Consider the following 136,507-nt stretch of genomic DNA (forward strand, 5'->3'; position numbering starts at 1 on the left):
CTTCTGCAGACCATTGTGCAGTGAGGGATTTACAATGATGGCTATCATTGTGGAAGAAAACTTTTCTGTTACCTGTTTTGCATGGACTCCACATAAGAAATTAAAGTGATTGAACACCAATGTAATTATACAGCATGACTGACATGGCAGTTATTTCAATCTGACAGAAATGGCATAATAAGTTCCACTTCCACTCCAAAAGCCCTCATTTCCTAAAGTCAGGTGTCGTGTTTGTTTAGTTGTTTAGAATGTGCCTGGGTGCCTGAGTGTGTTTGGACACTGAATGATTTACAGGGTGACATCTCTGAGCAACAAGAGGACGGACAGAGGACAGATGATTATCGCAGCAATCAGGGGCATCGTGGGTCGTGATCACTGGAGTGTAAACGTCCTCTCCAGCAGCTGTACAATCTCTCAGAAGAGATTATGTTAAAAACAATGTCAGTAATGTTTGATTCCTTTTTTATGTTTCTGTAGGCACACAAAGTTGTAAAATACACCATTCTGTGCCTTTCTGCTTTTTTGTCTGACTTCCTCTAGCACACAGATACTATAGTTATACTCTCATTGTACCGACAACCACGTACAACTTCACTTTACACATCCATATGAAGTCACAGAAGCATTTTGCTTTTGAAGACTTCTTCTATAATGCAGCATTTCTTTATTTTCTGTATTGAAACACCACTAGTCACTGACTTTGAGAAATGAAAACACAACAGCCAAACACACATAGAAAGCCTCCAAAAGGATAATAGCACTTGAACACACAAGGGCACTTCTCTGCCTCCAGACAGTGATGAAGTCTACATGGCCCGGTTTAATGAATGAGGCTGTTCTGGTGATAAGAACAGGTCAAGTGTTTTAGTGGAATTGATGACTACAAGAAAACTACCACAGCTCTGTGAAGGAAACCTCTGACCTTCACACTGCAGCTTGAAAAATATACAGCAGGACATTTCAGTCATGCCTGTTCTTTGCATTTCCCTTGTTCGCCTGTGTGTATTATATGTGTCTATACTAGGGCTGTCAAAGTTAACACGATAATAACGCGAAAATTACGCGATAATAATGCGATAATAAGGCGTTAACACAAATTTGTTTTAACGCCACTCATTTCTTTAATGCATTAATGCAACTTGCAAATTTGAGGTTGTAGTGGGCTCAGTTTTAAAGCCAGAGTGAAGATACTGGTATCATATGAAACTAGAAAACCTCAGGAATCCATTGTTACCAATCATGTCATACTAGCTCTGACCTCCAGATCAGTGAATGTAAATGGGTTCTATGGGTACCCACGAGTCTCCCCTTTACAGACATGCCCACTGTATGATAATCACACGCAGTTTGGGGCAAGTCATAGTCAAGTCAGCACACTGACACACTGACAGCTGTTGAGTTTCCATGTTATGATTTGAGTATATTGTTTTATGCTAAATGCAGTACCTGTAAAGGTTTCTGGACAATATCTGTCATTGTGACATGGTGGAACAGAACAGCACCAAGAAGAATCTGTTTCCCAGAATATATATATATTTTACACACAAACAAAGCTACATTCATACATACATACATACTATACATACATACATACAGTCTTACATTCATACAAATACATCGGTTTATTGGATTTTTTCTTTAATTATAAAAAAGCAATTTGATATATTATTACTTTGTATACTGTGTTATACTGTTAGGGCTAGGTCACTGTTAAAAAGCATGCACTTTCTTTTGGTTGTGTTCAGATCAAGTGTTTGCAAATAACTCTGAGTGTCTGGCACAGGTCACTCTGATTGGACCGGGTTTATTTCATCAGAACATCTCGACTATGTCAATCAAAGCAAAATGCATTACTCAGCAAATCAAACAGTTCTCTGTGACCAGGTGAAGTTTCTGGTCTGATGTGACACGCTACACCTGAGCCAACCGCTCAGAATGATTTGCAACTACTGTTTTGACCTTGTTGTGTCCATGTTTGTTGTATTGCGCTGATACTGATTTTTAACTAGACCCTTTTTTTCCTCTTCTCCTCCTACCTTTTTCTTCTTTTTTTCTGTTGAGAATTCCACGTGTCCCGCAGTAACTTAGCGGAGCTTCTTGGCATTTAGTTTGTGTACATTACATCCCACGTTTTCGTCTGAAAAAGTCTTCTCTCATTTCCTCTGACTCAAAGTGGGTAAATAGTTGGGAGGGGGTTGGGGTTGGGATAGAATAGCTTGATTGATTATTGAAGTATTTGTTGTCAGTTCTTTTTCTGGCCCTATGAGTCAGTTGGTCGCAACAGTAACGACAGAGCCCTCCTTCACCTCTTCGTCCTACTCCTCTACTGATTGGACGATACAGGGCGTGACCTCAAACGGTTTCCTCCCCGCGACAGATTGGGTGACCTGTGCTGGCAGTCCTGGGCTTGAGCCTCTAGTTGAGGGGTCCTCCTCCCTCTGTGGGGACGGGGTCAAAGAGCACGGCGCCGGCTCCAAGGTTAATGTTACCCCTTCTACCTGTAAAGACAGGAAATGAAGCATTTAAAAGGTAGTTTGAGACGCTACAGGCAAGTAATGCTCTGTTCTATTTTTAGAGACCTTTTTACAGCCGACGTCATCAAAAATAAGCGTGTGCATTTTGGCAACAGAAGTGGCGTTCTAACCCAGCCATCCAGACGGGCTTGCAAGCTTTAAACATTGAATTAAGACTGTTACCAGCATCAGAATGTCTGGTTGTTGCATGTTTGGTTATCAGAGTCGATATTCCAACAGCAGACTCAAGTTCTACAGAATTTCGACAGGATCACGACAATTTCAGAGCAACAGGTGTTTCGGTTTAATGACTGACCGTGTTAACTGGTGACTTTCAGCCGAATGTGTCCGGGGTTGCTCGTAGTAACTTGCATAAATGGTTGGCGTAGATAATAAACACAGATTAGTATGTATTTAAAATTGATTGAAGGCTTTTACGAGAACACCTACATGTTCTGTTTGTGTTTTCAACAGCTGCCGTCACTACGAGCAACCACAATGCATTTGGCTGAGAGTCACCAGTCACCGCAGGAGTTATTGACATCATTGGGCAAAAATGAGGGGGCTCCAAGGAGAATAGGTTGGGAACCACTGTATTAGGCCAAATGTTTGCATGTTTCCTCACTTCTATCTTCTGACTTTGTCATCTTTTTAATTGATAATCTCACTGATGTATCAGTTTTTAGGACTCTGGAGTTGCAGCAAAAAACAAAACCAAGGGACCAGTTGAGATAACTCACATTTGTCAGCCCCTCCTCTTCCTCTTCATGCTGCTCAGAGATGCCTTCAGACTCGGGCTCTGGCTCCTCTCCGACTGTCTCCACCACACCTCCGACCATGTCAGCCATCTGTCCATTCATCTGCCCGGCAATCTCCACCTGCAACCAGTTGAGTTTACTGATTTAATTACCTGTCTTTTTCTTCTTCTTTTTTTCCTTTTTCTATGTTAGATCACAAACTGACATCAACCCTTCAATTTCAGAAATAAAGAATAGGGATATAGAGAAGACAGGAAGGAAGGAAGTTGGAATAGCAGAATATGAGCTCCCATGTCCTGACCCCAGCTTGATTTGCCTACGCAGGACATCAGAGAGACAAGACAAATACTCAGGTAGGTACAACAGACACAGATGCTGAATCCAAATGCCTAGAGTTGTAAACTTGCGGACTTTACAGCATGCTACTCTGAAGACCAGGCGGATTTAAGGATGTCCTTTGTCAAAATTCATCAGGTCCGCTAAAGGCTGTCATGCAGACTTTTGGCAGTGCTCCATGCAGACATTCAGCCTGTCTCCTACCTTGCTTGACTTCCCTGGCAGTGTCTCCCATCACTCACTGCACTACAGATGTGTGCTAAATATGCCTGCTGATATAAACAAATCCAGATCCAAAAGACAAAAACAAAGTGTCAAACATGATGGAAAATGACTAAAAAGTCTATTCCTGTGCAGAATATCAACATCAACTTGATAAGTGCTCTATTTTCACCTTTGAAGACACATCAAAGAAGATAAATCTTGGGTTCCTACAATAACAAGAGAGTATTAAATGCATAATAAGACATGCTATCATTGTTATGATGTCTCACTCATTCTGCAACAATGACTAGATGGAGATGCCTGTCCTGTTTGCCTGTGACTGTATATACAGTCAATCATACAACCCCGTGCCTTTGCAAACTCCATCAGAATATATTAAACCACCATCTAGTCCGCAAAGTCCGTAATCCGACCATTTGGATTCAGCAGGGGAGTGCCTACGTGGTGTGCCTCGACCTGCGCAGCTCCCCACAGGTCAGCTAGCCGAGGGTGGGTGGGAGGGCCGAGACTGTGGATGGTGCTGTTGGGAGTGGCTTGGAGGGAATGGGAGGCACTATGTAGCCTGTGCTCCATAGACTGTAGTCAGAGATAGGAGAGGAAGGAAAGAGAATTAATGAGAATTTACTGGAAAATAAGCTTCATATATTTTCAAAGGGTTGAAACTAGGCCTGACCCGAATGCTTTGAAGCTTTGACCGTTGCCATGGTAATCGACCTCCAAATCAATATTCCAATGCTTCAGGTTTTTTTAGGGGGGGGGATTATGTTTTTTAAGTATGTATAAATCCCAAAATAGCCCATGAAATAAGGAATAATCCCTCAACATTATCATTATTAATATTCAACATGTATTATTGTTAGTTATTCTCAGACGGGTATCGCTGTTAGCTTTGTGTACAGGTTCGTGTGTGCACAGTAGTGTGGCAGTGGCACTGTACTTAGCAGTGAAACGGGGGAGATAGAGACAGACAGAACATGTCAAGCTTCCAATACCTTCGGATATTTCTCAGAGAAGCTTCGAAGTCCAATACATGGCATTCGGGACAGCCCTAGCTGAAACCATAGACTGTATATAAAGACGGACGACGCGTCTCCACTTCCTCCCACTGTACAAAAGTGAAGCTAAAATATCCCGGATGCAGACGCTGCAATCTTGATATTTTGACATCATTTGGAGGCAGAGTCTGCGCGGTAGTGATCGGGGGCCTGGAGCCACGGTATCGAGGTCCTGTCCGAGCCAATCACGAGCCGAACACGGCCGCAGCTCGTTAGCGTGAGCCACCTAGCTGCTACGTTAGCACCACAGTAGCTGTTTGGTGAGAAAGACACAATAACTAACCAGAATATCTGTATAAATACCGTTACGATCACTCGTGACGGTTATGGAAAGTTAAAGTTACATCTCCTCTCTCGTACATTTCCTGAGCCTCTGGCTGTGCACCGACCACTTCACTCAGAGCAGCTGTCAATCATGACGTCACACCCCCATTTTTATAGCATCAAATAACTTATTTAAACCAAACTTAGCAGGAAAATTAACACTAGAACAAACAGCGTGATCAGAACTTAATACTTAAAATGACTGAAACCATCTTTGGGAAAAATTCATTCGACGTGTACTTTGACTTTTTAGTTTGGCTCATGTCCCGTCCACTAACATGGAGGAGGCGGGGTTTATGAGCTATACTGCAGCCAGCCACCAGGGGGCGATCCAGATGTTTTGGCTTCACTTTTGGGGAGCTGTCATGACGTCCATCTTTATATACTGTCTATGGTTGAAAGCAATGACTCAACAGTTACTTGGCCAGTTGGCCAAATTTCTTGATTTTAAAACTTTTGTTTTTCTTTGGAATAAAACTATCACCACCCACTAGAGATTGAAAACACACCACAGCCCCGCAGCTCCTGACATTTTCAGCTTTAATGGACAACAGTGCTGCAGTGAGCTGCATCACAACACATTTCAGCTAGCAGGAAAACAAATGACAAAGCAGTCTTATACTTCCAGCATTTAGCAGTCTTTGCCAGAGACTTAGAAGGATACTTTTGCCAGTTTTTCCACTTCCTTCTGGTCACTAATAATGGTCTGCATCTTCTTGTAATAGCCCTTTAAATGAGGAGTCAGGGATGGTGCTGCAGGGAGCACTGGGGAAATGTTTCAGGCTCTTATGCTCTGAAAATTGACTGACTGATTGAAAAGCTTTATTATAAATGTAATGTAATATATTCAATAGTCTCCTTCAGAATATAAAACACACAGTAAAGCTAACAAGCTCATTTCTTTTCTGGTCTCGGATCAGTACACCTTTTCTAAGACACAGTCGCTGACCTTTTCAAGTTATTATTTCATAACCCTCAGTCACTTAATGAGCTCTGAGATGTACCAATACGAGAGCAGCCAGCAGAGCTGAAAAAGTCTTTGGGTGTCACAGTTCATCATGACTCACTGCATTTGCAGAAAACCTCCCAGCAGCCTGAGAACTGGAAGTCAGCAGCTGATTTACACCAATAAAAGCCACACAGCCCGCACATCCAGACAGTTAACAGGAAGTGAAGCCTGTCATTTAAACCAGGAAGCTTTTAAACATTCATTTGTATTGTTCCAAACAGTCTGATCACTCAAGAAGCACATAAATATCTTGTGTGTGCAGCATGTTAGTATGGTAGTATGTTAGTGCCAGCAACCCTGTGTCCTAAGAATGACTTTATGAAATGAAGAATTCATTTAATTCGGATAATCCATTTTGGAGGAAACCTGATGCTGCTCATGTTTCAAGTCTGTTTTTAACTGCTTCAATAGACCAAGATGTTTCCCCTAACCTCCCCATGCAGAAGTCCTGAGAGGCAAGTAAGAAAAGAAATAAATTCTGGTGATCCATTTTCTAAGTCTGATCTAAATTGTTTATGATGTAAACATTTTGTTATTGTTGTTGTGGTACTAATGTCGGCCACAAGAAGCTGAAGTGCACCACTACCCCATGTTCTAAATTGGACTAAAAGCATTCATGTTTTTGTCCAGGTGAGTTTCAATTTCTCCGTCCCCCTCTAAACTCAAGGTACATATATTAAAACTCATCTGGAAGAAAACATGAATGCTTTTGAAAAATGATTTTGACAAAATAAATCACCTGCCAAAGCTTTTTTTTTCACACATGAAATGGGGAAAGGTTTTTTTCACTTGGCAAACGTTTTTTTTCATCAGCTGTTTATCCTGGCAAAGCCTCTTTTTTGACCTGTTCTTAAGTCATACACACAGGAGAGAAAACTATATGGATCACACTTAGAAAATAGATCACTCCAATATTATTTTTTTCTCACCTTCTACACCTATCTTTGAGTTTCCTAAATACAACCATAAAACCCTTAATCATGCAATAGTTTCTGAGAGCATATTATATTGCAGGGAAAACAAATTAAAAAAACATTGACTTTTTTTCTCCATACATTCAATATGATTCAAGTAAAGGATAATATACAGCTAGCGGGTCATTGTTGTTGAAGAATCTTCGCCCTGTCGGGGATTATTTCACAACAGTGACCCGCTAGCTGTATATTATCCTGCTTATTACATAGCTACTTACTGAAGTAATCAATATTTTGACACAAAAACGGTCCTCCAGAGACCGACATCAGAGCTGCGCCCACAGCATAGTCTGTTATACATAGCAACGGTCTGCTATACATAGCAACGGTCTGTTATACATAGCAACGGTCTGTTATACATAGCAACGGTCTGCTATACATAGCAACGGTCTGTTATACATAGCAACGGTCTTTTATACATATACATAGCAACGGTCTGTTATACATATACATAGCAAGGGTCTGTTATACATAGCAACGGTCTGCTATACATATACATAGCAACGGTCTGTTATACATATACATAGCAACAGTCTGTTATACATATACATAGCAACGGTCTGTTATACATATACATAGCAACGGTTTGTTATACATAGCAACGGTTTGTTATACATAGCAACGGTCTGTTATACATAGCAACAGTCTGTTATACAGAAATTAAAGACCACAGAACACCGTGATTGACCAATCAATCGAGTATTCAATGCTATTACTGACAAATTAAAATGTTGACCCGATGATGGAGCTAAATGACAAGCCTTTAAAAGCTTTAACAATTCATTCTGAGGGAGGCATGAGTGTCCACAGTACCAGATTTAATGCCAATTGCTGTTGAGGCATTGAACTAAAAACCTCACACGTCATTTTCATGGTGATGAAAGGTCAGGTTCATCAAAGTCATTAGGATACATATCTGTGCAAATTTGTGTGCTGAGATGTTGACATATTCCACTGGATAATACGATAAATACATAATCCATGGGGCATTTATTTCACGATGTATTGGCTGATGGAAATTAGTTGAGAGTTGGTGCTGAAGCCATTACTGAGTCATTCTATGGATACGGTTCAGTAGCAGTACTACTAACCTGTTACTTCAGTTCATAATTTTGCTCTTACTATACTATATTTATGCAGTGCTAGTATTCTAGTACTAGTGCTGTTGCTTCCGTAGTAGCTGTTGCTGGTAGACCTGATGCTGCTCATTGTCGGTGCCAGAGTGGTTAGAAACACACTGCATACAGTAAGTCAACTTAGTAGTACTACTGACCTGTTGTTGTTGTTGGTACTGCAGAAGCTGATGCTGCTGGTACTGGTGAAGCTGTTGGAGCTGTTGGAACTGTTGGATTTGGCTCTGCTGCTGCAGGGCGATATGAGCATGGTGCTGCTGAAGGTAACCGCCTACCGTTCCCTCGAACCCCTCACCAGGTGTACCCGCCGCTCCACTGCCACCACCTGGAAACACCATAAAACACTTAGTGCTCAGAGACACAGTTCAGAGTCTCGAGGCAGCGTAGTAAGAGAGAATATTCAGTCCTCACCGGCAGCCATGATGTATGAGCCTGCAGCAGGCGAGGCCACGCCCGAGGGCTGGCTGGTGATTGGGTCCCAGGCGTCAGTGGACGACAGGCAGTACAGGCCCTGTGAGACGTAGGTGTGAGGCCAGACGTCCGCCGAGGAGTGGTGGAGCACCTGGTCTGTATGGGGAAACACAGACAGGTGGGAGGAGTGAGACAAAGGAGAACAGTTTAACAGTGAAGGAAAACAAAGAGAGAGGAGAGAGATGGATGGAAAATTCCATTTCAGTAATGAGTGGGAGGAAAACAAGACTGCACTGGGCTCAACCACTGCTTCCCACAAACAAGAATAATATGAGCTCATTTTCAGGTTAAACTTAAAGGATCTCTCAACAATATCCAGAGCATTAATATAGCATCTATTTTTTTATTTGCTATGTAAAGATATAGAGGAGTAATGTCTACCTGAGCAGAGAATGAAGTCCCTCTCCCTCTGTGTGTGTTGTAATCAGAGCTTCTACTTGCTTTGTTTATGGCTGTTCGTGCCATTTAGGTCATATTAGTGCACGTGAGCGTGCCCCACTGGCTAGGTTACGGCCGCTGCTCTGCAGTGTTCTCGTACAGCTGATAACGGCGGCGCAATCATAGCGCCCACTCTCTGGTTTCCCCCCCACAGGTTAACACTGTTAGCTCCGAGCAGCCGGCTCAGCCGTCACCATGTTGAGAGCTGTATGGAGGCCAGGGCTGCACGATTATGGCCAAAATGATAATCCCCATTATTTTGATCAATATTGATATCACGATTATTCATCACGATTATTCACTGATTTTAGCGGCAACATTATTTTATTGCACTTTCACATTCAAATAAACAGCACTGCTTTCACTTCCATGCTGTGCTACATTCTTGATGATGGACATTTAGGGCTGCACCATGTTGGAAAAAATGACATTGCAATATTTTTCTTCTGCTATCTACACCGATCAGCCATAACATTCAGACCACTGACAGGTGAAGTGAATAACATGGATTATCTGGTTACCATGGCACCTGGCAGTGGGAGGGATATATTAGACAGCAAGTGAACATTTTGAACTTTGAACTTTGTGTTGGAAGCAGACAAAATGGTCCAGCGTAAGGATGTGAGGGACTTTGACAAGGGCCACATAGTGCTGGCTAGACGACCGGGTCAGAGCATCTCCAGAACTGCAGCTCTTGTGGGATGTTCCCGGTCTGCAGTGGTCAGGACCTACCAAAAGTGGTCCAAGGAAGTAAAACCGGTGAACCGGCGACAGGGTCAGACCAGAGGCTCATTGATGCACGTGGGGAGTGAAGGCTGGCCCGTGTTGTCTGATCCAATAGAAGAGCTACTGGAGCTCAAACTGCTGAAAAAGTTAATGCTGGTTCCGATAGAAAGGTGTCAGAACACACAGTGAGCAGTTTGTTGCGTATGGGGACCAGTCAGGGTGCCCGTGCTGACCTTGTGTTATGGCTGATCGGTGTAAATTCAATATGAAAAACTACTGGAATATTCACCCACCCCCTTTGTTAGCTACTTTTTAAAGTTAAATGCTTCAATCTGGTGCACTTCGAGAGCAAAATTAGCAACATTAAGAGCTAGATAAACAATGTTATGTTCTCAATTTAATCATAAACACATTGGTTGTATAGATAGTAGTGAATCCAAAACATCTTGTTCACCGGCTGCTGGCTGGCTGTTAGTTTAGGAAGCTCTTGATTTGATATGCAGCAGCGCACATTTTAAATGTCAATATCACAGGCGATCATGTTCAGTTAATTGTGGGAAGCCAAAATCGTGATCGCAATATTCGATTGTTTGTGCAGCCCTAATGGAGGCAATAGAAATGCTCGGAATTTCGTATTGAGCACTTTTAAAGACTTTTCTGTCATTTTCTTCCTGTTGAGTTCAAATCAGGATTCAAGGATTCAGAATTAGCGTGTTTTTAGATAACACATGACATGACATAACAAAAGTCTCAGAGGCCTCAGCCTTTACACAAATCTAATGATTTGAGCCAAATAATTCTAATTTTAGAAAATAAAGAAAATACATGTGTGTTGCAGTGTTTCACTCAGGATGTATAATATACTGTAACTTTAATGTATGAGCAAGTTTGAGAAAAAATCATAATACACTATAAAGAAGAGAGTTAAATCCAACCTCAGACCCTGAGCTGTTGATTCAGTCATTAGCAGCATAGTTTAGATGCTCTTATGAAGCCATACTCCGAGATAAACCCTAAAACAACAAACTGTAATAACTTTAATAGGAGTGTGATGAGCCTTTCTGCAGCAGCGTTGTTATCGTAGAGCACACCATGCAGGCTGAACACTCACACTGTCTGTGGAGGAGAAACATCCTCTCAGTCCTAATGCTGCCGTTTTAATCGCTGTTTCAGTGTGTGTGTGTGTGTGTGTGTGTGTGTGTGTGTGTGTATACTGTACATGTGTGTTGGTGTTGCACACAGAGCAGAGCCCATATGGTGCTGTTAATGAGAGCAGGGCTAAGTCCTTGTGCTAACCTACAGGGTCACTCTTTGCTTAACACCAGCAAGAACTAAACCAGAAAGCTTTTACAGTGTTGGTACTGAGTGGACAAGCGAAAGCAGCACACAAGTCCAAATTAATGTTGTGTTATTTTTGAACAACTAGAAAAGACACAGAGCCACAGAATTGTCTAGATTTGTATGAAGTTCTATTATCCTGTGAGGTTGGATGGGGTTTCCTAATCCTGCCAGAGCAAATTGCTCCCTTTCCTTCTTTCTTTATCATCCTATGTGCAACTAAACTGAACAGACATCTGACCACCTGAGGCTCAAACCACAAATCAGGATATGAGTTTGTTTCCCCCAAACTGTTTTAGTTTTATTCAACCAAGTGTAAAGTGAAATCCTCATGCAGTTCACTTCCTTATCTGAATACAACTCGTCTTTTAGATTTGGGGTGAACTCTCTCACCCGAGCGCTCGTGATGACGCTCCATCAGAATGTGTTCTGATGTTTCAGAAATGACAGGCTGTCATCTGGATTTGTCATTTGGACGTTTTTGAGTGAGTGCCCGGTAGCAGTGAAAGGCAGAAATGTGCAGCTGCCTGTGTGCCTGCCCTCCAAAAGTCCTTTACAGCTGGTCGGATAGCAGAATAACTGACTTGGCTGTTTTTAGGTTCCTACGGGGCTCTAATTCTCCCAAACTGGGCTTCTACGCACAATACAAAACATGATAGTTCACTGTGTGGTCCAAAGACATATGACAGAGTGTTTAGAGCTATTACACTTGGCAAAAGTCTACAGTGAGAATTCAGTATCTGCTGTTGTGCTGTAACTGTGTTAGTGGTTTATAGGCTTCAATGAATACAACTACACCAATGACTCATCCTCCTCCCGTATATTTAACCTCCAACTGTAGCTTTATGACAGTTACAGTACCACATCCTTGCAATGGTTCCACACTATTGGCTATCAAGGTAGAAGCCCTCGTGCCCAGAGCTGTAGTCAAGTCCAAGACCAGGTCCAGTTGAGTCTGAGTCAAGACCAAGTCCTAAGGCAGTCGGGACCAAGTCAAGACCTAGTCCTTTTTTATCTGTTTATTATCATATATATTAGTCCATTATTCCTTGTGAGGCAGACTCTATCGAGGAGAGAGAGACAGAGACAGAGAGAGAGAGAGAGAGAGACAGACAGACAGACAGACAGACAGACAGACAGACAGAGTGACAGAGAGACAGAGTTTACTGTTTATATCGTTCCAACAAATTTTGACTTGTGGAGCGTTATGATTTTTTTATTTTATGTTATTGATTGTTAATGAGAGAGAGAGAGAGAGAGAGAGAGAGAGAGAGAGAGAGAGAGAGAGAGAGAGAGAGAGAGAGAGAGAGAGAAAAAGATGTTTCCGTGAAGTAGCTCCACTGCAGAATGAAGTCTCTACTAACGTTGACAGAGTGACAGCTGACTCATATGAATGGGTCTAGCACGGGTTGAATGAGCGTCGGCAGGTCCGTGTTATATACAGTACGTCTGGTGTATGAAACAGCTGTATCGTCACTGAGCTGCATTTTTATAAACTATGTTAATCTGGTCACACCTCTTCTTCTCCTTTCATTTCTCACACTCATAGAACCAGAGTTCCTTTTTTTTCCTTGGCGCCCAAATTGCGTTCGGGGATAATTAGCAGCATATAGGAGAAACACTGTTGGAATCAGGCAACATTCTGCACAACTTATCCCAAATCAGCAACCAGGAACAACTTGACCAGTTCTCAATAGCCAAGCCCAAGTCCAACAAGGCCCGAAGTCAAGGCAAGTCCGAGTCCAACAAGGCCCGAGTCCAAGACAAGTCCGAGTCCAACAAGCCCCGAAGTCAAGGCAAGTCCGAGTCCAACAAGGCCCGAGTCCTAGACAAGTCAGAGTCCAACAAGCCCCGAGTCCAAGACAAGTCAGAGTCCAACAAGCCCCGAGTCCAAGACAAGTCTGAGTCCAACAAGGCACGAGTCCAAGACAAGTGCAAGACAACAAAAACGTGGTCTCGAGACCGGACTCGAGTACTGCAGCCCTGGTTGTGCCCAGTAGCCATTTGCAGGAAGGTTTAAACTGCCGTACCTCTGCTGGTGATGCTCTCCTGGTTGACCTCACTGAGGTGAGCGACGCTGCCCTGGTTGGAGCCGGCTCCCATACTCTCCCCGTCCATCGAGTTGAAGCCAAACAGAGTCGCCTCAGAGATCGCAAACTGCTGCATGATGCCTAAAGAGGGAGAGCGATAATAACGGGGAGATCTTTTTACACTGTTTTCTACTGTTTTAATACGTTGTATTTAAACCTGTCACTCAGTACCCAGATGTATACCCTCACCTGCAGCAAAGCGAGCCTCCTTCTCGCCATCACTAAGGTCGCTGTAAGCGTCGTTCTCCTTCCTCCTCTCCTTTTCCCTCTGCAGGTTGGTATGTCCCGCGACCCCCATCGGCCCTGCAGTTGGTTTGCCCCAGCTCTGCCACTCGATCATGTGGGCAACGCGACCCTGGGCCATGAGAGTGGGCTTGGTCACTTTGTCCTTCATGGTGCGAGTCACACCTACAACAGGTATGGGGGCAGCAGGGGGGGCACATTCACATACACACACACACACACACACACACACACACAAACACTGTCAGAACTACTTCTGGCCTCTGCAGCTGATGACACCTCTAACCGAGGCTCAGGGGAAAGTAGAATGATAATGACACACAGTTGTGTAATGTTGTAGGGAAACTGTTTAATACATGAAACTATAATAAATAATGCCAACGAGGTAATAAATGGACTGGAATGGATGTATTCAGTGACTGGGTATGAGAACATGGCAACGACCTTGCAGCTACTTTGCATTAAAAGTCTTTTAAAATACATTTTGTCATCAAAATGAATCTGCATGTTCAGTTTTCCTTTTTTATCTTTACCGAAGGTACAGTAGGTTCATTGAGCACAATTTGTCTTCTTTTAGCAACGATCTGCTCACACTTTAACATCTGCTCAGTACAACCTCTGTCTTACTTAATGAGCCCTTTCCAGCTGGAGTAGTTGGGAGTTAAATGCCTCAAGAACACAGTAGTGGTGTAAATCTGATAGAACTGTCTGGAAGGAACCTGCCTCTAACCTTTAAACCAATGCCGCTTTCAAACTTCAGTCAGTGGAGCTAATCTTCAGAATATCTACCGGCTACATCCACAGTACCCTCGTCCAAATGGCTCACTTTTTAGTTCTAATCATCAGAATGAGTCTGACTGTCACCACTCACCATCTATTCACATCAATCGCTTCATGATCTGCTGTTTTAAATGATAATGAGGCATGTAAGTGATATGGATGAGCAGAGAATGATGTACAGCACCAGTTAAGGCCCTTACACACCGGGGGGGGGGGGGGGGGGGGGGTTAACGAATAAATTACATGAAAATGTGAAATACTCGCCTGCAAATATTTTGCATCAAAACTCTTCATACGGAACCTGACCCTGTCACATGGTTTGTTTCACAGAACCATCTGAGAAGCCGTCATTAGAAACTGTTTGGAAAATTGCAGGCGCTTTCAAAAAATACTTGGCAGGTGATTTGATGTACCATCTGTCAATCAAACTTACGAAAGTGAAACTAACTGAAGGCCAAAAACATCACCTTCATTCAGTGCCGTTCTTTGCTCTTCTTTCAATGAAGAAATACTCTACAGTTCTGATATTACTGATGCTATCTACGCTAACCTCTTGAGGAGCCGTCATTGTTTAGAACGAACGGTTGCCTCTCCGTATCGTCTCACGCTATGGTCTCAACGGATCTCACACACCATCATCACGCCCGTAGCGGCAGTAGCTCCTCACAGGACGCTGATTGGTCCGCGCATTACTTGAAGCCTGACAAGATGGATTTTCATGTGACATTTGATACCGCAATTCTCTTGTGATCTCGTTACATCGCGTCAATCCAGCTGCTATGCGAGGTTATTTCATACCAGCAGCGCTGCAGATTTGTGAAAGTTGCAGCACTTTTTCAATAAAAGGTTTGAATAGATTTGTGCAGACAGAGGACCAACTACCAGGATCCTCCTGACCCGGAGCAGCGTCTGGCAGTCTGTTTGAGCTAAATTGATGTATAGTTACATGTAAACTACTGTAAGCTTTCTTATTGAGTTTCCTGTTAGCGAAATGCTCTGAGTGAATTTTCCTCTGGTAAACACTTACGCAGTGTATATGTCTAGGTCTTTTATTGTGAAAGGTAAGAACGGAAGGAGTGGATCTGGTCTGTGCTGCCTAATAAAGGAAGCCGTCTTGGTTCGAACTACAGAGCGTCTGTGTTGTTGTACACTATAGTTTATGTTATATATATATATACATATATATATATACTGTGTGTATATATATATAATATATCATCAAAACAATATAAAAATATTGTTTATATCACGATATAGGCTAGGCCTATATTAATTTTGTCTCTATAATTTCACTTAAAACTTTTGTTCATTTTGCACTCAAGTTCTTAGAATGAGAAAATACTTTTCATTTGTCAAGTATTTAATTCACACAGGCGTATACAACAATAGGCTTTACCATGTGGTTATTTGATATGGACTATTTATATATTGACTCACCAGAAAACATGCTATATCATGATATATTGTTATCGAGATATTAAATTACCTATATCTTGATAGAGGATTTTGGCCATATCGCCCAGCCCTAGTGTACTTTGTGTCATTTTTGCAGCGTAATATTTGCGTTCTGTGGGAAAGTACTCATGACAAAAAAGTGTGTAAAGGTCTTTAGACTACGGTCACATCGAGGTGATCTTATTTAGTAATTAGTGGGTCTTTGCATCTTAAACTTGTCTGATATATTATCTTCAAAATAAAATCAGTTTATCAGTATGTCAAAATTGAAACTAGAGAGGTTATTCTGCTCTTTAATTCATTCTTCCTGTTGAGTCGTGACACTCAACAAATTTAGTATAAAAATGAATAATTACAAGATTTGTCTGCCGACCACATGATTGAGTTCAACATATCAACCTCTCTGGGATCTAATTAAATAAAAGTGTCAAATATTCAGATAACTATATGACTGAAGATCCAACGAGGAAATCTTGAATAATTATGAATTAAATAAATGAACTGATGAATCTGCTACACATTAATGCAGACCTTTGCAAAACAGGTCAGGTGATCAGGCCAGAGGTCAGGTGACATGAGGTAACCATAGTGACAAATTGGACAGGGGCTGCCTGTGTGCTCGTTAGAGTTTGTTGAATTGAACAACGAGGGACAAGGATGACGACTGAAAAACCCATATTAATAATTAAAGCCATTACTCATCTCCTGGTAAACAGAATAAATGAGATTCATTAGACTTTCTGTAATTAAAAACGTGTTACAGAGACTGTGAGAGGCAGAGGAAAGTAATCCTTGAGTGTAAACAGAACGTTGAGTTGGGTCCACTGGTAAATCTCTGCCCAATTAAGATGCAGCATTCAAACTAGGGACATATACTCTGAGTCAAACGCTTGCAGATCGATACAAAATTAAATTAAAATCAAACAGGCATGAATAAACAGAGACAGAGCTTCGGAAATTGCTCCTCCGATCCAGGGGGCAAGTTCCAGGCTGAGTTATAAATAGAAAGAGTTTTCCCCCGAAGACAAAGAGAGACAATCTCATCTGAAAATCAAACGCTCCCTGCAGAGTCTAATTGGGGATGGAAATAGGAATGGAAAGAATGGGGATGAGGGAGCGTGTTGGGGTCTCGGCTACTCAAAAAAAAACAATGCTATACACTGTTAAATTATACCAACAGATTTATTTAAAGTGCACCAGACACACAAACAAAAGAAATACAGACACTCTGAGGTACTACACTGAAACACCACAAAGCACACTACAGTTTGAAGCACAAAGCACGAGATAGCACGCAAGAGGCACCGGCCACTTGTGGTCACGACACTGCACAAATATATCGGGCCACACCACTAGCACCAACACCAGCACATCCACGTTACAAATACAGAACATGTCCCAACACACCTGTGGAGATGCTTCAGTAAGTAATTAAAGTAAGTAATCTCACTTACTTTAGTTTCTTTGAAATCAAAGATCTGATTGGATTTCCATCAATGACTCCGCGAAATGTGTCTGTCATTGACGTCTGCTGTTGATATCAATGGAAGAGAAGGGAAAGTAGGGAGTGATATAGGAAAGGGGCACCCACAGGGGTGGCCATGTTGGTTCCAAACTGCTCCTCCTCCTCCTCCTCCTCCTCCTGATCTAGAGTGAAGTTGTCTGTTGAGGCAAGGTTTGATTTACTAAATCCGCCGTTTACGGCAAAGGTGAGAAGATCATTCCTGTTTTTTTTCTCATGTGTGTCAGATGATTCTTTGGCATGAAAGCAGTGCAGACACCAAGTGAAAGTACTAGCAGAATGGAGTTTTTATCACACAAACAAATCTCAAAGCATGACCTGCTGTGGATGGTTGAGTTAAAGTGGAGCTTTGGCATTCTAGTGGCTCAGCATGGAGGACAGAACCTGCCGAAAATCTAAAATAAATGACTCGATAAATATGTCATTAAAAAATAATATGGGAATGAGGACTGGAGTGCAGCTAGCTGGCTAGCATATAGTTGATCTATGCACCAGAGTGCATAGATCAACTATATGATACCCACTGACACACGTTGAGTGACAGCCCCCTCATTGCATAATGAGGCAGAAATGCATAAAGAAATGTGTACAGAAATATTTAAAGAATATGACACAGAAATCAATAGGTTTGGTGAAATAAATAAGGGGTGAAATGCAAAGTTTTTAAAATGTTACATAAACAAATAAATGCATAAATACATAAATAAATATATAAATACATACATTTAAGAATAAATAAAAATAAATGCAAAAATAAATAAATACATTTAAAAAATAATAAAAAAGTAATACATACATAAATAAAGGGAAATTTAAACAGAAGAGTAAAGAAATAAGGGAATTAATACAAAGGTAAATAAATAAAGAAGCACATTTAAACAGAAATATAAATTTGTCACATCAATTAATTAATGCCTACATTTATTTTTAATATTACATTTTTCAGTCATTTATTTATTTATTTTTTTATTTTGGCAGGTTTGGTCCTCCATAGCTTAAAAAAAATGGAAACATCCCTGTTTTGAGTCTGACCAGGGACCCCGCATAGGCTCCATGATATCCTCGCTTTACTTTTAAGCTTTTACATAGTTTATCAGGCTGCTCAAAGACCAAAAAAGCACAGCATTAAAAAATGCAAGTTCCTCTGTTGGTGTGGGCATGTTGCCTGAGGCCTGTACTACGAAGCAGGATTTGTGGTTAGCGAGGTAACTTCAGGGTTAACTCAGGGTTTTCAGTCCTACGAAGCTGGATCACTTCTTACCGGGGTGGATCTCCATGGTAACTTATGCTGAACAGCTAACCTGTTATCAACTCGTATAAAAGCACCTCCTACTGACCAATCAGAGCTCAGTGCGGGGATCGTATGATAATATCACACACATATGAAGAAGTTCCAGTCATATTTCAGGCTAAAAACAACACAGTTTAAACTGAAAAATGCAAGAAAGACAGTTGGATTTATGTTGTGGGTGTTTACCGCTTTGAATTATGTTTTTATATTTATTTATTTTTTACTTGCTCTTGAGTCCGTTTCACACCACCTGAGGGGAGGGAAGTAGGTGGAAGGATGTTTAAATAGTCATAGACGCAACATGATACTCACAGGGTAAAAAGATAAGTAATCCATTCATCTATTACGCTCCTACAAGCTATTTATATTTACATGACTATATCTGACTTTTGAGTGTTCCGTTAAATTAATAAGTCTGTTAATTTACGCATTCACACATCCAGAGTTTTTTCTTTCACCAGCTGTTCTTCCTGCATTTGGCAACTTCAACTGTGTTACTGTTAGTCTGGATTAAGTGTTTAACTTCTTTGTATTTGTCTAATATAGTTTCTTTCTTTGTTAAATGTGTCTCTCTGCCTGTCTGTCTGCAAATCAGTAGTCTTGTCCATGTCTGTGATTGGTCAGATGCTGCAAACACCTCCCCGTTCATGTGAACGTGCTCACAGCCAGATGGAGAAACCCTGGGTTGACTTACTGAGTTGATAACCAGCTTTGCAGGACCGTTTAGCGTGATCTCGTTTGTTAGGGTTAGTGAAGCCAGATAACGAGAAGATACCCTGGGTATGTTGAACTCGCTTCGTAGTACAGGCCTCTGGTCTCCTAAAAATTATGTTCCCATACAACAGAACTGAATTGTCAATTACGTTTGGAGGGTATTTTCTCCTGGATTACGTTTTTGACGCATCACAAATACATTTGTAATTAAGTCCATAGGGAGGGGGTCAGGGTGCATCCATGGGTCAAACAAACATGGGACTTCCACCCAGGAGACCGCTGTTTGTGTACTGTGTGAAACCACTTACGTCACGTATGTAACATACTGAGTTTACGTACGTAACCTAAGTTACATAATAAACATACTTATTTTAACCCAAACCATGATGACTTTTACCAAACCTAACCAAGTAGTTTGGTTTCGATTCATAGCGTTAACCACATGTTTAAAACTGTGACCGTAATACAGGAGAAAATATTTTTCCCTGGAAACATAATTGAGAATGTAGTTCAGTTGTATGGGAACGTCATTTTTAGGAGACATGGTTCTGCTTTTAGTAGCTGGTGACTCTATTAAATACAATCTAAGAGGGACAGTTTGAGTAATAGATCAATACGTTTAAAGGTTTATAAATGGCAAAACACTGCACCATGCACAGCACTTAATACTATAAGGAAGGAGTTTATCACACAGAAGTTCTTCGGTCTCGACAATCGAGATGTAAACATTCAAACTACTAGTGTATGTTCCTGTTAGAGAGTATTGTACCCAGCATGTGCACTTATGCATGTATTTGAAAGGCCAGTACACTGGATGATTTTGCATTACGTTGCGGCAAAATTGGGCCGGATTAAAAAGAAAATACCTGACAACTCTGCGTTTGATATTTAAACTCCATTCTGCAAAGTGGAATGAGTGGTTTGGTTGTTTAGCAACAGCCATACAGACCTTAACATAGCTAAGCTAATGCTAAATGAGAGGTAACACTTAACAGATTTTAATTTCTATCATAATAAGTATAATTTATTAGTTGAGAAACTTTTGAATTGGTTTATATGCTCCATCTACTCTCACTTATATTGTAGCAGCTCAGGCTAAACTGAGTTTCAGATTGTGTCTGGTGATTACCGTTAAACCAAACCACACATCCATCATTGGCTGCTGCACGACTCTGGCAACAAATAACCATCTGAATATCACACGGAAAGAAACCAACAAGTATCTTTTACACAACAGGGAAAAGGAAGTTTAGCCCGTCACCTCTCAACAACAACTTCACTCTCGACCCATTGTGGAGCACGTGGAGGCAACATGGGGACTGTTTTACCATCTAGCAGCACAGACACACACCTGACACACCTGTCAGAGAGGACTTAGCCAGGGCACCGATCCCATAGGCCTGGGGGGGCTTCCTCTTGAGGCGAGGCAGAATGGAAGTAGTGTCCTCCATGGACAACTAAAGAGAGAGGGAGGGAGGGAGGTTGGAGCAGAGAGGGTGAACAGAAAAATAAAGAGAGGAGGGAGGATGTAGATAAAAGAAAAAAGAAAAAAATGCAATGTGGCAGGAAAAATGACAACATAAGAATAGATGACAGAGATAAAAGCAAAAAAGAGAGCATGGAATAACAGAAATTGAGGTGAAGAGAGCAGATGATTGAAGATGCAGAGAATAGTTTGAGTGAGATGGAAGAAGAGAAGGGAGGTTGTGATGGAGGGAATAAGAAAGGAGGGTTAATTATTCAAACACCTTGTACATGTCTTACAGGGATCATTGCTTGAAAAGAAGAGAATCATAGATTTACTGTGGCTTAAAGGCAAAAATGATGCTTAAATGGTGATTCCAAAGCAATTTAAATGGACAACAGAGTGTTTGGAGAGCACGGCAGCTGATGACTGGTTGGTTGATGGTATGGAACAGTTACAGTAGGGTTTTCACTAGTAATATTTCTTATATGCAGTACAAAGATTAGATGGGTAAATAGTGGAAACAGCAGCCAAGAAATGAATTTATTGAGACAGGTATGTTTCAGCAGGAGATGATAATGAGAGCATGTCTTCAGGGCAGAGACGGAGGCTTAACTCTGTGTTCTCTAGTTTAAAGTTGGCCTTTGCTCTGACTCGTCCTTCCTGTTGCTCTGAAACCCTTTTTGATCCTGAAGAACAATTCATACCTTCTGTGTCCGAGAGGGTCCGTTTTGGTTCGCTTTGGTCTGCTTTGGTCTGCTTTGGTCTGCGTGGCGTAAATGTCGTCATCCGCGAGGGTCCATGCGGATCCTATGTGGACGTCCGCGTGCAGCCCAAAACTTTTAACCACGTGGACATGTGCATGCATGGAATGCCAGACCGACGCAGACCCTCAATTGAGGTATGAATTGAACTGCGTGCAGAAAGTATACCTGAGGCTTGAAGTGGCTCATTGTGTTCTCATCTCCAATGCTCTTAGTTATTTCCATCTTTTGAGTGTAGAAAACTACGAGCTCATGTGAAATACATGCAGCAATATGAGGCGACGAGTGACAAGATCAAAAACCCACCCATATACATCATCGATCTGTAGAGCTTCTAAATATATATAATGGTACAATATAAAGACTTGATATGATATTTATGGTTCAATTGACTTATTAAACATATTCCATATGTTGTGCAGGACACCTGAAGGGATAGTTTGGGTGTTTCTCAGTGGGGTTGTATGAGGTACTTCTCCATAGTCAGTGTATTACCTAGAGTAGATGACGGTCGGCACGTCCCCAGTTTGGAGAAACAGACAGGAGTACCAGCCAGCACCAGAGCAAAGTAATGCACTGCTGTGGCAGAAAAACATATTTAAGACACCTAAAAGAAAGACTCCCCTAAAAAAATCATTATCAGTTTAAATGTACGCTATATTTAGAACATTTTCACCGGTTTAGAGTTAATGTTTCTGACGGGGAACTGTAGCCATTATCTGTGCTCTCACCAAAGCAACCAGACTTCATTGAAAAATCCAGTCATTTGACCACTCAGAACACAGGAGTTCCTCCATCGGATAGTTTGTTTGCGTTATTGTGTGACTTCGGATTCACCAAAGTCACACAATACTTCAATACAATACTTGTCGGTCACTGCCAAAGACATCAAGAACTCCCAGCAAGCATGCTGTGCTGTGGGAACCAACGCACGGGCATCGATCACAGGGACGTCCCACATCAACACACATGGACGTACTGAGGAGAGATGCTGGACAGTGCTGGCGAGCTAGCCAGATGTATGGAGGACTGAGACAGCTGGAAGCTCCGCTTGAAAGCCCGTCTGAGGATGACCCAATGATATCAATTCTGATAGTTGTATTATCACTCTTTTACATCCACTACTATTGGTTTTTGCTGGGCTATTATTATGGCCTCTCTCTCTCTCTATCTATCTATCTATCTATCTATCTATCTATCTATCCATCTATCTATCCATCTATCTATCCCCCGAGCCGGTCTCGGCAGATGTCCTCCCGCCCTGCGCCCGGTTCTGCTCCAGGTTTCTTCCCACTAATCGGGGAGTTTTTCCTGGCCACAGTGCGCTTGGTGGATCTTGTTGGGTCTCTAAACTATGGTGTACTGTCTATGACCAGCTCTATATATAAAGTGTCTTGAGATAACTTCTGTTGTAATTTAACACTATATAAAAATAAATTGAATTAAAATAAATTGAATTGAATTGAATACACACAGCGGGAGACCAGCAACTCCTGTGTTCTGTGAGGTCAAATTACATTTTTTTTCAAAGGAGTCTGGTGGATTTGGCGAGAGCATATGGATAAAACAGCTTCAGTTCTCCGTCTGAAAGGACTGTCTGTCAGCAAGGTAAAGTGGTGAAAATATTCTAAATATATAGCGCACACTTAAACTGATATTGATTTTTTAGGTGTCTAAAATACATTTTGTACATTACTTTGCTCCGGTGCTGGTACTCCTGTCTGTTTCTCCAAACTGAGGGCGTGCCGACCATCATCTACTGTAGGTAATACACTGACTATGGAGAAGTACCTCATACAACCCCACTGAGAAACACCCAAACTATCCCTTTAACCTGAATCAGTGATTGAGGAAGTAAGAAACACACAGAAGGAGGAGAATCAGGTTTGTAGACACTAAGACAGGTGTGCAGCACACCAACCTGAAATTGCTCATGCTTATGTGATTTCTACTGTACTTTCTGGCGCCAGTGCCCATGGCAAACCAACCGGCAAGCTAATGAACACAGAGACAGAGGCCGGCTCTTAATGAGGTCCCCCCAACAGCTAATTATAGTGGGAAATAGTAGGAAAAACATGTGGACTCTGTTACACCGGGGGATTGAGTGGTAGATGTTATATCATATTTTCAGTTGAAGTGCATTAATTACTGTATAAAGGAAATATGATGTTATCGGGTCCCTCTGTGTGGTGTACTGTACGAGAGGAGTACTGTATCACCCATGTGTTATCCTATCTGCTGTAAGAGTAACATTATATGGTGTAGTAGTACAGCAGCCACCAGCTCAGATGGAGTTATTATAGCAATCCTCGATCACACATTCCTCCTCTATTAGTCTCGTGTCAACTAGAAGCTTGTTCATCCTCAGATAAACAAGCACTGAACACTTATTTACTTCCAATCCTGCACAGTCACACTAATGTGTAAAAGTACAGTTTTTTCTGGAGAAATGTAAAGAATGAATGCAGCAGCATTGTGGATTCTCATCACAATTTCAACCAGTTAAATATACTGTAACTGTTTTCTGCAAACACTAGTTTGTGGAGACCAAAATAGAGCTAAAACACTGACCATATACATTATATAGATGGATGACACATCTTAACTTCCTCTCACTGTACTAAAGTGAAGCCAAAATATCACCGATACGGGAGCTGCCGTCTTGAGGTTTGACGTCATTTTGAGCCAGAGTCTGCCCAGTAGTGATCGGGGGGCCTGGAACCGCGATATCGAGGTCCCGCCCACACATCCGTCCAAGCCAATCACGAGCCGAGCACGGCCACAGCTCGTTAGCATGGGCCACCTAGCTGCTACGTTGTCTCTCGAATTCCCGAACCTTCGGCTGCGTGAGTACTTTACTCAGAGCAGCTGTCAATCACAGCTGTCAATCATGATGTCTCGCCCCCTTTTTACTAGGGCCCTGTGGGCAAGAATCTAGCGATACGATACGTATCAAGATACAGTGGTAACGACTTAATATACTGCCATTTTTTTCAAATGTAATTTTGGGAAAACTGGTATAAAGACACACCATATGTATAAAATCTGAGTAGCAAAAAAAAGTCACTATGAAAGGGCAGTTGCCAGTTTTTCCTCGCCAAAATTTAGCTGAACTTTGGATTGTTATTAATCCTCCTTTGCGACAAGATAGTATGACATGGTTGGTACCAATGGATTCCTTAGATTTTCTAGTTTTTTATGATGCCTTATATATATTCACTAGCTTTAAAACGGCGTCCGCTACAACCTCCAAAAGACAGAATAGCGTCCGGGTCAGCCGGCGGGCTGTCGGATTCTTAAAGGGACTGTTTGTAACTTCTTACACGTATAAATCAATCCAGGTCGGGGTCCCATGCGCGCTGGTGTGTGGCCACGCTGTTCAGACTCAGACTCCAAAACAAATTACCCAGAAGCACCAAAACCTCTTGGTTGTATCTAGTGAAGCCCGTCTGTTAAACAGTGTTGGCCGCGGTCGGAGGACGCGGGGGAGACCGTAGCTTTGGTCTCCAGGGCCAGAGTCTCTGCAGTACTCTGCTCCTCTGCCTGCTTGCCTTCACTCAGCTCGCTCCACCTCTACATGTGCATGCGCGCACATTCCACACTGCAGAAGAGTTAGTTTAGCTCTGAGAATATCTAGTGAATGTTCAGTGGACGTTTGTGCAGAAATAACTGCTGCAGCTCCTCCAGACCAACAGAGGTTTCCCGTGTCTTGTGAAGTGACGGGGCTCCGCAGAGAGAAACGTTATCGTCTCCGACCAAAACTCCGGCGTCTCCCCTGTTCCCTCCGGCCGCGGTCGGGAGGCTGAGGCAGGAAAAGCCAACACTAGGATCAGCATTGATTCATGGAGAAACCTTTGTCTGGTCAGCTAACATTACTGCCAAGCAGCTGAAATATAGAGTGATATTGTGCTTTTAGCTGACGTGTGTTGCCTCACTGTTTTGACGGCTGCTCGCTCACATTCAGGTAGCGCGTGCACACGGGCGAGCGCGAGCAACAGCACACTGACTTACGTTGACTTAACGGCCACAGGTGTCGCTGTTAACAAGTCATTTCTGATTCTTACAAACAGTCCCTTTAAGAGGTTAATTAAAAATCGATAGGCTACAACGTTTTGGAGAATCGATACAGTATTACAAAAACATAATATCGTGATACTCGTGTCGTGTGTATCAATATTTTCTTACACCCGAGCATCAAATAACTAATTAAAACCAAACTTATCAGAAAAATGAACACTAGAACAAACATCAGCGTGTTCAGAACTAAACACCTAAAACGACTGATACCATCTCTGGGAAACATTCATTTGACGTGTACTTTGACTTTTTAGTTTGGCCCATGTCCCATCCGCTAACATGGAGGGGGCGGGATTTATGAGCCATACTGCAGCCAACCACCAGGGGGCGATCCAGATGTTTTGGCTTCACTTTTGGGGAGCTGACATGTCGTCCATCTTTATATACAGTCTGTGAGCTAAAAGGAGAGTGAATATTGGATACATTCATCAGGTGGACACAAACACGACTCCAGTTGAATTCTTACTTTGCTCTGTGTCTGCTGGATGTGCAAATAGGCAACAATTTACTAACATGTTAACCAGAACAACGCCACATTAACAGTGTGCTTACTGTTACTGAATAACAGGAGGTTTAAGGAAGAATATGTTTGCATTTCATCTAGAGCTTTGATGTACAGCTAAGGATACAAATTTCCTGACAAGTTTGATAAAACTTACTTTTTATTTGCTCACAAATTTGCTCACCGAGACTAACAATGCAAACTTGGTCATCGACCTGGCTGGAAAAACAACCCACAAGTACAAGAAATGGAAGTCGACCTCAAAGTCAAACAGTGCTCCCTTTGGGTCAACAAGAACATTTCTCCAGACTCTGTTGCTTCAAACAAGAGTGTGTCTATGTGAGGTTATTTGCCTCTGGGCATATTTGAGTCGACAAAATTTACATTGTGCAAATAAATTGTGCTGAAGGTACAGAAACAGTTGAGCAGTGATGCACTTTATCATGCAGAGCTTTCAGTAAAAACTGGGATTTGTACGAAGGCTTCAGCTGTAGATAAGATAAGCTTATTACAGCCTGTTATCTGCCACTCTGTATATATACAGTATAGGAGGCTTGCAGTACAGTAGATTAGCAGAGGGCCGAGAGACGAGGCGGATGGGAGGGAGAGAAACAGAAAAACTGGGGGATAAGAGAGAAGGACAGGGAGAGAGAGATAAGAGAGAGAGAGAGAGAGAGAGAGAGAGAGAGAGAGAGAGAGAGAGAGAGAGAGAGAGAGAGAGAGAGAGAGTGGCAGGAAGGGGTGGAAGGATAAACGAGTGGGATGTCAATTTATGTGTTCAAAGCCCGAACTCAGGTAGTGGGTGAGTGATGGAGGGGGACATGACAAGAAGAGGAGGACAAGAAGGAGATTTAAACAAGGTGACTTACATTGATTCCTTCCCAGGAAAACTCGTTACAGCCATGCTGGGGGTGGGAGGAGGGGGGAGGGAGAGGAGGGGAGGAAGGGGAGGAGAAGAGTACAGGTATAGCAAAGGCGGGAAGAGAAGAAGGAGATTTAAAAGAGGGAAGAGGAGACTGGTCTTAAGCTCTTTAGTCCTGAATGTTTCCTATTTGGATATTAAGGTTTCCTGTGGTTCATAGTTCTGTGTGGAGTCACTTTGAAGGTCGTTAACATTTCTACTTTCACTTTACAACTTGAACTACTTTATATTTGAAGTGAATCTGGTCTTAAATAGAGCTAAAAATTCAATCGTGCACTGCATGTTTTCGTAACTGACCCTGGTTCATCTTATTCTGAAATTTCATAATTCATGGTACAGTAGTTTACAGTCAGTTTTTAGTCTTCATAGCGTTTGTGTATCAGGAGCTTACAAGAACTGTAAGCTTGAGTATTGTTATTTTGTGATTCGAACAGGCAATTAAACCAGTAAACTTTGTAATGTAGAGACATGTACGGTACACGTATGAGCTGTGCAGTGTGTATGTAAACATACAATACAGTAGCCTAATCTCACAAATACAACAGCACCATTATAGGTTAAATAGAAACACAGGAGAGAAAAAACTATGGTTATTCTCTGATATTGGTAAATTTATGAGAAAAAACACAAATTTACGAGGATAACATTTGGAGATTCTCTGTGATTAAAATCCTAAATTTATCTGGAAAAAACTTGTATATTCTCTGAGATTAAAGTGGTAAATATATGAGGAAAAACAGATTTACTGTGAGGGCTGTTGGTTAGGACCCAGATGCAGACACAGACACAGCTGGATGGTGGTTGAAAAGCAGGTGGATTTATTATAATAAAGGTGGTGAGGGCGCTGGAGAAGGCAGGGGACAGGCAGGCTGCTGAGCAGGGTGGAGTGGCTGGAGGAATGAGCTGAGGCGGCGTGAGGATGGCTCGATGGGAGGCTGGCACAACTGGTAGGCAGAACAATCTGGCGAGGACTGGCAGGAAAGCTGGTGTTCTTGTTGATTAGGTGATTGTTGACAGGTGCAGAGTGCAGAGTGGAGAGTGAGACCAGGTGTCTGATGAGGAAGCCGCGCCCCTGCCACACCCACACAGACAGGCAGGGGAGGGGGAGACCCAGGGGAAGCAGAACACCGGAAAACTACTGGAGTCAAGGCCAGAGCCGTGACAGGACCCCCCCCTCAACGGGCGCCTCCAGGCGCCCCAGGCTTGTCTGGATGCTCCCGATAAAAGTCCCGAATGAGGGAGGCATCCAGAAAGAAGCTGCGCGGGACCCATGAGCGTTCCTCTGGGCCATAACCCTCCCAGTCAACCAAGAACCGGAACCCCCGGCCTCGGCGGCGGACGTCCAGAATCCGCCGAACAGTGAAGGCAGGGTGATTGTCGATGATCCGGGGGGGTGGAGGGGGTTCGGCTGGAGGGCACAAGGGGCTGGAAGACACAGGCTTAAGCAGCGAAACATGGAACGTGGGGTGGACTCTCAGAGATGAAGGCAACTTTAACTTGATAGCAGTGGGATTAATGATCTTGTCAACTTCAAAAGGTCCAATGTATCGGGGAGCCAATTTATGGGACTCCACCTGAAGGGGCAAGTCACGGGAGGAAAGCCATACCTTTTGACCGGGTTGGTAAGTGGGTGCCGGGGATCGATGGCGGTCAGCAAGGCGTTGATTCCGGGCAGCTGAACGGAGAAGGGCAGACCGGACCTCTCTCCAAATCCGCCGACACCTTTGGATGTTGGCCTGGACCGATGGCACCGCCACAGCCTCCTCCTGGACTGAGAAGAGGGGAGGTTGATAGCCTAGAGAGGCCATGAAGGGGGACATACCTGTGGCGGCGCTGGTGAGTGAGTTATGGACATACTCAACCCAGGGTAACTGTCTACTCCAGGAGGACGGGTGGTGAGCAGTGACACAACGCAGGGCTGCCCCGAGATCTTGGTTTGCCCGCTCCGTCTGCCCATTCGTTTGAGGGTGGTACCCAGAGGAGAGACTAGCTGTGGCACCCAGAGCCTGGGAAAAGGCCTTCCAGACCTGGGAGGAGAACTGTGGTCCCCGGTCAGAGACGATGTCCTGAGGGATGCCATGAAGACGAAACACATGGAGGACCAGGAGGTCCGCAGTCTCTGTGGCTGAAGGTAATTTAGGGAGAGGGACAAAATGCACAGCCTTGGAAAAACGGTCTACCACAGTCAATATGATTGTGTTACCTTCTGACGGGGGTAAACCGGTGACAAAGTCCACAGCTATGTGGGACCAGGGTCGGCTGGGGACGGGCAGAGGACGCAGGAGACCAGCTGGGGGTTGATGGGAGGCCTTGCTGCGGGCACAGACGGAGCAGGCGGACACGAAGGCACGGGTGTCGCGGGTCATGGATGGCCACCAGAACCGCCGTTTGATGAAGGAGAGGGTGCGGTGGAAGCCAGGGTGGCAGGTGAGCTTAGATGAATGGCCCCATTGTAGAACTTGAGATCTGGCTGAATCAGGCACAAACAGACAGTTAGGAGGGCCATTACCTGGGTCTGGATGAGAGCGCTGTGCCTCCCGTATGCAGGTCTCAATCTCCCATGTAGCTGCGGCCACCACACAGGAATGAGGTAGAATGGTTTCTGGCTCAGAGCAGGATTTCTCTGGGACAGACTGGCGGGAGAGGGCATCAGGTTTGGTGTTGCGTGAGCCAGGACGGTAAGTGAGAGTGAAGTTAAACCTTCCCAGGAACAGAGCCCACCAGGCCTGGTGGGAATTTAGCCGTTTAGCAGAGCGGAGGTAAGAGAGGTTTTTGTGGTCTGTCCAAACTACAAATGGCTGCTCAGCCCCTTCCAGCATGTGCCTCCATTCCTCAAGTGCCAGAACCACCGCCAACAGCTCACGGTTTCCCACATCGTAGTTGCGCTCCGCCGGAGAAAGGCGCCGGGAGAAGAAGGCACAGGGGTGCAGCTTGTGATCCTTAGGAGACCGCTGAGAGAGGACGGCCCCTACACCTGAATCAGAGGCATCCACCTCCACAACAAACTGCAAAGAGGGATCAGAGTGAGTTAGAATTGGAGCACTAGTGAATAACTGTTTCAGAGTGTCAAATGCTATGTCAACCTCCGGCGTCCAAGTAAAGGGGATGGCTGGGGAGGTGAGTTGTGTGAGAGGGGCCGCCACTCTACTGTAGTCTCGAATGAACCGTCTGTAGAAGTTGGCGAATCCTAAGAACCGCTGCAACTGTTTCCGTGTAGTGGGTTTGGGCCACTCAGCCACCGCCTGAACCTTTGCTGGGTCCGTCTTCACCTGCCCCTGCTCGATGATGAAGCCCAGAAAACTCACAGAAGTCACGTGGAAGTCACACTTTTCAGCTTTTACAAACAGTTTGTTTTCCAGAAGACGACGGAGCACTAACTTCACATGTTGGACATGTTCTTCCATGTTCCGGGAGAAGATGAGTATATCATCAAGATAAACAAAAATGAAGTGGTTCAGCATGTCACGGAGGATGTCATTAACCAAGGCCTGGAAAACTGCAGGGGCGTTGGTGAGGCCAAAGGGCATGACTTGATACTCAAAATGGCCCAGGGGAGTGTTAAATGCCATTTTCCACTCATCTCCTTCTCTGACTCGGATCAGATGGTAGGCGTTCTGGAGGTCCAGCTTTGAGAAAACAGTGGCCTTGTGCAGGGGCTCGAAAGAGGGGTCGATGAGGGGTAGTGGATACTTGTTTTTAACGGTTATGTCATTGAGGCCACGGAAATCAATACAGGGGCGTAGGGTGTGATCTTTCTTTGCAACAAAGAAGAAGCCGGCACCAACAGGAGAAGAGGAGGGTCGAATAAAGCCAGCAACTAGTGAGTCATTGATGTACTTCTCCATAGCCTCCCTTTCGGGACGGGAGAGTTTATAGAGACAGCTCGAGGGAAGGGGGGCACCATGGTGCAGGTCTATAGCACAATCATAGGGCCTATGTGGGGGCAAGGTTTGGGCCCGCTGCTTACTAAACACCTCACCTAAGTCATGGTACACAGGAGGGACTAAAGAGAGGTCAGGGGGCTCAAAAGTAGGAGCAGCAGTTAAATGAGAGGGAGCTAGGGCTGACTGGAGACAGTGGGAGTGGCAAAAGGTGCTCCAACTAGCAATAGTAATTGGTGGACCAATCAATATGGGGGTTATGGAGTTTAAGCCAGGGCTGACCTAGGACCACAGGAGCATGAGGTGAGGGAATAACTAGCAGTTTTATAGATTTGTGATGATTACCTGATAGGATGAGACTCAGGGGAACAGTGTGATGAGTAATGCGGGCCAGGAGCCTTCCATCCAGCGCATTGACATCCTTAGGAGCAGGAAGGGCTTCAACAGGGATCCCAGCTTGGGTAACGAGGGTGGAGTCAATGAAATTATCATCAGCCCCAGTGGGCGGCCGGTTCTCTCCCTACGGCATTCACGAAGACGATTGTCTAAACGAATGGACAGGGAAATGAGGGAGTCTAAACTATCAGTCTCATCCCTTGCTGCCAACTCATCCTTAATATTCTCAGCTAACCCAAGAACAAACACTCCTTGTAAAGAAACTTCCTCCCACCCACTCTCTGCTGCCAGGATCCTAAACTCAACTGCATACTCTGCGACTGATTTAGAGCCCTGACGGAGGGAGAGGAGACGGTTAGCAGCCTCTTTACCCTGAACAGGATGGTCAAAAACTTTTCTCAACTCAGCTATGAATAACAGGTAAGAATCACAAGTAGGAGACTGCCTCTCCCACAAAGCTGTAGCCCACTGAGAAGCTTTACCAGTAAGTAACCCCAAAATAAATGCTACACGTGACTTATCTGATAAGTAGGTGGTAGGTTGCTGCTGGAACACGAGAGAACACTGGAGAAGGAACCGCCCACAAGCCCCCAAATCCCCAGAGTAGCGTTCTGGAGTCGGAATGAAAGGCTCACGGGCTAGTGGGGCTGGGGTGGCATGCCCTGGTGGAGGCGTGGGGAGCGCTGGTGGGGGGTCAGCTGGTGAAGCTGCTGTGGCAGACGAGGCATATGAGGCTGTGAGATGGGCGCTGGAGAAGGCAGGGGACAGGCAGGCTGATGAGCAGGGTGGAGTGGCTGGAGGAATGAGCTGAGGCGGCGTGAGGATGGCTCGATGGGAGGCTGGCACAACTGGTAGGCAGAACAATCTGGCGAGGACTGGCAGGAAAGCTGGTGTTCTTGTTGATTAGGTGATTGTTGACAGGTGCAGAGTGCAGAGTGGAGAGTGAGACCAGGTGTCTGATGAGGAAGCCGCGCCCCTGCCACACCCACACAGACAGGCAGGGGAGGGGGAGACCCAGGGGAAGCAGAACACCAGAAAACTACTGGAGTCAAGGCCAGAGCCGTGACATTTACTTGAAAAAAACGTAGAAATTCACTTTGATTAAATACATACATTTTGAGAAATAACTTGGATATTATCTGATATTAAAGTGGTACATTTACGAGGAAAAATACAAATTTACAAGGAAAACATTTGGAGATTCTCTGAGATTAAAATCATACATTTTCGAGAAAAAAACTTGGGAGATTCTCTGATATTAAAGTGGTAAATTTACGATGAAAAACACAAATTTACGAGAAAAAAACCTTGGAAAAATAGTGTTTTTTTGTCAAGGAACCACATCGCTTCACTTTGCATCGTTGTATCAACCTCATCACACAACAGACGCCGCTGCTTGCCGTGTATTAAACCTGCAGTGGATGATCTAATCTAATTACACTTTGCCATCGGATTTAGCAGTAAGGAAATACTCGTGATTTTAGCCCATAATCACCACATTATCATAAGCATCCATGAAGCCTATTTAGAAGAAAACAACATACTGGTTTAAGGTTTATTCTCATACATTTTTTACTTTAATCTTGGGAATTCATAAGTTTTTTTCTTGGAGTTCCTCCCCACCCCCCACACCCCCCGCCTCCCCGGCTCCATAATCTATATATATTTTTACCTACAGTGGCCCCTAATACATAAGATTTAACTGTGAAACCACTTTTATTTGAATGGACTGAGGGAAGTGAAAGTGTAGAAGGAGAGACGGAGGACATGAGAAGCAGTTTTTTTAATCGGAGGGGAAATCTAGAAATAGTGTAATTGTGTGTAGTTCTGTGTTTGTGTGCTGTCGGCTGCACCATCCCTCTTTGTCCATCCACACTGCCCACAATGTTTAGGTAACCAATGGATACCATTCAGCAGTGACCCTGTTGCCAGGGGCAACAGCAAATCTGATGGGTGACCAAACCTGGACACCATTTATTGTGTGTCCTCATATGCATGCACATACATGGACACACAAACAGACAATCATGCATATTCATCATACTGTACAATAGGCACAGAGATGGGCAGACTGTGGTCGCTCCACAGAATTTAAATAATGCACTGCTGTCAAAAGGGATTTCTTTAGTTCTTATTTTTTAACATCAGGCCCTTTGTCACAGCACCCCAAAGAGTTTCTCTACTGGCACTTTAAGCTTGTTAGTTGTACCGTTCAAGTCCACAGATCACAGACTGCATGAGAGGTGACACGGCAAATGCCCTGAACATGATGTCAAAGTAAATGCCAAACTATTTCCTGTCCTCACAAGGCTGCTGCTGCTACAGAGGTGGTTAGAAACATCCAGGAGTTTCATTTATGGTCAAATGGAAGGTAAACAGCTTGATCTTTAATCTTTAGTATCTCCATCCATAGCACAGCTTCAGTACAACCCTGCCTTCTACAAAATGACCTTCTATACAACTAAAAAGCATCCTAAATGATGTTTAGAGGGAAACGTCTTTTCTCCTGGATTACAATCGCCGCTTGAAACTGTTTTTACGATCACAGTTTTGAACATGTGGTTAACGTTGTAAATTGAAACAAAACAAAACAACTAGGTTTAGGCAACAAAACTACTTGGTAATGTTTAGTAAAAAAAACATCATGGTTTGGCTTGAAATGACTATGTTTGTTACATTATTTAAAATAAGTGAATGTTGACTTTTAGTCTCACACGGGACACCAACAGCGGTCTCCTGGGAGAAGGTCCTGTGTTTGGTTAACCCATCCGCCCCTCTGGCCCACCCGTAGTGGAATTTTTTGTTTATTACTCATTATTGTACCACGTAACTTTCATTAGCGATGACTCGATAGACTACATCACCTGCTCTACGCATCACTCGTTGTCCTACGTCACTCGCTGCGGCCTTCCGCGGACTACCATTACAAACATATTTGTGATACGTCAAAGACAAACATATTCCGTGACAAGACGTGTATGCCTCTCATTGAGAATGGTATTTAGTTCTATGGGAACGTATTTTTAGGAGACAGAGCTGTTCAGTGAGAACATTTTATATCACTAACTATAACTCTAATGCAGAACTACTAGTTAAAATCTGAACATCTGAGTGAGACTTTAATGCTTTGGCTTTTTTGTTTATGGGAAATGCTAGGATAATTATATTTGATCTTATTTTAATCTGCACATTAGCATTTACTGTGATCGTTGTTGTTGTTTTTTTCTACTCTATGTAATATGAAGAATGGAACAGAAAGTGCTTCTGGTGTCCTCTACACCAACTAATGGGTTTAAAGAAAAACAGCTTTTATCTGTGGGTAGGCTGTGTGGCATAAAAATCTAATTTCTGGCACTCAAGTGGATGGTTGAGAATAAAAAGCCTTTAATAATCCAGGTTTTTACACGGACTAAATACACCAACCATAATGGCACACTTGCCTATCTCAGTCTTGTTTCTACTGCATTTGTAGTTGCTTCAAAGAAACTGTTAAGCTTCACAGGGTCACTTTGCTCATGTTGATGGATTCATTGTAGTTAACGTCAATACCCAAAAGTCCTGTAATAGACATCGGTAGCTGCTAACAGCACATGGAACCAACTTAACTGCTTTCTGATGTTTTACACCAAAAATATACACTAATGCTTGTGATTTGGGATTATTAATGGACTGCTTGTTTCTGTCAGCAGATAAGTGACCGCAGCCAACAGTAATAGAAAATTCATAACACAGACATATTCAATCAATAGCATTTCAATGTGGGGGGGAGATGTTCTTCTCTTATTGCACCCAATTGTGTGATTTCAGATGAATAAGTGATGCATTTTTACATAACAATCTAATCTTGTGCAGCTGTAAAGGTGCATCATTCATTCCCATGAGGTCCTCCAGAGAAACAAACCAAAAAATAATAATAAAAATGCTAATGCAGTAATAACATGGCTAGTGGAATATGGACAACCGCATTTGAATCTGGCAATATAAAAGAATAAGTAGAGAAAGCGAGCAGCACCACTGGTGTTTTATCACCAGCGGTGATAAAACATTAAGATAGAGCTGGGCCTCTGTCTTTGTATTTATTCATGCTTTAATCAGCAGCTGCTGGGCTCTGCCACTCTAGAACTACAATATCTCCATGAATGAATATGAATTTGGGTCTGACTTGGTTTAAGGTCTTATTGCCCTGATTAACATTTTTCCTCTGGTGTCAAATACAGGCAGTGGTTAGCAAATTGAAACCATGGGCGAGCCCAAACTGAAAGCTAGAATTAATTCTGTTCTGCCGCAGGCCCCCTTTCGCTTTCTGGGAAGCATCGATGTAATTTTCATGTCAGAGATGTTTATTTTCATGACAAGTGAATGAGGAATAAGAATAATCCTCCTCTAACAAAGCAGCCGCTGAGATGGCGGGGGGGATTTAGCGAAGCCCTGCACAAGTCACCGGTCGCCTTGTTGGGTTTTTGTGTCAGATCCACATTAACAAGAGCAGGAAAAGGTGTGGGGAATAATTCATGCAGAGGCAGCAACATGCACACCAAATAACTTCAGTCAGTGACATTTTTTAACCTGAGCAAACATGTTGTTAATCACTAACACACACTGTGTAAACCGCACACAGCTGACTCACTAAACTCAACTAATTGAATGATGGTTTATTTAATCTCTAAAACTAATGAACATGCTCAGCAGCGGGCCTCGGACTGATGCAAATTAATCTTTCAACAACTAGAATAAATCACTCAGAGATCCAACGTAACCGAGGAGGAACCATCTCATTATTATTCATTTGATTATTACTCATAAGAGAAATGTGCTCAACAGCAGCAATTTATTATTTTATGCGTATGAATTCTTCAGTTAAATGTTAATGTATTCCGTGTTAAAGGGACATTGAGTTATTTATGACCTCTGGTGTCTCGGGAAATCAAACATCTCTAATATTATAATGATCTCCTCTTTTCACAGAAGCCCTTCTACTGTCAGTGTTGCTATTAGGGCTGTCCCCTCTTAGTCCAGTAGTCCACTAATGTCCCCTCTTAGTCCAGTAGTCGACTAATCGATCCTTTTGGTCTTAGTCCGCTAAGAGTTCTTAAGTCGATTAGTCGTTTCTTTTATGTTCTTTTAATGCTGAATGACTTATTTCCAAGAAACTTGTGAGCACATCTCTGGTAAACACCAGATTTAAAGTGTAGATGATTGTATGATTGTATGATTCTTTGTGGAGAAACTCAGTTTTACAGATCTGTTGATTAAATCAACTAATCAATTAGTTGATTGAGTGTTTATGGACTAAAAATATCTGTGGTCAAGGACAGCCCTAGCTGCTGCAATACTATGAACTGAAAAAGATGAAGATATTGGGATCACCCATTATAAAGAGTTTTAACGTTGTGATTTATGGCTTTATTTATGGTTAATGCAGCATTTACTAATACAACTGCCAGGTTGTGAAAAATACCTTTAACTGGCTTGTATTATTTTCCACTTGCTTCATCTTTTTAGCTCTTAAATCCATCAGGAAAACCGCCCCAATGGACTGTTTGACCACTTCTTCTTCTTAATCCTCTTGGCCGCCTTGGGAGCATAAGGCGTCCACCATGGATCTCCACTTCACTCTCTTCTGTGCAGTGGTCTTTGCTTCCTGCCAGGAGGTACCGATCTTATTTAGCTCGTCGAGCGTGGACCGTCTCCAGTTGTTTTTTTGGTCTCCCTGGCTTCCTCTTTCCTTGTGGGTTATAGTCCAGAGCTTGTCTTGTTATGTTTGTTTCTTGTTTTCTGAGTGTATGCCCGCTCCATCTCCACTTTCTCCTTTTGATTTCTTTGTTGATTCGCTCCTGGTTTGTCTGTATCCACAGGTCTGTATTTGTCATTTTTCTGGGCCACCATATACTCAGTATGTATCGGAGGCAGTTGTTAATGAACACTTGCAGTGTGTTGGTGATCATGTTTGTGGTTTTCCAGGTTTCACAGCCATAAAGAAGGACATTTTTTACATTTGAGTTGAAAATTCAGATTTTTGTGTTTTTAGAGGGCTGGGAAGAGAGCCATACAGGTCGGAGTGTTCTGAAGGCATGTCTTGCTTTGCTGATGCGTAGCTCCACATCCTTATCTGCTCCTCAGTCTGTGCTGATGTTGCTTCCCAGGTAGACAAACTCTGCCACATTTTCTTAGGGTTGCTCCTTGACATTTATTGATTGGTGAAATTTAGTGTTGATCCTCATGACCTTGATCTTTCCAACGTTGATCATGAGGCCTAGCTGTTTGCTGTGTTCATGTAATTTGTTTGCCTTCTGTTGCATTTGTATTTGTGTTCCTGAGATCAGTGCCAAGTCATCTGCAAAATCGAAGTCTTCCAATAGTGTGAAGGGAGTCTACTGTAACCCCGTCCTTTGGCCATCCATTGACTTTTTCATGGTCCAATCAATGGCAACAAGAAAGAGCAGGGGGGACAGAAGACAGCCTTGTCGTACTCCTGTTTTTATGTGGAGGGTGTCTGAAAGCTTGCCATTTGAAGTGACTTGGCCCGTGAATCCATTGTAAATGCATTTGATGAGATTGACCAGTTTTATGGGTATTCCATAATGTCGGAGCAGCTTCCACAGGATGTTTCTGTCTAGGCTGTCGAAGGCTTTTTCAAAGTCAACAAAGTTGATGAACAGTAATGACTGCCATTCATGCCACTTCGATGCACTGCTCGACAATTATTCTGAGTGATGCAATGTGATCTGTACAGGAGTTGTTCTTCCAGAAACCTGCTTGTTCCTTCCTGTATATCTTGTCCAGTGGTTCTTGCATTCTATCCAAGATGATTCGGCAAAGGATTTTGCTGGGGACTGAGAGAAGCATGATGCCTCCCCAGTTCTTGCATTTACAGAGGTTGCCTTTCTTGGGAATTGTGACAATTAGCCCTTCTTTCCAGTCATTGGGTACCTCCTCTTTTACCCAGATCTCATTTAGAAGCCTGTGGAGGATGTCAGCGTTGGCACTGATGTCTGCTTTCAGTGCATCAGGGGGGATGTTGTCCTTTCCTGGTGCTCTGTCCAGCTTCAGTTTTTGATGGCTCTTTTGATTTCTTCCTTTGATATCCTGTCACAGTTGATGTTTAGATCTCGTCTCGCTTCTTCAATGTCTGGGGGGGTGTCTGGAGGAGGTCTATTGAGGACTTCCACAAAATGTTCCTTCCAGCGCTCTAGATGTTGGGACTCTTTAGTGAGAAGGTTTCCCTGTTTGTCTCTGATAGGTCAACTAAAGCTCTTGTTCTTACCAGCTAACTGTCGGGTAATTTTGTACAATTCCTTTGCGTTGCTCTGCCTGGCTGCTGCCTCTGCTTTGCTGGCAAGCTCCTCCGCTTGTGCTTTTTTTGTCCCTCTTGCAGCTCTTTCTGACGATTTTGTTCTTCTGTTGGTAGTCTTGTCGGAGGCCTTCCTTCTTATTGCGGTCTGTCTCTCTGTTGAGTTTCAGTTTCATGTCTCGCCTAGCTTCAATCTCCCTCCATGTTGGATCAGTAATCCAATCTTTTCTATTGGGGTTTCGGTACCCCAGGACAGTTTCACATGTGTCAGTGATAGCCTTCTTGCATCTTTCCCAGTTGTCATTTATCTTTTCTCCCTCTGCTAGGGTTTGGAACCGGTTGTGGAGTAGAATTCCCCATTCTGTCCGTGCCTTGATGTCTTTTAGTTTTCTTGTCTCAAATCTTCTCTGTATCCTGTTTCCAGCTTTCTTTTTTACTGCCAACTTCATCCAGAGTTCTCCCACGAGAAGATGGTGATCTGAGTCTATATCGGCGCCCCTCTTGACTCTGACATCGAGGAGAACTCTCCTCCATTTTCTGTCTATTGCAATGTGGTGGATCTGGTTCTCTGTGCGGTGGTCTGGAGATATCCATGTAGCTTTATGGGTTTGTTTGTGTGGGAAAGCACTTCCTCCAATCACCAACTCATTGAGGGCACAAAGGCTTGCAAAGAGAAGCCCGTTCTCGTTAATCTGCCCCAGACCTTCTGTCCCCATTGTTCCCTTCCAGTCATTATTATCCATTCCAATCTTGGCATTCATGTCTCCCATCACAATCTTAATGTCTCTCTTGGGAGCCTTTTGGAAAACTGTCTGTAGTTGTTGGTAAAAAGTTTCTTTCTCTTCAAAAACAGCAGTGTTTGTCGGAGCGTAGCACTGAATGCATGTGATATTGCGTCCTTTGGATGCAAACCTGGCTGTGATTATCCGTTCTGATATTGGTTCCCATTCGATGAGACTTTTAGCTGCGTCTTTTGATAGGAGTAGTCCTACTCCGTATGTGTGGGGGTCTTCTTCCTTTGGGTTGCCAGAGTGGAGGAAGGTCTCTCCAGTGGCAGTTCTTACCTCTCCAAAGGTGTTCCATCGGCTTTCATACACCCTGATAATGCTTATGTTGTAATGTTGCATTTCCTGTCTGGTATAATTTTCTAACATTCCAGCATCCAATTCTCGTTCTTGACTTAAGCTTCAGCAGACCTTTCCCCCCCTTGAGGTCTCTGTTGAGTTTGCCCCAAGGTGTACATGGGTCCCATTTGAGGGTCGTCAGTTAGGCTTAGGTCAATTTCAAGGTAAGTATCCATAGTTTCGGTTTCTGTAATCATTTATTTGACAGCAGGGTAGGTGATTAGCCCAAGCTGCCGTTTTCACCAGTTATCCGCAGTGCTCATAGACCATTTTTCTAAAAGCTCCATGGTCAAGAGGCAGTTTTGACTGTGTTTATGTCTGACCCCTCGCCCTAGACCTGTCCAGTTTGGTAAAACCTGCCAGGAGTTGCCTCCCACCGGCATAAGCTCCCTTACGACGACAAGGTAACAGTCATAAAGGAGACCACTTACCTTCTGGAAAACATGCAGAGCTTATGTACCACAATATGTTTATTAAGAACTTGTTGTGATTTACAACTGTAGCCTTTAATATATTGTTTTAATACCTTTAATACCTTTACCTTTATATATATATATATATATATATATATATCCTCAGGTAAATTGACTTCCTAGTATGAGTACTTGAAAAGCCTTTATTTAAATCATTAGGTTATAAAAGTTGTAAAATGCACTAATAGCCGAGAGTTATTTTGTGCTCTTGTTCATGTGAATGAGCCCCAGACGAGCGGCGAGGAGGTGGTGCTCTATAGGCCCAATGAATGCAAAAGATCACCATCTTAATGCGCCACTTCTGTAACTTTCATGGGAAGTTCTCTTAATACATCCATGGTATAATCTTTACCATGCTCACCATTTGCTAATAAGTTCTAAACAGAAAGTACATGTAAACTAATGATCAGTCAAGGAGTCACTAAAGTTCACAAAATGCAGACACAACAGTGTCTGGGGTCAGAGTGTAGCTCACTTAAATAATAACTGTGTGTAGGAGGTTTTATCATGATTTATAATGGTGTGAGGAGTTGGTAATAGTGGTGTCATTTCTGTCATACTGTGTGTGTGTGTGTGTGTGTGTGTGTGTGTGTGTGTGTGTGTGTGTGTGTGTGTGTGTGTTTATTATTAACACAGCTTGCGTCAGAGGTCACAGGATTTGGATTCAGAAGCACCCCTCAGTGTGTGAATGTTAAGCTCTCCTGGTCAACTGAGGACAAAAAAAAACAGGTGTCATCACCGTCATTGTAATGTGTGTGTGTGTGTGTGTGTGTATTCAAATAGACTCTATAAAGTGTATAGCAGCTGAGCTCGTCCCTGTAGCCTCGCCAGTAGTGTATTTTCCTGAATGGAAGTGAGACACAGCAGCATTGTGCGAGCTGAAGCTCCACGATAACATTGACGGTCTCTCAGTAAACTGACATTCTCAGCTCAACGTTTAACTTTGGGCCCAAATCAGCTCTTTATGCTGCTAGAAGTCACGCCTTAAAGCCTTAAAGCATTTCCCCGAAGCAGACAGTTTGCACAATAATAGCTCCACTGTACCTATCCATCCATCCGTTTTCTATACCTGTTTATCCTGCTCAGGGTCACAGGGTGCTTAGATGTATCCCAGCATGCATTGGACCAGATGCAGGGTACATAACTACTTTCTATTGTGGTTATTTTCTTCTTTCTTATAATATAATGTGCTGTAGATATATTGCATTGTCATAGCAGGAGCATGCTACCAATCATTTCACTAAATACAGTAAAATGTTGGAAAAAAATCCAATTAATGGCAGAAATGTGTGAGAAAAATGTCTGGAAAATGTGTTTATTTTTTATGTGACAAGAACTTTAAACTTTATCTTAGAATAATAAAAGGTGTGGATTGAAATTAAGAATCTCTTCAGTGAAGCATAGAAATAACATGTTTTTTATAGTTTCAATTTCTTAAAAGGGTGAAGGATGAATTCTGAGGTTTAGGAGGTCTTTTGATTTCATATTTCTTTCTTTTACATTATAGGTTTAGAGGCCCCTTTGGTTAAAAGGTTAAAAGTTTAGCAGTGGCTCAGTCGGACAATAAGTCAGATAATGAACAGTAGTACAGTATAATACAATATAATAGCAAATGGTGCATAATAGAAACCAGTGAATGGATTTTGTATTACATGCAAGATAAGCAATTCATTTAAATTTTAGAGCTGTGGGATCATTTTGCTTAAAGAGCTGCTTATCTTCAAAAAAATGTCATTAGTTTCACTGTCACATGATGTGGAAATACAGTTTCAGAAGCTTTTACACTTTAAAAACATTAAAATACCGGTGGTCAACAGTACAGATTAGGCATTTAAAGATTAAAGATATCAAACAGCAGCAGCTTTCAAGAAAATGTCTTTGTGGTATCATCTTTCAGAAACTCATCTGAAGTGTAAAAGCCTGAACTGAGAAAAACACTAATGAGGATAAATGAAGTCTGGAGTTTAACTGCAGCTCAATCTCACTCACATCTGTTTGTGTTTTCCATCCTTTTAGTCTGACTTGTGTGAATTTGGAAGGCGTATATTCTCAGAGGAGATCTGATAGGAGCACTCAGTATTGATCTGACTTTTAGTGGAACCACAAACAGGCTGATGTTTCAGCTAATGTGCCTTTCACTGAGCCTAATGCTGCCGGGATGTTTCCTCGCTTAAGTTGACAGTGTTTAATGTGTGAATGTGAGAACGGCATGATGAGCTCATAGCTTTGATTCCCCCTTTCATTAGTAAAACATGAGCTGTAGTTTGCATCTGTGATGTGGAGTTTTTAAGGGTGTTTATCTGTTTAATGCAGTTTAAAAGAAACTCCATCTGTTTTTAGCCACACTAGCGGATAGCAATGGTGATGTCAGTCTGTCAGGCAGTCCACCATGTTGATCAAGACTGAAATATCTCAACTATTGGATAAATCGCCTTGATATTTGGTACAGCCATTCATGGTCCCCAGAAGATGAATCCTCCTGACTTTGGTGACCCCCTGACTTACGCTCTGGTGCCACCATGAGGTTTACATTTTTGAGTTTTAAGTGAAATGTCTCAACCTTTGGATGGTTTGCTCTGAAATTTTGTTCACAAATTTGTGTCCCCCTCGGGATGAATTATAACAACTCTGGTGAACCCTTAACTTTTCATCTGGCGCCATCATCAGGTCACATTTTAATGGTCCAATACTTAAATATATCACCAAATACCTGTAAAACTAACAACATTCCCATCAGCCTCAGCTGTACTTTGTGTTCAGTGCTAATCAGCAAATATTAGCATCCTAACACGCTAAACTAAGATGATGAACACGGTGAGGTTGTTCGTACCTACGAAAAGTAAAAAAGTCATAATTCGTAATAACCAACGGAATCGTGGGCCAGGACGTACAGGGCTACAGGTGGCCATGTAGGGAGGTGGGGTCAAATAAACACGGGACTTTCATCCAGGAGATTGCTGTCCGTGTCCCACGTGAAACCAAGTCAACGTTGACTTATTTTACCTTATTTTACGGTACATACTGACGCAACATGCACAAGTTACGTAACAAACACTTATTTTACGTAAAAAACATACTTATTTTAACTCAAACCACGATCTTTTCCTAAACCTAACCGAGTAGCTTTGTTGTGCCTCCTCGCCACATAAACGTAAAACGTCCACCTGCCCTCTAGACAGAACTGAATAGATTTTGAAGGTCAAAGCTCAAGGTCACAGGAATACCTTCAGCAAATTTCCTCAAATTTGGAACAAACGTCCACTTGGACTAAAGGATGAACTGAATAGATTTTGGTGGTCAAAGGTCACTGTGACCTCACAAACTACGTTTTTTGGCCATAACTCAAGGAGTCATATGCTAATTATGACAATTTCACACAAATGTCTAACAGGATAAAGGGACGAAGTGATGACATTTTGGACAGACATGGATATAAACTGCAACTTGACATACAACGAGGCGGTAATTCTAGTTGCCTAAACAACAGGTTCTACACTGCAGGGGCTTGTGCAGGCAAACGTAGCACTCGTGTTTCTGGACATTTGTAGGAGAACCAACAGAAAATGAAAAATAACGTATACGAACCGTTTGTATGAGGATACATTGACATGGTAAACATTGAACCTGCTAAACATCAGCATGTTGTCACTGTGAGAATGTTAGCATGCCCATTCCGTGTAGCATTTAGCTCAAAGTACAGCATGCTAGCATGGCTGAAGACACTTCTTGTTTCTCATCTCTTTTCTGAAGTCTAGATTTCTTAAACTGCTCTTCTGTTAACTCTTCATCTGTTGTTTAGATTCCTCTGTCTAGTCTTCAGATTCATCTCTGATTCCTCCAACTTTTACAATAGTGTGTTTGTGTTTCTGACTGGCTGTATATTATTGATTTTGTCTGTCACTCTGCAGGGTTTTGTTTGTTGCATTTGGTCCAGAGCCTCCCGTTTCTGAGTGTGAATCATCTCTCTGAGCTCCTTTATTTTACTTTTTCCAAATCCCTCCCCACCTGCTGGCCTCCCTCTCTGCAGGTCTATAAATTACGCAGAGGATCGTGTTTGTGGAAGTAAACAACTCGAGGGCCGCCATGGGATCAGTGCTCAACAGGAGCAACACTTAATCAAAAATGAATCCCGCTACTGACGCCATGGCCACCGAACGTCAACGCTGAGCCAAAAATATTTCAAAGGTTCATAGAAATCACTTCTAGTGTGTTTATTCTCTCTAGGCACCCTTACCAAATAGAAGGTTATTCAAGTGTGCTATCAGTATACTTATTTTAAATTTAAAATAAGAGATTATACTTTCATGTACTGCATATATCAGATATACTTAAGTATATTTGGCTTATGCTTGTACTTCTTTTGATCGAGATATACTTAAGAAAAGTATAATGAAGTATTGTACCCTTATAGGCCTACAGAAAGGTACACTTGGCTTATAGTTGAGCTAACTGTTTGATAGAGTAGCCTATTAAAGTGTGTGAGAGTTTGTAAACAAATGTTTTGATATGAATTTACTTCAATTCATCAAGAATTTCTTTGATTTTTCGATCCTCCGTTCACCGTGGAGGCATGTGAGAAAAATGAATTTATTTTTGTATCATCACAAAACATCAAGTCAAAGAGCAAAAGGAGCAAGTGTCTTTATGTAATACATTAATCATTGGCTAAGTACTATAAGTTAAAGTATACAAAGTGTACTTTCATAAACTAAAACGTGGGCTACAAGTATATAACTATTAAACTAACAGTACACCTATTCACTTGTAGTATAGCTCATAGTATAGTTGCAGTACAAAACACAATTTAGATGTAAACTAGTTGTGTAATCAAAGTCTACTGTTCTTACACTCAAAAGTATACTTTTATAAATTAAAAAGGACCTATTTAGCCCCAAGAAGTATTGAATTTGCACACTTACAATTATACTACTAGTACATTGTTATTGGTATACTTACTACATAAAGTGTACTTCTGAAATATACTTGAACTTAACTTAAGTATACTTCATGAATTAAACTTGAAGTATACTACTTTTTTGTAAGAGCAGGAGGACAGAAAGCAACAGGAAACATGTTATTTCCATATTGCTCTTTCACTTGTTAGCTGTAATAAATATTAACAAATATACCTCTAACATGGGTACAGTAATAAAACTACTGGTGCATGTCAGCCTTCTAACCTTTGTGTGGGAGGAAAAATGACAACACTAAGAAAAGAAAGCAGCAGCCAGTGATGGAAAAACAATAAGACGGATGTCTGTGTTTTTGTCTCTCTCTCTCTCTCTCTCTCTCTCTCTCTAGGGTCCACAGCTGAGAGGTGATACATGGCTCAGTAATAGTCGGAGCCCTGGGGAGAGCAGCTCTGTGGCCTCGGTAAGAGACTATCAACACACACCTTCACACCCAGTCACGCACAGACAGTCACGAGAGTGCAGGCATGCACACAGGAGTACACACAGGTTTGGCTAATATCAGCTTCTGAAGGCTGATATATCTTTTTTTCCCATTTTCTTGCCAGATATTGAGACATAGTCAGTAGTTGTCATTATTATTATTCTTGTCTGGTTTGAAAAGCCTCTGAAAAAGCTGTTAGATGGTCATGGGATGGTAAAACTTTTGAATGAAACAAGACGAGTGCTGTTCTTTCGGGATCCTCTCAGGGTGCTTTCACAAGCCATAGTCTGTTTGGTCAGAGTGAAATTGATACTTTTGGTTAGTTTTCTATTTAGTCTGGTTTAGGGATGCTAATTTTAAAAAGAAAATTCTGACCGACAGCCGACCCTTGTTAACCAATTATTAACCGTTAACCATCAGAATGAGTGCATTGCATGCAGCGGTGCTGTGGTTTTAGTGCCTAACAAGCCACCCAGCTGCAACGATAAGCTGATGCACAAACAGGTTAAATCCACCATTTATCACCAGCTGCAGTGTATAAGTAAAACAGACTGAGTCCCCAGTTCACCAGACTGGGAGAGTTACTGTAGCAGCCATGATGCTGTGTGTAGTGTCGTGGACACATGCAGCCACTCTCCCGGTAAGTCTCCACTGCGTCATTTAGTTTAGTTTAGCAGGTTGTCAGCTTGTCTACCCGGCAAGCTGACAACCTTGCCGGGTAGCTATAACGTTAACTGAAGTTATCAGTAACGTTATAGCTGTGAACGTAGCTGTAGCAATGTGTGTACAGTTTATTTGTTGGTGAAGAAATGCTACAACTCCTCAAGACCCAAACCAAGCTCCTGTGTCTTGCCAGCCACCTGCTGATTAAAGTAAAAGGGGTTAGCCCCAAAGCTAGCAACAACAACAGCTCAGGCTCACTTAAGGTGGGCTGAGTTTTGCTCATTTTTTTATTTAATTAGGGCCCAAGCACCAACAGCGTCGGGCCAGCGAAGGTCCTATTGAAACTGTTAAACTGTAGGATTTATTATAATTTTTCTCCTCCCAAATGAATCGCCTTTTTGAGGGCCTTAACATGCTCACAAAGTTGTTAAACTTGACACACTTATCAGACGCTGTGAAAATGTGATATTTTAAGGGTTTCGGGTTTGGGTGTTGCAAAATGGCAATTCCAAATTCCAAAACTCAACAGGAAGTCAGCCATTTTTAATTTAATGTGCCCTTTTCGCCCATTTTTAGCGTTTTATAGGCCGTGTACTTTAACAAACTCCTCCTACAGATTTAATCAGATCGACTTGAAATTTGGTCCACCAATTTGGACCACCAATTTGGACCACTTACAAGTGGTCTCGGACCGGTTGTTTTGGTCCACACCACAGTGCGATTACTGCGTTCACAACTGGCCAAACGATGCACACCTGGGGTTGAACCGCACCAGAGTTTGATTTAAACGGACTAAATGTTGTCTTGTGATCGTGCCCTAAGGCAAGGTTATCCACCGCACCCACTCAATAGGAAAGAAACTTTAATATGTGATACATTACTGCTTTTTAAGAGAAGGATTAATTCAGCAAACATACAACCGAACAGTTGATAGTTACAGTGTAGTCAGAAAAGACAGTGACATTTGTTGTTTTCTCTGTACTGCAGCACATAGTATTTAACATCAAATGATGAGGGGAAAGTGCTGATTTTCATCTTTTTAATTTAATGGTCATATTTACATCACATTGAAGTGAAGGAACTGTATACCCCAACTCTCCTGGACCAAAAGATACCCCTCCATCCACCATCTATAGCTAGTTATCATGCGGACGGCCTCGGTCTTTCCGTGCTCACACAATTTAGAGTCACTAATTAATGTGGATTATGGACTGTGGGAGGAAAGCGGAGCACCCACAGGCTCGGAACAAACATGTATCTCCAAACAGAAAGCAACCTCCAGCTGATTCAAACCCGCGACGGTCCTGCTGTTAACTTTCTTGGACAAATTAAGATGAAATTTGTCTTCATATATATAGTAGTTATTTTTAAATGATTTGATGGTAATTCTTGCCTTTATTGGACAGTTGGTAGTATAGAGACAGATGGGGTAGAGAGAGAGAGGTTTGACATGCAACAGATCAAACCAGGGACATAACCACTCAGCCACCAGGACTCCCCATCATATTTAATATTTCAGTGACTGTCTGAAGTCTACAACTCACAGAAATCCCTTGTGATGCTCTGCCAGAGAAGAAGAACGTCCCACTCTTTGGCAAGAAACTCTTTGGCTGCCTTGTCTGTGTTAGAAACATTGTCTTGGTGCATAATCTTAAAATTGGAGGACTATATATAAAAAGAGTTGAAAGAGAGCACTTTAACCTACTGGTCTTTAAAAGAGTACTCCACGATGCCATTTTATAATCTATGACATCATCACAATGTGAAGTCTGTTGGCTGAGCGTGAAAAACACTACTGTGCATATTCACTGGGCCGGTTATCCCAGAAGTAAACCCGGAAGCTAGAAAACCTTTTTGGCGTCTGCGCCAGGTGAGCAATTCTTATTGGGGTCTAGTATCCTGTTCTTCTAATACATCCATGCTCGAGCCTCAAGCGGAGATGAGGAGTGGGTTACAGAGATCTGGTAAAAATACTTCTTTCATACTTCATACTGCTCCCTGTGGAGACACTAAAGGCTTTATACTTGTTTCCACATATGGACCAATACATGGAAACAGACTTTGATATGTTCAATTGGTGGAGTTCCCCTTTAATTCAACTAAATCCCAACATGCTGGAGTACACAGACAAAACAAAACATGACACTGTCCTAATACTTTCTGACTGTACTGTAGACAATAGAAAACACAAACACACCTGCACACCTGCACACACACACACTCCACACATAGTGAATCATTTATCCTTTTTCAGGAGTTTAGATCTGGATGACCTTTCTCGGGGCCGAGGCCTGACCGTCTAACAGCAGGAGGCAGTTCTGGGTGAGTAACGGCGCTTCTTTTACTCACCTCTAAAAGATTTGAGGAGACAAGAAACGACACACACACACACACACACACACACACACACACGGCCGTTTCTGTCTGGAGACGTAGAGCTGAGGACGCCGGTGTCTTTTGTATTCTGTCACAGTGGCTTTCAGCAAAATGGGAAAATAGATTGAGGTGTGCAGAAACAATGGAGGCATTAAAGAAAACAAAAAAAAGATAATAGTATTTTACCTGATCCCCATCTTTCTGTACCGGCACAGCATCCACTGCTGGAGAGAGACAGAAACAGAGAGATGAATTAAAGATAATTTCATTATCAGCAGCTACAGGTATCAGACCATGGCAGGAAACACAGATGCAAGAACACATCAGTCCAGAATACACAATTGCTTTGTCTCAGCCATCCATGATAGGAGAGGGCGAGCGAGGGAAGGAGAAAACAGGAGAGTAGAGGAGCGAGCGAGGGACACTGAGAGAGAGAGAGAGAGAGAAAGAGAGATAACAGTATGTCAAACTGATGCAGCCTTCAACATGCTCGCTGAGGGAAAATGACAACGCTGTCCACTATTTCTCTCTCTCACACACTCACACACAAACACGCCGTGCTAAAATTAGATTAATTATCCACGCCAAGCTTTGGCACACAGAGGGCACAACCAGTATGAGTCATGAAGGCCAGAGATGATTCTGAAATATGTGAGGGTGATGAAAAGGGTAAGCCTTTCTCTTAGTTATTATCATAAGTAATGGAGTGCTATTTTAATAATTTAGTGGTAATAAAATAGAGAACAGGCTGAAGATTTTGATGATAACCTCTCCTTCCATTGCATGATGACCTTGAGTCTGACCTTAATAGTAAACAGAGTTCATCCAGTGCAACCTGTGAAAGCACACATGTGAAAAGCATTAATGCATCCCTGATAAATCACTGTCTTCTGTGTCCATGTTAACACACATCAGTGACTGTATTCTAGCCACGTAATCAGACACATTTCTCTGACATGGTCTTTGTCTGAGCAGTCAGTGTCTAGCGACGTATCCGTCTCGTCAACTTCATTGTCAGCCGACACAGACGCTGTTCTCAGAAGCGGTTGCCAGGAACAGTTAATTTAACGTTTGTCATGTTGATCGAAGATTTATTTCTCTGCAAGTCGACTTGCATCAGCCCGTACAGCCGTGTCCATCTCATCCACACTTGTCACAAGTTTTATGTTGCCATTTTCTGGCTCTTGCTCCAACGTTAATCCACCCTACAGAGCTCGGATTGGCTCCATTGTTTTCCCAACTGGGGAATCAGCCTTTAAAGAGCACAACACCAGACCGACAATGTTTGAGTGTCAGAAAACATCTGAGATGTGGACAGCGATTCAGAAGGTTGTGTTGTATATCAGACTCCTACCCAGTTTTTCCCAGTGTTTCCCTATGTTGCCTGCCCTTTTGTCTCCTGTGTTGTCTCCCCGTCTTTGTCTTTGTGTGTGTGGAAGTGCAGGTGGGCGTGGCTTCCTTCTTCCTCCTCCTCTCGGGCGTTGCGGCTGGCGCACCTGATGAGGATCTTTCAATCATGTTCAACCACAGCATGTACTGAAGCCAGGTCACATTTGGAAAAATGACTTAAGACACATACAAACAGCGAGTAGAGGACCACTTTAAGAACACTGACAGCAGGAGTATGTGGCACATTTTTTTCATTTTATAAATTTGGTAAAAACTAAAAGAAATGGTGATTCTTGTTATATGAGCAGTGGGCAACTCAGGGGTCTGAAAAGTGAAACCAATGCTGTTCACTTGAATTACTAAATTGTTCTCTCAGATGTCTCCCTCTAAAATACAGTTTGTTGTATCAGTAGGAACTGAAGTTACAGGTTGTTAGCTGTGTTTTAATGCAGAGGTCATCTCCTTTTGTCCTTGTCCCTTGGGTCTCTCTTTCTCTATAGTTTTGATGCTACATGTGATGTTGTTTCAGTTCCTTGTTTACTCTCTGCCGGCCAGCTTTGGCTGCTGGTGCAGACATGCTGCTGTGTAAAGCAGCGCAGAGTAAACAGTAAAAGTTGTCAGGGACAAACTAAATGGGTTGCTCTGATATGATGTGGATATACTTTGGGTTATCTTTGACATCCTTTTCATGTACTTTATGAGATAACAGATATTTTCTGTTCAATATGAAAAGTTTTATTCCTGAAACTCGCCAGTTCACGTACTTTTAAGTATGCTTAATGATTTTCTGTCACAAAGCCCACAATGACTGAGCAGCACTTGGATGGTGTAGACAGATGGGTAATTCTACTCAGTCTGGAGAAAATGACACCAGGATTAGAGCGGTGTGTGTTAGCGATGGAGAGATAATGAGTCGGCATCAGTGGTGGCTCAGACAGTAGAGCTGTTGTGATTCTGAGTCTGAAGTCACTGGCTGGATTCTCAAAACAAGTAGGACATGTGTGAAGAGAGAGTGAAGTAGAAGCAACCAAAGATCACTTAGTGAATGAAGAAAATACATCAACGCATACACAGTCTGCTCTAGTTTAATAAATACAGGTTGAATAAAAATGAACAATACAGGAGGCTTAAGGAGAATCCTGTCTCTGTTTGTACATGTAGACATCAACTTCAGAGGAGTCCTTGATAAATATATAAATTAGATATGTGAGCTGGTCTATTAATAGAACAACAACAAAAAAGCAACGTACTAAATAGCATGTACTGGAATCAAGTTACACAAAGAGTAGTATTAGTCAGAAAAACAAATAGTATGATAAATGATATACATAAGTGAAGAAATGGCTGGCCTCACCCCAAAAACTCAGCTCTTAATCAACTTAAAACGTCTCTATGTATTCACTTAAACGTTATCTGCAAATGGAGGGGCAAGCAAAACATGTTGTTTGTTTTATCTGGTTCAATTACATGACTTTCCTTATTTTTGATGATGAATTTGACCGTCTTATTGATAATCATAATCAGCATTTTGCAATGAAAGTGAAAGTCTAATTCCAGTTGTGTGTAGAAAAGTTTGTATGAGGAGTATCACTTGTCTTGCTTATGTACCATTACTGGCAGAATACAGCGTTAAACTACAACAAGTTTATCAAAGTGGGTTCATTCTAAGGCTGGGCAATATGGCTTATAAATCATTTCTCGATATTTTTAGGCGATATTGCGATGTACGATATACAGACGTAGGCAAAATCGTTGGTACCCTTCCGTTAAAGAAAGAAAAACCAACAATGGTCACTGAAATAACTTGAAACTGACAAAAGTAATAATAAATAAAAATTCACTGAAAATTAACTAATGAAAATCAGATATTGTTTTTGAATTATGGTTCAGTAGAATCATTTAAAAAAACAAACTAATGAAACTGGCCTAGATAAAAATGATGGTACCCTTAACTTAATATTTTGTTGCACAACCTTTTGAGGCAATCACTGCAATCAAGTGATTTCTGTAACTCTCAATGAGACTTCTGCACCTGTCGACAGGTATGTTGGCCCACTCCTCGTGAGCAAACTGCTCCAGCTGTCTCAGGTTTGAAGGGTGCCTTCTCCAGACTGCATGTTTCAGCTCCTTCCACAGATGTTCAATAGGATTTAGATCCGGGCTCATAGAAGGCCACTTCAGAATAGTCCAATGTTTTGTTCTTAGCCATTTCTTGGGTGTTTTTAGCTGTGTTTTGGGTCATTATCCTGTTGGAGGACCCATGACCTGCAACTGAGACCAAGCTTTCTGACACTGGGCAGCACATTTCGCTCCAGAATGCCTTGATAGTCTTGAGATTTCATTGTACCCTGCACAGATTCAAGACACCCTGTGCCAGATGCAGCCCCATAACATAACCGAGCCTCCTCCATGTTTCACATTAGGTACAGTGTTCTTTTTTTTGGATGCTTCATTTTTGCGTCTGTGAACATAGAGCTGATGTGACTTGCCAAAAAGCTCCAGTTTTGTCTCATCTGTCCAAAGGACATTCTCCCAGAAGCTTTGTGGCTTGTCAATATGCATTTTGGAAAATTCCAGTCTTGCTTTTTTATGATTTGGTGTCCTCCTCGGTTGTCTTCCATTAAGTCCACTTTGGCTCAAACAATGACGGATGGTGCGATCTGACACTGATGTACCTTGACCTTGGAGTTCACCTCTAATCTCTTTGGAAGTTGTTCTGGGCTCTTTGGTTACCATTCGTATTATCCGTCTCTTCAATATGTCATCAATTTTCCTCTTGCGGCCACGTCCAGGGAGGTTGGCTACAGTCCCATGGACCTTAAACTTCTGAATAATATGTGCAGCTGTAGTCACAGGAACGTCAAGCTGCTTGGAGATGGTCTTATAGCCTTTACCTTTAACATGAAGGTCTGTAATGTTCTTTCTGATCTCCTGAGACAACTCTCTCCTTAGCTTTCTGTGGTCCATGTTCAGTGTGGTACACACCATGATACCAAACAGCACAGTGACTACTTTTGACCCTTTAAATAGGCAGACTGACTGATTACAAGTTTGAAGATACCTGTGATGCTATTTACAGGACACACCTTAGTTTAACATGTCCCTATGGTCACATTATTTTACATCTTTTCTAGGGGTACCATCATTTTTTGTCCAGGTCAGTTTCATTAGTTTGTTTTTTAAAATGATTCTGTTGAACCACAATTCAAAAACAATGTCTGATTTTCATCAGTTAATTTTCAGTAAATTTTTATTTATTATTACTTTTGTCAGTTTCAAGTTATTTCAGTGACCATTGTGGGTTTTTCTCTCTTTAACGGAAGGGTACCAACAACTTTGCCTACGTCTGTATATCCAGCTCTTTCATGAACACCTCCGCACCTAATGACATTGATGCTATTGAGGATGTTGATGACGATGATATTGATGATGTTGTTGATGTTGATTAGGATATTCATCATGGTGATTACGTTGTTGATGTTGATGATGTTGTTAATGATGACAAAAAAGAAATCTGTGTCTCACCCTCTGCACTGCCCCCGTGCACTGCCCCCGTGCACTGCCTGTCGGCACCTGTGTCTGATCAGACTTGAAGCTGCTGTTGGCACTTACTCATGTTGTCCCCTCCTATCTAGATCCTTGCTTGTGTTGTACGAACTCTCAGATGTACGTCGCTTTGGACAAAAGCGTCTGCTAAATTAAATTGTAGAATATCGGACATATAACCGATAAATGATTGAGAATTAATTAAAATTTTCTAGCCTTTATGGCACTGAATAAATGGCCCAGGAAACTCAGACAGAATTGCTTGCATTGTAAATCTTCTCACGTGATGCTACTCAGACACTCAAATCTGTGCATTCCCACAAGCATCGCGACTCGCATCAGTGATGAGATACACTCAGGAGACACGAGACAAGAGACAATAACGTAGCATAGCGTGCTCTAAAAAGAGAAAAGTAGACAGCAAAACCAGCTTTTTGTCCAGAATGAATAGACTCTTACGTGTTCATTCTTCCCACAGGCAGTTCAAAACCAGTATTATGTTCAGAGAACGTGGCGATTATGTAAAGCGGTAACGTCTTTTTTAAATTTGAGGCTATTATCTTCCATCACCTTTTCCAACCTCAACACGTATAAACTGGCTGTGGCGCTTCACTTCTTCCTCTCTCTCCAGGCTCTTTTCCTGTTCCCTGCTTCCCTCCAGATACAAAAACACACACCTCATACGTACATCAATGCTCATATGTTCCCACGTATGGGAGAGAGAGAGAGAAACAAACGCCAAAGCCAGTCTCATGCTAGCGGCAAAAAAAAAAATAACAATTAGTATTTATACTCAATGTTTGCAATACACTCATTTACTACATCACACGTAGAACAAGCCACAATACATTGAGTATAGGGATGTTGATAATTAACAGTCTAACCGTTAACCGACATTAAGAATTTTAACCGATTAATGCTATCAGATAAACGATTAAAAGAAATATTAAAAAAATAGTTATAAAGCAGAGCAAAGCTGAGAGGAGCGGCTTGTCTCTTAAAGGAGAATAGCTGGTCCAGCTTAACAGTCCACCTAAAGTGAGTCTGAGCCAGAGTTACAGATACAGGAAGTTGGCTTGGGTCTTGAGGAGTTGTAGCATTTATTCACCGACAAATAAACACACATTGCACTGCTACGTTCACAGCTATAACGCCACCAAAAACCCTACACTCACCGCCGCCACACACACACACAGTCTGTCGGATACTCGCTAACGTTACGCCGTGCTGACAGAGGAGCCAGGCTGACACACTCCTGACCATCTCGCAGCTAAACTAAATGATGCGGTGGAGTCTTGCTGGGACAATACACTCTGCATCGTGGCTGCTACAGTAACTTTCCCAGACGGGTGAACTGGGGATTTAGTTGTCTGTTGTGCTCATACACTGCAGCTGGTGATAAATGATGATTTAACCTGTTTGTGCATCATCTTATCGTTGCAGCTGGACAGCTTCTTAGCGACTAAAAATAGCACCGCCGCATGCGACGCACTAATCTTGTTGGTTAACGGTTAATAATCGGTTAACGAGGGTCGGTTAACGGTTGGAAAAAAACATTCTAAATTAGCATACAGAGTTACAGAGATGACAGACTTCTGCACAGACAGCAGACACTGATCAGAAACTCTGAGAACTTTAGATCATGTAATCAGGGATAAATATGAATAACTCTTTAGTGACATCTCTCCCACTCTGTGTGTGTGCTGAGCTGTCCTTGTTGCTCTTGGTATGATTCATGAGCCTTGGGAGGGTTGTCAGCTGCTGTGGTTCACCTGCTCATCCTGAGCCCTGAAGGCTGGAACAGCTCGCCCATTAGCTATTTTTCTGTCTCTCTTCCAGCTGGTATCCACCTTGTATGCTTTGGCAGCATTCAGCTCCTATTCTTTTGATTAATTAATATATTATTAGTTACCAAATGTCCAAATTTCCCATGGTGACATCTTCAAACGACTTGTTTTGAATGACCACTATCAATTTATAATGACTAGGGCTGTCAATCGATTCAAATAGTTAATCACATTTTTTATCTGTCCGAAATGTACCTTAAAGGGAGATTTGTCAAGTATTTAATACTCTTATCAACATGGGAGTGGGCAAATATGCTGCTTTATGTAAATGTATTCATTATTGTAAATCATTTAACAACACAAATCAATGACAGATATTGATCCAGAAACCCTCACAGGTACTGCATTTAGCATAAAACAATATGCTCTAATCATAACATGGCAAACTGCAGCCCAACAGGCAACAACAGCTGTCAGTGTGTCAGTGTGCTGACTTGACTATGATTTGCCCCAAACTGCATGTGATTATCATAAAGTGGGCATGTCTGTAAAGGGGAGACTCGTGGGTACCCATAGAACCCATTTACATTCACTGATCTGGAGGTCAGAGGCCATGACTGTTTTTCCTCACCAACATTTAGCGTAATATCGTAGCGTTATTTAGCCTCTTTCCCGACAAGCCAGTGTGACATGGTTGGTACCGATGGCTTCATTAGGTTTCTTAGTTTCATATGATACCAGTATCTTCACTTTTTAAGCCCGCTACAACCTAAAAATCGCAAGTTACGTTAATGCGATAAAAAAATTGTGGCGTTAAAACAAATTTTGCGGTAACGTGTTATTATGGTGTTAACATTGACAGCCCTAGTAATGACACCAAACAGAGAAGAGCAGCAGATCCTCACATTTAAGAATCTGGAACCAGCAAATCTTTGGCATTTCTTCTGCATTAATGACATAAACAGTTAATATATTATCACAATTGTTTAATTTGTATCTAATCATTTCAGCTCTACATGCTCTCACTCCTGATTTCGCTCATTTTCACACTTAATCTTAGCTACTTATACATGTTTAATTGTTCCTCCGTTGTGTCACAATCTCTCAGTTAGTTTGGGACATTGTGTTCCATGTGACAATTGTATCCCAAAAACAGGATATGACTCATAACCAGGGCAGTAGTGTGCACTCAAACACACTCTCATGTGGATCAGATGAAACCGGTGTTTCGTCTTGGAATCACCATCTTTTATTGCATCATTAAGATGAGTGAAAATGAGATTTCTGTCCAGTGTAACACTGCCAGCGCTAAAATTAGATTAATTATCCGCACCATGCCTTGGCACACGGGGCCACGACCTGTATGAGTCAGCAAGGCCCGGGATGTTGAAGGATATTAGATTTAAGTGGCGATGAAAGGAGAGGCCTCCCCCCTGTTAACACAAATTATAACCTACTAATATCTCAAGATAAAACGCTGCTTCTCCTCCTCACAGCTCCTGTTGGATCCAAAACGCTGCAGGAGACAGTGTTATGAAATTAGTCCAACTTCAGCTACAAATAAGTCACGATGAGGGTGCTCATGTGGAAAATTGCTTAAGTTGTTGAATATCACTCGAAGATTGTTTCAAGAGGGAATAATCTTGAACTTCCTACAATCTCATCAGAAGAACAGTTCATTGTTCAAAGCTTAAAAATCCTCCTTTAGCCCACCACCTCTCTTTCACCTCCCGTTTGATGAAAGGCTGATTGAAGTGGATTTAACAGCTGAAATCAATAAGGAAGCCTGGACTCACTTATCAGTCTACTTCGCACTAAGAGCCGATATTTCTTATGTATTGTATTCTCAACATATAGCTCGACATCCTCATCGATGGCGTCCGCATTGATTTGGTGCTCTCTGCCAGGCACCACCCCCGCTGACGGGAGCGCTGACAATCAACAGTGGCTAAAAATACCTCAGCCTTCATACTCCCTTCAATGGAGACTTAAGCTTTCCATCCAAATCAATATCAATAAAACCCTTCTAGGCAAAGGGTGGAGGTGGTGGTGGGAGAGGGAGTCGTCATCACTGTTCAGCGGTAGAAGATCCAGTTTGGAGATGCTGTCCTTCATCTCAAGGGACGAGAAATGACAGCTCTGTGCCGAAGTCGCTCCAAGCAATCGATTCATTTTGTAAAAGAACCAACTGAGCTAGAAGAAAAGCTTGATTTCAAAATGCTTTATATCCATTTGGAAAGAAAACATACTCTGAACAATTACCTATACTCTCTAAAATTATAATTTAGCCCCGCCCTAAAGCATCCCCTGCTTTATGGTCTATCTGACTCTAAATGAGACCATCATTTACTAAATGAACATCATGCTGTATTGAAGAAGACTTGAAACTAGAGATTGAGACCATAAACTCATGTTTACAACGTTTACTGAGGTAATAAATCAAGAGAGAAGTAGGCTCATTTTCTCAGAGACTTCTATACAACCAGAGGAGTCGCCCCCTGCTGGCTGGTAGAGAGAATGCAGGTTTAAGGATCTTCAGCATTGGCTTCACTTCTCAGACCTGGAGGTTGCCCACTGGGCTCTACACATTATCATTCTGGTATAGGGGAACAAAACGCATCTTGGGCGGCGCTAAGCCCAGGGAGCAGCGACAGTGCGGCTGTGGCTCAGAGGTCGAGCAAGTCGTCTACTAATTGGAATATCGGCGGTTCGATCTCCGGCTCCTCCAGTCAGCATGTCGTAGTGTCCTTGGGCAAGATACTGAAGCCCAAATTGTTACAGAAGGCTGAGCCATCGGTCTGTGAATGAGCAAGGTTGCCACCTTGCATGGCCGCTTCTGCCATCAGTGTATAAATGTGTGTAGTGTAAAGCACTTTGAGTTGTCAATTTACATTTTGCCAAGTAGATAGCGGAAGGGGAGGAGAAGGCCAGCTGAAATGGGCGGCAAATGGCAGACTTTTACCCACTAATAACAGACTAAATGTCCATGACATGGTGACACATCTATCACAGATACAGTAGCTGTGAGGCTGCTCTGCCCTGATATATTTTCATTTCAGGTTCATTTCCCCAGGCTGGTCCACCCAGTTCTGATATTTTTCTCAAGGGGAGTCCTCCTGGGTGAAGCTCCAGAGGGTTTTGATAACAGAAAATGTTTTAGAGTCTAAAATTTAGACAGTAACAGCAACGGTTTCAGTCCCACTGAATGAAAGAGCGAGGGCTTCTTTCTGAAGTCTCCAGTTAGCACCAACATCAATAACAGAGAGATCCATCAGCACAGAGGGTGAACAGAGACACAGACAGAAGGCAGACCTGCAGCTACGACGCATGCTGAGTGTTTTGAACTCACTCTCTTGGCCCTACAGATATTGTTAAAACAGCAATAACTGTTTTTATTGGCCACTAGTGAACACAACATTGACATCTCATTAGCTTGAAGTTGATGATATGTTGAACATGTTAGCAAACAGTTGCTTATTTACACACCCAGCAGTTACCGAGCTACATGAGCATTCATTTGGAGATGTTCGACCTATTTATTCACTACAGACACGAGTGAATCGACCCTCTCAAAGCATTATGGGATAACAGGTGACATGGAACTCACTAGCGAGGGGTTTAACATTGAGAAACGTTTTAGCTTTATGTGAATTACGTTAGAATTAGTCTGGAAGTTCTGCAGTCATTTGCCAAAAAAAGTGATACAGTGGTGGAACAAGAAGTTTAGTCTTTAACTGCTGTGGAATAGATGATTATTATAGGTTCTGAGATCTCTCTTGTCTTCAAGATGATGGATTATTAATTCATGGAAGTTGTCCCTTGACCTCTGACCTCCAGTTATGTGAATGTAAATGGGTTCTATGGGTACCCACAAGTCTCCCCTTTACAGACATGCCCACTTTATGATAATCACATGACTATGACTTGCCCCAAACTGCAAGTCAGCAAGTGTGCCCAACAGACAGCTGTTGTTGCCTGTTGGGCTGCAGTTTGCCATGTTATGATCTGATCATATTGTTTTATACTAAATGCAGTACCTGTGAGGGTTTCTGGACAATATCTGCCATTGTTTTGTGTTGTTAACTGATTTACAATAATAAATATATACATACATTTACATAAAGCAGCATATTTGTCCACTCCCATGTTGATAAAAGGATTAAATACTTGACTAATCTCGGTTCATTTAGAACAGATACAAAATTTGCAATTAATTGGCGATTAATCGTGATTAAATATATTAATCGATCAACAGTCCTAATAATAATGTGAGAATATCAGATGGAGGAATTTCCTTTCAAACTGTTTAGTTTTACGTCTTAGTCGAAAATGATATGATCAGAGTTTATCAAAAGTTCTGGTTTTAGAAACAAAATCAAATTCACTTCAGAGTTGGTAATTCGTGAACACCTGATGTTAGCTACACCCACACATTTATACATGTGAACACACACAAGCACATGAAACACACACACATTTCATCACACACTGTTCAGTCCTGACCCAGTACTGTGGGTGAAGGACAACATTTCCTCCAGAGGAGTGAGTTCAGCTGACTTATTCAACATTGTTAGTCTGTCTCTCTCTCTCAGTGTTAATGAAAGGCATGCAGTCTTAGTCATGACTCTGCTCTCTGTGAGTACATTTGAGATGCGACCCAGGGGATCCTGGAGGCCATTTACTCCTCACAACACACCCACACGCATGGAGGCACATACAAACTCACTAAGTCAACCACACACACACACACCGGAGACCTCTGGAGTTGATGGAGCTCCCTGATGGAGCCACGGGGGAGGAAAGAGAGGGTGAGAGAGACACAGAAAGAAGCTGAAGGCTCTCAAAAAAACAGAGGGGGGGGGGGGGGGGGGAAATAAAGATAAAGCAAAGAAGCTGGAAAGATAAGAAAAGGAGGAGGGAAGGAAGACGGAAGGAGAAACAAGAGGAGGGAAGGGCAGATATGTAGTGAATAGAAACATTACAGCTGGTGATCACAGGGATGCAAAACAAGCCGAAATATATTTAGTTTTTATCAGGCGGCAACCTCCGGGTCTGAGAAGTGAAGCCAATGCTGAAGAGCCTGAAACCTGCATTCTGTCTACCAGCCAGCAGGGGGCGACTCCTCTGGTTGTATAGAAGTCTATGAGAAAATGAGCCTACTTTTCTCTTGATTTATTACCTCAGTAAACATTGTAAACATGAGTTTATGGTCTCAATCGCTAGTTTCAAGTCCAAAAATCCAAGATGGAGACGGCCAAATGCCGAACTTTAGGCTTTAAAACGGCAGTCCACGATGTCAGGGTGACTACGTCCACTTCTTATGTACATCTACTTGACACCAACTATGACAAATTGATCATATACTTCTTAATGTTAAACACTTTTCTTAATATATTGAATAACCCAAATGCTAAACAAAAATGTACAAGTATTTCATTAAATGTTGTAATCAATGTGATCGCATAGTAACATCTAAGTCACATCCTGATGATTGACAAACGTAATTTGTCTTTAAGAAAAGAGAAACAAAATATCAGTATTACAAGAGAAGACTTTATGAAAAATGTGAAATAATCTTTCTCTAAAATGACGCCCACAGCAGCATCCTGTAAAACAGCAACATCTGTTTGGACTAATAAGTGTAACTCCAGACAGCTAGCAGCATCACTGACCACTCGGTTGCCATTTGATGGACATTTACCCAGAGTTCCCTGCAGCACCTGGAGGAAATGCAGCCTTCCTCACAGTCATTACTGTCACTCAGTATCAGGCGACCTAATGACCATTTACACTCTGGATGACTTCTTTTTTTATCCTCTGTGTCTGATGTGATTTTCACTCATGATCTGCACCTCCCAGAGGTCTCCTGTCAATCAAACTGTCTCTGCTTCTCTGATTGAAGATTGAATCTCTAAAGTGGGTGGTCTTTGCTTTGTTCAGCCACAGTGGCTATCACCACTCATGCTAATGCTGTGTTCACTTCTTTGGCCAGAAGAAAGTGAGAAGTGCATCATTGTTTGAGTTCAAGCTGGAGTTGGTGATACCAAAACAAAGCTAGGTCTGCTGTGTGTTACACAGGCAACTAATTAATGCCTTCTACATCCATGAGGCCGCGAGGCTCTACGAGAGTCTGTGATTTCAATTTCATTACCTTCCCAACAGCACAGCACCGACCATCCTCATGTATGTATGAATACATCCTTGTATTAGGTCTGTACCGAATAGTTTGAAGCTTCATTCATAACCCTGACCTTCAAATTGTAAATCAACATTTGAATGTTTTTGTTTTCTGTGCATGTCTATTCATTCTGTTTAAAGCCGGTATTTCTTCACAGTTGCAGATAAAGATCAGGCTACACTAATAATTAGTATTATACTATTTGTAGAATTAGATTCCAGTGTTGGCTGCATAGGATTCTTTCAGACTCGTGTGATCCAAACATCTCCAATAACTCCAGAGCATCATAAAGTCAAAAAGTTCAACTTGATTGAAACTAGAATTACCACCTTGTGGTTGTATTCTTCCTCCAACCAGTCAAGTTTCAGTACATCCATATCCAAAATGTCATCACTTAATTTTATCCTGTTAGACATTTGTGTGAAATTGTCATAATTATCATATGAATTCTTGAGTCATGGCCAATAATGTGTTTTGAGAGCAGAGTGACCTTTACCCTTCGACCATCAAATTCCAATCAGTTCATTCTTGAGTCCAAGTGGACGGCTGTCGCCGGCGTAGAGGCATAACAAGATAATGTATTCATATCCAAAGTTCAAAACATGTTTTTATCTGACGAAATATTCTGCTTCAATCCATATTTGTTGGTGTTTAGCCTTTCAAAACCAACATTTTCCCTGCAGTCAAAAAACTGTTTGCTCTCCTGCTTGCCGCACACAAAGGGAAGCACGCACCCGTGTTAAAGGGACTATTTGTAACTTTCAGAAATGCTTCTTAACAGCGACACCTGTGGCCGTGAAATCAACGAAAGTCAGCGTCGAGCTCGCGCTTGCTCGCTCTCAATATACCTGAACGAGCATCGCTCAAAACAGTGAGGCGACACACGTCAGCTAAAACCACAATATCACTTTATATTTCAGCTGCTTGGCAGTAATGTTAGCTGACCAGACGAAGGTCTCTCCATGAACATAATTTAGATCTGATCCTAGTGTTGGCTTTTCCTGCCTAAGTGCAGGCTGAGGCAGCGGGGCTCTGCAGCGTGTCTCCCTGCTCTCTTCGCCCGCAGCCGGAGAGAGCAGAGGAGACACCGGCACCTGGTCGGTAATGAGAAGACAACGTAACTCTCTGCACAGCAGTTGGTCTGGAGGAGCTGCAGACCATGTGTGCCGACCCGCTACATTTATACGCTTACAAAGTTACAAACAGTCCCTTTAATTAATTAACAGCACCATAAATTACATTTATATAACCACAATACAAAATTTTGGGGGGTGGTGATGTCATAAAATATGACGACAGACATTTGAAGCTTCATTCGAAAACCTCAATAGAAGCTTCAAATGTAAAAAAAATTACATTTGGTAGAGCCCTACCTTGTAATGTAATATGAACTGTGTGATAGTCCAGTTTTTGGACTGTGTTTGGCCTGAAACATTCATAACTTTACAGGTTTAATCCCATCTAACATGTATCTGTGGTCTGATTGATTAAAAAAACATGTAATGTTCATCTCAGGCCCATGTCAATGAATCTGCTGTTTTTTCACTCAATTATTGAATTCAGAGCCAAAAAATATTCAGTTTACTGTTATTTAAGACAAAGAAAATCAGCAAACCCTCACAACCAAGATGCTGGAATTAGACAATGTTTAGCATTTTTCCTTGAAAGCGATTAATCGACTATCAAAGTTGTTTCAGATTAATAATCAAACTGCATTAATTATTGTGCAGCAGAGACATTTTCCCACAAATGAGTGTTGGGTCCTGTGTAATTATGTGACTGGTTTTACTACCACGACACTGGCGTAACTCTGATGGGAAAGATGCTAATTCTTGTCCGTTCATTGTACTTGGTAATTAATCTGATTCAGAGTGTGATTATGAATGGTGTTTTGGGAGGCTGCAGTGTAATGTTTGCTTGTTAGACTGTGAAACACGCAGCTCTGAGCGTCTGTGGTTTGGTACAGTATGTGTGAGGCTAATGACCTTTGAGGAAAAGGTCATTTCTGCTTGTGCACGTAAGCAAAGTCTCTGCAGTGGAGTCGAACATAAACAAAGGAGCATCAGTTCTAAAAGGGAAGGCCTTGTTCTTCATCTTTACAGTCATATAGGTTTTAAAGATGGTTCCATTATAGTATAAACCAAAATAGCTGATGAGTAATGATGTTTTTCCAAACTGTTTACTGTGGTAATCATTTCTGTTCTAATTAGAAAGCAGTTATCAGTACCTGCATACAGTACATAATTGGATTGTGATTTGCAGTGATAATTCTCACTAACTAACAGAAGCTAAATCATATTTTATCTCTAAACAAACAGAAACTTTTAAAAGATTCAAATGAGTATTTGAATGCAGCTAAACTTCATTCACATGTACGTGATTGTAAAGGAACAGTTTGGGTTTCCATTGTAATATTTCCACCCACATGAAACATCTTTTGTTTTAATTGCTGCTGTCCTTAGAAAGCCTCTGCCTCATTTTCCTCGGGCTATTCTTCTGTAGTGTGCAGATTACGAGGCCATCGGTGTAGATGTTGGTGCTGCACGCTCTAATCTGTTTGGCAACGAAGCAGAAGGTCTCGGGGAAATGAATCTGAGACATCAAAGTATGACAGAGAAGTGCTGCCTGCCAAACGGCCTGCTGGAGTTGCACGCTTCCTTTAGCCAAGAACACAGTTCTTACCTCAGTCTGGTTTTCACTTTCAAAACAATGAAATGGATTCAAATTGATCTTTGAAAGAGAGATTTACACAACGTAATGTAATCTATCTTTAAAGCTACACCAGAAAAGATATTTATGTAGAAATAGACCCGTTTTATCAGCATTAAACATGAGGAGGAGCAGCAGCAGAGAGGACTGTCCCGTCTCCACTCGCTGCACCGTGGTCATTTCTCTGCTCACAGGAAGTCAGGGACGTTTAAACAAAAGTTCAAACTGTCTTTGGTTTGTCTACAAAAAACAGAACTCATGAAGCAACGTTGTCACCTGTTTCCTTTCACAGCTTTGGTTAAGAGCTGCAACTAATTGTTATTATTGATTAATCTGAGACTTTCGTCCTAAGAAAAATGACAGCATCAGTTCTTTTAAAACATGTCTGGTCTGTTTGTTATTGTGTCGAACCAAGTCTCGTTCAATGAGAAGTCTCTCTCTGAAATCTTGCAAGAGGTGACTTCTTGCCTGAAAACAATGGTGGACACGTGAGTAGGAATGGGACGATATACATGGCGGATTAGGAATAGGGATAGGATGATATAGAATTAAATTGCAGATTGTGATAGAAAACACTCACAATAATTGATCTTGGTGAATTTCCATTATTGGGATGATTGTGAATGTCGTCATGAATGACTTGGAAAAAGATATCTAGCTCACAAGTGAAAAATTATTGATTTAAAGGTATATATGCAGCATTGTCGTTTGGTGCTTGTAACCATTCAAAGTTGTCCCGTCCTCCTCGGCTCGGTGAACGAGAGAGAGCAGCGATGGTCGAGCGAGCTATAGAGTGAATGAAGAGGGGGAGCGGCGTTAGGGAGAACAGAGCAGCGGATCAGAGAAATTAAATATTATTTTCTGATAGTTTCATGGTGGTTACGTTCTTAAGCACAAATAAACACAGTCATACTTCTGCACAAGCTGTTACGAGAGTGAGGTTGGAGAGAGGAGTGCCGGTGTTGTCAGAGTTTGTTGTGTTGGAGTACAGAAAGAGTAGCTTAAAAGATTTTCAATGTCATGGCTGAATATTTAGATGATTTCAACAATGTGCGAGGTACAATAACAAACAGACCGGATCAAGCGAAAGGAAAGAAAAAGGTTCTATTTCTCTGTAGGGTCCTTTCCATAATGTTGTCAGACACTTCTAATAACAATCTGAGCCTGTCAGTGGTAAAAACAAACACTTATAGTGGACGTACATTGACGGTGAAGAGTTGCCCCGAGCGATCACATTGCAGCCCATTTAGCAGCTGCCATCTGCAGCGTTCTCCCTCAATACTGGACCAGTTTCCACTGGATAAACTGTTGTCCCTATTAGTCACTTAGACACAACACCATGGGAAAATAGGGTCCAGGTAAAAAATACCAAAGTTACCCTTAAATGTTGTTTTCTTTTAACCATGAGCCCAAAATTATGTTTTCAAACCAAAAGTCAAAAACCCAAAGATATGACGATACACCATTTATATGATATGAAACTGAGAAAAATTCTTACATTTGAGAGTGTTTGGCATGTTTACTTGAAAATAAATAAATGACCTAATCGATCCACTTGTTATCAAAATTGTTGATTCCTTTTCTGCCAACAATTAATCGACTAATTGTCTCAGTGCTGTGTCGGCTCATTGTTCGCTTTTAATGCCTCCGCGCCCAACCATGGCCGGGACAACCGTGGCCGGAGGCATTATCTTTTAGGGTTGTCTGTCCAGTCCACTATTATGAAAGCGATATCTCAGGAACGCCTTGAGCGAATTCCTTCAAATTTGGCATAAACATCCAGTTGGACTCAAGGATGAACTGATTAAGTTTTGGTGTTCAATGGTCAAGGTCACTGTGACCTTCCATCCATCCAATTCTCATGAATGCGATATCTTAGGAGCGCATTGAGTGAATTTCTTTCAAATTTGGCACAAACGACCTCTCTGATTCAATTTAGGTTGTCAAAGTTCACCTTTACCTCACAAAACACGTTTTTGGTCATAACTCAAGAATTCATATCCTAATTATAATAATTTCACACAAATATCTAGTAGGATAAAAGGATGAAGTTATGGCATTTTGGACAGCCGGATGTAAATTGCAACTTGACTGATTGGCGGAGGCATACAACCACGAGGCGGTAATTTTAGTCCTTGAGAGCAACACCGGCCGATTGTTTTGGTGAACATAAATGTCCTTGCTGTCTTTGGGTACACTATGAACTAGTTCAGCTTTCATTTTGCAAAGAAAAAGAAAGAAAAAACACAAGGGGATGGCGAAAGGCACCAGGGGAAGAGGGATGAAGAGAGGTGGATTTGCGCCAGAAAATGTGTAACATTTAAAGTAGTGCCTCGCTTTAACTGCTCCACAAGGACTAATACAGCTGCATTACTGCACCACAGGGACAAAGGTGGGAGATGGAACAGAGGGAAGGAATGAGAGGAAGAGTTGGGGAAATTAGGGAGAGAAGAGGAACTGATTGCTTAGGGGGAAAAAAGCGGAGATATGGATGAATAGGGAGAGAGAAGGAGGTACATTCAGGGTTAAGTAGGAAAAGGAGGAGGGATGGAGGGCAGAGAGGGGAAAAGGTAAGAGGGACTTAAAGATAATCAGCATGCTACACATGAACGCAGACTCACACACATGCAACTGCATATGTACGTTGACATGCACACACACAAGTGAGTGTCTAAGGAAGGGTGGCATTGTGGGACGCTGCAACAATAGGTCCTGACAGCTCTCTCTGGCAGACCCTCGCCTGTCTGCTACCATCGCTCTGGGCACCTGGTGTGTGTGTGTATATGTGTGTGTGTGTGTGTGTGGTGAGGTGACACACGGCCTGTGACAGTGATCTGAAGTGAAGTCTGGAGTCTGACTCACCTCCGCTTCAGCAGCGAACGCTCTGAGCCGACATCAAACACTGAGGGAGTCCTGCTCACTACGGTTTGTCGGGGTAATACCTTCATCCATCCATCCATCCATTCTTATCTCTGAGTGTGTGTGCGTGTGTGTGTGTGTGTGCGCGCATGTGCGTGTGTGTGGCATTTTATAAGATGTCTTGGGTGACCCCATATTCCCTCGAGCGTCTGGAGGTTTCTGTTTGTTGTTTGATGTCCCGTATGATCTAAAGAAAAACAATGTTCTTTCTCTTTCCTGTGTTGTTATTAGGGCTGTCAAGCGATGAAAATATTTAATCACATGATTGTTCATAGTTAATCACGATTAAAATCGCAAATTAATCCCACATTTTTTTATCTGTTCTAAATGCACCTTAAAGATAAGATAAGATGAACCTTTATTAATCCCAGGAGGGAAATTCAGGTGTCAAAGCAGCAACATCAGCAAACAGAGTGAAACACAGGAGAGGTACAGGTATACCAAAATTATATAAGCAATAATAGAGATATAAAAGATACAGAAAAGGGAGATTTGTCAAGTATTTAATCCTCTTATCAACATGGGAGAGGACAAATATGCTGCTTTATGTAAAAATATGTATATATTTATTATTGTAAATCAATGAACAACACAAAACAATGACAGATATTGTCCAGAAACCCTCACAGGTACTGCATTTAGCATAAAACAATATGCTCAAATCATAACATGGCAAACTGCAGCCCAACAGGCAACAACAGCAGTCAGTGTGTCAGTGTGCTGACTTGACTATGCCCCAAACTGCATGTGATTGTCATAAAGTGGGCATCTCTAAAGGGGAGACTCGTGGGTACCCATAGAACCCATTTACATTCACATATCTGGAGGTCAGAGGTCAAGGGACCCCATGACAGTTTTTCCTCGCCAAGTTTTAGTGTAAGTTTGGAGCGCTATTTAACCTCCTTCAGTATGACATGGTTGGTACCGATGGGTTCTTCAGGTTCTCTAGTTTCATATGATACCAGGATCTTCACTCTAGCTTTAAAACTGAGCCGCTACAACCTCTGAAAGATTGATTGCGTTAATGCGTTAAAGAAATACGTGGCGTTAAAACGAATTTGCGTTAACGTGTTAACTTTGACAGCCCTTATTAGTTATTATTATTTATGTGCTTCTAAAAAACTACTGCAGGTAATAATCTCTATTCTTAGATATATTTATATCACTACCGCCAACTAATAGAACGCAATAGTTATTCAACTAATATCCAGCTCATGAGTGGTATTACAAGTGATGTGAGCACTTAGTGAAAGTAACCATAGGAATACATAGAAGACTTTGGTAGTTTCAAAGCATTTGGGCATTTTTCCTCAGCTCATGAAGTTTGAGATTTCCATGTTAAGATATTCAGACCGATATCATAACTGCGACAAAAACTGTGTTCACTTAAATGATACCAATGTGTTGCTGCATGGGGGTCCGTAGGATAGTCAGAGATCTCCAAAAAAAACTGTTTCTTGAACAAGGTCACAGCCGGGAGTGTTTACGAGTTCTAAACAACACACCTCACACCTGGTGCCACATTATGTCACTGCTGCTCAAGTTGTGGAAACATTTTGTTGTCTTCACTAGTTGGCAGAAAAAGCTGGATTATTATACTGGGTGTAGTTACTCTTTGAAGGTGCTAAATGCAAGATTGGTAGCATTTCCATGTTGAGTCTCCGCACGGCTCTCAACATGGCGAGGGCTGAGCCGGTGGCTCGCAGCTAGCAGTGTTAAACTGGGGGGGGAACGGGATGGTGGGTGCTACGCTTCCACCACGTCGTTGGTCGGGATGGCGTTATCAGCTGTAACCGCCGTATGAGCGCAGTGCAGAGCAGCGGCCGTGAGCTAGCCAGTGGAGCATGCTCACATGCACTAACATACAGTAAAAGGCATGCATAGCCAGCCCAGCAAGTCAACAAAGCACAGAGAAACCCTGATTACAACACACAGAGAGGGAGAGAGACTTCGTTCTCTGCTCAGGTAGACATTACTCCTTTATCTTTACATAGACAATAGTTGTTTGTAATGCTCTGGATATCATATAGAGACTCTATAAAGGGGTCAAGTGTAGTGAAGATTCCTCATCATGTATATATCATCAAATCATCCAACTCTGCTGTTAGTCAATCTGCTGTTAATATCTTTCTACCATATACTGTGACCACAACATCCTCTTGTTTGTCACCTCTTTACAGACCTCTTTAAAGAGCAAATGATAGCTGCTGTAATAACCATCCAGGATAGCCTACAAAATAATGAACATATTGCTCAAACTGGACCGTCTGCTTCTTTTTCACCTTTATCTAACTTTTTGTTTTAACACTGTGGTATTTTGGGTCTTTCCTTCATCCGTCTTTAAAAAGCTAAACCATGTTCCTGGCTTTTCTCTCCATCTTCTAAAATACATGAGTGTGTTCTGGATAGTGAAAAGACAAGCTGCTCCCTTGAAGCTTTGACAGCATGCGAGCGGCCATGAACAGTGCTTGACTAAAGCAACTTTTTGATCGTCAGCTACATCTTCACACTGACAGAAACCTTTGATTTACAGTCAGAGACTAATTTGAATGTCTTGTGTGCTGATTGCAGGTCAGTGGCGTGTTGGAGCTCACAGCGCTCTGTTAATGTTGTTTAGTGTGAGATCACAGCAGTACAGTCAGAGCGAGTAACACAAGCTGTGTGTGCTGGCTTCCAGTTATGTCTCCTGTCATTTTACTTTATCTTTTACAATCTTCTTAGTGTGAGGTCCTGTAAAGACATTTTCACAGCAGAGGGAGGAAATGCAGTTTTAGTAAATTTGTCTTTATAAGTTGATGTTTCAGCGTGCTGTTCAGCCTTCCTCGATGCATGCTGTAATTCTGTTTCTTAAACTCCCCCCCCCCCCCCAAAAAAAAAACAGTAAAGCTTTATCCAGGCAAGCAGCTTAAGAAGACTCAGAGTCCACGCTGATGGCTGAGCAATTTTCTGGGGTTTCTATAAACAAAGACAGCTTCCCAGCATGGATTATACTGGAGGACAACAGTTTGTGTTTGCCTCTTTTCTGTTTCAACATGACAATGCAGCTACTTTCCCAGTAAAAGTCTCCACCGCACATTTAGTTTAGCAGGTTGTCAGCTGTGTGTCTGCCGGTGTAACTTTAGCGAGTGACCAACTAACAGTGTGTGTGTGTGTTTGTGCTACGTTAGCAGCTCTAGCATTGCCGGAGGCTTCGTGCTCGCCACCGCACACGTAGCCTGAGTAACTTTAGTGAGTTTCCAACAGACCGTGTGTGTGTGTGTTGGCGGTGAGTGTGAGGTTGTTGGTGGTGTTCTAGTTGTGATCGTAGGTGTAGCAGTGTGTGGACAGTTTATTTGTCGGTGAATAAATGCTACGAAACTACAACTCCTCCACTCCACTCAAGCGAGTCAGAGACCGGAGCCGACTTCCTGTATCCTACAACTCCGGCTCCGCCTCTTAAGGTGGATTGTTAAGGTGGACCAGCTTTTCTCCTTAAAGAGACGAGCCGCTCCTCTGAGCCGCTCAGCTTTTGAGTTAATTATTAACATTTCTTTTAACCGTTTTATCCGATAGCGTTAATCGGTTAAAATGCTTAATGTCGGTTAACGGTTAAACGGTTAATTATGGACATCCCTAGTACGGCCCCTTAGGTTGCGACCCGACATGAAAATAGTTCAACTTCTGGAATGCAGCAACGCACACCACATATCATGTGACGAGGAACAACCAATCACACCCGTCGGATCTTTACTTTCTTCCATAAATATCAGCCTACAGTAAATATGTGGCGGTACTGAGTTCCCCAGACTTTAGTTGTTCAGTCAGAAGACTGAAAAACAGTTCCCATCCACATAATAATATAAAATAAAATGCCTTCTTACTAATAATAATGAACAAATGCCTCTTCAATAATGAACAAATGCCTCTATATTAACAAACAATTAAGGAAACTGAAATATTGGTTTGTGGTTTTCCCTTCACCCTCCTTTAAAGTTTTCCCAAATAAAATACACTAAAAGAAATGGGTATAAAGGGTTTCATTGAAAATCAACAAATGAATAGGATACAAAAATACAGCCTGCAGGCGTTAGGCTATTGTAAGGCAAGCCAGATCGCTGCACAAATAGTACCTAAACGTCCCAGTGCAGGTAACCCAATTGGTTGGCACTTAACTTGTTTCCCCAACTAGGAGTCAACACTCTCAACAAACAAAACACAAAGATCACAGAATCCCAAAAGGGCCCAAAACAGACCAGAGTTTCTGGTAAAGCTGATAATACATGTTGCATTGAGTGAAGGAGAGATCAGAATGACACTGGGTGTGCAGTTTCCCTCCTCTTTTAAGCCCTACAGAAAGGGCGTTGTTACACCCTGATTGGCCAAGAGGGGAATGCACCAAGCTGCTCTCAACTATCATTTAAGAGCCAGTCCCCACACCCTGCGCAACAGGTGAACTGAATAACCCTCTAATCACTCAGCAACTCAACCAAAAAAACACCAGGGAAAAGGGAAACAACAGCAAACACCAGAGAATTGGCAGCTGCCACAAATATATGGAGGAGAAGTTAATCATTTTAGTGCAGGGACCATCTGTCCCACGGACTATTTTACTTGCTTCCCCTTTTCTGTCCGAAGACGTCACAACATCCGGTTGAAAGGTCAGCCAGACTGAAGATGACAAATGGAGCAGTAAAGCTACTATGTGCTGGAAACCCATTTCCCTTTGTTTGGTCATTTCTCTTTGTTTGGACTTTGTCTAATTTAGTCAGTGAGGCTAAATGCTAAATTACTGTAACTTAATCATCGTTGTCATCGCAGCGCAGGTTTTGGTTGCTTAGTAACGCCAGATGTGACAGGAGCACAACCTCCCAAACATCTTGGATAAAAGGATGAAAGCGGCACGGCTGGCGTTTTCCACGTTTTTAGACGCAACATATGAAAGACCCCTAATTCTTTTGAGGATGAATAGGATCAGATCCCTGCAGCCAGGCTACAAACTCTGGTGCAAAGACTGTATCGGCGATGGAGAGTATAGTCTGCTCATATTTGTTTCTTTAATAAGAGAAATGGATTTTCACATTGTGAAACTATTGGATATTGAACAGATTTTTCTCTCTCTGCCCTTCAGGTCCGAGATGCTCGTGGCCACCCGTCAATCAAATTATTGACCAGTCGCCTCACTCCTTGCATCCGTCACCCTCTGACTTGCTGGCAAGATCACACAATCCATCTACAAAAGTGTGTCCATGCATGTGAGTATGTGTGTTTTTCTTCACACACACCACTTAGTACTCAGGGCATCCGTCAGTCGGTCCGTCAGCAGAGGTAACGGTCAATACTGTGGAGTTGAGGAGGAAGGAGGGTTTTCCTGTGTAAGCTGATACCTCAAACACACCTGACAGAGAAGAACAAACACAACGGAGCAGTGAAGTGTTTAACGTTAGCAAAAAATGTCAAACGTGCTTTATTAATGTGAATATTGTGGCGCTATTCACACCAAAAACGAATCCTTTCCTGTGAGCGAGTCTCCTTGTCGATGGTAGTAGGTGAGAGACAGACCGGACTGTTTGACCGAGCGAGACACTGCTGTGCTATCGAAGCTTTAGTGCTCATGTTGATAAAGGTTTTTATAAAAGGACAATGTGTGCTGGGACAGACTCCAGCCCCCTCCCTTCCCCCCCTTACCCCCATGACCTTGGAGACAGTAAGTGGGTTAAGACAATTAATTAACAAGTGTGTGAGGACAGTTGTGGTCGCTGAAGCCAACACTCTGCCCTCATTTACATGCATGTCAATTTAGATGTATAAATCTTGTATAGAAATCATCTTTGGAGGCTAAATCACAAATTGCTGCTGCAACACAGAACAGAGTTTCATCCAAAGTAACTGAGAATCGCTCAGTTTACCTCCTGAGATTAAATCAAAACTCCTTTTTTATTTGTATAAAGCAACACAGACCAGTTGAGACGGTAAACATTAGCTGTGTGCAGTTTACTGACATCACCTTGCAGTTACCTCTTAGTGCCGTTTAGAATATTGTGAAATTGCCCAGTGCAGCTCTTAGTTACTCTCCAAGCTGCTTGTCACATACCTACAAAAAATTCATGTGGCACGGCAGCTCCAGGCTTCCACGTAGAGAACCTGGAGTCGTGGCTGTGGAGCCATTGTAATGTAAATTTAGAGGGGACGACGGGAAACGAGACACTCAGAAAAAGACAAGCCTGGAGGAAGAATCACCTTCTTTTTCCATTACTGGCCTGAATCGATTTGGCTAAAAATAAAACGTGGCAGGACTCCGCTGTGATGGCGTTGCATTCACAGATGACTGTACAGGCCAAGTGTCACATCAGATGCGACTTGCATCGTCCAACCTGTGTTTATTTATGTGGAAACGGAGCTGCTGTCTGCCAGACTGGGAGTCTGTTCTTTACTCTCTGTCGCTGTTTCCTGCCAACTGAAACACTGAAGCCAAAACACGACTTCACTTACAGACTAATGGATGAGATTACATCTCAGATGGCACAAACATTGACAAACAAATGTCTGTAAAATGTATAGATTTCATTATTCATCTCCATGACAGTAAATCTGTACAGCTGATTGTCATTGAAAGAACAACATAATAGTTTTTCTATTTACGTGTCATTAAATCTTTTTGTCTAATGCAGCGTTCAGTACTATGAGCATGTAAATTGCGGTTGAGCAGCTAACCTCGGTAGCAATATTACTGCTCATTGAGCCATCCAACGCTGTATAATGACCATGCTGAAGCAGGAAATCTGTTAATTAAAGGCTTCAGGGTTGAAACGTGAACAAAATATTCATGATTTCCACTCAGAGGTGACTAAATCCCTCAGTTCTTTTTTATTTTCACAGGTAGCTTTTTAGAAAGCTTCTGCGGTAAAATAAGAAAAAGTATAATTGTTAAAATGATTACAAACTTTACACAACTGATGATAATAATAAAAATTTTAATGTCAACATTATGAATGAAGCTTTGAAGCTTCAAACTATTCAGTACAGCCCTAATTATATATCGTTTAGTGCACACACAGGACACAACTTCTACAGTTAGACAAAAAGTGTGATTATTTTCACTTTAATATCTGATATTTTACAGATGCTGTATGATATGATGAATACTGTAGACTTACATACTTTAGTGTGATTATAAGTGCATCTACTCCTGGCGACTAAAGGGGGCTTTTGTCATGAAAAAAAAAAAAACTCCAAATATCCATCTATTTGGTTTTCTAAATGTTATTCTATCATTATAACAATACAGGCATGTGTAGAATAGGTATTTAGGAAAGTTCACGGCAGGAGGGAAATGACAAAATAATTAAAATTTTGGAACCACAACGTTAAATGGCATGGGCTATGGTGGTCCTATAGTGTTAAGGCTGAAACGTGGAGCTGTTTCAGAAAATAACATAAGATACAGTATCACTGCACTGAATCCTAAATATAAGGCTAAGCCTTTCATGTCCTCTCTCTGCTATAAACTAAGTAACTTGTGAGCAAGACAGAAGTACAAACAGCCAATGAACTGACGTTAGCTGTAATTCAGCTGACAACTACAAACTGATCGTGTGTTGCTGTGTGTGTTGAGCCTCAAACTGACTCTCACGCCAAATAAGAGAAAACCATAAAGCCACTCCTTGGCTTAAGGTATAGTTATATAGGCCTCCTCTGCACACAGGACAATGTGTGAACACCAGGCTTATCTCCACATTTCAGCACCAATATCTGTCCATAAACATACAGAGAATGCAAAAAACACAATAATTTGACAGAGGCAAACCTCTCCAAAATCACAACCACGAAAAGCAAACAGGCTGAAACCATGTCTGTCGCTCCGTTTCAGTCCTCTGGACAGCACCGCATCTACACAAATAACAGCTAAGCTATAGTCACGTGTTTCTCGGCCAATCATTTGGTTCTTTTTGCTATTTTTCTATAGATACATAAAGCTTAAAGGGACAGTGGCATCTAGCGGTGTGGTTGCAGATTGCAACCAACTGAACACCCCTCCGCTCACTCCTCCCCTTCCAAGACTGCGGTAACGTGAGTCGCCGAGTGCAAAAAAGTGGTCATGCCGGTTGCCTCGCTCAGAGGCCATCCATACCATAATAACACTACTTAAGAAGCAACAGAAGTCAGATGGCGGCTGGCGGTATCACGGTTTTGCACTCTGTGGCTCACATTACCGCTGTTTCACAAGCGTGTCGGAGAACTACGGTGGCCTTCAGGTAACGTAAAAACATGAAAGTATCTTTGTAGAGCCAGAGTTTGGTTTGTCCGTTCTGGGCTACTGTAGAAACATGGAGGACTCCATGAAGAGGACCCGCTCCCTATGGCGATATGAAGGCTCATTCTAAGCTAACGGAAACACAAAGATTCTTAGTTTCAGGGGATTATACACTGATGAAAACATCGTTATGAATAATATATTGCATTTCTGCTCATAAATCCCCCAAAATGTTCCAACCTGGTCCTTTAAACAGAGGGGGCTTAATGAGCTGGATCAGTCAACGATAGGCGAGACTTGACCAGTCAGATTCAACTATGTAACCTCTATTTTGGGGACACCCCTACTATTTATTTATCCACCATATATGAACAAACATATCCATTCATTTTTACATCCACCTGACGAATGTAAATCAAATATTCACTCGTCCTTTACTTTCTTTCTAGCTACTGTGTGTTCACCAGCTAGTCGCTAACTTTGTCTGCTGTTTGGTGCTGAGGGAAACTCTCTGTGGGTTCATCACTACAAGCCACACATTTCATAGTCATTTGATTGATTGTTAATGTAAAAATATTGATTGATTTGATGACATTAAGTAGAAATGTTTAATCAATTATGCTTTTGACTTTAATGCAGTTACAATGATGAATGATTTATTTAGTGGAAGCATATCATTTCTGTTGAGTGTCTACTGTAGATTACCTGGACTGGATGTTTAGTCTGCTTGTTTTGACGGTAGATTACCTAGACTGAATGTTTAGTCTGCTTGTTTTGACGGTAGATTACCTAGACTGGATGTTTAGTCTGCTTGTTTTGACGGTAGATTACCTAGACTGGATGTTTAGTCTGCTTGTTTTGACGGTAGATTACCTAGACTGGATGTTTAGTCTGCTTGTTTTGACGGTAGTAAAACACTCTACTATAAATTTGAAGTGTTGAGTAAATAGAAGCAAACACTAGGAAGCCCAGTTTGTTTTTGTAATGCTCAGGAGATTCACAAGGCTTTGACTGTGAAGTGATAACACCTGCTATTAGAAAGCAGTCCCACTGTGCTTCACTGTTTGACCTTGTGCTTTTTTACACTGTGTTTCATAGAGGACTGCATCTCTCTTTTTAAAGCACAACAAACAGATGTTTAGATGTTGAATGAAACCCTGTCCTCACGTGTGATTCTCTGTTTCACAGCGTCCAACTCCAGCTGCTCCTCACCACATCAGCACAATGACTGCAAAACAAACGAGCAGCAGCAGCAGCAGCGAAGGAGACACGCGGCCTCAAACAACCTCCACGCTGCTCTGCTCATCGTCAGCCACCGGCTCGGATCTGGAGGGAGATCTGTCGGGAGTGAAAGCAGTTCACTGCTGGAAGCTGTTCTTCCAGACAAAAAGGCTCAGGCTTTCAGAGTCTCTGATGACGGCAGATTGAGGAAAGAGTGGGACGGCAAAAACACCTCCAACATGTTGATTCAACAATGACACAGAGGTGTTCTCAGTCACTTTCCCTACATGTAGACATTTAACCACAAACTACAAGTCACTGGTCAGCTATCAGACTCCCACTTCAAATCAAATAACACGCTTAGCGCCCCTTTCAGGCTGTTCTCATACACAGTTTGTATCTATACCTACGAAAATGAATGGTCTGTAATTTTTATTTATCCCATGAAATCAATACGTATATATTCCACGTAATCGTGAACCAGGAAGTATAATGAGCAACAAACCACGTAGGGAGGAGGTCGGGGTGGATGGGTGTGTCAAAGAACACCAGATTTTCACCAGGAGACCGGCATTCGTGTCCCGTGTGAAACCAGAAGTCAGCGTTGATTTATTTGTCATGCAACTTCTGTACGTAAATAACGCCTCTCCAAAGTTATTTTAACCCAAACCACCATCTTTTCTTAAACCTAACCAAGTTGTTTCCTGTGAAGACGGTGAGTTTATTTTGAAAAGACTGTATGCTTGTAAAGGCACACCAAGCCGACGGTCGGCCCTATGTGTGTGACAACGGCGGGCACGAAGCCACCAGCAACGCTACAACTGTGAACGGAGCACAAACCAAACAGACACGGTCTGTCGGACACTCGCTAACGTTATGCCGGGCAGACACACAACTAACCTCGCAACTACACTAAACGGTGGAGACTTACAGGGGAAGTGGCTTCATGTGTCCTCGACACTACACGCAGCACCGTGGCTGCTACAGTAACTCTCCTGACGGTGAACTGGAGAAAGTGAACGCAGCACCGTGGCTGCTACAGTAGCTCTCCTGACGGTGAACTGGAGACAGTGAACGCAGCACCGTGGCTGCTACAGTAGCTCTCCTGCCGGTGAACTGGAGACAGTGAACGCAGCACCGTGGCTGCTACAGTAGCTCTCCTGACGGTGAACTGGAGACAGTGAACGCAGCACCGTGGCTGCTACAGTAACTCTCCTGACGGTGAACTGGAGACTCAGTTGTCTGTTGTGCTCATACACTTCAGCTGGCGCACCGCTGCATGCGACGCACTAATGTTGTCGGTTAACGGTTAATGATCGGTAAACAAGGGTCGATTATCGGAATTTTTTTTTTTTTAAATTCCAAATTAGCATCCCTATTTGTTACTTCAAAACCTCACCTCAGTGAGTTTGTGACATGAGCCTACAACGGTCGCTACAGCAACGGTACACATAAAAATGGCCGCGCTGACCATCCTGCTACGTTAATTTGAATGTCCGCTCTACTCCTAATTCTAGTTGTAGGGGTGAGATCATAACAGAGGATATGATTAGGATTTCTTTTTTATATATCATCTGATGTTTCTAAAGTCAAAACTGAACTCTAATTCTGACATGTTGTTTTTCAAATTCAAGTTAATTCTGTTGCAGAATGGTTATTAATACAAAGTAAAATGTGGAGTCCCAGTGTTGATGTTAAATGATGTTTTGACTCATCATGAAACCTGTCATGAATCTGCTGAGCCCTCTGACAGCTGACACCACTCTCTAACGGTGACCTAACGTACCTTTAAGCTGCCTTTAGCTCCTATACCAGGCTAAACTACAGTGGCCGATGACCCAACTGGCTTCATCTGAATGCCACCTATACCTCAGTTACTTTCAGTAAATAAGTCCAACATCAATTCATCCATAAATACTTGAAAGTAATTTGGTCATTTCCCTCTGTTAAGACTGTGAAATAACCCCAAAACTCCTCTCACATTCAGACCAACCAGATAAATGAGTCCAAGTGATGGAGTGTGTGCAGGATTTAGTGGTTTCATTCACAGTCAGTATTGATCCGACACACCTGTTTATAAGACTATCTGATGTGTAGGAGCTTTGTAGTAATTGTTCCCTTTCAAGACTGAAATTACCTCATTTGGTCTAATGATGTCTCACAGATGTTACACCAAACGCTGTGAATTCTTTAAGTTCCCTGATATGTGGAATTCTGAGAGGTGTTGAACAGATATACGTGTTTAGGCAGTCTAGACTGGGCTGAGAAGATCTCTCACACAGCGGATGTGAACAGCCTTTAAGCACCTCAAACGCCTCGATCTTCTTCTGCAGTTGTGTTTTATTACAAGCTTCTGTGCAACACGTTATCACTCCCAGCTTGTCAAATATCACCACTTTTCAAAATATGCTTCTGTGTTCACAGGAAACATGCAGTTTTTGCTTGATACATGCATGCAGTCTCTTTTCAAAATAAACTTCCAGCGCAGGTTTAGTTACGCAACAAAACTACTTGGTTAGGTCGAGGAAAAGATTGTGGTTTGAGTTCAAATAAATACATTTTGTAACTGTTTGTTACGTAGCTGGCGTTAGTAGAGTACAGAAGTTAAACAACAAAACTAAGGTAAAATAAGTCAACTAGGAGACAAAGAGAGAACTGGTTGCTCTGTGTTCTCAACCGTAGATCAAATACATGTCGGGTGCTCATGGAAAACAGGGAAAAGAACCGTATAAATAGGAAGGCAACCTAGACACCAACAACACCAACAACGAGGAAGGAAATATTAAAAAAACAACATTATTTTGGCTAAATAAAGTTTGTTAAAATACCCTGACAAAGACCTACAGTGGTTGAAACATGTTGGCTTTTTTAATGATTTAGCCACTATAATTAAGGCTTTATAATGCATACAGACGCTAAAGGGTGCCTCGGTGCATCGGTATCAGCACTGACCAAGCATCGGTTTAGAGAGGTTTGATTATTTATTATTATTTTGAACCCGTTTTAATTGCGCTGTCAGTTTAAAACATAATTTTGCAAGTCAAGAAAGTCGCAGTTTGTTGTAAAACTGTTGAATTATAAGAGTATGAAAATACATCATTTCGAAAGACTACACACCCAAAAGTCGCGCAAGTGACATCTCTCTCTCTCTGAAGCTACGATTATTGTGTGCGTCGTACTCGTTCTTTCTCTTCCCGGCTGACAAAAAGAACAGGAGTCGCTGGTTAAGACACAGGTAAGATAACATTTTTATTTGTGTGTGGAACATAGCTAAGTTAGCTAGCTAGCTAGTGTTGGTGACGTGTATTGTGTGAGACGAGAGATGTAGTTCACTGAGCTCTTTCATACTAAACTAAATGATACTACGACAAACTGAGACTTTCTGGACTTGTAAAATGATGCTTTAAATTGACAGGCATCATCTGTGTGATTCATGGTGCAATTCAAACCGGATCAAAAGAATATTTGTCTCTCTCCATTGATTACTGTCCATATTTCTACTGAAATAAGGTCCCATGGTGGTCCACCAGAAGCGGAGGGACTTTGCCTCTCTATTTGACGAGTCGGGAGTGAGAACAGGAAGCTCTGTCAGCTGCGGAAGTCCTCGTCTTCCTCGCCCTGATAGTGAATCATAGAGATGTACTGTACCTATAGAGAGATGCCTCTCTGTGTGCCTGTCCTGCCGTCTGAGTGATGACGGCTACACATCAGCTCTACTGTAGCTGGAGGATAATTGAGTGTAATGGCAGGCGGTGATGCTTTGGTTAAATGGCACTCCACACACAGCTGAAGGAAACAATCCAGCACTGAGAGACCAAACCATGACGGTGCTGCAGAACCACTGAGGTAACACAGCCAACTGGAGGACAAAACAAATCAAACAGTTGGTTTTGTTGATTGTTTTCTAATTCATTGTATTATTCTCCACAGAGAGAAGACTTTGTTCCTTTCATTTCACATTTGATTCGCTCGCATAAAGTCAAGGGTGAGATGTGAATGAGAGAATAAGAAGCACAAGGAGACAGAGAGCTGTTGACCCATATTTACTGTAACATTTTCCCTTCCCTCTCCTCCCGCCGTCTCTCATTGACCTCCCTCTTTTACCCCGCATCTACTTTTAGCAGCAGCCGCTCTCACTCGGGCCAAATATAAGAATAGATGCTCCTCGCAAGAAACGCAGCGGGGAATATTCTGCAGGCGGTAAATTGGAGGGGTGGTGGGGGGGGCTACATCACTCTTGATCCTCGCGACACTTTGGTTCAATACTTCTACTGATTTTTAGAGGCATTCTGCTCCTCTAACTGTGGAAGGAGGTTTTATTGAACTATAAAACAGTCTATTGATTTTGGTAAAACACTTAACAAGTCCCTCTTACTGAAGATGATGGTGCTCTATCGCCTTCTCTCTCCCCAACGAGTCCATCTTCCACCTTTTTCTCTTTTTGTTGCCATGCTGGCTGCACACTGGCAATACTCTTTACCTCTTCACGCTGTTTGTCTTCTGAATATAAACCATTATTTTCACTCTGAATTAAGTAGAAAGAATGTGCCCTATCCTCTGCATTATTATTTTGATTATTTCTTTTACCACACCTCCACACCACCAAATCGTTAAACCCATAAAAAAACCTAATTGGTCTTTTGTCAAGTATCTGACGGAGCTCTTTTTGTCAGGTTGGGTGTGGAGAAACAATAACAGTCTACAGGGGCCCATTAAGGACATTTGTTACATTTATATATGAATATTTGATCTCAGCAAAATAAATTATAAGCAGGATTAAATGCAAAAATATGTTTTGGTTATTGCCTTCTGATTTTATGAACTTAAAAGGACATCCTGACCCATGTTCCATATTTCGTATTCATTTTGATGTATTAAGTGTTTAATGGGTAGTCAGAAAGCACTAGAGCAGGTTTATGTTTTACTGTTTTGGCTCTGTATTCCAGTACACTGATGAAGCAGTTACTTTTTGGTGAAAGACTTTAAGATTTGGTGGCGTAGTTTAAAGAGTGAAAAAAACACACAGGGTGGGTGGAAGGTGAGGTGGATGGGTCCAACAAACACTGGGCTTTCATCCAGGAGGCCGCTGTTTGTGTCCCGTGTGAAACTAACAATGCGTTGTTTGTCTTTGTGTTCTCAACTTAAGTTTCACTTTCACTTTACAAACGTAGTCATTTTAAGTCAAACCATGATGTGTTTTCCTGAATCTAACTAAGTGGTTTTGTTGCCTGAACCTAAGCAAGTGTTTTTGTTTGAATTCACAGCGTTAAGCACGTGTTTACTGCGACTGTAGTGGAGCGTCATAGAAAATCTGCTTCATAGTCAGATAAATAGAGTCGGTTCACTGTGAACTTAAGCATTGGCCAACAGCTGAAAACAACCTGTGTTTATGTTCCATGCTGAAGGAGGAAGTAATGTGATGTCACAGTGAATACTTTTACATAATACTTTAACACCAAATTCACACCAGAGCAGCAGCGAAGTGCAGCGGGCTGCTATGCAATGTCTATGAAAAGCTACAGCAGCCGCTCCCGTGCTCAGCGAGCTGCTGCCGTTTAATTCTGCAGCAAAATGCAGCCAAAACAAAAGTTGGGGAAGGTTTAACTTTTAGCAGTGAAGTGCAGCCAGAGAGGATCTGCAGCCAATCAGTAAACCTTTCTCCCGTAAAAGTAATTATTGCGATGAATAGGGGCGTAACGATTCATCTACTACATCGATGTATCGATTTATATTCCTACAATCCAACTACATCGATAGGTACTCAGCAAGTTGTCCTTCACGGGGGATGTATATCGATATAAAATCGATTGTATGGATACTAAGGATTTGCACATTGTATTTAAGGACGACAAACGTCATATGAAAGTGGTTTTTGCACTTTTATTAGTAAAGAAATGTTAAACATTACTCCGGTTCACTCTCCAGACATGTGCCAGCTTGCCAGCTCCGCCAGCTAACGTAGTTTTTAGACATTTGTATAGGATTGATTAGTGTCCCAAGCTGTTTGATCACTATCAGCTGTTTGATCACTATCAGCTGTTTGATCACTATCAGCTGTTTGATCACTATCAGCTGTTTGATCACTATCAGTGGTTGATCTCTGTATTATTGATCTACGGTTTCTATTGAAAATGATGACAGAAGCAGCAGGTTAAACCACTGTTCATTGAACTTGAATAGAAGTTGGTTTATTATATTTTGTGTTAAATATTGCTCTGCCTTGTATCTTGAGAACTGAATCAGCAGGTCCTGCAGTTGCACTTTTTATTATTTTCTAATAAAAGGTGTATGTATTTGCCATTAATCGTTGTTTACTTGTTTATATCCATAATTAATTTATCCCTGATTCCCTTACAAGAAAACCTTTGAGGAATCCTGACCTGCTCTGTCCAGTATCACATATTTATAATCACACTGATTGAGTTTTTGGCAAAAAAAGTTACTGTATCGATTTCAAATTATTGAATCGTATTGTATCGCTCTAGATGAGCCAAATATCGTCCTGAATCGTATCGGAACCATGGAAATCATAGCGTATCGTAGTGTATCGTTGTAAAAACGTATCGTTACACCCGAAGTGTGGCTCGCCGCTCCTTGTGTGAATTTGGTGTAAAGGAGGAGGTCGGGGTTGGATAGTTGAGCGTACAAAGTGTTTGAATTCAACCTCATAGATCAGGGTACTAGGGATGCTCATTTTGAAAAATGTTCTTAACCGATAACCGACCCTCGTTAACCGATTATTAACCGTTAACCGACAATATTTGTGCCTCGTACCAGCTGCAGGAGCACAACAGATATTAGTTGACGTGAGTCTCCAGTTCACCGTCCAGGAGCGTTAACTTAGCAGCTACGATGCTGCGTTCACTGTCTCCAGTTCACCGTCCGGGAGCGTTAACTTAGCAGTTACGATGCTGCGTTCACTGTCTCCAGTTCACCGTCCGGGAGCGTTAATTTAGCAGTTACGATGCTGCGTGTAGTGTCACGGACATGCAGCCACTTTCCCAGTAAAAGTCTCCACCGCACATTTAGTTTAGTTTAGCAGGTTGTCAGCTGTGTGTCTGCCCGGTGTAACTTTAGCGAGTGTCCAACAGTGTGTGTGTTTGTGCTACGTTAGCAGCTCTAGCATTGCCGGAGGCTTCGTGTTCGCCACCGCACACGTAGTCTGCGTAGCTTTATTGAGTTTCCAACAGACCGTGTGTGTGTGTTGGTGGTGTTCTAATTGTGAACGTAGGTGTAGCAGTGTGTGTTCAGTTTATTTGTTGGTGAATAAATGCTACAAAACTACAACTCCTCCACTCCGCTCAAGCGAGCTGGAGAGACCAGAGCCGACTTCCTGTATCCTGCAACTCCGCCTCTTAAGGTGGGCTGTTAAGGTGGACCAGCTTTTCTCCTTAAAGAGACGAGCCGCTCCTCTGAGCCGCTCAGCTTTTGAGTTAATTATTAACATTTCTTTTAACCGTTTTAACCGATAGCGTTAATCGGGTAAAATGCTTAATGTCGGTTAAGGTTAAACGGTTAATTGTGGACATCCCTACAGGGTACACATTCTGTATCCTACCAAAAGACAATGTTATTTTCTTTAAGCCATGATGCAGATTCTTCCCTACACTTCACCAGGCCTTAACCAAAGGGGCAGCAGATATTAGAGGTAGGAGGGCTGTTTCTGTGTGTGCGTGAGTAGTTGTTTCAAGTTTCTCTTTAAGACAGAGAGTCAATAAAAAACTAAGATAACAATGTTCATATCAATGTTTTTATCCTGAAGGTAGCAGCTTTCCCCTCCTGTCTTTGATGTCCTGCGAGCCAGCACCTCACTAGAATACAGTTGTTTTCCTTCAGTTCTTCAATGCAGTCGTCTCAACAATGCTGCCACTGTGTCCCTGATCAAGGTTACATCAAATCCACCCATACAACTTGTTTTATGTCCTCATCTCTAAGGGCTTAGTGATGAGCTTTTCCTATTAGTTTCTGTAGGGGGCTATTGCTAATTGTGCTGTGCAAACTATCCAGTTCCTATTCTTCTATTCTTTCCAACAGACTGGAACTAAAAACACAACAACTGGAAACAGACCGAATCACATTGTTAAGTTTCAGATACTGCAGAAGCAAAACAACAGCAACAATGATCCCATGCAATAGTCAGATGTTTTGCAACCTGCATTGTTTTTCTGACTTTGCCCTCCTTGAACAACAGCACACTTTATTGCTCCGTCTCCCCTGTGTTCAGTCCTGATTTATAAGAAAAACCTGAAGCGTTGCTGCAGATTCAGTCGACCTCGCTCTCAGCTCACTCCTCGCGGCGTCTGGAGAACACGTTTACAAAAATGAGAATATCAGCCGGAGTGAGATAACGTGCCCGGCACACAGCTAGCTTAATGTGCTTTGATCTACTTCTGACACCGCAAATAATGGAGAGAGAGACGGAGAGGAAGGGAGGGAGAGACAGCCAGAGGAGATAAGATGAGAGGAGGAACACAAAGGGGAACACACCCACTTATGAAACCAAAAAGCACAAAAACCCTCCACTCTCTCCCCGTCCTTATCATTCCTCACCAACCACCGCCGTCCCTCCCCTGATCCCTCTCCGTCCGCCCGCCCGGCTCAATGACAATCAAAGGTCAAATGTTCCCTCCCTTTATTTATTCTCCCCCAGCAGCCTCTATTTGTTCTCATAAAGAAGCTGATGAGGCTTTGATGGAGCGTTTAAAAGACGGAGGGAGGTACAATGTGTGTGGGTCTGCATTCGTCAATTGTCAATTTTAATTCTCACTTTTTATACGGAGGAATATAAACCACAATGATGCTGCAGCTATCATGAGCAATTTTCCAATTTTCAATATAGGATAGAACAGTTTTTGGACATATACCTTATTCCCACCAACGTTTATGCAGGTTTTTAAACAGGAAAACACACTAAAAATAGGAGATAGGCTCCTTTCCCAAAGCCAGCATGCTGGTGCCGTTGCACTGAGCTTTTGAGTTTTTTCCTGCTGTGGCACCGGAAGCAGGGTTAGTAAAGAGTGAAAATGTTACAGTGGTTACTTCTTTTTTTATATCTGGTACTTATTCACTATCTCTTTCAAACTCTCAAACCAGAGTTGGTGATTGTTGGAACAGTGGAAGGACAGTTTTGGTGAGCTTTATTTTGTTTCAATTGAGTTTGAATGAAATGTGGTTCGACTATCGTGGTAAAATGACTGTTGTCTGAATGGAGTCTGGTGGCTGTGACGAGAGCATCACTTCAACGCACATTACATAGCATCGCGCCAGAGAAGGGGCAAAAATGACGGTGTCCACCCGGTAACTGGAGCCGATAAATACCTGTGACTACTGCAGTCATTTGTCCCGGGAATTAATGCTGATTGTAATCTTTCCCACTAAAAACAAAAGCCAGATGTGGCCATTAGTGTTTTTTTGTCCAGTGGGAAAGGGGCTTAATTTGCAGAAACAGCGTCTCAGCTTCAGGCCTCTGGGCGGCAGCGGTTAACTGATGTTTGACAGCCTACACTGCTAACTTTGGTGCTGTATAGCCTACAGCCTCATAGCTCAGTAAGGCCTACGAGTGTTGATACATGTGGGTTTTTTTCTCCAATATCATTGGTTATGAAAGTTACTGTTAGCAGTTTACGACATCTGTCCATTTACAACATTCAACAGTTGTGAGGACCCATTGTTCAAGTTTGTATTTTACTTGGAAAGTGGAAACTAGTTAGCCGAACTTGCTAATGTTAGCACAAGGGCTGTCAAAGTTGACACGATAATAACGCCATTAAGGCAAATCTGTTTTAACGCCACTAATTTCTTTGACGTATTAATGCAATCAATCTTTTGGAGGTTGTAGCGGCTCAGTTCTAAAGCTACAGTGAAGATCCTGGTATCATATGAAACTAGAGAACCTGAAGAATCCATTGGTACCAATCATGTCATACTGAAGGAGTCTAAATAACGCTCCAAATTTACGCTAACTGTTGGCGAGGAAAAAATTGTCATGTCCATTTTCAAAGGGGTCCATTGACCTCTGACCTCCAGATCAGTGAATGTAAATGGGTTCTATGGGTACCCACGAGTCTCCCCTTTACAGACATGCCCACTTTATGATAATCACATGCAGTTTGGGGCAAGTCATAGTCAAGTCAGCACACTGACACACTGACAGCTGTTGTTGCCTGTTGGGCTGCAGTTTGACATGTTATGATCGGAGCATATTGTTTGATGCTAAATGCAGTAAATAGACAGCATTTATATAAAATGCTTCTATCCAAAGACCTTAATGTTTCCATCTCGTTCACACCGATAGCAACGAGCTACCGAGGCGCTGGCCAATTTGGGGTTTGGTGTCTTGCTCAAGAACACTTTGACATGTGGAGAGGCTGGTTAACTGACTGGATGGAACTTAAGTGATATTACCAACTATTTTAGTGGCCACCCACACTGATATTGCATCAATCAAATCAGCAGTCTAGTAGTCTGAGTCAGTCCTAGTACCTAAAGTTCACTCCACCCTGGAGTTGGCTGATGTAGGGGGCGCTGTCACTGCAGCTAAACCAATAAAACTGACATTTATTATTGCAAATTATTATATTTCAAATAAGTACATAAGTCAACACAAACACCAAGTACATGTAGGCCTGTTCCCAATGATGTCAATGTCGGTCCTCACAAGAATAGCACAGAGTCGCGTGTTCCGCTGCCGGCACCGTTGACTTTGCAGAATTGACCTACATGTGCAGAGCGTTCACACTCACACCTGAGTTACACTGAGCCGGTTCTGACTCACACCTGAGTTACACACAGCCGGTTCTGTGCCATGCCCAGAGCCTCCTGTGAGTGTGTGTGTGTGTGTGTGTGTGTGTGTGTGTGTGTGTGTGTGCGTGCGTGCGTGCGTGCGTGCGTGTGTGTGTGTGTGTGTGTGTGAAACCCGGTGTGCACTGCCTGCGTCTTCAATTTATTACGTCGCTGCATGACGCACAGTAGCGAGAGACAAGAGAGAGGAGAGGTGAGGATGGAGAGGAGGGAGGAGAAGAGGACAGGGAGATGAGGATGGAGGAGAGGGAGGAGAGGAGGAGAGAGAGGAGAGGTGAGGATGGAGAGGAGGGAGGAGAGGAGGAGAGAGAGGAGAGGGGGATCTTCTCAGACACCCAGCATGCAATGACCTTAGTTTTATGTCAAGGCGGAGGTCTCTCTCTCTCTCTCTCTCTCTCTCTCTCTCTCTCTCTCTCACACACACACTGCCCGGTGTCATCCATGTGGACAGGAGGACGTCAAGCCGCATGTTATTCCGCTCACATCCTGCTGCCTGTCTGTCCCGCCTCTCCCCTCCGCGTCCCCGCTCCAACACACACACTCACACACACACACACACACGCGCGCGCGCGCTGAGCTGTAACCCCTGTAGTAAACTAATCCAGACACTACACCCTAAAAGCCGACAGTCCTTCTGGTACCGAGAGAGAAGCGCTGCAACTCCCTGTAGGCTTATTCTAAAAGTGTTTCTCTTCTTCTGACCCTTTTCTCAACATCTCCGCCCTGCAAAAGACGCACAGACACACATTCCTCTAATGCTCTCCATCCCTCCATCCCTCCACATGGCAGCATATGAAGCGGTGTGCGCTCACCGATGGTCCGGGATCCTATGCAGCCCATGATGTCTTAGAGAGGCTCGGACAGCTCGGGGAAAATCACATCCATTTGTCCAGCGGGCATCTCTCCTCCTCCTTCTCTCTCTCTCTCTCTCTCTCTGCGCTTTCTTCCCCTCGCCTCCTCTTCTTCTTCTTCTTCTTCTTCTTCTTCTCTCTGTCTCCTCTTCTTCTTCACTGTCCTCCTCTCCTCTGTATGTGAGAGAGAGAGAGGGTGTGTATGTGCGTGTCATCCGCGTCGCTTCCTCTCTCTCTCTCTCTCTCTCTCTCTCTCTCTCTCTCTGCCGTACCGTCGTCACTCACTCCTGTTTCCTCCAGTCATTGTCAATGTCGCTCTATCACTCTCTCTCTCTCTCTCTCTCTCATGCACGCTCAGACACACAGGCACGAACACGCTCAAATAACAAATACACAACAGAGTCAAGCAGTCAAAGGTAGATGAGATATAATCATAATAATCATAATCAAACACACTGGGTGCAGTTACAGCTGTTTGAGTTTCTTTATTAATAAGATCAAACTTTATTAATCCAGAAGAAAAGTGCTGTGCAGCAGTTGCAATACAAAGTGGGAGGAGTGCAAATATATAAAAAGTCTAATATAGCAATAAGGTGCAAATGTAAAACGTATACAATCTGTCAAAATCCGGTGAACAGCATGGATTATAACGTTAGGCTATCATTCACTGACAGCATGCATTCTTCAAGGGTTTTGCAGGTTTTCAATCAAAAATGCTCTGATATTTATACAACTTAAATCTGATTACAGCTGCCACTAACAATTATTTTCATTGTCGATTAATCTGTTGATTATTTTCTCGATTAATCGATTAGTTGTTTGGTCTATAAAATGTCAGAAAATGGTGAAAAATGTCGACCAGTGTTTCCCAAAACCCATGATGACGTCCTCAAAGGTCTTGTTTTGTCCACAACTCAAAGATAGGGGAGATTGACTTTAAAAATGAATCGATTAATTGCTGCAGCTCTAAAACAGATTTTATGTCCCCATGCATTAATAAGTTGTTGTTTCCTGCAAATATCTTACAGTTAAGGAACAATAAATAAATACACTAAGTTACCAGCTCATCATTATTATTACTATCATCATTATTATATACACCGAGTTACAACCAATGCTATAATGTTTAATTTATGTTTAGATTTGCTTTAGAGAGGTCTTAGTTCAACAGGCTGTAGTTTGTGGTGCTGTTAAATTGTATTGCTTTATACTGACAGGTGTTTCTATTATTTTGTCCACCCCATGTATATCAATGAAGATAGACTGCTTAATAACAGAAACACCTCTCTCGAAGGATTACGCAACAAACCCAACCCAAAGCCACCTTATAGACTTGAATGTTGGTTCTGAAAAGTTTCTGTCTTGTTCTTTTGTGGGAACAGAAAAAATAGCAGAATGATCATAAACCACCACTACATCACAATCCACTATCTGTCTGTATGGTCCATATGTTCCAAACACTTGGTAAAATACACAGCTACCATTCACTTTAATGGAGCTAACCCTGCTAGTAATGTAATGTAATGTAATGTAATACATCTTCTCCATCATTCACAGTAAAGAGTAATGCTGTTACTTGTTATGGTAGCATTGTTTCTGGGGGTTTTCCTGCTTATTCCATATTTACAGTTGAACATCAGTAGAAAATGGCAGCTCAAGAAAGAAGTCCTTGTTGTTTGTTTGTAAAGCCGCTGTACTGTAGGAGCCATGTATTTGATCTGTGTAAAATGTAATATGCCTCCAAGCAGTAGGGGGGTGAATGGTGGAGGCAGAGGCTGGCCTCAGGTAGCTAATATAGGCCACATGCCAGAGACCACAGGTGCTGCTGACCAGAAGAAGCAAACCGGTTTTGATTGTGCTCTATTGTGCTCTATTGTTTTTCGTATGATATCGTGGGCTGTTTGTGTGTATCAGAGGACATCATGGGCTGTTTATATCTCAATTTAGATGTTAAAACTTCATAGAAGTGACGGACACAGTGTTATATTTGCACGTAAAAGAAGTCACAATCAGGTAGGATGGTTACGGAGTTTATTAATAGAAGCAAAGCACCCGCTCCTTCACGGCTACACACTACAGCAACAACAACATACGTCACTTCAGGTACAGTATAGTGTGGAATAGAACAGTTACTAACTGGACACAACATCCCCCTGTACTTAAGAACAGTTATTCCTTCAGCAGCACTGTAATATGTAACAAATAATCTTTTACTGCCAACATGTCTTTCAGTAAGCCTTAGGCAATAACAATGTAAAAGATTCAACAAAAAACTTGCTATGCATTCCTATAACTAAGTATTATCTTTCACCCTATAATACCTGTTTGTCACTAACAGAAATCTCTTATATTAGGAGTGTTTCGTTCACCATAACCGAAATCACAGTAACAAATCAATAGTGTTGCACAGAATATTAATTCCCTTTAAGGCAGTTTCATAATATTAACAAGGAACGCTGTCAGAACATGCATTTTGTTTTCTTAGTTTTGATTCTGTTAAGTCTCATAGTCCTTGAGCCAACCTGGAAGCTTGTGAGCTCTGGCAGGACGGTTTTCCAGCTCAACTGTTCTGTCAGTTTCAATGTTTAGCTGAGCTGGGGGTTCGGGAAGTCTTTTGGGTACTGAGGCCAAATGGGAAGCGTGCCATGTTTTCCCATCATCCAGGATGTAGGTGCTAGTACCCACTTACTTTTTGATCATGATGGGTGCAGAGAATTTCTGGTGCCTTTTTAACACATGCAGTGGTTTTCTTACGTGCACTCTGTCCCCTTCTCTGAATGAAGGAAGGCGAACTCCTCGTCTTGCGTCACAGTACTGTTTCTTGTGAGACTGGCGAAGGGACACCCTGCCACGCACCTCAGCATCGCTTGCCGTTACAGCAGGAGGAGAGAGCAAGTCGAGCTTAGTTCTCATCCTGCGGCCATGCATCAGTTTGAACGGTGATGCGCCGGTCGTGGCATGTGGCGTAGCACGATATGCTTGAAGAAAATCCGTCGTTGCACCTTTCCAGGGTTTGCTCAGGAGGATTGCAGCTTGGATGCAACCTTTGAAGACTCTGTTGAACCTCTCTATTGCACCGTTAGCAGATGGATGGCACACAGAGGAGCGAACATGAGCAATCCCTCTGTCCTGGAGGAATGAGGAGAATGCAGCAGCCGTAAATTGGGATCCATTATCAGTGACCAAAGACTCTGGATTACCATAGTGGCTGAAAACACTGCTGAGGAATCGGAGTACTGTTTCCGTAGTGACAGATGATGCGAAAGCAACTTCAGGCCACTTTGAGTAGTAGTCAGTGAGAGTAATTGCAAACTTGCAATCCCAAGTTGCAGTTTCAAAGGGTCCGACGATATCCAGGCCTAGCTTACTCCAGGGGGCTGCAGGCAGAGGCGAGGTTGCAGTGGTGCCTCAAAAACCTTTGCTGACTTGTCTGACCTTAGACACAGTGTACATGCAGATAACTGAGAGCATACAAGTCCATCTTTGCCAGGGACCCAGTACAGCTCACACAAGTGCTGTTTTGTTCGCACTATGCCCTGATGTCCTTCGTGTGCTAGAGCAATGAGGGTGCAGCGCAGAAAGACTGGTACCACCAAGCGTGACCGTCAAAACACCAAGTTGTCCTTTACACACAGTTCCTGTCTAATTTTGAAGTAAGGCTGCAGCACTGGTTCCACAGTTTTTATACAGACAGCGGCCACTGCTGGTGGATTTACACACGCAGAGAAGCAAGCTCAGTGCAGGAGGAGGAAGCATTTTCAAACTCACCAGCAGTCAGTGAGACAAGGGCTGTCGACAGCAAAGCCACTAGCTTAGGTTCTGTGTCCGCTGTGAGAGGGGAAGCAGCCTGCAGAGGTAACTGTGAGAGGCAATCAGCGGTGTGATTCTGGGATCCAGCCCAGTACATGACATCATAGTTGAAACAGATGAGGCGTGCTGACCATCGTGCAATGCGCATCCCTGTGTTGTAAGAGCCTGATGGTCAGTGCGCAGTGTGAACCTCTGGCCCCACAGGTATGTCCTCCATTTCTCCACTGCCCAGACACATGCGAGAGCCTCTTTCACAACGGTTGAATACTTCCTCTCCGCTGACATCAGTGTCCTTGATGCAAACGCCACTGTGCGTTCTGTGTGATCTGGATGCAGCTGAGTGAATACAGCACCCAGACCGTAGTCAGATGCATCTGTCGAAATGAAAGTCGACAAAGCCGGGTTGAATAAGGCCAGCGCAGGGCTGTCAACAAGCAGCTGTTTCAGTAAACACTCCTGAGCCTCAGTAGTCCACTCAAATGTAGCATCTTAACACAGGCAGCAACAGAGAGGCTCTACTACTGTGGCATAGTTAGGTATGAATATTCTGAACCAAGATAGCATACCTAGGAAGGAGCGGAGGCTGACAGCATCTGTGGGGGCAGGGGCCTGTGTAATGGCTTGCAAAGTGTTCTGTGTCAGGCTTGATGCCCTCTGCTGTCACCAGATGTCCCAGGAACCTCAAGCTAGCTTGGCGGATGTGGCATTTCTTTTCATTCAGTTTCAAGCCTGCCTCTTTGAGTCGCTGCTGTACCGTCTCCAGAGCTGTGTCATGCTCCTGTGCTGTGCGCCCATAGCAGATAATGTCATCGAGGTAGTTGCCATCAGCTTTTGGAATGCTGCAGGGGCTGATGCCAGGCCGTAGGGGACTCTGCAAAACCGGAACAGCCCTTCATGTGTGATGAAAGCTGTTAAATCTCGACTGTCGGGATACAGCGGCACCTAGTAGTATGCACTCTCTAGGTCAATGGTTGAGAATATCCACTGTTAGGTCCACTGTCTTTACAGTCTCTGCTGCTTGAATGTCCACCGTGCAGAATCAGAATCAGAATCAGAATGGTGTTTATTGCCAGGTGTAAGAGGTATACACTAGGAATTGTCTTTGGTTTTGTTGGTGCAAGTATAAGAACAGTATAAGAACAAAAGAATAGATAAAACGTTAGAATAAATAAGAATAAAAATGTACAATTTAGAAAATAAGCTATAAACAAAAATAAACATGATATAAACAGATAGTGCAAATATTGAGAGTGTATGAGAGAGGGGGAGAGTCAGTGTCGGCGGGGGGGGCAGGGGGCAGTAGTGTGTGTGTGAGGGAGAGACAGTCACAGGGGGGCGGATGGGCTGTTGGAGAGCCCCACTGCCATGGGGAAAAAACTGTTTTTGTGGCGTGAGGTTTTGGTCCTGATAGACCTTAACCTCCTGCCAGATGGCAGAGTCTGAAAGAGATGGTGTCCAGGATGGGAGGGGTGGCTGTGACGTGGCTGTCTTTGCCTGCGTGCTGTATTCTGAGTCTGCACAACACAGGTAAGTGCTGGTCACCTGCCATAGACTTAGCTTGCTCACTAGCTGATTCAACTTGAGTGGCTATTGTAATAGCTTCAGCTAACGTCAGGTTTGCTTTTAAGAACAGACTCTCCCTAATGCGAGGATTAGCCATGTGCTCCTCAAGCTGGTCTCGGATCATGTCCTCTGTATTAGCAAATTCACATGTAGCAGCAAGTCCTCTTAATGCAGCAATGTATTGCACTATGGATTCCTGGGCTCCATGAGCTCTTTTCGCTGAAAGCATGGCGCTCTACAACCACGTTCATCGTGGGCATGAAATGTTCCTTTAATGCAGTAATGGCTGCTGCTAGAGTATCACCTGGCAGAGTGTGAAAGATCCGCCGTCCTTCTGAGCCCAAACAATGAAGTAGTAGCACTCGTCTTCTTGCCTCCGACCATGCGTTTCCAGTTGCATTAATGACAAGGAGGTAATTCTCGAACATCCTCACCCATGTCTTGAAAGGAATCGCCGGCTCCCCCGGGCACGGCAGAAAAAGGTCCGGGAACGGCGCATTTGCAGCCATAGTCACTCAAAATATTTGCAGGTCCGTCTCGTCGCCAGTTTGTTATGTTTGTCACGATCAGGTAGGATGGTTACAGAGTTTATGAATAGAAGCAAAGCCCCCGCTCCATCACTGCAACAGACTACAGCAACAACAACATACGTCACTTCCTGCCTTTTCCTTTAGTGCATTAGCTTAAAGCACCACCTTCAGGTACAGTATAACGTGGAATAGAACAGTTACTAACTGGACACAACACACGGATGGACATGATTGGTAAATAAACACCATGTTATGTCTAAACAACACTTACCAATTAGCAGCCAGTAGCGGCTAAAGGTTTAGGACTTTAGTCACTACAGCCGCGTTTCCATCAAGAAGTTCCTGGTAATTTTAGTACTGGAACTACTTTTCTAAAAGGTTCCTTCAGTTGATTGTTGTCTGTGTTTCCATAGCGGTCTAAAGACCTACAAAGATTAGGCAAATTAGTCCGCTGACGTATGAAAAAGCAACATGACATGTGACGAGGGCTGCTGGTGGTCACAGCGGTAAACACACTTTGCAGTTCAGTGTGTCCGCCAGAGTCTGCCCGCCAGAGTCTGCTTATTATAAGCTAATTTGGGCTAGTTTACCTGAAGAGTTGCTTACAAATATTGGTAGTCTGGGGTTGCATTGTTTTGGGCTTGTTTCTTAAGTGTAGTTGCTTATTTGGGCTCCTGTCTCTCTCTTCTATACCAGGCTATTTTGTCCTGTTGCAGGATCCGTACACACCAATCCCTCCGCACCGCCCCACCGGCACCGCCGCCACTCATGAGTGTGTTGTTGTGAGACAAACCTTCACAGGGTTGATGGAGTTTAGCTACAATACCAGGTAATAAGTGGGCAAAATATGGCAAAAAGCACAACTAACAGTGGGAAAAAGAGAGTGGACTTTAAGATTGGATTCGCCCTGAGGTGGGGGACGATTCAAAGGCAGTTTGCTGTTTTTGTGATATACGAGCACATCCTGGCGATCTGGTGAAATGCAAAAATTACATTAAATGTTCAAATTCTTTAAGTTTATAACGAGAAAAATGTAAAGTTACAAGCTAAGAGTGGACGCAAAAATGCAAAGCAATTTTAGTTTTTTTTGGATGCAATCCAAAATAAATTCATACATATATGAAGTGATCAAGTGGTCGCCTCTCACTCTCATATTGGTCGCTTGATTTGGTCTTTTTTGGGAGGGGGAGTTGCTTCTTTTGGGCTTGTTTTTATAGACCTTGTTGCTTGTTTCTCTCGCAAGATCTGGAAACGGTGCCCGCCCGTTTCATCACCATTGCGGCTGGTGACGGACTGGTATCAGCTGCTGATGTTTTATATCCCTGAATACCTTCTGGAACTAGAAAATGCATTTCCTGCTGAAAATGCATGGGAATGCTGACAGCTGAAATTTATTGCAAAGCATTGCTGAAAATGCAGAAATGTGAGATGACTTGCCTAAAAATGTTAAAGCTCAAATGTATTGCACTGCACTGCTGAAAACCCTAGAAGATGAAATGTACAACTGGCAGAGTTGGAAGCTGAACTGCATTAGCTAAAGAAGCTAAGAGCTGAAATACATTGCTAGAAAAGCTGGAAGCTAAACTGTAATACTGTCAAAAGTGGTAAATTTGAATTTTCCTGAATAGGCGGAAGAAAGAAATTCTTTGTATGTATATCAGACAGATGAACTGCATTGCTAAACACAAACAGAGACAGAGAGATAGAGAGTAGTGTTGGGTGAAATAAACCTTTAAAATCTATAAGTGCTTAGACAGAAATAGTATTTTCACTGAATGAACCTTTAAAATCTCTTGTTACACAGAAAGTGATATTTGGGTGGAAAGTAGCAGTAGGAGTAGTTGTAGTAATAGTAGTAGTAGTAGTAGCAGAAGGAGCAGGAGCAGTAGTAGAAGTAGTAAGAGTAGTAGTAGTAGTAGTTGAGACAGTAGGAACAGCAGTAATAGTAGCAGTAGTGGTAGCAGTAACATCACTGTTAGTAGTAGTAGCAGCAGTAACAGTAGTAGTAGTAGTAGTAGTAGTAGTAGCAGTACTAGCAGAAGGAGCAGCAGCTGTAGTAGTACTAGTATTAGTAGCAGAAGGAGCTGTAGTAGTAGTAGAATCAGTAGGAACAGAAGCAGTAGTAGTAGTAGTAGTAATAGTAGTAATAGTATTAGCAGCAGCAGCATTAACAGTAGTAGTATTAGTAATAGTTGTAGTAGTAGTAGCAGCAGCTAGAACTTTTAAAACTGTAAGTCGTTAGACAAAATATAGTAGATATAGAGTTAGAGGTTTTTATTTTAAGTTCCCTGTTAAGATACAGTTACCTTCTGTGTGTGTGTGTGTGTGTGTGTGTGTGTGTGTGTGTGTGTGTGTGTGTGTGTGTGTGTGTGTGTGCGTGTGTGCGTGTGCGTGTGAGAGAGAGAGAGACAGAGGTACTTTTAAATCAGAGAGGCAGAGACTGATCAGACAGACAGTAACTGTATAGGCTTAAATAGAAATTGAACTTGTACAGTTAAAAAGAGCTTAAGAGCAATGCACCAATCAGAGACAGGCAGAGACTGCTGTCAAATCAGCCAGTCAGAAACACCTGTTTGTGTCTGAAAGTGCTGAGTCATGGTTGGGAATGACTGGTGAAAACACAGAGAAGGTACTACCTGAAAAAGACTCCCTCAGTTAAAAACGATATGTTGTATAGCTGAAATCTCTTCAGTTTGAGCACCTCAAGACTTTGATAAAGATATTGACGTGTCATTTGAGTGGATAAAGTTAAAAATGACTGAGAACTGGCAGTTTAAAAAGTCTCCCCAGTTGAGTTTTTGTTGAAGACTTTTAGAGGTGAATTAACATTGCAGCGAATGAGAGAGAGGAAGGGATCTCTTGGTGCTTTGAAGGAGATAAATCCCAAACTGTAAGACCTATTGCTTAAATGGGCACATCATCTGAAAGAAGACAAAAATACCTACGTTTTGATGTATTAATTGTGTATGAGGAGAGGAAGTTGTGGGCTAGGTAGCAATTTGTTCGGATAATTTTTCAAAGATTTTTTAGCTCTGCTCCACTCTAGCGATGATGTCTCGTGCTCTAGCCCTTAACAACCAACGCAATACACACCCATTATAAAATCTGAAATGGTCTGAAAATCTCATAAAACGTGAACTGCGATAAATGAAAAACTGTAAAAGTTATCAAAAAGCTGAATCATAGCTTAATAGTTCAAAGACTTTTAACCCGTTTAAAGTTTAAATGAAGTCTGTAGCTGAAAGTATGCGGAAGCAGTAGCATTTCAAAGTGGAGTAGGTTTAAGAGGATTTAAAGATTTTCTCCATTGAGCTACATTGTAAAAAAAATGTGGAAAAAGTTTAATATTTAAAAAAAGTATAATTAGTTGAAACAAGCCAGGTCATAGCACCAATGTCCTTAAAGAGTTGAATATTTTGATAGTTGAACAGTTTCTGTAGCTGAAAGTATGCAGGACTAGTTAAAGGCCGAAAAACATACAGAAGAAATATATAGTTGAAGTTGAAGCGGAAGAAGTTGAATAAACCTTAGAAGAACAATACTGGGTGAATGCTGAATCAGCATTCCCACAAATATCTTGATGGGACGAGACACAACGTAGTCTACATACTGTTTTAACCTTTAGTTTTTCAGTTGCTGTTGTTGGTAATGTTGGTGAGATGTTTGGTGTTATTCTGAGGATCCCCTCATTATCTCACCGCCATGCCAAAGTGTTTAGCCGATGGCCTGAAATGTAAATCCACAGTAAAATAGTCCCACCACTAACTCCTCAGCTCCTTATTCATCACTCCCTCTCAGACGCTGCCCCCTGTTGAACTGTCTGATGTATATTTTTTATATTCATCGCTGGAGGATTTGAACATTTTATTGTGCTTGAGTAGAGGCGAGCAAGTGTTGATGCGAGCGATATCTGATGCATGTAATATGTATTCAGCCTGTCTGAGTCTGCAGCTGGGTTTTCCTCTAACAATGGAGCTGTTCTCCTCCTCCTCTCTGCCTCCCTCCGTCTCACTCCCTTACAATATGAATATTAAAACACACAGTGATTCAGCTCTAAGGAGTGGAGGCGAGGAAGGACAGCGCTCCCGACTCTATTAACTCGATATCCATCTCAGACGGAGAACAGAAGTACAGCCCCGAGAAGTGAACTGCACACTCCATAAATATACAGACGACTCGGCTGCAGAGACACACTGACGACTCGCAGAGTTTTACAGATTCTTTAACAGAAAAAAAAGGTCAAAACGATAACAAATCCTACTGTTATAAAGAAAGACTTCAATGGTCCTCCAAATTACATATCACTGTTTGTAATTTACCTCCAGAACGACACATATAAGCACTTTCTGATCAGTTGTGCCTTCGACAACTGTTGCAAAAATAAAAGTTTTCTGATCTGACACCGCAATAGTTAAGGTTTGGTTGGGTTTTAACTAGGTAACTAGGGAATTAATACAAAGCTAAATAAATGAATAAACTTTTATAAATTAATTAATGCCTACATTTATTACCAAGACACCACACTACGATTTTAAGAGTAATTCTGATTTATTACACCTGGCTCTTGTTGTTGTAGTTTTGACCTTCATTTTTGTTTGTTATGCTCTGGTAACATTGTTCTCAATAAAATAATTAATGAGATCTGGGAACACAGCAACACTACTACAACAAAGTGTGACACAGTAAGAAACACAAGCAGTCAGTCCATCACACAGACGGTAATTTCCCAGATTATCTACACCTCTTTATTTGTAGCACACGATACGTAAAAGTGAGAGTGCAGTCGGTCAAAGTTGAATGAAAGTTGTGTTTCTGAGTGAATGGATCAGTCAAGAAAGTCTGAGACTTTGATTCAGGAGCCTGCGTTCACCTACAGTCAATATTGTTTTTTTATAACTATGACCACAACTTCCCCAAACCTAGAACCTTTTTTGCTTTTACATAAACAAACCAAGAAACGTCCTGATGAGAGCAGCATCAGATGAGAAAAATGCTTTTACGAGTCACATTGTGACAGATTCCATGTTTTGATGGAGGACTTGTTTGTTTTTTCTTTCAGATAAATTCAGCTAACCTGGGGTCTGTTTACAACCTGTGTGATCGCCACCTCGTCCCGAGAACGCAGCAATTAACTTGGTGAGTTCAGTGTTATCATAATCATACCCCCGCAACAACGTACTCGGGGGTATATAGTGCTCGGCGTGGCCGTCCTTCCAACCGTTCACGTGTCACACTTTCGTTTCCGGAGCAGAACTCGGATACTATTTAACTTAGGAACTTCAAATTTGGTATAATGGTTGACAGTGTGGTCTAGTTGTGTTTGGTATGATGTCTTAACAGTGTGGTCTAGTTGTGTTTGGTGTGATGGTTGTCAGTGTGGTCTAGTTGTGTTTGGTATGATGGTTGACAGTGCGGTCTAGTTGTGTTTGGTGTGATGGTTGTCAGTGTGGTCTAGTTGTGTTTGGTATGATGTCTTAACAGTGTGGTCTAGTTGTGTTTGGTGTGATGCTTGACAGTGTGGTCTAGTTGTGTTTGGTGTGATGGTTGACATTGTGATCTAGTTGTGTTTGGTGTGATGGTTAACAGTGTGGTCTAGTTGTGTTTGGTGTGATGGGTAACAGTTTGGTCTAGTTGTGTTTGGTGTGATGGTTAACAGTGTGGTCTAGTTGTGTTTGGTGTGATGGTTAACAGTGTGGTCTAGTTGTGTTTGGTTTGATGGTTGACAGTGTGATCTAGTTGTGTTTGGTATGATGGTTGACAGTGTGGTCTAGTTGTGTTTGGTATGATGGTTGACAGTGTGGTCTAGTTGTGTTTGGTTTGATGGTTGACAGTGTGGTCTAGTTGTGTTTGGTATGATGGTTAACAGTGTGATCTAATTGTGTTTGGTATGATGGTTAACAGTGTGGTCTAGTTGTGTTTGGTGTGATAGTTAACAGTGTGATCTAGTTGTGTTTGGTATGATGGTTGACAGTGTGGTCTAGTTGTGTTTGGTGTGATGGTTAACAGTGTGATCTAGTTCTGTTTGGTATGATGGTTGACAGTGTGGTCTAGTTCTGTTTGGTATGATGGTTGACAGTGTGGTCTAGTTGTGCTTTTTGGGGGTTAGAAGTCCAGTGTGCCCAAATCTTTTAAAATTTTGGCCAAAAAATCTGATTTTTTCGACTTCAATTTCGTTTCTGGAGTAGAACTCGAACTCTTGTCTTCTACTGACTTTAACAAGGTAGATTGTGCTCAATAGACTAATTCCATTAATTCCATCCATTAGTTGGCCCTACTTTAGTAGGGGTCAAGCAGTGAGCGGGGGTATGTGAGCCATGCTCACTTTTGCCTTGTTGTTAGAGAGATGACAAAAATAAGACCCACGTTGTAATAAAGTTGAATTACCCAATAAAATGTTAAGACAAAATGCTAAAACTGCCTTGTTCTATGCTTTGTGAACATGTGTTTTGGGGATTTAGAAAGTACTGTTAGCCTAGAAGGAGGATTTAATTCTTCAGGTTATCCGGAAACTTTGAAGTCACCAAAATTGGAGATACATGGTTTTAAAGTGTAAAATATGCTTTTACTGTAGCTAGCTCTGTTCATCTGTCAACTTAATTCAGGCAACATGCAAAGACATACATAATGCATGAGGCTTGTGTTGCTAGTAGAAAATAGTAATAATATTATAAAGTAATAATAGTACAGTAGATAGCTAAGAAATACATTTAAACATACGGCGTACATGAAATCTGCCTTGGCGGAGGTCTGGGCTCTCCGAGTGCACTTCTAGTTACTATTATATTCCATTTCTGCCAATAGATCCCCCTAAATGCTACACACTGGTCCTTTAAACTAGTTCACGTCTTACTGTAAAAAGCTGCATCATCCCCTCAGGTTTTATTAAAAGCAGCCGGTTGCTGTGGGAGCTCTTCATCTTGACTTTTAATTACAGCTGCCCCATCAGATCAGGCAGTACAAGTCTCCTCAACGCCAGCGCACGGTGCCAAAATGTGTCATCCTTCCTCTGTCCTCACAGTTGTACTAGCACAGTCTGAGATGTTGGACAGATTTACAGTCTTCACTGCGATGCTGACGTCATCCAGCGAGGACAAAAAACATAATTATTTTTGCTCCACTGACTCAGCAACAGCCCAAACTCTGCTTTACCTTTTTAGAAGCAGAGGTTATATTTTTCAAACGGTGTATAATCTCATTTAGGACAATCCGTTTTCAGTTCAATATTCTTTCTCTGTCCTCTTTATTTCAGTCTTTATTTTGAGCTCTCAGTCAACACGTTCAGCAGTAACAGCTGAGAGTTGCTCGTGGATTCTTGGCCTTGTGATGCCTCAGCTTTCCCCGCCGGCTCATTGTGATGGCTGAGATGTTGACAGCAGGGCACAGTAATGAACACCAACCCCACAAACCAGACGCACTTCAAGCGACCACTTTTCCACAACATACAAAATATATATTATGGTACATAATCAAATTTAAGGCAATAATAAGCTAATTAACACATGAATAAGCAATTACAGTATTTATGTAACCACGTTTAACATTTCATAGGTGTTGTAGTAAAACTGTGCAAGAAATGAAGTGAAGTGAATGCTGAAGAGCCTTAAACCTACATTCTCTCTACCAGCCAGCAGGGGGCGACTCCTCTGGTTGTATAGAAGTCTATGAGAAAATGAGCCTACTTCTCTCTTGATTTATTCCCTCAGTAAACATTGTAAACATAAGTTTATGGTCTCAATCTCTAGTTTCAAGTCTTCTTCAATACAGCATGATGTTCATTTAGTAAATGATGGTCCCATTTAGAGTCAGATAGACCATAAAGCAGGGGATGCTTAAGGGCGGGGCTACCTAGTGATTGACAGGTCGCTACCACGGCGTTGTCAGGTCTGGGAGTTGTCCGTGTTTTCATCTTAGAACTTCAATCCTTTCACAGTGTGTTTTCAGTTCATGAAAGTTAATTGTAACATTTTGGTCACCTAAAAATGTCTTATCCAGCGTTCGGTTGTACTTAGCTCCACCCTCTCGTGTCACTTCTGGTTGCAAAAAAACAAGATGGTGACGGCAAAAATGACGAACTTGAGGCTTCAAAACCCCAGTCCACATATCACGGTGACTACGTCCACCTCTTATATACAGTCTATGGTTAAAATCAATATCATGAACAAGCCATAGAATTCTAAAGATTTCCACTTTGACTCCCCCAGTGGGAGTATCAAAAAAGATGATAAAGCATAACTCTTTTTCCAAATATCAAAATCATAACAAAATAATCAATAGATGTTTGTGTGCAATGACCTGTGTTCCTTGTTACAATGAAGTCACATTAAAGACTAAACTCTTAATTTCTATAAAATGAAAACTTAAATGACAAATTTTGTCACAATATGATCAGATCATCATACGAGTCCACTAAAAAGTTGATATACAACGATGTTGAATCACCATCTCACTTTTCACTCCCTAACAAAAAAGTTTCTTGTGAATTCAAAGCTTTAACGATTAAAAGTAGATTTAACATTTTCACTGCTGACTGAGTTTTCACTTAATTACATCATTAAGGATGGAGGTGTCGATCTCAAGCAGCCTTTCTTAGCATTACATGGCAACATGCACAAGTTACAGACTTTAGAAAGACCAGTAAGAGTTCACTTAAGGCCCCTAAAAGCAATCACACTTTCTGTACCTGGTTTTAGAGTCACAGTTCAATAAGCGTAAGATTCATTCGTTCATTCATTATCCGTAACCGTTTATCCTATTCAGGGTCACGGGGGGGGCTGGAGCCGATCCCAGCTGACATTGGGCGAAGGCGGGGAAGCGTAAGATTTTGGAGCCAAAAATAAATGTATTGAATACATAGACTGTAGAAGTGGACGTAGTCACCGTGATGTCACCCGTTGGTTTGTGGATTGCGGTTTTGAATCCTCAAGTTTGGCATTTTGGCCGTCGCCATCTTGTTTTTTAGCAACCAGAAGTGACACGAGAGGGTGGAGCTAACCGAACGCTGGATAAGACATTTTTAGGTGACCCAAATGTTAAAATTAACTTTCATGAATACAAAACACTGACAACTCCCAGACTTTCATGAATACGAAAACACGGACAACTCCCAGACCGGACAACGCCGTAGTAGCGACCTGTCAATCACATGGTAGCCTCGCCCTAAAGCGTCCCTTGCTTTATGGTCTATATGACTCTAAATGGGACCATCATTTACTAAATGAACATCATGCTGTATTGAAGAAGACTTGAAACTAGTGATTGAGACCATAAACTCATGTTTACAATGTTTACTGAGGGAATAAATCAAGAGAGAAGTAGGCTCATTTTCTCAGAGATTTCTATACAACCAGAGGAGGCGGTAGAGAGAATGCAGGTTTAAGGCTCTTCAGCATTGACTTCACGTCTCAGACCTGGAGGTTGACAAAAAACGTATTTATGAATAAAAATGTTCACAACAACCGCAGGTAAAAACAGTCACGTGATGAGTTTGCATACACACTTCACAGACAGACATCACCATGACAACATGAACAGTGGTCCAACAGAGATCCACCTGATCGCAGTAAAAATGGTGATTCAGATTTAGTCATTTAAAGTGGTCTTTGGGGACGAGATGGAGAGCATGTGGGTGCGTTACAGTTACATTGTGTCCGTACAGAAGAGAAAAAGGGGGATGGAGGTAAAGAAGAAAGATGGTTGTGAGTTAGAGAAGAAGTAAGAAACATAGAGTGAGATGGAGGTAAAACCCAAGCAACCGTGGATGCAAATAAAACTTGCCCGAGAGAGTGATGGGATGGAGGGATGAAGAAGAGGGAGGTAGGAGGAGGAGGGTAAAGTCTATGAGTCACTCTGAGAGATGAGGACAACGAATTCAAGCAGAGAAAATTTATGGGAAATATGAGCTTCTGTAAGAATAAAAACTTGAGATGGAGAGGAAGAGGTTTATTAGTATTCTGGCTGAGAGAGGAGAGAAAAGACAAGAAGGAGGAGAGGAGAGGTGGGCGAGGCAAGGTGAGAACGAGGGAGAGATAAGAAAGAAAGTGGAAAAATAGAGGGAGCTGACAAGAAGGAGAAATGTTATGTATCTGCATATGAAGACAAACACGTAGCTACTATTTATAGCTATGTGTGTGTGTGTGTGTGTGTGTGTGTGTGTGTGTGTGTGTGTGTGTGTGTGTTACTGTTTGTGTTACTGTTTGTGTGCTAGATGCATAATTGTACAGCTAGTTGTGTTTGTGAGGGGACATATGAGGACAAAAGAAAATGATGAAAGGCTCTTCAGTGGACAATAGTTGTTAAATTGCTTTTTAGTTGCAGAACAAACGGAGAAACCACATGAAGAACGAGAAATGAACCTCTGGGTTGAAGCTCTGTCCAATTCTTTTTGTCTTCTCTTTATCCTGCAGGCCACATGTCCTCACAAGGATAGAAATAGGAGGAAATCACCTTTCATTTAGCTTTATAGCACTGAGGTAAGGCTGGCGTTTATATTTTATTTCTTCTGGTCAACGAAGAAGAAACTTTCTTATTTCTCTACCCTGTCTGTGGCTCTCAGCTAGAAGCTCATTGGTTCCTACTGAGGACCTAACTCTTTAAAAACATTTCACAAATATAACATTTTGTTATTTAAAGAAGTTAATCATTGACTAAAACAGCCAGTGTAGTTTTGATCAGGAGGAAATAGTGCATTTGTTGGGGACTATTTTCAGCGGCGGATTAATCCACATGTGGTTCTCTAGTGAATATTAGCGGCAGCAGGACGGTGTGTGAGGGATTGAATCAGAATAAACAGTGTGTGTTCATGGTGATGAAGGAACATGTCAGCCAGTGACACAGTGAGGCTCACTGATGTGTTTTTAACAACAATGGAGGTTTGCTTTTAGTGTCTTTTGGCCTCTAGTAGCTCATCGTTTTGGTTCTCCGTCTGCACACTGTGTGGTTGAGTCTTAACCAGATCAGTTGCCGGGAATAAATGTTGGCATTGTACATTTCTGCAAACCATGGATAAGTTGAATGTCGAGGTTATTGCATTCAAGTTGCGTAGTACATCGTGCGAAAGTTACCTGGTATAATAACGACTATAACAAGCGAGAAAGTCCACTAAGGACCAGGACCAGGAGACCACTGTTAGTATCCTGGGTGAAACTAAAAGTACCGGTTGACTCTGGAGGCTTTAAGGTGAGCTATAGGATAAGCTTCAGGTTGGGAGGTATTGGGGGAAAGTTGGTGTTGTGCGTTTTCAGAAGTGTCTCTTTGCAGATGTGTGAGTGTGTGCGTGCGTGCGTGCGTGTGTGTGTGTGTGTGTGTGTGTGTGTAAATGGACTTGGACTTATATAGCGCTTTTCTAGTCTTCCGACCACTCAAAGCGCTTTACACTACATGTCAGTATTCACCCATTCACACACACACACAAACTGATGGCAGAGGCTACTAAGGTGCCAACTTTGCCCATCAGGATTTAATCTAAATACTCATTCACACACCGATGGCTATGCCTCCGGGAGCAATTTGGGGTTAAGTGTCTTGCTCAAGGACACATCGACATGTGACCCGGAGCAGCCGGGGATCGAACCACCGACCAATCGGTGGACAACCTGCTCTACCCTCTGAGCCACAGCCGCTGTCTGTGTGTGTGTGTGTGTGTGTGTGTGTGTGTGTGTGTGTGTGTGTGTGTGTGTGTGTGTGTGTGTGTGTGTGTGTGTGTGTGTGTGTGTGTGTGTGTGTGTGTGTGTGTGTGTGTGTGTGTGTGTGTGTGTGTGTGTGTGTGTGTGTGTGTGTGTGTGTGTGTGTGTGTGTGTGTGTGTGTGTGTGTGTGTGTGTGGATGCTGACGGCGGGTCAGGACTAGGTGACGGCAGCAGCGTGGCAGTCTGCTGGGTAATCCTGTCCTTGGCAGCCGGAGAGGAGGACTCACTCCTTAACTGCTTAAAGAGGCCTCCGCACGCAGGGTTTCCTCTGCAGGACGGGAGGGGCGGGGCAGAGGGGCATTACATAATCAATACATATACATCTGATAATGATAACATACAATATTAATGATGCTATAAAGTTTGCTTTCTTTTTTAGGAGAGGCTAAAAATCTTGTTTTTACTGACATCCAGTGGTTTAACTTCTCATGTCGCTGCAGTTATGTAGAAGTGTACTCGAGGGTGTGTCAGTACTCTGTTACATCACTGTTGGGTGTGCAGAGGTGAAAAAACTGTTGTTAAGTTATTTTTTAAACCCTGATAAATGTCATGAATCTGTAAAAAATATAAATTCATTCATTTTCACTTCTGTGGGCCAATAGTCCTGATGGTGGCGCTACAGCAAACGCCTAAAGTTTAAAACTTTGAAAATTCATAACAAATCAGCCGTACGTGCTACAACTTCCACCAAAATGTTCAGATGCTTTTTCTCAAACATTGTAAAACTTATTAAATGCTACATTAATACGCTGCATCTTCAGACTGTCCACAAAGATCCCAATTTTTGAATTATCAAAAATTGAGCCCACTGTTTTAATGTTAACAGTATACTTTACACAGCACATTCTCGCTTAAAGGTCACATATTATACTCCATTTAAACTAGTTATTATAGGTCTCAGACACCTCCAAACCATGTCTCTGAAGTTTTTTTTTCAAAAAAACAATCAGATCATGCATTCCAGCATGTCTCTATAACCTCTGTTTCAGCCCATTTCCAAAAGTGCTGATTTCTGTGTCTGTAGCCTCTGTCTCCTCCCACTCTGCTCTGATTGGTCAGCGTTTTCTGTCAATCAAACGTCCTCAACGCGTCACCCTCCCCCTCCCTCCCGGAGAAGCTCTCTCTGGGAGAGAGAGACAAGTGGAGAGATAGCAGCTAGAATAAAGTTTATAAACCACTTTAAAGTTTATAAACCAGAAACTTCACCCAGCGCACGTTACCGTAGGAATCTGATCAGAAATCGGCGACACATGATGAACATCTGCGGTCCAGATTCCAGGTTTTCCTGACGGTTTCTCTCAGGTAAATAATACTATTTATATCTCTGTTAGTTAGCTCAGTGTTTACCTCATGCATCAACTCTGTAAACCGTAAACATACACTCTGTTTTACGTCTGTCTTTACAGATCCATCTGTGAGAAATGACCGACAGAATCATCCCAGAGGAGAGCAGACAGCTGTGGGCAGATGGCTCTGTTTACATGGAGATACAAAGCTAACCCGGTAGCATGTAGCTAACCCGTTAGCATGTAGCTACATGCTAACGGGTTAGCTACATGCTACCGCTATGACACGGTGTGTAAACACAGCGACCATCAGGGTGGAAAATAGAAGATGTGAAACAGTAGTCAGTTCATTATTTCTGCTAAAAGATAAATGTATGGAAGATCAGAGTAATGGTATATTATTTACAGTAGTAGCTGTCTCTGTGTTACCATGACTACAGACCACCGGAGCTTAGCTTACCATAGTTTACCAGAGCTGAAGACTTTCTCCTGTACCATGTTAACATAACTAACTAACAGGTGAGATGATTACAAATGCTGTGAATAATTCATATTGTCATCTGTCTACTCAAATAAAGTTTGACTGTGAAACAGAAATGTGTTGTGTTGCTTACAAGTCACTATTTACTACCTGTATTCTGCTACATGCATGACATCAAATATATATATAATATATAAATATCATCTGTTTAAACAGTGTAATTACATAAAGCCTTTGTGAATGAACATGTTATATTTAGATGATGGGAGTACATGGTGCAAGCTTTTGTGTGGAGTATTGCAGCCAACAACAGAACAAGCGGGTTTTCCTTTCAGCATGTTTACTAGTAAACAGTCGAAATAACAATGGCGGACGCAGCTTGCTGAGCCGGCTACTCCGTGGGCGGGGTTACCAAGCCGGGGTATGGGGTGAGGGGGGTGCTGTTCTGTTTCACTGGAAACAGGAAAGCCATATATGGCTTGCATTTCTGCCTAATGACGTCAGAAGACTAGGAAAAAAGCGAATTTTTTTTCTGCACCCATTTCCGGACAAACGGAGGAGGAGAAAAAGAGAGAGGATGGTCTTTTATGATGCTATGGTGGCCTGTAGACACACTGGGGACAGATATTGATGTTTAAAAGACATGGAAAAGTGCATTTTGCATAATATGTGACCTTTAATAAAGCTCCAATGCTCATGAAAATAAATGACAACATTTTGAGGTCATGGAGGTCGTGTGGTAAATTTGTGGTAAATAAAACTGTATTTTTGACAGTATTTTCAATTCTGTCCTCATGTGAACCATGCAGTCAATGGAAATCATGCATTTTTAAACATCAGTTTGTCTCTTATGGACCAATCAATCCATAAGAGACTACCCAATCAGGGCAGTGAACATGCTAATGAACATGCTAATGCCTTAAGGAGACTACCCAATCCATAAGAGACTACCCAATCAGGGCAGTGAACATGCTAATGCCTTAAGGATTAATGATGATGGACTGTCCTGTACTTTTCTTTGTCTTCCTCCTCTTCCTTTTTTTCATCTTCCTCCTCTTCTTCTTCTTTCCCAAAATGCCCGGCCCCGACCCGCAGCTGTGCAGCAGCTATAATGTTCATTTTATGACTCTACATGTCCACCAGGTCCGGCGAGGACACTAGGGGACACGCTGCTCCACTCAACTGGCCGTTGAAGCGGTGACGGACCCTATCGTGGTAACCCTAATGCACCTGATTTCCTGGTTTTCTGCTTCCCGTTTCAAACAGGAAACAACATGGCGGCCTGCTCATAAACGTTCTGTTACTTCGTGTAGACAATCCACCAAAATTTACTTCTGGAAACATTTTAAGCCAGAAATAGGCGATGTCACTGCTGAATCTCGTTTCATTTTAGAACTAGTAGATTGCCTAGTTTCACAGCTTGGTCCAAGTTTGGTGAGCCGGATGCGTAGCGCCGGATGCGTAGCACCGGATGCGTACCGCCGGATGCATAGCGCTGGATGCATAGCGCTGGATGGGCTCCTTTGCATAAAGTGGAGAGATTTAACTGTATGCAAATTCAGACCCTCTCCAACTTCCTGCAACACTCCCACCATGCACTGGGTGACTGCTTCCTCTGCTTTCCATAGGGAATGAGTTGAAAGTGTTGAGACGCCCTCCGTCACCAGATCTGGTGGTAATGCCTCCACGCCTGCGACAGCCGTGTCCGGAGGCATTACAGCATGTTTCTGGGTTGTATCTGTTGAATGTGAACTTCCTCCATGTGGCATTATAAAGGCTGCTGCTTTGTTCAACCTTCACACACCAGCGCTGTGTGTTGTCATCACGAATCACTGAAGCATCCTGACATGAATGATGACGTTCACACATACTAACACACACACACACACACACACACACACAGACACACACACACAGACAGCCTCATGGGGCATCACAGAGCTCACAGTAAATGCCATGGCGATTGATCCCACACTTGAGTCCGGTGGAATCGATACTCTTTGTTTTGTGCTCACAGCGTCGCCCGGCTGCTCGCCCCCCCCCGCTGCTGTGAAAAGGCCTCTGAAGCTGCATTTAGGCCGCACGTCAGGCTGCTGAAACCAAAACAAACGACTCCTGAGGGTCCAGTTCACTGCCTCTGTACCGAGGAGGAAACCACAGAAACTCTGAGAGCGCTCAGCTGGTGAGAAAAAAAAACTACATTTCTTTGTCCATAAGGTTTCATCTACAGGATAGGATATTAGCAATGATTGTTAACATTTCTGATTTGTCACATTTTTAAACTAATATATGTAAAGGCTTGTGTATCCTGTCAGAGTGACATTGGGGATGAAGTTGAACCTCTACCTTGTTGCTGATCAGAATGAGGCTGTAACTCCTGAAATAAACCTCAGGATCACAGCTGCTCTACTGTCTCCTCACTCTCTTCCCTAGAACTACAGGAGCAAGAGGCAGAAGCTGTCAGACTTTATGTGAAAGTCAGGAGAAAAAGGAAAAGTTCACAGTTTTTTTTATATATTTTTGAAACAATAGGCTACTCACATGCCCATATGGAAACAGGTTTACTTGCTGTAATCATTTCTCCTGTTCATACTCACCATTAATGATAATTCAATGCAAGTGATGGGGAACAAAATCCACAATTTGGTGCAATGATACATTTTAAAGTTTATTTAGTCAACTCAAGTGGATATCTTCCAAAGTTACAGTCTTAATTGTTATTTATTTTCTTGTTTTTGCCGTTGAGGATTATAATCTGATGTCTGTTTCAGCAACATGCTCTTTGAGGTTTCTTTCTTCAACTGATCTAAAAAATCCCCAAAACTGGAGATACCAGGTGAGACCCAGCTATACTCTTCTTCACAGTAAGCAGTGTCATATCTCATACTTCAATATATTTTACTGGTAATACTTATTTACTTTTATTTCAGTAACATGTGTTGAATGCAGTATATTTCCTTTCATGATTTTTCCACTATGACATTGAGAATTTAACTTGTTAATGTATTACAGGAATTCGGTGTATTATAAAACATGTCTAAACGTATTATTTGGAGCTATCAGTGTGCAAAATTGCCTGCTGCAGCTTTAGAGGGTAGAATATTACTGAGACCTCACACAGTTTATTATTGTTCTAGAGTCTCAGAAGTTGAAGCAGCGATCAGAGTGACAGCAGCAGACCTCCGACCAGCCCTGAGTGAGCCATGGAGGTGACCAGATCCTCCACGCCTCAGCAGAAACATCTGACAGAGAAGCCACAAACTCAGGTAAGGTGACACACAGTGGCAATTCTAATTGTGTGTGTGTGTTGGTGTATTTCAGAGAGATGCTTTGACTCTTCACGTTGTCTGGAAGTCCATCAGTCTTTCAGACAGTCTGGAGGTCAGTCAGGTCTGCTGGAGTCACATGTGTGGATAATGTTTTTTTAGTCTTTATTCATCCCACTGCAGAAATCTTTTAACGGAGTCTTTAAACTTCCTTTTCTGTTAATACTGTATGTCAGTGCATTAAGTATATTTTGTCTTGACATTCTTGTCTATATTTGAAAATAGGAAAGAATAAAAGGCATTCAAACCAAGACAAATGTACCTGAGCACACTTGAGCCAGATAATGACACCTGAGACAACCTCATCTGCTGATGAAGACCATGAGATGCAATTAAAAAGAAAAAACTGATTTTAGAAAATACTTCAGTTGTTTTGTTTTGGAAATAGGTTCAAATGTTTCTACTGCACTGGCAAAATTCTTGACTAAAGCTCCAGATAGATTAAGAAAACAGAAGAGTGAGACAATTATTTGCATTATAGAGTTAATTTACCAAACATTAGTTTCCCTTTTCAGCAACACTGTGCAGATTTGTGGAGGAAAAGTCATGCAAGCCACCGAAAACAGTCTTAAGCTCTGTAAAAAAGATAGTAGGTAGACCTTGAGTAGGGATTATTTTGTTCCCTCTTTCACTCTCACCTAAAACTGTGATTTCTCCACAGGTTTATGTGTGTTTATACCACGGCCACTGAAAACTCTGTTCAGTTTTGGTCACATGTCCTCTCCGACCTCCAGGCTGCAGCTATTTTAAAAGTTGTCTCCTTCCTCCTCCGACCGTTAGTTGATTCAGACGTTCAGATTCACGCAATCATCATCTCCTTTAAAATGTATTTTGTGTAATTCTCACCGAGCTGCTATTTATTTATCTGTTTGGGTTTTAATTGGCTACACAAATAATGTCAGCTACAGACTCTTCCCCTCCAGTTTAATCCTACAGCATTCATTTAGAACAGTAAACAAACACCTGTATATGTATAGGTGTCCAGTTATACTCTACAGTTACTAAAAGTTAATCCATGCCTTACAGCCAATCACAATTGATCATTTTCAGTGGCCCAGGTATTAGACATGTTAAACACCTGATGAATTTCAGGAGCTTTCATGATGAAAATCCAACTGAAAGACATTTTTCCCGTCAGAGTGCCGACCTCTCTATCTTCCCCCTGAGCTGGTAAGAAGCTTTTCTGTCCTGTTGAATTAATTCATGAATAAAAGGCAGAATTAAATAGTTTGATAACCTCGTGTAACCTAACATAACCTTAAAGAGTGTCAGCCACTTAAGTATAGAGGGACAGAATTAATGAATGAAATGATGAATGAGTCGGCGGAAAAGACAAATCAGTCAATGAAAGAAGACGAAAGGAAGGTGAGTGAGTTTTATTAAAATACATGGAAAAGAAATGATGAGAAATGAACTTTATTTAGTTTCATCATGTATAATGCTTTACAGGGCACCGCAAGCATTAGTGGAAAGGTACACACCACCAAGGAATTTTAAGACTCATAAAGAAAGAGAAACCCAAAAGAGCAACCACCGAGTTGAAAATATATAAACAGATGAAATTACATGAATCTAAATAAATAAAATAATAAATGAATACATAAAAAGAAGTAAATTAAAAGAAGAAAAAAAAGAAAAACATACAAATAAATAAATACAAAAAAGTATTCAAAAGAATAGATAAATAAATAAACCCAATTGACCATAAAGACATTAATAAATAAATACCTTAAACTAAATAAATTAAAAGATAAAAAATACAAACATAAAATAAATAAATACAAAACAATATTCAAAAAAATATAAAATAGATAAATAAATCAACCCAACTGACCATAAAGACATTAACAAATAAATACCTTAAAAAATACATTAAAAGAAGTAAATTAAAAGAAAGAAATACATAAAAACATTGATTAAATGAATAAATAAATACAAAAAATAGATGAATAAATAAACCCTACTGACCATAAAGACATTGTAAATCACTATTCACAGATCATCATCACAAATCATACATCTGTGATGAATTCCAAAAGTACGGGCTAATCGCCACAACCAACAGTTAAATCTTATAAATCCTAAAATGAAGCTCTATGAGAGAGATTAGATCCTAATTTTCCAGTGTAGTACGATTTTTTAAGATTATTACAACACATTGATAACTCATTAATCAGATTTTTAACAAATACACCATTCTTGCAGTGTGAACTAATAAACAACTTGGTGAATGAATTCTGAATGAATGATCCCACCTCAGCCTACCTCAGCAGCATCCATCCCCTCTCATTTACCTCTCCTCACCTGGTTTTCTGCCAGTTGTCCCAGCATCCTCTCTGCAGAGCTGATTAGAGGCCCCTTCCTGTAACAGAGGACAAGACAAGGACGACACCCTCTCCGTCTGCCAGGAAAGCTCTTAGATTTAGTCGCCGTGGCCGAGGATGAGGCTGCAGCTCGATGAAGACGGATGGTCTAATCCTGAGAGGAGAAGGTGGGTTAAAATGGCAGCCAGTGAGGTGACAGACTTCATTTTAATGAGATAATCACAAACCGCTGGAGTTTCTAGTTGTCATATGTTTATCAGCATCGTTACGTTTTCTTTTTTTGCCTTTACGTCAAGCCTGTTTGTTTGACCTCTGGAGCGTTTCTTCCTTTCATTTGGGTTTATTTGGTCTTGTGAGTCTGAGATTCAAACACCAAATAATTTCACCTAAAACTGATGTGTGTTTTTTTGTAGTTTGAAGTTAACAGCTGTACAGTTTCATAAGAGTGAGAACATAATGTAAACCAGTGGTACTTTTTCTGCAGGGCCCCCTTTTGTATGGTGATCAGTTTGGGAACCACTGATCTAAAGTGACCTCTTGAAACGATACCCGAGCAAGGTGTTGCTAAAACGTGAAGGTTGTTTACATCTGACCAGTGCTACAGTTTCTCCCGCTGCTCTGAAAATCTGGACTGATGCTCAGTTTCACACGTTCTTTGCAATTTTTCATGAATTGGTTTGAACCCCAGAGAGGAAGAATGATAGTAAAGCATCAGAAACCATCTGGTACACCACACCTTACTCACGTCACCAACAGTTTTGACTATTGCCTTCTGAGCTGTGTCCAGCAGTGGTTGAAGAAGTATTCCGATTATTTACTGAAGTACAATACCACACTGTACTATAAATACACTCAGTTACAGGTTAATGTACAGAAGTATTACCAGAGAAAATAACTGAATATGTGTTGCAGTGACTGGTTTGGTTCTGGTGTTTGAGTCCATGTGATCTGAGATCATTTTGTTACACATTCAGTTTTTAAAATCTTAAACTGTGTTGGTACATCTTCTGATGTGTTCAATAGAGGGCGCCACATAGCAGTGGGAGAGTAAACTCTGTTTTACTCCATTTGTTTAACTGAACTGTCTTTACAGTCACTGAAGGGACAGTTCAAGTGTGCAGTTGGAGAGTTTTAATCTCTTTTCTCATTTCTCTTCTCAGGACTGTTAATTTATCTTTTCCTACAACTCTTCTCTCTCTCTCATCAGTCCCTGAACATCGTCGTGAGATGAGTCCACTGCTTCTTTATTCAGTCCAGTCAACACACAGGTCAGCTATAAAGTCAAATAAAAGCCTTGGAGCAGAAGGAATATTTCTTTTGCTTAAAGTATCCACGAAAATATCACTTCTGCATCAGACTGTCACATATCCTCACACCCTCCATTTTTCACACTAAGAGCTTGATTATGAGAACTGCAAACTAGAGTTGTCAAAGTTAAGGCAATAATAACATGTTGGGGCAAATTAGTTTTAATGCCACTAATTTCTTTTATGCATTAATGCAACTTGTGATTTTTAAGGTTGTAGCGGCTCAGTTTTAAAGCTAGAGTGACGGTACTGGTATTATGTGAAACTAGAAAAACCTAAATAATCCTAAACCATGTCATACTAACTGGTCAAGAAGGGGGTTAAATAATGCTCCAAACTTACACTAAATTTTGGCGAGGAAAAACTGTCATGGCCATTTTCAAAGGGGTCCCTTGACCTCTGACCTCAAGATATGTGAATGAAAATGGGTTATATGGGTACCCACGAGTCTCCCCTTTACCTACATGCCCACTTTATGATAATCACATGCAGTTTGGGGCAAGTCATCGTCAAGTCAGTACACTGACACACTGACAGCTGTTGTTGCCTGTTGGGCTGCAGTTTGCCATGTTATGATTTGAGCATATTGTTTTTTGCTAAATGCAGTACCTGTGAGGGTTTCTGGACAATATCTGTCATTGTTTTGTGATGTTAATTGATTTACAATAATAAATATATACATACATTTACATAAAGCAGCATATTTGTCCACTCCCATGTTGATAAGAGTATTAAATACTTGACAAATCTCCCTTTAAGGTACATTTCATTTAAGGTACATTTAATTTAATTTCATTGTACTACACAATGACAATAAAGGGCTTGAATATTGAATTTAGAACAGATAAAAAATGTGTGATTAATCACGATTACCTATGAACAATCATGCGATTAATCGCAATTTAATATCTTAATTGATTGACAGCACTGCTGCAAAGTTTTTATTAAGTCACAGATGAGTAGTTTTAACTGAAATGCAGATCGTATCTCACCTCCTGTAAGATGGGGTGTGAGTAGACGTGAAGATGCTGAACAGCCCCGTCCGGGTGGCTCAGCAGGTTTTATCGCCCACTCCCTTCATCTAGACTCAGATCTGCTTCTTGACCTTTGTGGTGCAGCTTTCTTTTTTTTCTTTCTCCCACATCCACTGTCACGTCCACTCTTTAATGCTATAAATGTCATCGGTTTAAAATGAAATTATAAAGGTCATCTCCATAAACAGTTTGAGTCTCCTTGGGCGACTCCGATTCAATCATTTCATGGAGAAAAAACAACACAATATGAAAGTAGTGATGTTGATTTCCTGCTTTGTGGCTGCATCTTCTTATTTTATACGATCTTAACTGAATTATTGTCTTTATTATTATTATTGTTTTCAGGAAAATCCCACCTGAATCCATCCTGTCTGTAACCTGCTACCTGTTCTGATCACCTGTTTGGTCTGCATGCTGCCACCTGGAAGTCACTGTGGTCACAGTTTTGCAATTGGCAGCTCACGTTACCGCAGTTTCACAAGCGTGTCGGAGAACTACGGTGACCTTCAGGTAATGTAAAAACGCAAAGGTCTCTCTCCAGAGCCGGAGTTTGGTTTGTCCGTTCTGGGCTCCTGTAGAAACATGGAGGACTCCGTGAAGAGGACCTGCTCCCTATGGAGACATGAAGGACTCCTTCTAAGCTAACAGAAACACACAGATTCTTAATTTCAGGTGATTATACACTAATGAAAACATAGATATTAATATTATATTCCATTTCTGCCAATAGATCCCCAGAAATGTTACACACACTGTTCCTTTAAGTCATGAACACAGGAGAGAAAACTATTGAGATCACCAGAATGGTGCCTCTCAGGGCTTCTGTAGTTTTAGATCAACTACAGTGAAAGTCAAACTGAAAAGCAACAGTAAAGAGAGAGAGAGAGAGAGAGAGAGAGAGAGAGAGAGAGAGAGATAGAGAGAGAGATAGAGAGATAGAGAGAGAGAGAGAGAGAGAGAGAGAGAGAGAGAAATACCAGCATTGGGTGATGAAAAAGTCAGGGAAATGTTAAAACCAGAAATCAACACATTCACACAATCTGAGAAGCAGGAAGACAAATATCAGACAGGAGAGAGCCAGACTTGAATTACCAACCAGCTGTGTAACTGCAGGGGTTGTCATAGCAACCAGGTTCTCCTTTTTTATTGATAGAGCATGGTTATGGTGGATCATGGGAGTTATCAGTGCAGCTGGAATGCAGCCTTGACCAACGACAAAGCATTTCTCAAGCTCCGTCGTGTATAAACTGCAGTATGTACACCGTTACACCACATTTATCTTATCTTTAAGCTTTTATTCAAACATTCAAACTAACCTGCAGGCACAGTTTGTTTTACAGACGTCTCGTCCCCCGACTGTGTGTAACCTTTGACCCCTGAACGGCGATGCCTGGCTCAACGTGTCGCCCTGCCAAATGTCACAACCTCTGACATATTGAGACTATATGAAGAGAGCTCACGCTCGGTGAATGAGAAGGTTGGATGTGGTATTTTTAGGCTGACCTTTACTTCAACCTGGCTGACGTGAAGAACTGTATGTTCATTGTGAGTACTCCACATGGCTCAGGTTTGGATCCCACACATGACTCATGTTGCTTATTAACGGAGGAGTAACATAACTCTCAGGCTCAAATCTGATTTAAAGGATAAGCCTAGAAATATTATTATTTTCTCAAAACCAACGATGAAAGTATCTACTAACAATTATTGTGTGTATCAAAGCCTCATAGATCTTCTTCCTCTGTGCCATAGAGCTCCATTAAAAACACGTCAATGAGCCTCACTGTTGCACTGGGTGACATGTTCCTTCATTACTATAATAAACTTATATGTTTGTGACTACGTTTTCATTAGGAACCAATGGGCTTGGAGCTGAGAGCCACAGACAGGAGGTCCAAAAGTACCGAAAGACGGACTAACGTTGTTGCAGCCCCCAGGAGGAGCACTGTTTTCATAGTGGCCGCACTGTGGAATTAGACCTTCCGGGTCTGTCATGTGATTTTCCCATTGACTTGGAGACGCCCACCTCACCCTTACCATAACTATAGCCGAAGGGGTGGTGGCGTGAGGTGGGTAAGGGGAAAGAGATGTCTGTACACTCTAATGGTCCTTATTTAAATCATTAGCTCCTAAAAGTTGTAAAATGCGCTAATAGCTGAATCCAGAGTTATTTTGGTGTTGCAGTTCATGTAAAACACTAGTGCGCTTGCTCTTTAGAGTGGTGAAGTCCCTCCCCTTCTGGTCGACCACCATGGGACCTTAATCAGGAAAATCTGAACGGTAGTCAACGGAGAGAGACACATTGTTTTTTATCCTGTTTGAATTGCACCATTAATCACACAGATGTTAATTTAAAGCATCACTTTACAGGTCCAGAAAGTCTCAGTTTGTCGTAGTATCATTTAGTTTAGTGTGAAACCGCTCAGTGAACTACATCTCTCGTCTCACACAACACGTCACCAACACTAGCTAGCTAGCTAACTTAGCTATGTTCCACACACAGATGAACCGTTATCTGAGCTGATGTGTTCTATCAGTGACTCCTGATGTGTTCTATCAGTGACTCCTGGTCATTGATGTGTTTTATCAGTGACTCCTGATGTGTTTTATCAGTGACTCCTGATGTGTTTTATCAGTGACTCCTGATGTGTTTTACCAGTGACTCCTGATGTGTTCTATCAGTGACTCCTGATGTGTTCTATCAGTGACTCCTGATGTGTTTTATCAGTGACTCCTGATGTGTTTTATCAGTGACTCCTGATGTGTTCTATCAGTGACTCCTGATGTGTTTTACCAGTGACCCTAGATGTGTTTTATCAGTGACTCCTGATGTGTTTTACCAGTGACTCTAGATGTGTTTTATCAGTGACTCCTGATGTGTTTTATCAGTGACTCCTGATGTGTTTTATCAGTGACTCCTGATGTGTTATATCAGTGACTCCTGATGTGTTTTACCAGTGACTCCTGATGTGTTCTATCAGTGACTCCTGATGTGTTTTACCAGTGACTCTAGATGTGTTTTATCAGTGACTCCTGATGTGTTTTACCAGTGACTCCTGATGTGTTCTATCAGTGACTCCTGATGTGTTTTACCAGTGACTCCTGATGTGTTCTATCAGTGACTCCTGATGTGTTCTATCAGTGACTCCTGGTCATTGATGTGTTTTACCAGTGACTCCTGATGTGTTCTATCAGTGACTCCTGATGTGTTTTACCAGTGACTCCTGATGTGTTCTATCAGTGACTCCTGATGTGTTTTACCAGTGACTCCTGATGTGTTTTATCAGTGACTCCTGATGTGTTCTATCAGTGACTCCTGATGTGTTTTATCAGTGACTCCTGATGTGTTTTATCAGTGACTCCTGATGTGTTCTATCAGTGACTCCTGATGTGTTTTATCAGTGACTCCTGATGTGTTCTATCAGTGACTCCTGATGTGTTTTACCAGTGACTCCTGATGTGTTCTATCAGTGACTCCTGATGTGTTCTATCAGTGACTCCTGGTCATTGATGTGTTTTACCAGTGACTCCTGATGTGTTCTATCAGTGACTCCTGATGTGTTTTACCAGTGACTCCTGATGTGTTCTATCAGTGACTCCTGATGTGTTTTACCAGTGACTCCTGATGTGTTCTATCAGTGACTCCTGGTCATTGATGTGTTTTACCAGTGACTCCTGATGTGTTCTATCAGTGACTCCTGATGTGTTTTACCAGTGACTCCTGATGTGTTCTATCAGTGACTCCTGATGTGTTTTACCAGTGACTCCTGATGTGTTCTATCAGTGACTCCTGATGTGTTCTATCAGTGACTCCTGATGTGTTCTATCAGTGACTCCTGGTCATTGATGTGTTTTACCAGTGACTCCTGATGTGTTCTATCAGTGACTCCTGATGTGTTTTACCAGTGACTCCTGATGTGTTCTATCAGTGACTCCTGATGTGTTTTACCAGTGACTCCTGATGTGTTTTATCAGTGACTCCTGATGTGTTCTATCAGTGACTCCTGATGTGTTTTATCAGTGACTCCTGATGTGTTTTATCAGTGACTCCTGATGTGTTCTATCAGTGACTCCTGATGTGTTTTATCAGTGACTCCTGATGTGTTCTATCAGTGACTCCTGATGTGTTTTACCAGTGACTCCTGATGTGTTCTATCAGTGACTCCTGATGTGTTCTATCAGTGACTCCTGGTCATTGATGTGTTTTACCAGTGACTCCTGATGTGTTCTATCAGTGACTCCTGATGTGTTTTACCAGTGACTCCTGATGTGTTCTATCAGTGACTCCTGATGTGTTTTACCAGTGACTCCTGATGTGTTCTATCAGTGACTCCTGGTCATTGATGTGTTTTACCAGTGACTCCTGATGTGTTCTATCAGTGACTCCTGATGTGTTTTACCAGTGACTCCTGATGTGTTCTATCAGTGACTCCTGATGTGTTTTACCAGTGACTCCTGATGTGTTCTATCAGTGACTCCTGATGTGTTCTATCAGTGACTCCTGATGTGTTTTACCAGTGACTCTAGATGTGTTTTACCAGTGACTCCTGATGTGTTCTATCAGTGACTCCTGATGTGTTTTACCAGTGACTCCTGATGTGTTCTATCAGTGACTCCTGATGTGTTCTATCAGTGACTCCTGGTCATTGATGTGTTTTACCAGTGACTCCTGATGTGTTTTATCAGTGACTCCTGATGTGTTTTACCAGTGACTCCTGATGTGTTTTATCAGAGACTCCTGATGTGTTTTACCAGTGACTCCTGATGTGTTCTATCAGTGACTCCTGATGTGTTTTATCAGAGACTCCTGATGTGTTTTACCAGTGACTCCTGATGTGTTATATCAGTGACTCCTGATGTGTTTTACCAGTGACTCCTGATGTGTTCTATCAGTGACTCCTGATGTGTTTTACCAGTGACTCTAGATGTGTTTTATCAGTGACTCCTGATGTGTTTTATCAGTGACTCCTGATGTGTTTTATCAGTGACTCCTGATGTGTTTTATCAGTGACTCCTGATGTGTTCTATCAGTGACTCCTGATGTGTTTTATCAGTGACTCCTGATGTGTTCTATCAGTGACTCCTGATGTGTTTTACCAGTGACTCCTGATGTGTTCTATCAGTGACTCCTGATGTGTTCTATCAGTGACTCCTGGTCATTGATGTGTTTTACCAGTGACTCCTGATGTGTTCTATCAGTGACTCCTGATGTGTTTTACCAGTGACTCCTGATGTGTTTTACCAGTGACTCCTGATGTGTTCTATCAGTGACTCCTGATGTGTTCTATCAGTGACTCCTGGTCATTGATGTGTTTTACCAGTGACTCCTGATGTGTTCTATCAGTGACTCCTGATGTGTTTTACCAGTGACTCCTGATGTGTTCTATCAGTGACTCCTGATGTGTTTTACCAGTGACTCCTGATGTGTTTTATCAGTGACTCCTGATGTGTTTTATCAGTGACTCCTGATGTGTTCTATCAGTGACTCCTGATGTGTTTTACCAGTGACTCCTGATGTGTTCTATCAGTGACTCCTGATGTGTTCTATCAGTGACTCCTGGTCATTGATGTGTTTTACCAGTGACTCCTGATGTGTTCTATCAGTGACTCCTGATGTGTTTTACCAGTGACTCCTGATGTGTTCTATCAGTGACTCCTGATGTGTTTTACCAGTGACTCCTGATGTGTTCTATCAGTGACTCCTGATGTGTTCTATCAGTGACTCCTGGTCATTGATGTGTTTTACCAGTGACTCCTGATGTGTTCTATCAGTGACTCCTGATGTGTTTTACCAGTGACTCCTGATGTGTTCTATCAGTGACTCCTGATGTGTTTTACCAGTGACTCCTGATGTGTTCTATCAGTGACTCCTGATGTGTTCTATCAGTGACTCCTGGTCATTGATGTGTTTTACCAGTGACTCCTGATGTGTTTTATCAGTGACTCCTGATGTGTTTTACCAGTGACTCCTGATGTGTTTTATCAGAGACTCCTGATGTGTTTTACCAGTGACTCCTGATGTGTTTTACCAGTGACTCCTGATGTGTTCTATCAGTGACTCCTGATGTGTTTTATCAGAGACTCCTGATGTGTTTTACCAGTGACTCTAGATGTGTTTTACCAGTGACTCCTGATGTGTTCTATCAGTGACTCCTGATGTGTTTTACCAGTGACTCCTGATGTGTTCTATCAGTGACTCCTGATGTGTTCTATCAGTGACTCCTGGTCATTGATGTGTTTTACCAGTGACTCCTGATGTGTTTTATCAGTGACTCCTGATGTGTTTTACCAGTGACTCCTGATGTGTTTTATCAGAGACTCCTGATGTGTTTTACCAGTGACTCCTGATGTGTTTTACCAGTGACTCCTGATGTGTTCTATCAGTGACTCCTGATGTGTTTTATCAGAGACTCCTGATGTGTTTTACCAGTGACTCCTGATGTGTTTTATCAGTGACTCCTGATGTGTTTTACCAGTGACTCCTGATGTGTTTTATCAGTGACTCCTGATGTGTTCTATCAGTGACTCCTGATGTGTTTTATCAGGGACTCCTGATGTGTTTTACCAGTGACTCCTGGTCATTGATGTGTTTTACCAGTGACTCCTGATGTGTTTTACCAGTGACTCCTGGTTTTTTTATCAGACAGGAAGAGAAAGAAGGATCAGACATGTTGCTGGTGTCAGTAGGAAACACACAGACATCGTAGCTTCAGAGAGAGAGAAGTCACTACCACACTGTTGGATGTGTCCTCTTTCTAATAACTTATTTTCACAGTCTGATACTTCAACAGTTTTACAACAAACTTAGACTTTCTTGACTTACAAAATTAGGTTTTAAATTGGCAATCTTAATATGTGTGATTCATGGTGCAATTCGAACAAAATATTTGTCTCTCTCCATTGACTACCATTTATATTTTTTTCGAAATAATGTCCCATGGTGGATAACTGGAAGGGGCGGGACTTTGCCTCTCTATGGGCCCATGGATGCGGTAGATCTGGGTAATTTTATACCCAGGAAGATCAACTTTATTGGCATCTTGCGCCACTGAGCAACTTTCATAAGACTAAACGGGGCCCTGCATCCAACGCTGTATCCTGTTCTCTTTATACATCCATGGTCTTTTCTTGAGATTTGTTGACAGTAAGAGAATAACACCAACCTTATATTTTAAGTCACTAACATTAAAACTTGAGACTTGAAATTTTGTGTTTTTTACCTCAAATAAAATCCTTGGACAGTAGAAAACTAGGAGAGCGCAGACCTCCGCCAAGGCTGGTTTCCCCCCTGTGGTGGCCTGTGGTTTTAATGCACAGGCTGAGCGGAGTTATTAAAAAAAAATCCCGAAACCGGATCATGATCCGGATCGCCACCAAAAGCTAATGGATTGTTCATTGTGCCACACCCCACCCCTCCAAAAAATGTCATTCAAATCCATCGCGGACTTTTGGAGTAATCCTCCAAACGGACAAACCAACAAACCAACAAACCAGCAAACCAACACCGGTGAAAACTTAACCTCCTTCTTACCTCTTTCCTAGGCCTTTGGCCTTGGCGGAGGTAATAAATTACACTGCAGTCAAGATCTGCATAGCTACGCAGCTTCAAGATGTGATTAAAGAACGTAATATTACCTCTATAAAAAACACTAACAACGCAGGAGACTAAACAGTCACACTTCAGAGACACAGCCTCAGAGAGTTCCCCTAAAGGACTTGAGACTTGTCTCTGATGACTTGAGAGTTGACTTGGACTGACTTTAAAAACAGTTTTGGTTTATAACACCTCTCCCTTCTGTGTTCCACCTGGTGAACTGAAGGTGTTGTACATACAAAAATTTAATTAAATGGGAACGACTAGCATGTAGAAACATTTCTCATCAAAACCTGAACCTGAACATGTTTCATGATGGACTGTAGTTGTGTGTTGTGTTCTGTAAGTGAGTAAAAATAGCTTAAGATCAGATGTTATGTGTCACAGTGACAAGATATTTTTAAAACTCCTCAGTTTGTTCTGGTCCACTCGGCCCCCGCTCATGTTGCCTAATAAACTGCCCTGCCTGCACCATCAATAATAGAGCGGACAGATGTTGCTCCATTGTGTTTAAACAGCATGTCGACACAATATAATGGAGGTGAGTTATGATGTGAGGAGATCTGGCCCGCAGACTGATTATCCAAGAATAGACCTGGACCGTCTCTCTGTGAAGACAGGCGCTCTCAATCAACAGAAACATAACAACATTTGTCTTTGTCTTGGTTTGGTTGAAATAAAATGCATTATCTAGTTGTTTGTGAATTAGCTTTGTAGATGGTTATTTTCTAGGTACGGTAAGCATGGATTTGTTGATTAACGAGACAACAATGTAGATTAAAACTGGGCTAAATTTTGTTGTAATACAGTATTCAACCAAAGCCAGCCCAGTTTTAACCTCGACATCTTTTGACCTCTCTTGTGGAAAGTTGGGAGACTCATGTGCTTTTTATCATGATTCAAATAGAGGTACAGTTACAGTATGAATCGTGTCATTATACTGTATTCTGTTCCCAGTGGTTACATTACTTTTGCTGCTGCCGCTGGATGAGCAGAAAATGGGTACGCTGATTGTGGCTGAATACAGTTGGTTGTACATAAGCTCAGAACCAGGGGAGCCGAGTGATGGCTGCATTGATTACAACACAGAGAGACTGAGCTTCATCAAACACACCCAGCAGGCCATCAGGAACACAAGAACACATGTCAAGAAGGTCCAAACTTGATTCAAAACAGCTTTATATCACTCTTATCTTCATAAATAAGTCTATTGATTTGTTTGTGAAATAGTCACAAAATTTAATCTATTTGATTTGTGTACTTTGACACAAATTTCCCTTTTTTATTTGTGACAATCAGCACGATTTTCATATATGTATTTTTTGTGCGTTTTCCTACGAATGTCCAGCAACACGTGACGCATGTGTCAATTTCTGCTCCAGTCTTTTCAAAATAAAACTACTTACTAATGTTTAGGAAAAGATCGACTTGGTTAGGTTTAGGCAACAAAACTACTTAGTTAGGTTTAGGAAAAGATCAACTTGGTTAGGTTTAGGCAACAAAAATACTTGGGTTAATGAAAAGATCACGATTTGGGTTTAAAATAACACCAGAAGTCGTGTAACTTAAATACAGAAGTTATGTGAAAAAAACTACTTAGTAAGGTTTAGGAAACAATCGTGGCTTTGGTTAAATAACTCCAGAAGTGTTGTAATTTAAGTACAGAAGTTATGTGACAAATAAATCAATGTTGACTTCTGGTTTCACACGGGGCATGAACACCGGTCTCCTGGTGAAAGTCCTGTGTTTTCTGACCCACCCATCCACCCCGACCTCCCTACGCGCCGTTCTTAGCTCCATACTTCCCAGTTCACAATTACACATGGATCACATACCAATTGATTTCACGAATCAATACATTCAATTTCATGACTATTTTCCCGAACTGCTGCAACTGGACTGAAATATCTCCCAAATTATTTTACTGCTTTGGGATGTAATAATATAAATCCTTGGTTTTCTTGTAAATTTGACAGTTGTTTTTTAGACTAGAAATATCAAATGTACTGTAGCTCCGTGACCTGCTGTATAATGACTGAGGCAGCTCAAAGCTTTAAGAGAGAACCTGTCATGACATTTCCTCTCTGTGCAAGCTCTGTTCACGTAGCAGAGCGCTCCACAGCATCACATGACCAACAGTGTCAAACAGTGAAAATGAGACTGGACAGGAGGATAGAGAGAGAGGGTGGGGGGGTGGAGAGGTCTGGTTCAGGACTGAGGACCAGTTAAAAGATCAACTACACTGAAAACATCTGAGTTCAAACTCTGTATGTGTACAAAGAGGTTTTTATTTCTTAATCAATGACAGTAAAACTAATGTGGTGCTTGTTGCAGTTACATGGAGAGTTTGTGAGAATGATGCAGTGATTGATGTATACTGTGGAATATAATAATAGGATGATATTATGATCAACTAAATGAACAAGTACATATAGTAAACTGTGTAAAGAGCCAGTTATGTGACTGGCTGTCCACTCATTTAGATTGAAGCAAATTATTTTTTATGGTTACATTATATATTTTGGTTGTTTTGTTAATATGATTGCTTATTTAATAATGACTTATTTGTGTATTTTGAACACTTTGGGTCTTTAGACAGATAGATGTATTTTACTTTACTTATCGACAAAATAACTTAGAAAAAATTGTAGAACAAAAATGCCAAATATATGTTTGAGGTAATTTAGAAAATGTGTCACTATTACATAATTTGTTCATCAGAGAGAAAAGTCAAGTTTAGAATAAAGGAGTATGTAACATGTAAATTATGTAATGCTACAATATATAACACAATATATGTAGAGAATTATAAATAAATAATACAAATTGATAATAATATTATAATAAGATTTGAGGGCCTGTCGCCTACACACATACTGTACATTTCTCGGTGTCACTATATGAGTACTTATTTAAATTACATTTCTAATATGTTTTTACTGACTTAATGTCACTTACAGCATAAGCTAAGCGTATTGAAAGTTTGCTAATATTAGCTAACATTAGCCAGCATAAGATAGGCCTACTGGTCATACCAGACCTAGTGAGACTAAATTAAACAAGAGCAGGTTTTATTGCTTATAAATGTAATGTTTGGTTTGTAAGAGGAATGTGTTATTCCTTCTTTCACAAGTCTTGTTTAATTTTTATATTAATGAAAAATCTAAAATAACTTTATTTTCATAGCACCTTTCAAAAACAAAGTTACAAAGTGCTTTACAATATACACATGCTAAAAGCAATTAATATCCTGAACTTTAGGAGGATAAAACAAGATCAAATCATTGAAATAGAGCAGGAAGCCCAGCTTAGTTTGTGCTACTTAGCCGTTGTCGCTTAGCAACCACATAGTCTATCTAACCCCTGCGCTGGAACTACTTTTCTTTGCGGAGGAGTGATATTTTATAGAAAATAGGCCATTAAAAATCACACAGTGTCGAAGTAACAGAAGTTAGTGAGTCAGGTGTGTTAAGGTGTGTTGTGTCTCCTCTCAGCTGCTCTTTAAACTCCAGTAAACCTGTTTAAACTCCTGACAACCTGTTTAAACTCCTGTAAACTCCTGTAAACCTGTTCAAACTCCTGTAAACCTGACAGGAGTTTAAACAGGTTTACTGGAGTTTAAACAGGTTTACAGGAGTCTAAACAGGTTTACAGGAGTTTGAACAGGTTGACAGGAGTTTAAACAGGTTTACTGGAGTCTAAACAGGTTTACAGGAGTTTGAACAGGTTGACAGGAGTTTAAACAGGTTTGACAGGAGTTTAAACTCAACAGGTTGACTGGAGAGTAAACCTGTTTAAACTCCTGTCAACCTGTTTAAACTCCAGTAAACCTATTTAAACTCCTGTAAACCTGTTTAAACTACTGTAGACCTGTTTAAACTCCAGCAAACCTGGTGACTCCTGGTTGACTCCTTCCTGCTGGACGCGGGTTTAACAGGCAGCTGCACGCGACCTTGGATGGGGGGCGTGCCCGGCGGTGGCGGCGGCGGCGCGCGGTGGGTATAAATGGCAGCGCCACCTCAGCTCGTCCCCCGCGTTCACTTCTCCCTCTGAGGACCAGGACTGACCAGGACTGACCAGGTGCCTTCACTGACGGTACACTTTATTCAACTAACAGAGGCTTCTTCTGTTTTGAAGAGACAAACTGTCAAAAAACGGACTTCAGGGGATTTCATCTCATAATTCCTGTGACTTGGTCTGCTAATTAATCTGTATGCTTCTTTCAAAAAAAGTTAGTTAGTCCAAAATGCTAATTTTCTCGTTTAAATTGAGTATTTCTGCATTTTGATTATAGGTTTTAGTGAAGTAATGTATTATTAGTCTTCTGGAGTCCTTGTTGCAGCTTCATATCTTTGCATGATGCTCTGTTCTGTGTTGTTTTGGGATCAAATATGAATGAACTTTGTCTTAAACCTTCCCCCTTTCTTCCAGTGAGGACTAGAACATATCAGACAACATGGTGAAGATTGGAGTCAACGGGTGAGTTGGTGCTTTTTATTTAGATTTTAGTCCCTCAGAAAAGTTCTCATCTTTTTCCTTCACATTAGTGTAGTGGTGTCCTCTGGAGAACCTCTTAGTGTAAAGCTGTCATTAGATGACATAAGAAGAAGTGCTTCTCTACAGGGGCACTGGAAACCTTGAAATGGGATGTTGAAGAAGCACATATGTCAGCAGGAGTCTGTGCAAACACACAAGGTGGCATTTATTAATACAAATATAAATAATAATAAAAAACATTATTTCTATAGCGCCTTTCAAAACCAGAGTTACAAAGTGCTTCACAAAAGAAAGAAATAAAAGAACATCATACACAGAACATGCAATAAAAACAGGGACTTTTGGTCAAACATACAGAGATAAAACAAAATGTAAAAGATGTTTTATAAAGCATTTTTAAAAGACATTATGTACCCAAAAAACTTACAATAGAAGAAAATATTCATATTTAATTTTCTTGGTGGAAGTGTTTGATGAGTGGAAATGATCTTATAGGCATCCAGAATCCTTCATCAGTTCATCCTCATGTCTACAGAAATGTGACACTGTACCATCCGGCAGCTTATTCAGTGGCATTAGAGGCGTCTGATGAGTGTTGAAAGGCTGCAGCAGATAAACAACCTCTCTGCTTTTACTGGACTTTTTTGATATTCTGGGTTTTTAGCTGCTGCTTCCTTCCAGAAGGACGTGATGTGAGGCCGAGTGTCTTCATTTCCTAAATCACTAATAATAGAATATAAGCAGCTGTGGGTGTAAAGGTCCTCCAGCCTCAGGACCCCGACAATGTTTCTGTGACCCTCCACTGATTATCTGAGATGAATTACTTCACCATGAGAGCGTGATAGAGTCGGTTGAAGGAGAGGAAATTTGAAAGTAGGATGTGATTCAATGAGGAGATGATTTCTCTGAAGTAGATGTTAAATTGATGCTTTGGGTGTCTTATAAAGAACCAAAACGTTTCTACATATCCTGGATTAAATGTTCATGTTCAGGGTTCAACGTTAACGCCCGGTTGGGCAATTGGGTTTGAAACCTACTTGCCTAAAGGCCATTTTCACCTGCCCCTATACAAGTTGTTTGATTTATTAGCAGTTATTGGGTAATTCCATAATCTCCTCCGGAAAAAAAAAAAAATGTAATTCTTTTTTTACCATTTACCTGATCAGACAAGCCCAACCTGGCATTTGACTTGCCCCGGGCTGAGCCCTGATGTTTATTATATATGTTATTATGTGATATTAAACTGCATATCTTTGGGTTTTGGACCCAAACTACTTGAATATGTCACCATGAGTTCTCGGAAATTGTGAATTTTCAGCATTTTCTGACATTTGGTAAACTAAATTATTATTAATCGAGAGAATAATCAGCAAAATAATCAATTAATGAAAATAATCATTAGTTGCAGCCTAACATTACATGTCCAACAACCATGTAAAACTTTAAATCCATGAGTGGAAAGTATATAAAATATATTTAATTAACTAAATGATATAAATGTAAAGTCAAATACTAGTATCTCTAAGTGCTGAAGTGTCCTTGAACAAGACACTGAACCCCAAATTGCTCCTGATATGTGCGCTTTTATAGGGAATAAAAGTTAAGTGACTAAAATAAAAGCATTTACCCAATGAATGCAACACAACATAAAATAAAAAATGAACAAGTATTAATTATCTGACAATCTCCCCCACAATAATCCTTAAAAATAATAGTTATTTCCCTTTTATTTGAGACTCTTTCTCTGTCTCTAACTGCTGCTGGACAGGACTTTGGACAGGACCCGTCTATTCTCTGGTTATTTATAGTCCGCTGGTGTTGTGGTGTCACGGTTGGCGTCCCCTCTTCTTCCACACCCTTCAGACCCTCCAATCTCGCTGCTCTCCTCAGCTGTCACATTCCTTCTATTCTCCCCTCGTCTATTTTTAACCCTCTAACCTTTCCGCTGACGGTCAGAGATCATCCGGCCGGTGGTTTATAGACGCTGCTCAGACTCGGAGTTCACCAGTGAAACATTTCCTCCTCCTCCTCTTCCTCCTCCTCCTCCTCGGTGAAGCAGCTGCTGTCGAGCTGCAGGGAGATTTAGCTCCTTGGTTCTGGCCTCGGATCAACACCAACACTGAGCCTCAGAAACAGAAGATGGGCTCGGGTCTATTCTGGCCTTCTGGCTGCTTGGTGGCTTCCCAAAACTAACACCGTGAAACTCTAATGTGCGCTGACACTTTTCCCTCAGGTCCGTTCTTCCTGTGAAGTAAAGCTGAAATGTAGACAATGAGGTTTATGATTGACAAACTGGGTTGCATATCCTCCCAGTAATCGCCTGGGGTTTCCTCCCACTGCAAAGACCAGCAACTTGGTTATTAGAAATACTTCTGCCGCTGCTCTTGAGCACGGCAAAACAGTAGTTGGACCCCAGGCACTGCCCTGTGGCTGTCCACTGTTACTGGAGAGATAGCATGGTTCAAATACAGAGCAAAGGTTTTATAGTGTTGTGTCAGTAATTTGCCAGATTTGAGTTTTTTTCTACTTTTTGACATTTCTAAAGCCTCGGTTAAGCCCAAGTTCTACTTTGGGCGTCCGTGAGGGTTTGCACCATCTGATGATGAAACTTACATCGGATGTGAACCAACATGTTCTCACGGATGTGGACAGTCAACATGTTCTCATCCCAACTCGTCACATATTGATGCTTAGTCAGGACCCCTCGACACACTTAAAACAAAAACACTTAGCTTTAAGATTACATATCATGGTTTGGGTTCAAATAACTATGTTTTTGTGAAGTGAAAGTGAAACTTAACATTGTTGTTGGTTTCACACGGGTCTCCTGGATGAAAGCTAAACTATGAGAAACATTAATTAGATTAGTTCACCTTAAAGTGAAGTTTTTTAAATCTACACTCTACTGCTCAATATTGATTAGCATTAACTACATCAGAACTAGACATTTCAGAACCTAGTGCAAGGCAGCTTGCATTGGATGGAAGGCTAACCTCTTGCTGTTTCTTATATATCAGCCTTATATGACTGCATCAGTTAGGGCTGACCCCAATGCTTCGAAGCTTCCACCGTTGCCATGGTAATTGACCTACAGATCAGTATTCCAATGCTTCCTTTTTTGTTTTGTATTTATATACAGTAAGTATGTAATAATAATGTATAGATCCCAAAATAGCTCATGAAATAAGGAATAACCCCACAACTTTATTCATTATTCATATTCAACATGAGTTATTATTAGTTATTCTCAGACGGATATTGCTGTTTGGTATGTGTAGAGGTGAATGTGTACAGTAGTGTGGCAGCGGCCCTGTCCCGCAGCTTAAATGGGGGAGATGGAGACAGAAGAACATGTCAGCCTGCTGCGCCGTGCTGCGCTGCAACGCGCTGCGCTGCGACGCGCCGCAAAGCTTTTATTTCTCGATGAAACTTCGAAGCCCATAACATGGTCGGGACAGCCCTAGCATCAGTATGAGTAGTCAAAGAAAAGGTATTTTGTGCATGTATGTAAATGTATAGAGCGCATATTGAGATGCACTGTCCAAGCTGCAGTTAGCAGTTGAGACAGCACAGCAGTGTTATAATGTGCACATAAATGCTACCAAAGGATAGTGGATAAAAAAACATCCACCGTCACCTGAGAAGCTGCTGTTGTGCCGTTAGGTTGCATGATACAAATATAAAGTATAATTGTAGCAACGACCTTCCACCATCTGTGACAACCTTGTTACCAAGAGCAGTTTGAACTTCCTGCTGCACTCTGACCTTTCTCTAGATAGACGGGGTCTCTTCTGTTGGCGTGCAGAGGGTGTGATTGTCTGTGTCACCAGGTTCAAACTGTCCCATGATGACAGTCAGTATGTAACGTGACTCCTGGAGACATGCAACGTTACATAACAGGACTCAGATTGTACAGCACAGTGTGGCAGCATTTCTTTTCCTCTGGATCTTGTGAGTGCCCTTGAGCCAGGCACTAAAACCCCTCATTGCTTCAAGTGACTGTTTAACTTGATTCCTGATTCAACAAATTGGTCCTTTATGCTGTTTTGTTACGGCAACACAATGACTTCTGGGACATTTAAACAGCCGTGTTGGGAGTGGAGATCCAGGCAGGTTCTCATAATTTCCTAATCAGCGAGTTAACCGACATAATCGGTCTTTTCCTGAATAAATGCAGTTATGAATGAGTTATCTGCACACATTCACGTATTTAAACTAAAGAGAAGTGTGCGTGACTGCAGCAGCCTCGTCTGTGCTCTGATAAAGGTTCAACAGTACGTTCTTATCATATCTCCATTATTTCTGTAGTCTGGACAAACTGAACTGAACTTTACTTATTATGTGGCAACTCTGCTCTCTGCCCACTGAATTCATTTATTATTCATTTATTTACATAAAAGTTATGAATAGGACTTTCATACTAAAGTGAAAAAACTTTGACAGCAATATTTCAAAGTCTGTGATTCCCTCCATAGAAGTGGCAGCTCTTGAGATGAAAGTCCCTCAGCTAATTCTCTTTTTTATTTGGTTCACTTTAATTTGTGCACTGTGAAATACCAAACTCAATAGAACACCAACCAGAAGTATCAATTTCACTCTGATTGGGACTAAACATGGCTTGTGAAAGCACCCTTAGACTAGTTTGAATTTGAACTTTTCATTAAAGTCAGATGGAGGATGTATCATTAACAATGCTAGGACTTCCCTTTAACTGCCCTTTAAACACCACCTGCCTTCAGCCAACACATTAAGCTTTCTCAGGCTCTCCAACAGAGCCATTTATTCCACATTAGTTGAGACGTATCAGGAGTAGACCTGAGTGGACTTGGACAGTTACATCTCTATTTTCCTGTGGTTGATGTGTGACCTTTTTATAAGTCAGTCTGTGTTGTCCTTGTCCTCATGTCTGCGTCCTCCTCCTCTCTCCTCCTGTAAGTTCAAATGAAGGATGTATGAGATCTCTCCTCTCACTCTCTCTTTAGTCTCCTTCTTCCAGTGAAGTGGTTAATATGTCTAATAAAAATCGGTCCCAACACCCCTGCCCTCCGTTCTTTGCTCGCTGTCTGACCTGCTGCGACGGCAGCCATATTAGGCGTAAACAGGCTTTGGGCTGCCGTGCCAACCATTGTTATCTTCAGTCAAGGTTGGCAGGCCTTCCTTGTATGGCCCTGCTGTCCTCCGCTGAGACTCCCGTATTAGTTTAGCTCCCATTGCCACCTGCTGGTCAGAGAGGGGAAATGTGGTGGGAGGTGGATGAAGCAGTCTTTTCTTTTGCACCAAAGCTGCTCTAAAATACAATATTGCAGACTTCACAGAGCAGACAAAACATCTGCTCAAGAGCTTTTACTCAATATATATAATCTTTGTTTCTTTTATCCATGTTTCATGTCTGTCAAATAAATGGGCTCTTTTACGCACTGACCCCGCTGTGATGCTGCTGAGTTTCACTTCTCCACGCTGACTGCATCCTCCTGCATCCTCCTGCATCCTCCTGCATTTCAGATTCGGACGTATCGGCCGTCTGGTGACCCGTGCCGCCGCCACTGGAGGCAAGGTCGAGGTGGTGGCCATCAACGACCCCTTCATCGATCTGGACTACATGGTGAGAGGACTTCCTGTACTCACTTTTTTCTGAGAGAAACTGTTTTGATCATTTTGTAGTTCTCAAAGCCTTTCCAAAGTTCATTCTGGGAAAAAGTATATATTTTAGGGAAAGCACAACCCCGTAAGCTAATGGCTAAGTGTAAAAGGTGGTCAAGTTAAGTCAAATTTGTCTGCACAATCATCTTTGGGTTATGGGGAGTTATTAAATGAGGGATTTTAAAGCATTAAGTGAAGGCAGAGAGCTAATGTAAAGGTTTGGAAACCTACCTGTGGAGATGCTACACTTTGATTAAAGATGCTGTTCTTTGATTATTTCTTATTTTATTCTAATAGGTGCAGATGTTAAGCCTATGAGACCCACATAGAACCATTTTCGTCTTCTTTAGAGGGGTCCAGGGTGTCTTTAGGGGGAGACAGCAGGTCAGCAGTAGATGTCACATAGAAATGGTGTACATCATCTGAAAGCTGGAACCTGAAGATTAATCTGAGATGAAGCTCAGCACTGTGTGTCAGAAATAAACATTAATCAATTAGTTCATTAAAATGTGTACAAGGGTTTAGAACATGATGATTGACGTATATGATGGTCATCCTCATCCTCTATTATGTCTCATAAATTGTTGCAGCAATTTTTGCGTTGATACCATTTGTTACACAGACTTGGTGCTAAATTTAACCATTTTTTACCACTGGAGAACTGATAGAAATGATCAATAATTCCTCCAAAATACCACATTAAGACACCAAGACCTTGAGGAACACCAGAGAAAAAGACATGCTGTGATTTGGGATCAAAAACTTTTGACATGACAAAATTTCGCCTAAATTTTGAAGTGTTATTCAGCGCCTTTCCTGACTAGTTAAGGGAAACATGACACCACACACAATGGATTCATCAGGTTTCCTAGTTTCATATGATACCAGTACCAGCTTTAAAACTGAGCCCACTACAGCCTCTTAAAGACAGTAAAGTGTCAGCGTGGTCTCAGAGGGTTAATACTTCCATCCTATCTGCCCCCCTCCTGCAGGTCTACATGTTCAAGTACGACTCCACTCACGGCGTGTGGAAGCACGGAGAGGTGAAGGCCGAGGGCGGCAAGCTGGTCATCGGCAACATGCACATCATGGTCTTCCACGAGTACGTGCACTTTTACATTTACATTTGATCAGCTTTACCTACGAGTCTGTTTCCAGCACTGTTTAACCTCTGTTATGTGTGATGTAATCAAACAGGAAGGACCCTTCCAACATCAAGTGGAGCGATGCTGGCGTTGACTATGTTGTTGAGTCCACCGGTGTGTTCACCACCATCGAAAAGGCCTCTGTAAGTTCACCAGCTGCTCCCAGGCTGACCATAACTTAAATCAAAGGGTCATCATTTAAATTGCATGCATGTTATTTGTCACATTCCGACCTTTGACCCCTTGTGCGTCCCTCTAGCTTCACCTGAAGGGCGGAGCTAAGAGGGTGGTGATCTCCGCTCCCAGCGCCGACGCTCCCATGTTCGTCATGGGCGTCAACCACGAGAAGTACGACAACTCCATGAAGGTTGTCAGGTGAGTCGCTGCTGATTGTGGATCTGAAGGAGTCACGTTTCTATATTTTATAATCGACACGGATGTTCAGAACATTCGAGTTTATGTAGCAACAGATGGTAAACTTCTAAAACTGTAGTTTGATTTACTTTGTAGTTTTAATCTCAGTTTTATTTCATGATGATGACCTTTAGTTTTGGACAGATTTAGGATCAGAAGTGTGACGTCCTGTTAGTGTGACGCAGCATGTCAAGTGTCATCAAACTTGGCGAGGACAGATGTGAACATCTGGATGCTTTTAGATGCTCTGCCAAAAAAAGAATTGAATGTCAAACCAAGATCATCTCTTAAAATACACTGAGTGTCTGTGCACTTCTGATATAAGTGGCACCTTAACTTTGTGTCGTTGGTAACATGTGGTCCCTATCTCGTCTCCATAGCAACGCCTCCTGCACAACCAACTGCCTGGCTCCCATCGCCAAGGTCATCAACGATAACTTTGGCATCGTTGAGGGTCTCATGGTAAAGAACTCCGACATTTCATTGATTTAGATTACACACAACGACCTGACATGTGAAAGAGGATGCGTGTGAGTGCCCATGTAAATGATATTACTATATCTCTGCGCTCCCCTTCCACCACACTTTATTTTATATTAACTTATTTGTTTATTTAATTTATTATTATTACTTTCTTATCTTTGTATTATTATTGTGTCTTTTTTATTATTCTTTTCTATTCTTTCTTTTTATTATTATTATTATTATTATTATTATTATTATTATTTATTTTCTTCATTTTATTTCAATTGTTTTCTCTAGTGTACTTAGTGTGTTCGTCTCTAAGCTCAACTACTTAAAAAATTGGTTTATAAACTATTGTAATAAACTGTAAATTGCATATATGAAAACAACCTCAAAAAAAGGGAAAAAATAAAGTAAAAAAAATAAATAATAATAATTACACACAACACTCAATTTATGAGATCATTTTATAGACCACATCAACAAAAGCTTACTTGGTCTGACCAGCAGCCAAAAATAGCCAAGAAAAGCAAACGTTTTTGCATTTATAAAGCTGAAACTAGCAAATGTTTGCTATTTTTACTTGAAATAATTGGTCATCCATGTTTTTTGTTGACTCATATTCTTGAAGTAAATTATATTTCCTCGTGTTTAAGATGAGCACAACCTAAATTCACTAACTTGCTGGTATGTTAGTATGTTATGCAGTTTATTGCTAGAACAGATTAGCATTTCCTAAGACACAAGATGTAATCTTAACAACCTTATTCAACACATAAATGATGAATCTGTCATTTAATGAAACCCTCTGCTCCCTCTCCTTCAGAGCACAGTCCACGCCATTACTGCCACACAGAAGACCGTTGACGGTCCCTCTGGTAAGCTGTGGAGGGACGGACGTGGTGCCTCTCAGAACATCATCCCCGCCTCCACTGGAGCCGCCAAGGCTGTGGGCAAGGTCGTCCCCGAGCTGAACGGGTACGATTCACCTTCACCTGGGTTTTTTATTCAGGGTCAAATCGAGAGCGAGATCATCACGGGGAATAAAACAACTCA

At 41.9% G+C, this 136,507-nt stretch overlaps 2 protein-coding genes and 1 long non-coding RNA gene across 11 annotated transcripts in view; 2 read left to right on the top strand and 1 right to left on the bottom strand.

Annotated features, from left to right (window-relative positions):
* Positions 1 to 2,206: 2,206 nt before the first annotated feature.
* Positions 2,207 to 88,589, bottom strand: LOC141754510 (uncharacterized). 9 transcript variants are annotated; one of them, XM_074613607.1, is made up of 11 exons: positions 88,315 to 88,484; positions 48,910 to 48,944; positions 27,073 to 27,108; positions 20,747 to 20,852; positions 13,580 to 13,798; positions 13,331 to 13,471; positions 8,739 to 8,894; positions 8,468 to 8,652; positions 4,274 to 4,408; positions 3,254 to 3,391; positions 2,207 to 2,498 (listed from the first exon to the last, which is right to left on the bottom strand). In XM_074613607.1, exons 1-11 carry the CDS (start codon positions 88,340 to 88,342, stop codon positions 2,316 to 2,318), a joined length of 1,362 nt encoding a protein of 453 aa, XP_074469708.1. In that variant the 5' UTR covers positions 88,343 to 88,484; the 3' UTR covers positions 2,207 to 2,315. The 9 variants fall into 9 exon arrangements, with proteins under 9 accessions (XP_074469708.1, XP_074469709.1, XP_074469707.1 ...); XM_074613608.1 differs by having other exon boundaries at positions 20,756 to 20,852; positions 48,910 to 48,947; XM_074613606.1 differs by having other exon boundaries at positions 48,910 to 48,947.
* Positions 88,590 to 108,662: 20,073 nt separating this feature from the next.
* On the top strand, positions 108,663 to 111,378 carry LOC141754700 (uncharacterized). The gene is made up of 5 exons (XR_012590703.1): positions 108,663 to 108,920; positions 109,723 to 109,887; positions 110,477 to 110,541; positions 110,845 to 110,971; positions 111,257 to 111,378. It is a non-coding gene; the product is annotated as an uncharacterized LOC141754700 (long non-coding RNA).
* A 15,889-nt stretch (positions 111,379 to 127,267) lies between these two features.
* Positions 127,268 to 136,507, top strand: part of LOC141754905 (glyceraldehyde-3-phosphate dehydrogenase-like) — a 13,395-nt gene continuing 4,155 nt past the window's right edge. The window contains exons 1-8 of the mRNA XM_074614339.1: positions 127,268 to 127,385; positions 127,726 to 127,769; positions 133,290 to 133,389; positions 134,420 to 134,529; positions 134,625 to 134,715; positions 134,832 to 134,947; positions 135,367 to 135,448; positions 136,278 to 136,476. Of these exons, the coding sequence (XP_074470440.1) occupies positions 127,747 to 127,769; positions 133,290 to 133,389; positions 134,420 to 134,529; positions 134,625 to 134,715; positions 134,832 to 134,947; positions 135,367 to 135,448; positions 136,278 to 136,476 (721 nt within the window). The 5' untranslated portion in view covers positions 127,268 to 127,385; positions 127,726 to 127,746. The remainder of the gene's footprint in view (positions 127,386 to 127,725; positions 127,770 to 133,289; positions 133,390 to 134,419; positions 134,530 to 134,624; positions 134,716 to 134,831; positions 134,948 to 135,366; positions 135,449 to 136,277; positions 136,477 to 136,507) is intronic.

Source organism: Sebastes fasciatus, chromosome 17 (genome assembly GCF_043250625.1).
Source record: "Sebastes fasciatus isolate fSebFas1 chromosome 17, fSebFas1.pri, whole genome shotgun sequence".
Lineage (NCBI taxonomy): Eukaryota > Metazoa > Chordata > Actinopteri > Perciformes > Sebastidae > Sebastes > Sebastes fasciatus.

Coding starts and splice junctions, on each gene's coding strand:
- LOC141754510 (XM_074613604.1), bottom strand. CDS start 88,568: ATGACACGCACATACACACCCTCTCTCTCTCTCACATACAGAGGAGAG. Junction 13,799..48,909: donor TACAGAAAGATGGGGATCAG/GTAAAATACTAT, acceptor TACCTGTTGTAG/GTGTGACTCGCACCATGAAG. Junction 8,653..8,738: donor CTCATACATCATGGCTGCCG/GTGAGGACTGAA, acceptor TGGTGTTTCCAG/GTGGTGGCAGTGGAGCGGCG.